This window comes from Anolis sagrei, chromosome 4 (genome assembly GCF_037176765.1).
Source record: "Anolis sagrei isolate rAnoSag1 chromosome 4, rAnoSag1.mat, whole genome shotgun sequence".
In the NCBI taxonomy this organism is placed as follows: Eukaryota; Metazoa; Chordata; class Lepidosauria; order Squamata; family Dactyloidae; genus Anolis; species Anolis sagrei.
In genome coordinates this window covers 184,718,962-184,840,857 of record NC_090024.1, presented here as the reverse complement: position 1 = coordinate 184,840,857, position 121,896 = coordinate 184,718,962, and the positions used below count along the sequence as shown (strand labels likewise).

Here is a 121,896-nt window from a genome sequence, read left to right as displayed (position 1 = left end):
TCTGCTTCCCTTCCCCCCCCTTTTCTTTCCCCTTCCTCTTTCTCCCCTTTCTTCCTTCTCTACCTATTCTTTTGGACTGCAATGCCCAGCAGTCCTCCTGATCAATCTACCTACCTACCTACCTATCTACCTATCTCTAACTAATCTATCTGTCTTATCTATCTGGAGGATTGCTGGGAGTTGCAGTGCAGGAACATGAAATTGGAAATATGCAGGGATTGGGATGCTCTCAAAGAAATCCAAGGAGAAGAAAGCTTGTAGCTTATAAGCAGTGCATTTGGATCATCCGCCTCTCCTAAAGGGCCTGGTCTAGGGGGACTCAAGGGCTGAACACCAGTGAGTTGCCGTCCCTTTTTCTGTTTACTTGATTTGTCTTTTGATTTTGTAGACCTCGTGGTCTGTTTGGAGGGCTTAGATTTCTTTTTTGGCGGCTCCGTGAGGGGAGAGAGTGTGAATATGCTATTGTATGTTTTGTTTGCCAGGGGGAGCCGTTTTTGCGCATGTGCTGTAGCGTCTAGCTTTTTTGGCTTTTTAAGTCCCTTCCGCTGTGTTTTTCAGTGGGTTTTTTTTTTGAGTGATGGTCACTTGTTAGCCTGATAGGTGTATTGTGTCCAAATTTCATGTCAATTTGTCCAGTGGTTTTTGAGTTATTTTAATCCCACAAACGAACATTACATTTTTATTTATATAGATATATATATATGAACTTTCTAAGTAACTACAAAAAGATTATCTTCATTGCGGTTTGAATGGAATAATATCCAAGGCCTCAAACATCTGGAAGAAAGGAGAGGGTTAATTCTTTACTGCATTCAGTATTTTACATACAAAGAATGAATGTAAGAAATAGGGTTAATTGCCATACACGAAAGCCATTATAGCAGGGAAGCAACTGAGTCCCTCTTGGTATGGCCCTATCCCTTTTATCAGCTGTTTATTTTGCCCAGTAACTGTTATACTAATAACAGTGAGCAATCCAGGATAAGAGATATCTCATCCATTAATATGATCATGCTGGATCAAACCAAAGCCCTAACTAACGTCTTCAACGTGCTGTCCCCACTATGGTCAATTCAATTTGGTTTGATGCTTAGGGAAAGACCATTAATAGGGATGAATGCAGTATCATCCTCTTGCTCATATTTTGCACCAAGAAATACAAAGAAGAAAATTAATTCAAAGACGTTAGGCAATATCCAGGTAGCGTGGCAGATGGCCCATGATGAATTTACAGTAGTGCTGCTGCAGTGGACTCTTAAGATTTGAGTTTCTCAGAAAAAAATACTTAACTGCTTCTGGTTTGTGAATCCTTCTTACAATTATTTTGCATTTTTTCTAATGCAATTCTTTCAGAAGCATTGGATATAAACACCTTATATAGAGAATCAACCAAAAAGCTTCATCTTTGAAAATTTCAGTTGCTTTCAGCACAATTTGCCAGCTGCAAAGAGAGCTCTCTAGTGGCCAAGAAACAGCTTGCTTTCCCAGAACTATAATAATATGGCTATTTGTGCAAAGATGTCAGCTTCATAACAAAATATTGGTTGGACAACAAGCTTCATTTCACAAATATTGCCTCTTATTCAGACTTACATACTCTTGAGTCAATCTGCCCAGCCAATAGTTTTGGGGGGGGGGGGGGGGGCTGGGATTCATGTCAGTGGCCTTGTTGTAAGTGAATTCATTGTAAATAACCAACCAATTTTTAAAAATTAATTTATATCTCAACCTTCCCCCAGTATGGTCTAATCTAGTTCATTTTCAGAGCAAATTAGATTACAATATGTATATATATTGCATATATTGTTTATATATAATGAGACAAACACATAGAATCATAGATATTACTCTGAATTCCTTGTGTGATGGAGCAATTGTGTCACAGTTCCTGCTCTTAATAATGGGAATGTGCTTTGTGGATTAAAGACACAAAACATTTTTGTTGGTTGCAGATCCTCTGCATGTTTCCTAATGTTTGGTTCTAGCTTTTAGTAACCCAACAAGCTTCGTCTTTTAAAGGAGAGCTATACATATATGTTGAAGAGAAGTGTAATACTTTCAGGAACTTGGAAAACATGTTTTGGACAACAGGTCCCAGAATCCCCAAGGCAGCGTGCTATTGGACATATTGGTTGATGCATTTTGGGAGCTATAGTCCAGGAAAGTTACTTTCTCAATCTCTGAATACTTGCTTTGAAAAAAGTGTATTATGTGTGCTTGATACATAGTAATAGAGACAAGTTGTCCATAATATCAATGTTTCTTTGGTTGTTTTTTAAAAGGGGGATAAGCTGTAATTCAAACCAGCAAAATTAAACTGGTTCCTTTTCAGTCATATGTTCCTGACTGTTTAGAGCAGAGGTCCTTAAACTTTTTAAACAGAAGGCCAGGTCACAGTCTCTCAAACTGTTGGAGGGCTGGATTATAATTTGAAAAAAAAATGAATGAATTCCTATGCACACTGCACATATCTTATTTGTCTGACTTGGCCACGGTAGTCCACGCTCTGGTTACATCCCATTTAGACTACTGCAACGCTCTCTACGTGGGGTTGCCTTTGAAGACAGCTCGAAAGCTCCAACTAGTCCAATGCTCGGCAGCCATGATTTTAACAGGAGCAGAGCGCAGGGAGCATACAACCCCCCTGTTGCGCCAACTCCACTGGCTACCGATCTGCTACCGGGCTCAATTCAAAGTGCTGACGTTGGCCTTTAAAGCCTTAAACGGTTCCAGCCCAAGCTACCTATCCGACCGCATCTCTGCCTATGAACCCACCAGGACTTTGAGATGTTCCGGGGAGGCCCTGCTCTCGATCCCGCCTGCATCTCAAGCACGGCTGGCGGAGACGAGAGATAGGGCCTTCTCGGTGGTGGCTCCTCGGCTGCGGAACGCCCTTCCTACAGACATTAGACTAGCACCATCTTTAATGGTATTCTGCAAAAAAGTGAAGACCTGGCTGTTTGAGCAGGCGTTCGACTAATTAGTGCAATGATTGGTTAATGAACACTGGAATGGAACAATGGATGATGAATCTGGAACATGTTTTTGATGGTGAGACGGCAGTGAATGGGTATTGTAGTAACTGTTTATTAATTGTGTAATGTGTTAGGTTGTTAACTGTTTTTATACTGTAGCACTGAATTTTTGCTGTTCGTATTTGTTGTGAACTGCTGTGAGTCGCCTTCGGGCTGAGAACAGCGGTATATAAGTAAGGTAAATAAATAAAATAAATAAATAAATAAATAAATTTGTGCATTAAAACAATGCAATAATTAAAATGAAGAACAATTTTAGCAAATATAAACTTATTAGTATTTCAATGGGAAGTGTGAACCTGCTTTTGGCTGATGAAGTAGGATTGTTGTTATTGTGAGCTTTCAAGTCATTTCAGACTTTGGTTGACCGTGAGTGAGGGCCGGGTAAATAACCTTGGAGGGCCATATCCGGCCCCCGGGCCTTAGTTTGAGAACCCCTGGTTTAGAGCCCTAGAGCTTCCTTTATATGAGGATGAAACAAATTAAAAATAACTGATCTATAATTATATTCTGAATAAATGGTACTTTTAAGGCATTTAAACATGATACTTTAATGCCTAACTTATATATCATGTAAAACAGGCCTGGGCAAACTTTGGTCCTCCAGGTGTTTTGGACTTCAACTTCCACAATTCCTAACAGCCGGTAGGTTTTTGTCGATATGATTATTTGACTTTTGTCAATATGATTATTTGCAGATTTAATTCAAATATTCTCTCTAGGAATCTCTAGGTATGATGAAGGAAAAATAAGAATAGGACCAAAGGAGAAGGATGTATAGCTACTCAGCACTAGTTACAGGCAAATCGCAAAATGGATGAAAAGGAATTGAGGGAAGTAGCTTTTGGGGCTGTTCATGTTGGCATCCAAAGGGCTAGAGTTAACACCAATATTATTCAGTGTCGATAGATCTGCATAGGTGCAAGACCCACTTGTGTGAGGCACATAAACTATGTAGAAGAAAAAACATACGTGCCAAAAACAAGAATACAGCATGGGGGGAATTTAGCAAGGAAGACTTGTTATGAAAATATACCCTGAAGACACAATTAGCAAGTACAAAGAGCCTTATTAAATGCTATTCCCAATGCACTGAGAGAAGCTGAAGTCATCTCAACAGTTAATCTTGAATATACAGTGCAGTATAAGGAAAATTGAAGATATGTTAGAACTGCCTACATTTATTTAGACACAGATGATAAAAGGAAGCTTTGAATTCAATCATGAGCAACACATAGCCCTCTATAAGTTGAATATAAAATTCCCATTACCTACCACAATCATCTTTCATGATAAAGACATATGAGATCTATAGTTCCACAATACTTGAGCGGGGCATATTCCCCACTCCTGTCTTAACTGACTGTAGGTAGCATTTTGCTATCTGGAAACTGTTTCATTTGATTTCCCCAATCAGCTTCAGGACACAGTTGTTAGACCAAGGCTAAGTTGGATTTGGATCATTCTCACTTCATTGCCAATCACCTTGACCAGTAACACAACAGGGAAATTTGCTTTATGGCTGTATATCAATCCACAAACGAATGCTTTTCCAGTGCACAAGAACCAGTGCTGTGGTCTGCTATATTTTCCTTATGCAAATATCACAAGCTCAACAAGTGAACACATGTGAAAAGGGCTTTCCAGTGGTGGGGTTGGACTAGACGGCTCATGCGGTCTCTTCCAAATCTATTATTCTAAAGGCAGAATATAAATGAATACGGACATATGGGACCTATAGTCCCACAACACTTGAGCGAGGCATATTCCCCACTCCTGTCTTACCTGACTGTACATGAATACTGCATGGATAGATTTCTGAATTTGTGGGAGAAACAGGAAACTGCAGATAATATTGAATCTAATTAAAATTACCTAGAAAATTCAGAAGACGGTATCCCATGTAGGAATCTGGTAGATCATCTAGGGATGTGTCTATGGTAATTTCTAGCAGAAGCATACCATAATCATCCAGAGGACCTAGAAAATTCTTAGAATTGACCTATTTCATGGTATGCAAACAGGTGAAACCTCAGTTATGTCCTGTGTATGGGGAAGTATATAAATATAGCAAATAAATAAATATCTTTAAAATGCATTTAACTCAAAGATGCATTATTGTTCTCAGACCCACAAGACAAACATATTTATGTTATATGGATGCTATCTTAGCCATTGTACCTTATCTAGCAAAGTGATGTGTGTTTTGCTTGTATATTGATGGGCCTTACCTCTATTCTTACTTTTGAGCAGGGTTTAATGTAAAGTAAAGTTGATGTCTACACTGCTTGTTTAAGTAATTGATATAAGGTAATTTCCCATCTGAATCAAAACAGTAAGAATAAAAAAGGATGCACCAAGAAAAACTCTAATTAATGTAACTTCAGTCTGAAATCTTCCTAGGGGAGGAAGATTTCAGACTGAAAATACATTATTGATAGAGCACTAGAGACACATTCAGAATCAAATGAATTAGAATGTGTTCTTATTCCATGGAAAATACCCAGAGATTCCCTAATTGCTGCCTTAATCTCCTCCTGGCTATTGCTTGCCATGATCTGAGAAATGGTTTCACTTAATAACAGCCTTTCCAAAATCTTATTTCTGAAACTGAAGTCTCTTGGATAATCTGAAATAGCATTAAATCACTCACATCTTCTCATGCTTAACATACTGAAGACAAGCTGGATTTTCTTTAAATACAAGATGTTTCATGTAACACTGACTGTGCATTCATTTAGCTGTGGAATTAATGTTGTCCCAACAAGTTTAAATATCCTTCTAGACTTGGGAGATGCAAGAATTGACATGGATTAGCGTTATAACTGGATAATATGAAACATGTAGAATATATTGTGAAGTTTTGAACAACTCTTTCTTGAATCTCTCTCATGAATTATTATTGCTTAAAATAACTAAGTAGAGTGCTTCTTTTCCTCTTTTGCCAGCCAAGAGGTGTTTTAAGTCCTTTTCATGAAACAATGGTAAAAAAAATCAACAACTGTAATGTAAAAGCAATTCCATGGGCTGTTCACAGAGGAAACAAGTTATAAAGAATGAAAAGAAAGGCTAAAGGTATATCAATCAACCCTGTAGCCTTTACTTTTGCTTTAAATATCCATTGGAGGCATATCTATCTATGCTAAAAACCCATCAAAGATGGTGGATATGCTGCTGTGAGAGCTGCAAGGTCCTGTCCACTTCTATGGAAGTTCCTTGTGTAACTGCTCCATGTTGCACAAACATTCTCTTGGTATCAGGCCCCATCCCAATAGAGCAGTGGTTCTCAACCTGTGGGTCCCCAGATGTTTTGGCCTTCAACTCCCAGAATTCCTAACAGCTGGTAAACTGGCTGGGATTTCTGGGAGCTGTAAGTCAAAACACCTGGGGACCTACAGGTTGAGAAGCACTGCAATAGAGGGTCGGCACCAGGATATCTCCAATTCACCTTGGAACAGCTCAAGAGCAGTGGTCTAAAAACAGAGAGTCGGGCTGTCTTGCCCATGGCATTGGATTCACAGGCTATTCCAGAGTGCACCAATAGCTGTACCTATTATGTCCAACCAGTGTGTTAAGCTGCAAGCCTCGAAAAAGTAGTTAAGTGATCTCGAATTGCATCTTGTTCTCATGTTTCTGCTCTGCAGACCATGAATAGGTTATCAAACATAACAGACAAATGTAGGCAATACAGAAGTTCATGAAAAGTCCATTTTTGTTTTTATTTCTAACCCAAATATTGCAAATATACAGAAAAATACCAGTACAAATTTATAATATAGCCAGGCTTATTTACAAACTCTATACATGGCTCCTTCCTTTTAATTCCGTACCTTGCCTCAGACTGTACATCTTAAGAAATTCTGTGCGGAGGGGTGTATTAGCTATGGCTTTTATTATGTAGTATTCTACAGCCATTACGCATATGGTATGGAGTCCTTAAAATCTAGTCCACCCTATGGACTAATTCGGGGAGACAATAATGGTTCAAAGCGCATGCAATGGCAACACCCCCATGGCTAAATTGTTGCTCGGGCAGCACTCTTACAATAAGGAGAAAAAACACACTGTTTACATACATTTTCAACACTATTGGAAAGAAGAGAACTCTTGCCCAGGGCAGCAAGTGTGTGGTAGTCTCCAGGCCCTAGTAAGTTAATTGAGGAAGTTTCAAGTTACTTGAAATATTCTCATATCCACCAACAAGCCCTAAGAGTAGCGCCAGCAGAAATGGAGCATGGCAGAAGGTCTGACAAGCCTGCTCCACAACAATAAAATTTCCTCCTTTGTTGCCTTTCAGAAACACTTCAATATATGTAATATGGGAACCTGGACATGTGACTGGGAGAGTGTATAGTTATATTGGAATTATACTGCAGGTTGTCTTATATTTCCGGGCTTATGCCTGGAGATTCAGTAAGCGCCTGCATTACAACAGTTTGAATTTTCTTCTGTACTAAACAAATTGGACATAGAAAAAATTAAATAAAGAACAACAGCTTTGGAGTGTTGGTGGCAGACATAGAATTATGTCGCTCCTTCAGTTTCAAGTCTGGTTAACATGAGTTTAGCAAACATTAATTCATTACAAGTAACACTTATTTGGATGTCAAATGTACTTTTGTAATGCCCAGTATATCATAAATAACTAGTGAAAGGGGAGCAAAAAGATCTATGCAGCCGTTTGCTTACAGCACTTGTCAGACTAAAATGCAGTTGAAATGTGTGAAAACACACACCACTTTCCTCAAATGCCTCTGCTCCTCTTATTGATCTCTGTGTGTTGAACATAAGGTCTGCATAGGGGTTTGTAAGAATGCTCATGGTTCCTTATAACAGGAAATCTGAAGTGCATTCAGACACACATTTACAATTCCTTGTACAGATCTTTCTGTTCAATGTGCAAAGATGTAAGGGATAGCTGGAGATGGTAAGAGATAAAGTATGAAGATGAATTCTGCAATTATTGGTGACAAACAGCTGCACAGACTTAGGTTTTCCAGGGATAAATATGCCTCCCCTCCACTTGACTTTGTATAGTCCCCATTGTTGCACGTATCTTTCATTAAGGGACTAAAAAAATACCATGTAAAGACAACCATGGTACCATGACAACCATGGAAAGACAACTGCACTCTGGGTCATCATCTAATCATTCGGTGGTACAAGGAATTTTTTTGTCAAAAAGCAAAATAAAGTCAATGCAACTAAAAGAAAAACAAAACTGGGACAAATACTTGGCTTTCAGATATTTTACTCTCTCAACACTTGTCTCTATGTTTCTTACTCTGCCAAAGAAAGAGTCAGAAATTCCTTTAGCAATATACCTTATCTATCTGGGAATATATTTCAGCCTCTGAATATCTAACAAAATCTTCCTTCATTTGATGCAAGTGATCAGTGACAGGGCAATCTTCTGCTTCAATCTGATTCAGCTCTCTCATTTAATACATCAACTGTATGAAACATAGGATAAATGGTAATGAGACATATGTTAACAATTTGCCAAACCAGGAACACCTAATCTAACTTTACAAGTAACACTCTTACTGAAATCTGTAATCATTTATGTCCCCGTTGTCATTCTTGCCTCTGTTACAAAGCAAGATGAATTTCCACCCCACATCACAGTCAGTTCAGACTACAATCCAAACCTTTTCATCTGCCCAATCATCAGTAATTCTGACACTGTAAGAGTAGCAGTCAAAGCACCTGAGAACCTGGGAAATATACATATGTTAATGCTTCTTGTGTTTGGGATGCTTACTATTAGTACTAAGTAGTGGAGGGAGTGTGAAGGTTCCCTATAGAAGCCTCTGGTGAAAACAGCCCACTACCGGGGGGGGGGGGGGGGGGAAGGAAACAGGAAGAGCACAGAAAGGATTTGAGGGGAGAAACTTGACCTTTCAAAAGCCTCCTGCAAGTCATTTTAGGATTTCTTCTGAAAATACACAAGTTTTCCATGCTACCTTTCAAAATAAGCAGAGCTCATTCACCAGTGCTGCTTATAAGAGAATTTCTCCAAAATTATAATTGGAACCACAGATTCTAGTGGATATAGTCCTCAATGGAATGAAAGAAAGATCTCCAAAAACTAATGGTAGATTTCCACAAAGCAGTTGTCAAGCTCATTGAAAGTCTTCCTCTGCGCAGGTAAGAGCATGTATAATTCTGTCTGAAATATAATGGGAATGAGACTCTTGTATTGGATCTGAACCAAATCCTCAGACATGTACCACCTTGGGTCTAAACTGATCCAGGAAATAACAGAGCTAGCAAAGACTTTCAGATCAGGGGTCTACAAACAAACCGACCCCTTACAGGCAGTGGAAAACAAACGCCAGCTATGACACCAGCTATTTCAATACATGTTTCCATTTATCAAGAAGCTTTTTGTCCCTTTTCCAATAGTTATACTTCAATTGCCAATTGGCATCTCTAAGCAAACCAACTTTTAGCTTAACAATTACAATATTTTTTAAGATTCAACTCACAAAACTCTGAACTAAACAGCACTTGGGGAAAAATACGAATCCATGTGGGCAATGTAGCACTTTAACTGTCAGACTCGAATTGTATGGGAAAATGGTACCAAAGTGGAGCTTAATTTACTACCATTATCTATTGCTTTCATTAGGACGGGTGCATAGTGAAAAACTGAACACCGAAAAACATCTCTGTACCTCCTATAATAAAACATTCCTTCAAGAACCTGACGTAGAGCACTTCATTTCTGTTACTTCATGAGATCATAACATTCTAGGTCTTGTTTTTAAAAGATCTGTACCGCTTAGTCCCACAAAATACAAGATAAACCCACATAAGAGGAGTCATTGTTTTCTTTTGTCTTCTTCTTTTGTCAAAGATTTATGGCAGCACATATGCTGGTTTCACAGTTTCGTTCCTTGGAATTGTAGAGCGCAGCCACAGAGTTTGTTTGAGCCTTGGAATATTCTCTGGCTTTGTACAGCACACAACTACCCAGTTGGTTATATTTTAGTTAAAACAGAAAGCAATTCCATTTTGGCACACAGCCCTTTGGGATGTTGTCAGCACCCTCAGTCCTTGCGCCCCAGCACTTCCTTGCTTTGTGTGCTGATGACATCACAGCAGTTTTAAAGCAGTTATCACCACAGTGTTGGAACCACGATCTGAGAATTTGGGCCCTTCTCTCAGCAGCATAACATACTGAACCTAGTAATGCTAATATTGAGTGAAATGTTGCATTCACATTCCTATTTAGTTCTTTTAAGAGCAGGAAAGAAATCTGATTAAAATAATGTTAACATTTTTTCTCCCCCCCCCCTTTTTTTTTTAAAAGAAATTTTCTTCCTCTTTACTCAGAGCTACAGACTTCTTCCCCACCCTAACCCCCAATGCAGGTCTTGCAGCTTTGTGGGTTTTGGATAGTTTGATGAAGCAATAGGAACACAGAATCCCTCAGACATGAGACAGGCATCGAGACTGGGAGTTAAATGGGCTGTCAGCATTCATACCCTTCTGTAGCAGCATCCAAACCCATATGTATCCAATTCTATAAAAGTATGTGCATCGCTATTCCAGGAGGTCCTAAGCAGAAAAAGAAGAGACAATTATTTTGTTAGCATTTCAAGATCAGGTTCTTCAAAATATTGCTACGGTGAGTGCTTGCCAAACATTCTCTTAAAGGTTTTTAGCCTTGTAATCTCACAAAAACATTCTGGTTACTGTATCTCCAAAAAGCACAAGCCAAAAATCAGATGCTGGAAATCACAACTGTCAGTATAAATTGACAAGTGCTGCTTAGAAAGGAGTACAGCGTGCTCCCCACACTTATTGGGCATAATCACCTACCTCATCCGAATCATCATGGTAACCAGTTTTGCTGGCATCTGGGGCATCAGGTCCATCAAAGCCATTAGCTTCTGCATGCTGCTGCAGGACAGAGTATCGATGAACTAGAAACCTGGGGGCATGACAAGCACAGGTGAAAAATCTTTATTTACAGCTATTCTGCAGAGCAGTAGTATTCACACTATTGTAAAGGCAAAATCTAGATTTTAGAAAGATTATTATTATGTTCATTGAAACCCTGCTTTTTCTCTCTACAAAGGAGACTCAAAGTGGCTTACTTTAAAAGCATTTCAATACAATTTAAAATCCAAAAATATATACATATTAAAATAGAATAAACATCAATTGTATTAAAAAAAACTTAAAATCCATAAAGCTGATGGTGCTACTGCTCATTTGCAATTTTCTTGGGATAAAACACAACTGGTTTATAACCACATTTGCATATCTTTGAGAAGTGCAATACTAGAATTCAATAATCACTGAATTTAGCATTAATGCAGTTTATTCCATTCTGACATATCAAATGAACTGCAACATGTTTCAGTGTCAAACTAGAAGTTGCAATGCATCAGAAACAATATCATGTTTGGAACAATTTAAGAGGTACAGAAGAGTGTCAGAGTAGAAAAGTAGCAAGTGGGAAGGATTGCAACACTTTTCCTCTCTTCCAAATAGAGGCCATCTTCCCCGAGGTTCATTTCAGGAGGAGAGAGAAGAAACATCGGAAAAGTTCAGTGCCTTACATACCTACGTTTTTACATCTATTGTTTGCAGTGGCAGTAGGGCAATCATAGTTGCATCTTATTTGCACCAGATGGAGAGAAGAAACACTCTAGTTTGGACCTGTATGACTCACAGGAACTCAGAGTTTTATTCCTTTTATTGTCTCTTTATTCAACCTGTATCCCTTTTCAAGTCTGAGCTTTCATATTACTAAACTTGCTTTAGAGGTCAATTCATACATTATCGCTGTGGCAGGTAACACAGTAATTGTTAAGGCTTTAAAAGAGGAAGCACAAGGATAGAGCAAAATATGCAATTGTTTCCGAAGAAGGATGGATGCAGAACAGGAAAGAACCACATCATTTGCCCAATCCTTCCAATTCCTTTTCAAATGGTGGTGGTGTAATATATTACCAGACATCATGGGTATCCCTGACTCAACAGTAACAACTGAAGGAAACCTTAGCCTGTTCTGCATGTACATTTATGAAACAGTATAATCTCTCAAGGTAAAACAATTGGAATGTGACTATCACTGAGGCATTCTACCCTTTTCAACACCTAAACTTCTTTCCAGGTGTGTCAGTACACAGGCTTCTTGAGTGACTCACTATATTCCACCTACAAAGTGATGTGTAGCACAGCACAGGGCAGACACATCCAAGCTCTCAGAATTAAGTATCCTTGTTTTGCTAGGAAGAATAAAATGTTATTGCTTTGCTTTGGCCAAATGGAGGTGTGGCCTCTCCCTGCATTAACCTCCTTTCCAAAATCATCTTAAAATACCTTAACATCTCAGATACAACTCTGTGATACTCCATAGTTAGATATTTTTTTAAAAAAAAAATCTGTGCCCAATAAAGAACCCTGTGAGTCTGATGAGCTTGAATAATGTATTTTGTGTCATTTGGTTGGCCTTACTTATGTATTCACTTTATTTACTTTTTTTATACCCCGCCCTTCTCACTTTGAAGGGAACTCAGAGTGGCTTACAAACTATGGCAAAAATTCAATGCCGCATCACACACATAGCAATAAAGGAAGATCATATAAAAAGGACCTGACTGAGTTGAATAAGATACAAAAGCTAAACCGACAAGTTCTCTGTTATTGTCAAAGCTCTATCAAATCGTCATCATGTTTGTCCAAAGTATGCTCATTCACCTAAAAAAGAAATATTAATAAACGAAGATTCTCTTCCCTGAAAAGAATAAAAACTTGGGCCTAAATGCAACTGCTAGTCCCAACTGGACAATAGTTATGGGATAAATTTGTACATAATTTTCAGCAACTAATTTATTGAGTCTACTCTAGTTTAGGCTCTGAAAATAAATAGTTGTCTACTTTACATGTTGTTACATTTAGCTGTTTGACCAAAATGGATACACTTTGATATCTCTCTCTCAAGGAAGCAATTACTGTATGCTGTCCTAAATATTTTACCAGCAGAAATTGTTATGGATTGTGTGAGCTCTAATTATGCCATCTCCATATGTTCATTTCGATTATGCTTCTACAATGGCAAAAGAATAATGCCCTTGTCAGATTCCGTCCCCTTTGTTTCTTCCTACTTAGCCTCCCAGAAAAAGATACACACTTTGGCTGATGTATAGGTTATGTTGTCTTTAATCTAGTGATTATGGCAAGCTGTCTAGACTTCCAGCAACAGTAAGTAACAAATATTTTTTACAATAGGGATGGAGAAAGTATTTCCAACAGGTTGCACAAAAACTACGTTTTGAAGCCTGAAAGCCTCCGCAGTTCCCCAAAGTCATGTGAATGATCTCCTAAAATCACATTTGTTGCGGGAGTGATTCTTCATTCTAAAATGGTTCCAAATGACAAAAAAGAACCAAATGGGCTTTACTTTCTCCACTTCCTCTGATTCCCACCCCAAGTATATGGCAAAATAGGTCACTCTAGTGATCCCAGATGCACCAGAGCAGTCTACCAGACAGGAGGTTCTGGGGCCAAAATTGGCCTCTGTAATTTTGCTCTATAATCGCTTGGTGAGTTTTACATTCCTTCCAGAAAAGCCACCTTTGTAGGTCTACAGGTCCTTTCTATGCTACTTCTAGATGTTCAGGGAATGTGACAGGGATCCAAATATCCCAGCCCTGCTCACACAAAGTACTGGAAGAGCTCTCATAACAAATGAAAAAGAAAAAAAAGGAGAGAGCTATCTGCCATCCCAGTAATAAAGATCTTCAAAGAACAAATTATTTTTCTCTTTTCTAATCATTTTGGTTTATATAAATGACTGACTCCCATGTGTGGACATCACTGACCCATTTCCTTCCCATCCTTTGTGCAAAGTCCAGATATAACCAACCCATGCTTCTTCCTTTCTCCCCAGCATTGCCCTAGATCAGGAGAGAGAATTATGTAGGACCTCCAACTATTGGACTGGAAGCCAATGGAATGCTGGAGGATGCATGGCAACAATAGCTGGAGAGTGATATGTTATCCTAGGTCAGAGTTTCTCAAATTGTGCTTCTCCAGATGTTTTAGACTTCAACTTCCACAATTCCTAACAGCTGGTAAGCTGGCTGGGACTTCTGAGAGTTGAAATCCAAAACACCTGGAGGAAAACAGTTTAAGAAACGTTGCGTAATATATATATGGCAGAAAAACAGATATCATGTCCATTAATGACCAAACAGAATGTAGAGTAAGTGAAAAGGTACTAATCTACTGGAAACGAATTCAAAATAAATTAAACTTAACACATAAGGCCAAAACATGTATATTTATAAGATCAAGTGACTGACTATTAAAAAGCTGTATGTGCCATCAAGTTGATTGTCTACTTATGATGATCCCAAAAATTTCTTAGTGTTCTTAGGTAAAGAATACTCAGAGGGGTTTTTGCCCATTTCTTCCTCTGAACTATAGCCTGCAACACCCTTATAGGACAAAAAGATTGCAGCAGGCCTACCACTTTGTTTTTTTCTCCTTGAAAAGAAAATAATCCTTCTACTCAAATTAGCTACTTTAGCATCTGTGCGGATGCAAAGTAAGCAGATTTTCTATTTCTGCACTCTTTATAGCAACCTCGTCATCCACCTGCACCCAAGCCTTACCTTCCCCCACAAACATATTTCTTAATGACGATGACTCCAGCTACAGCAGTAGTAAGCATCAAACCTATTACAGCCAGGATGACTGGAGTGGAGTTGGAAGATGTAGACTGCAGGAGAGAAAAGGAATAGAGATTAGTTAAATTTATAGCACATGACCACTGCAATCATTAAGCCTTTTTCTACAATACCTCAAGTATGGAATACAGAAAAGATGTGAAAATTTGGAATGAAAAAATGGAAATGGGTGAAAAAGCCCATCATTTCTCCATCTGGGGATTTGGCTATGGGAGGCGGGAATGAGGGCATTTTCCCCATAGGAATTCTGTTCACAAATGTAATTCTCCTTCAGTTTCCAATTTCTAGCATTGCAGTCAATTAAAACTTGTTGAGCTTTTGGAAATCCAGTTTAAGAATCCAAAGAAAAAGGACAGGCAAAGTTTCTAAGTGAATACAAACAGAACAACTAGAAGAGTGAATGTGAATGATTTTCAACATCTCACTTGATAATGCTATACATTTGGTAACTGAAATACAATCCCATATTTTATTCACTCTATAGCTACATTTCTGACTTCAGTAGCTGATATGAAAAGTTCATTTTTTAACTGCCAGCACAGATACAAGGTAAATTTTCAGAAAAAAGTATTACAAATATTAACTACCAGCAGTCAGTTTTCACAAAACTTTTACAGTGGTTAAAATATATTGTCTGCTTTTGTTCCCTACAGTTCTTTCAGCAACATTTCTTTTTTAACCTACCAACTGGCTTGAGTTCAAGTAGTTGCTTGTACATTTTTTTTTCAAATCAGTCTCTTCACGGGTGGGATTTTCCCCACCAACACATTTGTCTCCTGGAATCTTACGATATCTGGAATTCAGAAAAAATTCAATACGGTATTCAGGAAAGGCTACTTCAAAAATAACAAGATCTCAGGAAAGCAAAAAATTGCTGATCTTCTCATACCACATCATCAACAAGGAAATGTTTCATCATTGACACATTGGCTAACAACAATAACCTTTATCTATATTCCACCCTATCTCCCCAAGGAGACTCAGGGCAGATTCCAATCAAATAAAAATACAAACTTTCAATGCCTTGGTACAGTGCCAGATAAAATATAATAACCCAAACTAAGTCTTGGCAAGCTCCAGGTTTTCAAATACTCCCAGAGAAATCTTGATTCTTCAAGACTGGCCAATTAAAAGGATTATCTTTTTCAGTCGTATAGCACTAAGCTCAAGAATGCATAAACTATAAACTATTAATGTTCATTGTTTGGTCTTCATTCCTCCACATATTTCAGTAGTGCTTCTTGGGTCCAGAGACTTCAGAAACCAAGCTGATTCTACCCTGAGAAAGTACCATCTTCTTGTCAGTCATACACTATTAAATGAATAGTCTTAAATGAATTATAGACCTCCCCATTTCCCCTGGGGTACACTCATACTGTCACAACAAGTGACATTCCAAGAGGAGAGAGAAAAGAGATTATTCTACATAATACAGTGGCATATTTGAAGATACAAATGTTTTCCCTTAAGGTTTACAGATATTTATTTCAGAAAAACAAATACATATTGCACTAACTCTTCCATCAAGATTCCCTTGTAGTGAACGAGGGATATATATGACATACTGTTGCTAATAGACTACAGTCTTACCCCTTGGTCTTTAATCTTTCTTTCTTTCCATATAGACAAAACTCCAGGTCATGACCCTTCAGTTCTGGTTGCTCTGCACATTCAGACTGGTTTTCTGGGCGGAAGTAGCCAAAATCACTGCAGAGCAACAAAATACAAAAAAATAAAATAAATATTAGGAGCTGTTCAACAGCGGAACTCTCTGCATCTGAGTGTGGTGGAAGCTCCTTCTCTGAGACTAAAAACATGGAGAGGAAAAATGGGATGAGGTTCCCAAACATACCAAAGGAAATCATCTAATGTGCAAGTGCAGACAGACGGCTGCTTGGTCACTTTGTAGTCTCGGCCATTCTGACAGACAGAGAACTTGCGAAGCCGTAAATATTCCTCCTTATAACCCAGGATGCACCCATCTGCAGGGTTACTGGGATCACTGGAGTGAGCCAGCCACTTTGTATAATCCTTCTCCTCACCTAAGGAGAGAAGAATGGACAGATTTGTGAGACAGACAAAAGCTACAATTTGGAAACAAACAAATGACTTCTATTGGGTTTTTCCTGCAGAACCTGGTGGTAGAATAACCCATACATTTATGGGTGAATCTGACTCAAATGCAAGGCCTCAACTGCAGCCACGATGGTCCCATTAGCCCTACAACTACCCACCAAACACTGTTTTGGGTGGTACTGATTTACATTGGCTCTGTTCCACCCTGGAGGATTATATCCAGAAGATGGTGCTGGGATCTCGTTCAACCTTGCAGCCTACGGGGTCCCCCATGCTGTTTAAAACCATCAGAAGAGATCATTCAGAATTTTGGTATCCAGTGCCATCAGTGTCTGGGCAACACAAGTTCTATTAGGCCTTCTAATGCCCATCAAACTATTGATGCTATCAGTAAACTAGTGCCTATGCTATCAGTAATGGCCCGAGGTTGAATAAATTAAAACTGAATCCAGAGAATTCAAAAGTGCTCCAGATCAATCAAAACACAGGTTACAAAATAAGGATTTAGCATATGTTGGATGAAGTTACACTTCCCCTAAAGACACAGATTTGCAGTCTCAGTGTACTCTTGGATGCAACCCTGAGTTAAGGAGCTCTGGTCTCTACAGAGTCTAGGAGAGCTTGTACAGAAGCTGTGTTCATTGCCAGATGTTGGGACACAGGGACAATGCCTTAGTTACATCCTATTTGGATTACTGCATTGACTCTATGTGAGGCTTCTTCTGAATGTTTGGAAAGCTCGATATATTTGTTTATTCACTTTATTTCATCATCATCATCACTTTATTTCTTAATTAGTCGCTCTCCACCAAAGTGCTCTGAGCGACTTACAATTTAAAATAGCTTATACACAAAATAAAACATTCAATATAAAAACATTCAACATAAAAACATTCAGCAGTGACTATGGCCAAATTTGATCCGATTACTTAAATGCACAAGCAAACAGCCAAGTCTTGAACGCCTTTACAAAAGGTCGCAACTCCGACATTGCTCTAATATATGGAGGCAATGAGTTCCACAGAATTGGAGCATATATAGAAAAAGCTCTATGCCTTGTAGCTTCCAAATGTGCCTCCCTAGGACCCGGTATGTATAGGAGATTTTCCTGGGTGGATCGAGGTGACCACTGATGGGGAAAAGGAATGAGGCGGCCCCTAAGATATAAAGGTCCTTTATTTATACTCCGCCTTTCTCCCTGTGGGGACTCAAGGTGGTTAACACCCACATAATCTAATCACAGTTTAAAACAAACCAAATACAAAATTTAAAACAAAATTACATAGTACTGTGTGGATATAAAGTTAAAATACAATTAAGATTTAATATATACAATTAAAATTACCTTTAAAATTCACTAACCCGCAAAATCCCACCCACAACCTCCCCAGCAGCATGCCCCTCATTCTCTCCCAAATGTCTGATTGCAAAGAAATGTCTCAACCCAATTACAAAAGGCAAGCAGGGTTGGGGCCATCCTAGTCTCTCTTGGGAGGGAGTTCCAAAGTCTAGGAGCAGCCATCTAAAAGGCCCTTGTTTCCACCAAACACATTTTAGCAGGTGGTAAAACAGAAAGAAGGCCCTCCCCAGAAGATCACAGATATCTGACAGATTCATAGATATACGGTCATTAAAATGGTTCAGTTGTGCAGCCAGATTATTACCTGGGGATGGTAATAGAGAAGAATTCTTACATATGTAGAGATGTATCTCAAGAACTCTACATTCTTCAATAGCAACTACATCTGATGCTCCAGTTGTAAAACTATGTACTAATTTGCAAAAACAGACAATGCAAACCATCTGCTAATATTTTATTAAGAAAAGAAATATTACTCACAGTCTCTGCTGAGCAGATCATTAAAATCAATAGTATAGGAGATCCACTGGCGGGACAGGAAGCTCTCTTGAAATCCCCAGATACTAACATTCATTGATTTTGCTCCCGGTTCTGATGCCAATCCAGTAAATGTTATTGGATCATTACAGAAAACATAGTTGTGCCAGCACTGCCCTTCATCTGTTGAGAACCTAAAACAGAAAATGATTAAAAATAAATGTGGTTCATTTAAGAGCATCAGAAAATCTCATAAAAACATTGACAGGTATCCCAAAATATTGAAGAAGCAACAATGGGTCAAAGGTATGCTAAGTCAAACTACACACTCACTGGTCAAAGTATACAGGAACCTGATTGCATGGCAGTTGTCAGAAGATTTGCAGAAAAAGCAGGGCAAGGTTATTTAAATCCTTTTTAGCTTTCTGATTTTTCCTTACTCACGAGTTCCATGTATTTACCACAGGGCGACTTGGAAGGCGCTGAACAGACTGCGCTCTGGCACCACGAGATGCAGAGCCAATCTTAAGAAATGGGGCTACAAAGTGGAATCCACGACATGCGAGTGTGGAGAAGAGCAAACCACTTACCATCTGCTGCAATTCAACCTGAGCCCTGCTACATGCACAATGGAGGACCTCCTTGCAGCAACACCAGATACTGGTCAAAGGACATTTAATCAACTACGAAGCTTGCAAACTTTGTGTTTTGTCTGTTTGTTTGTTTTGTTAAAAATATAATACAAATGTCTGGTTGCTCCTGACACGATAAATAAATAAAACCACAGACTAAGCCCTTCCTGCTCTGAACTAGAGCTCCTTTTTCAAAATTATACACAGAGAGAAATTTGATCTCTTCTGAAATGAACTGTCCAATGCAAATGATTCATTCTAAGGCTGGTTCTGCTAATCTACACCAAGGTAGACTTCCACCTGTGCTTCGAGATTTCTGTTCTTCCTTAATGAATGTTTCTTTTGTGAAAAGGGTAAGTAATAATGGGAAAGTACAGAGGGTTACAAATGGAACATGATGGCATCAATAAGTGTTTTGGGCAAGACAGTTCCAGGGTGAAAGCCTGTTCTTCTAATTTAAACTAAAGGTGGAATGTTCTACCCATTCTAAACAAAAACCAGTACAGTCTTGCTTCATACTACTTTACAGAGACAGCTCCTAAAACAGCTACAGCTAGTGATATGGTTGTCAGGATTAACAAAAGTGAGTTCTTACATACTGAATCATTTTGATAGGATGATGTGTATGCTCAACAGCCACGATAATGCCCCCAGAATCCAAGATGGCATAATGGTGGGGTCCTTTCAGCATCTGTGCCCAGGTGTAGCCACCATCATCCGAAATGTAAACATCTGGGTTTGTTATTGAAATGGCATCTCCAACACTTCCTGTAACATAATGACCAATATCACTGATCTGAATCATTACAGTTTTCTCATGACAGTCCACAATATTTGTTGCTCCCAAATTTCATCTAGCCTTGCCAAGCAAGTAGAAAGAAAAGCTCAGCACATAGCTCAGACCTGTGAAATGCACAAGTCGAGGGAAGATCAAAAATAATTCCTCAACAGTTGCCCATTATTTCACTTTGTATTAAATGCACATCATATTAATTAATTACCATGAGCAATGATGATGCCAACAGCATTAGGTTCCGACAGAGGTGGCATTGGTACGTTCAGCTTCTGTGAGATGCTGTAAGATGCATGGATGTGAAGGCTGCACTGTAAATATAAGATGTACCAATGTTTATATAGTGAGATACAATGCAGGAGTACAACAAACCTGGCCTCATTAAAAGCAGATGTACTGTAGAAAATGTAGCTTAAGTCTCAGCAAATATGTTGAATGGTACAAACTCAAGGCAGACTGAATATAAGCTCAAAGACACACTGACTCAGAAAATGTATTTGCAAGAGAATACTTCTATGGCCCAAAGCAGATTTCTTCACACATAATCATCCACTCTATTTGCAATATTAAAAATAAGTTACATTTTAAACTGTCTTCACCATTTGCTTAGATTAAGTCCAATTTACAGTCTAAAAAATTACTATGATAAAAGAGAAGTTTCTAGACTATTTTAGAAAAGATTGGGAACCTTATAAATGTAATGCTTACAACTGCCGACAATAAACGTGAACAAATAAACATCAAACTGAATTGGATAGCCCCGGCCTCTAAAGAAGAAGAGCGATACAGAAAAAAATAGCAAAAATGTCATCATCCAGCCTGAACAAACAAACTTCAACTTGGCTCCTTCTTTGGAAGCTTTTAAACAGAGACTGGATGACCATCTGTCAGGGGTGCTTTGAATGCGATTTTCCTGCTTCTTGACATGGTTGGATGGCCCAAGAAGTCTCTTATAACTCTATGATTCTATGAAAAAGGCTGACTTGGTCAAGGAAGAGGAAGAGATGAAAGATGAAAAAAGGAAGCTAGTTAAGCCCGGTAAAAAGAAAACGGTTGGACGAAGAGGAAAAAAAGAGAATTAAGAAGATACATGTACAGAATGGACCCCGAGTTGTGAGCCAGAAACAAGTAACGTGGTCAAACAACAAGGATATCAAATGTTGGGAGTGAATGCAAAACTGGCAGGGAACCCAAAGATGTTATTAAACAATCTTCAATACGAATTGGCAAAAACAGAACCTTTTAAAAGCAGATGCAAAAGAAGAGAGAATTCCAAATGGAATTAACAATTCCAGAATTAATTGGAAGGGAAAAATAGGGTGGGGGTAATAATCTATTTGGCAATTTAATAAAAAAATAATAAGAATGTTAAAAGTTTTAAAGAAGAACACAATATTAAACTTGATAATCAAAAATTTGAAAACAGGTATATGTATGTAAGATTCAGAATGTTATCTTAAACCTGACAATCAAATCCCTTGTTGAAAAAAAATTAGATAGAAGGATAAAGATATATAGTAGATATAATAGATTCTTGTTTATGGAAAATAGTATTTCTATTACAATAGAGTCTCACTTATCCAACATAAAGGGGCCAGCAGAATGTTGGATAAGCGAAAATGTTGGATAATAAGGCGGGATTAAGGAAAGGCCTATGAAACATCGAATTACGTTATGATTACATTATGATTTTACAAATTAAGCACCAAAACATCATGTTTACAACAAATCAACAGAAAAGGCAGCTCGATACACAGTAACGTTATGTAGTAATTGCTATATTTACAAATTTAGCACCAAAACAGACAAAGGTTCTTTCTTTCTCCCACCCTGGACTGCATTAGATAATACAGAACATTGGATGAGTGGAGGTTGGATAAGCAGGACTGGAATACTGGAACATGATGTTGTACCTCGCCTCAAGCCGCAGGGAGAGGAAGGTAATTATTATTACTATTATTATTATTATTATTATTAGTAGTAGTAGTAGTAGTAGTAATAGCAGTAGTAGTAAGTAAGTAAAATGTAAAGCAGGTAGCCAAAACTGTAGCCTTGGCCTAACAATTCTGTTAGCAATTCATTTCTGCCAAAGGATTGAAAGACAAACCTTCTCCTTATTTTTGGCTGTTGAATCACACTTTGCATTTTCAGGTTTTTTTAAGTGAACCCACTCTCCTCCTTCATCAAAGGTAATCACCGACTGAATGGAATTATCTGGTTTAGGAGAGGAAAAAGCATATGTATGTTTTTGTGCAATATACTCCATGTAACACACTTCCTATTTTATTTCATATCCAGGACATATAGCTTATGCTATTTCCAGCATTCAAGAAAAAAAGGCTTCTAGAAGGAGAGATCTGAACTATTACAAAACTTAGGAACATTTTAACAACATAGTAGCAGTTTTATCATTTTCCTGAACTAATAATAGAGAAGTGTTTCTGTGTTTCTCAGACCAGTGATCAATGTAGAAATAACAGCCTATTGAGCAACTTAAAGTGAAAAGGGGGGTGCAGGATACTAGTATGGTATTAGATACCGAGGGCCCTTCCACGGAGCCCTATATCCCAGAATATCAAGGCAGAAAATCCCACAATATTTGCTTTGAACTGGGTTATCTGAGTCCACACACCGATAATGTGGGATTTTCTGCCTTGTTATTCTGGGATATAGGGCTGTGTGGAAGGGTCCTGAGAAAAACACTTTAATAAAATTAAAATATAAAATATCATCTGCATTTTTGCTGGAAAATTTAGATAAACAATGACACAGTTCTTCTAAAGTCAGTAATGTTATTTTCTTTGTTTTTTAATAAGAAGGCCACAATTTCCATCATTAGATATAATCAAATTGTCAGCCTTGACGCACAGCTCCATGACCTTCTTACTTAAACAATCTAAAGACATTTAAGCTCAGGGTAAAACTAAATACTACAGGATCAGACATGAACAAATAACTGTAATTGCATGAACAGATACTATTAATCATTCCCCAACTTCAATGTAAACAGAATGGGGATCAGAAAGTAAGACAAGCAAACAATCTCAAGCTAAAGGTGGAAAAAGTGCAGTGCCCTGACTATGTTTTTTAAGGGGGGGGTTGGGGGGGGGCTTTAAAGCACGCACCAGATTTGCACAACCTGCTTAACTCCATTCCCTTTGGAAAAGAAAAAAGGGATGATTTTTATCTATACATCACATAAGAAGTCCTCCAAAAATGTGTAAACAATCACAAAACACCCCATGCACACTCTGATACACTATATTCCAAATACTTCTGTTACTTCTGATTGCTATTTTGACTGAACAAGAAAAGCAGGCTTATTTTGGCATGTGGGGAGGGGTGTGGCACACAAGCAGCAGACAAGTTTTTGTGCCCCTGCCCCAGTTGACTATCCTGTTTGCTAGATACAGTTAAAATTATGTTACCAGTTCTGTTGGTTTAAATATTTAAGAGAGAACTGAAGTCAAAATAATCTACCATATTTTATTGAAAAATAGTTGCCATCGCATATTAGTTGTACCCCCTTTTTTGGGTCCCAGTTTCAGTATTTTATGATTCCTCACATAAGTGTTGCCCTCTTGATTTAGGCAGCCTTCCCATTGTAAACTGCCTAGCATTCCCTTCTACTAACTCACCCACCCATCAGCCTACTCACCCACCACTTCACTCTTATTTGCCCACCCATCTTACCTTCTGAAAGCACACTTGTAATGTAGATGCCTCGCAAGGAGGTCACATTGGTGAAATCGGTCTCTCCTCCAGTGGTGGTGTAAAGGTGTCGTTCTAGGGATTTGGAATAAATGATGCCTTGATCATCAGAGGTGTAGATTGTTCCATGTCCGGTATCTGCGAGAAAACACAGCAGATTGCAAGGGTCAAAGGATCAGAGTTACATGCAGCAAGACTGTCGACTCAGTTCTATAAATATCCACTCTCCAGTTCAAGGTTATCATGCCTAGAAAGCTATCTGTAGGTGATCTCTTTCCATTTCACAGCAATGCAGAAGTAGAAACTATTACAAGAAACTGGATTAGAAACTAAATGAATGAAGACTATTTTAATGTGAAAATTGGCCAAAATTCATAACACTACTAAGTCTGGCAATATCAAAGGCTTGCAAGAGTAGTAACTTGAGAGTTTTCTGGCACTCAGTTTATTGGCAAGTAATACATATTCTGTACCACTTTGGCTCAAATTGACTTATTTAAAAAGCTTGTTCTTTTTTGAACACCACTTTTACAATCCAAATTGAACTTCCTGCAATGTAGATGTATTTAAGATTGAGCATTACTTATCCAAAAAGCTTGGAATCAGAAGTGTTTTGGATTTCAGATTTCTTTGCATTTTGGAATACCTGTATTCACATAAATGCATAATGAGGTAACTTGGAGAGACCCATGCCTAACCACATATGTTTCATATACATTATATACACATAGCCTGAAAGCATTTCATATAACACTTTTAATACGTTTGTACATGAAACAAAGTTTGTGCATACTTAATGATCAGAAAGAAAATCTGTCACTATCTCAGCCGACAGCATGGACGATTTTGGAGTATTTTGAATTTCATAATTCCTGATAAGTGATGTCAACCTATATACATAATTCATCCTGCTTTCTCTCTCTCACCTCCAGGTTCATCAACATGCATAAACACCATGTCATCATTAGCTGCCAAGATTGAGTAAAACTGCTCTTGTCCCACTGAAGGAAGCTGGGCCATGTTCCAGGTTTCACCTTGATCCAGTGATACGTGGATTCGCCTTGTATTACCCTAGGGAACATAAGAATATCATTTATTTTCTAGTATCACCACACTAATGCCTGGGCAGATACCTAATATTTATACAGGCAGCTAATCTTAATAAAACAAACAAAAAAGAAATATCTCCCAAAAGTTAATATATAATATTATATAGAACAAAAATCTCCCCTAATCATAGGCCTAACATGTACTGGGGTGAGATCTCTAAAGTACCTTTCTCCTCATATGTTGAAAACCTACTCTAAAAAAATAAACACAAAAAATCTGCTGCAGCAAAAATAGGGTTGTTTTTTTCAAGTTACTTCTTCTATTTTATTTGGTAGAGAAAAGTTAATCCTTGAAGATCTGCTCTATCACTTCAGTGTCTATAAAGATAATAGAATCATATAGTTTAAAGCAGTGGTTCCCAACCTTTTTTTTGAGCAGGGACCACTTGACCAGGGACCACTTTGACCTAAGACCACTCTCCAACATTAGTACTAAAAGGGTTATGAATCAGTTTTTGGTCAATTTTAGATTCAGCTTGGTTATTTGGGGTGCTGATTCAGAAAATTGCATTGGATATACCACATCAGCTCTAGTTTCTGATACAGAACATAAGCCAGCTAATAGGCGCCATCTGCTTGCCCACAGAAAACCATATTTAATAATCTAGAGCTGATGTGGTAGTAGTAATCTTTCATGGGTACAGCCTCTCCCCTCTCAACATACCCGTTCCCTCAGCACTATAAGAGGGTTTCGCAAGACCCATCACTCTCGTTGCCACGTGGTTTTAAGGCAACGATTTAGTAATGGTGAGGGTGCGGACCATATTTTCATTCTTGCAGGCCACTTGTCATCCATGAACCACAGGTTGGGAACCACTGATTAAAAGAGACTACAAGGGCCAGCCAGTCCAACTCCTACTATGCAAGATGTCTGTTAACATATCAACAATTTAATTTTAAAATCTTTGAATGTTTATAATTGCTTTAACTGTTGTGTAATTATTATTGTTTAATTTGATGTTTGGCATCTAATGGTTGCCTATTGTAAAGCCACCCTGAGCCCCCACTCAGGGGTGAGAAAGACAGGGTACAAATGCTTGAAATAAAATAAATAAAACATTTCTTAACAAAAAAACTTCATTTACTTTTTGGATTTATAGTACACTTTTCCTCAGCAAATTTGACTAAAGCCAGCTAACAAGGAAACTGAACAAACAAAATAAAAACATAAAACAAACTGCAAAATGTAATTCAAAACAAATCAGCAAAAGAAATAAAACATTGTTCATTTTCACGATGATCTTTTAAAAATGCTGTCTGAGTAGCTTTATCGAAAGCGGGGTGCATTTTTGCAGCATTAATGTTATGAACTAGAGCTTCACTCAGATCTGTCTACGTGCAGGCTGAAGTTTAAAAATTAACAAAACACAGAACATCATGATCCAAACAATACACTCTCTTTGCTACACATCCATTTTAAGTACTTAAATTTAAGCTTAACTTATATGGTTCACCTCCTACCTTTTCTGTCATGACAGATGCAAAGAGGAAGCGTCCACCCAGGCCAAAGGAATAAATTTTGTTTCCTATTGTCTTGAATGTCTTCCCAAAATCTTTGGTTCTCTTCAACTCCAGTAACCCAAGGTCAGCTTCTTGAGCAGAGGAAGTACACAAATTAATACTGTTTTGACTTAAACAGGCAGGTAAGTCCTATGTTATACAATATTCAGAGAAAGACAGCTTCATACATCGGAGGGGCTATGATCCCACACTAATGGCCTGGTCTCCATAGCCATGCACTCCTTCTGCCCCACTTCCTAACGTCCATGCACAAAAGGTGAGTCTCTGTAAAGGAGACGTTGGGGGCAGGAAGCTATTCAGCTGCAGGTATGGAGCCTCACAGCTACTTCAATCCACAAAGCCCTAACTGTACAGATACAACATGAAGGAAACAATAAGATAAACCAAAAGAGCAGCTGAAAAGAGTAGGTCTATGACTAGGATTATAGAGTGAAAAGTGGAGATGGCTCATGTACTCTTAATGATTGTGTAGAAGAAGAAATTTCAGTTGATGTAACTTGGCTGCAACATCAAAATCTGGTAAATCTACAGTCACACTCTCTTTATTTAACAACTTTGTATACTTAAACTAGCTGCAGGGTTAACTTGTAACAATAAAATAATTACTCTCAAAAATAAAATAAAATTCAGATTATCTGAACAGAAGTAAGACAACCAAAAGAGCAAAACATTGAAAGGTAATATGTAACAGTAACAACAAAAAATGAGAAAGAAAGTGTGATTGTGGGCAAATGCAAAGGTCTTTACCTAGCCCTAGAAACTACAACTTTAATGCCTGTTGAGCCTATAAAGAAACGACATTCTCTGTATCTCTCTCTCACACACATTATATCTGCAAAATATTGTTGGTATAAAATGTACCACATGCATAAAAACTTTCTTTACTGAATTGATTTACCAAATATAATTATTTATAAAACAACCACATTAATAAGTCATGGGCAGGTTTGGGGGGCAACATTTATGGATTTTGATGTAATTTGTGAGTACATCAAGGACCATCTTGCATAGAATCATAGAATCATAGAATCAAAGAGTTGGAAGAGACCTCATGGGCCATCCAGTCCAACCCCCTGCCAAGAAGCAGGAATATTGCATTCAAATCACCCCTGACAAATGGCCATCCAGCCTCTGCTTAAAAGCTTCCAAAGAAGGAGCCTCCACCACACTCCGGGGCAGAGAGTTCCACTGCTGAACGGCTCTCACAGTCAGGAAGTTCTTCCTAATGTTCAGATGGAATCTCCTCTCTTGTAGTTTGAAGCCATTGTTCCGCGTCCAAGTCTCCAAGGAAGCAGAAAACAAGCTTGCTCCCTCCTCCCTGTGGCTTCCTCTCACATATTTATACATGGCTATCATATCTCCTCTCAGCCTTCTCTTCTTCAGGCTAAACATGCCCAGTTCCCTAAGCCGCTCCTCATAGGGCTTGTTCTCCAGACCCTTGATCATTTTAGTCGCCCTCCTCTGGACACATTCCAGCTTGTCAATATCTCTCTTGAATTGTGGTGCCCAGAATTGGACACAGTATTCCAGATGTAAGAGAGAAGCAAAGTGTCAGTGCCTCTTCAGGGCCACCCCCATTTTCCCAACCAGGCACTCAAAAAAGCCAGAAGCAGCAACATGGAAGGGAAAGTAGAGGAGATTGATGATTCTTCTTTGGGATTATACTAAAACAGCTGAAACCCACCTTTCACTGCTCCACTCAAGAGAAGGGGGTGGCTACTTTTTTGAGTTAAGATGGAGTACTTATATTAAGCAGTGGATAAGTCAACTCAGGTTCTTTGAAGTGATGCTTTTACTGATTTTTTTAGGCTCATACCCAATATTTATTGGGTTGAGAAGCTATTAAAATCTCTATAAGTATGCTATGGATTCGAAAGAAAGGCCTATCAGTCAGGGGTGACTGGTGGCTTTGTTTTAGGTTTTAGTCTGCATTTTACTGGACCTATTCAACTATTCTCCATAAAACATGTTCACAACCTTGGACAGTTCCAGTCTCAACACAGATTCTCCATGCCACTCACATGGAAGCTGCCAGTCATCACTGCTATCAAACTCATTGTTTCATTAAGACCTGCACAAAAGGCTCTAAAAGCCTGCCTTGTTGTATATTGAAACTGGAAACACTTACTACAAGAGCCATTCAAGTATGTGGTAAAGAAGATGGTTATGCCTGGGCCCCTAGAAATAAACAAGGGAAAATAGAAATATTACTTATAGCGTGGATAAAAGCTAATAAAAACCCAGCATTTTGCCTCAGTAAACAGGATATTAATTGAATAGTTATGATATGCTACACAATATTGAACTAACTTTCATTGTTATTAAAGATGGAAAGTGTGTCTCACATAGAACCCAGAAAAGTCTATCATCCCAAAATACTGCATGTTCCATGCTTCAGAAGTTAATAAGCAAAACTCTTTTCAGAAAACAGCCCAAGGCTTTTGAGGTACAGCTCCCACATCCTGGGACAGAGTACCTGTCTGTCAGGGCAGTTATATTTTTACTGTTGTTAATTTGTCATCAGATGAACTTCAACTTGCAATGCACCCATGAATAAGAAACCTAAATGAGTCCTGGTCACTAACAACCTTGCTGAGGTCTTGCATACACAGGGCCCAATGTGTTCTAGCTAACAGATAACTGTATGGCTTTCTTCATAGGAAAGAGGTTTAGAAATCTCCATAAGAAATTCAGAAAAGTCAGTTTCTAAAACTTACACACTTTTAAAAAATCCATACAGCATGATTTTCATCTTCCCTGTAAAGGTCATGAAAATGTTTCTTAGTCAATAATAGATAGAGCTATTTCCTGAAATAATATGTTTTCCATATTCCCAGGGATTGCATTTCTCCTTCACTGCAATGTTATTGTTCACTGTTAATTGCAAATACTTATGGCTATATTATTTCAAGGAACTGTCACATATGGATCACAGTGTAGTGCCATCTATGTAGACATCCTTTTCAGCCTTTCTGAAAAGTGATAGTCATGAAATATCAAGGATTTTATTTAAACTGGAAAAATGTGCCCTGTTGCTAAACAATTCTATTATTCTCCAAAGTGCCCCCAAGGTGAAAATTATTGTTAATTGCAACATTTAACATGTAGCTACAAAACTAGATCTTTGTATAGGGTTCAAATATATAGCAAGAGCACTATGTATTCTTTATACTGGTATTGTGCATACAAAGTGTTTAAAGAGTAAAACTGACAGTATACACAAAAATGTTATAGAGATGCTTCTGAAAAAGCAAATTACTACAAACATGACCACAGCTTTCAAATTACTTGTCTGGACTATGGAAAAAGCATTATAACAATTTATCACAAGGATATTCATCCTTCAGTTTTTGTGAACAGACATTTCTGATGTAAGAAAAAAAAATATTGAACTAGTAACTCTCCCTGGATAGTATGTTTGCTTTTCAGCTGCTCACCATTTGGCCAGGCAAACATCTTTGTGGATTTCTTTCCATATTTCACCAAAATTCTTGGATATCCACAGGCTGCCCTGAAACATTTAGAAAATATTGCTTATAATTTAAGGCACCACTTTCAAGATCCAAACTCTAACTTTTACTAATATTTAGCCCACCTTTTCATTAAAAAGTGTGCAATCATTTCAATTGCCTTCAATTTAATCTAATTGTTAAAATGTATTTGAACATAGGACAATATGGTAATGAGAACAATAAAAGAGGAGGAGCATAAAGAACAATAAAAGAGGAGGAGTATAAAGTAATGCATCAGAAAATTAAAGTTTGCATCTAAACAAGCCAAATGCTTGCTGCAAAAAAAATGCCTTTGCACAGCAGTGGAGGAGGTGACAGAAAGTTTCAAAGGATAGATTTCGGTCAGAAAAAGCCCTGTCTTGCATCACAACCAAACACAATGCAGGTGCTGGTAGGATAAGGAGAAAAACCTTCACTGGGTATTTTGACGAGCAACAGACTCCTATAGAAGAAAATGGACATTCAAAGTGTTCTGGCTCCAAATTGTTGAAAGCCTTAAATCTCAGAAACATCCCTTTAGAACAAACTCAGAGAGAGACCCAAATGTTATCCTCCAAATAACCACCTAGCAACAACAACAACAACAACGAGATTCAAGGTTAATGGCAAGAGCAGAGGTTCCCATATTCCAACTCGTCCAGGGACTTACATTTCCTTAAAGAAGCTTGTTTTGGCTGTAATGTATGCCTCAAAAAGAATTATTCCAGAAAAGAACTATACATTGCCAGTGCAAAAAGATTTGATAAAGGCAATTATATTTCCCAAGTTCAGTGTAAAGTTGATGCCTGGAATAACTCACCTCATAGTACTATAAAGCTGTTATTTTTATAAAACATAAAAATATCCCTGTTCAAGCCTTCACATGAAATTTTGAAGAGCCAAAAAGATGGTGAATCACTTACTCCAATATAGGCCCCACTCTCCAAACATCCTTACATACCCAACAACATTTAAGACCACTGTATATTGAACATAATGGTCTGAAAAGGGTATTTTAATCACGCTTGGCAGAACATAAATACAGAGATCTTGAAGAATCTTCATAAGGCAAGGTCTCTTATGTTAGAAAGAGCCTCTGATATTGCATCAACAACCTGTATATCTGCCCACATCTCCACTGCAAATTTAGGCCTTCACATATGCAGACAAACACCTGAAGAGAACCTATGCTATTTGCAATCACATCAGAATGGATTAATCAGGAGTATGTCCTCACACATACACACATACTGATTTCTTGGAGCCCAGAATCAAGGCTAAGGATATCACATTAGTGAAGAAATGAATAAACAGACTATTCAGATTAGTCTAACACATCGCTACCATACTTACCTCAGTACTGAGGGCTAACAACAAATCAGAATTCTCAGGGTGATACATTATTTGTGTCAAAGGATGAAAAGGGAGATCTGTCAGTACAAAGTTTTTTGCAAAATCAGATGATCTGAAGATTCGGCCTGTATGTTCTGATCCAGATCTGTCCCCTGTCAATATAACCTGGACAGAAATATACAGAGAAGGGTCATCTCTCCAGTTCTAACACGTGGCATGGACTCACATTACCAGTTTGACATCAAAACAGACATTAGCAGAAGCTCTGGGTGCATGTTTAAAAAAGTGCAATGTTGAAGTACACAAATCTATATCCCACAAGAAGCTTTAGTCAATCATTCTCTCAATGTCCCAATGTCATTTTAAAAAGTTCCAATAAAAAGCATACAGCAAAACTAAACATTCAATTGCATAGGATGATAAAATGCTAAGTTACTTTCAGATATTATCTTTTATGCTTTTGTCCCTTGTGGAATTCTGTACTACAAAGAAACTGTTGCACTATGCTATTACTGTATAGCTCCACCCCAATTAAAAACATTAGAGTGATTTTAAAAAGATTTAATCACCCAACTCATACCCCTTTACAGGTAAAATGGGAAGAAAATTCTATCCATAAAGCCCAAGATCAGTCTTGATTACCTACAATGAAGCCCGTGCTGTATGGGTATAAACATTTCTTTTGTTTTGGCAGCAAATTATTGCAGGAGAAGATCTACCTAAGCACCAGCACTCCTTTGAGTAACAGACACTCCCTACGCAACCAAACTTAGTAACACATTTCATACAATGCACTACAGAAAGGGACAGGAAAGAAAAGATTATATTTAAAAGGAACATGTTCTGCTAGGGATAAAGACCTGCTCAAGCAAGCAACTCTGGGAAATTCACCGAAACAATGCCCGGAACATTGGGTTACTGTGTAGGCATTATAATGATTGATCTAATCTAAAACCTGGTAATACTGTCCAAGTAAGTAATTTACAAGTGGAGACAAAGGAATATAAAACAGGATGGTATTTCAGAGTATTATATAGTGTGAGTGGAAAAGATGTAAAACACATACAGCGAATCTTCACTGACAAATTAATGTAGTTTGGCCTCACTTTAATTGTCATGGTTCAATGCTATGGAATCTTGGGAGCTGTAGTTGGGTGACTCTACAGAACTCTTTGGCAGAAAAGGCTAAAGGCCCTGCAAATCCCAGGATTCCAAGGCAGTGAAAGTGGTATCAAACAACATTAATTCTGAAGTGTAAACACACCTCATAGTCAGTGGTTAGGATTAACAGGAGTTGTAGCCTGACAACATTGGGAGTTCCATATGTACTCCAGCCCAATGTAAAGGATAGGACTACATTTAGTTTCCAAAATAACAGTGGGCTCTTCCTACCTTTCCTGAATTCTCAGGTCCAATAGCCATTCCAAACTCTGTTCTGATGAAAGTGTTGTTAATAAGATCCGTGATGTCCATGAAAGTTTTCCCATAGTCTTCACTAAGATTTCAAAGAAACATATGATAATTTTTAAAACTGAATATAAAGTTATTGCTGAAGTCCCTATTTGCATTTGGAAGCCTCTTAAAACATCTAAGCACAAAATAAATTACAGGAAGGACTGGAACATAGAGATTACTTAACTCTTACATGTTGTAGTTTAATCATGAGGAGAGCAATGTGTATACAGTACCCCATCATGAGCTTGAGAACTTTTAACATAAACACAAAATCTCCACAAAAATTTATAATGGAGTAAATCATCCTTCAAATACCAATGTTGCACATGAGGATAATGTTGTTCAAGGATTTCTCTTTCACTCTTCATGTGCTTGCCATGATGGATAATGAAGCCACAGATTTAAAAATCAATCAAAATTTATGCAAAAGCATTTGATCTAAAAAGAGGGACTGGTGAGCACAAAAGGCACTGTGTGCCATTAAATACCTACAGGTATCTAACCATGTGGGGACATGAGAGAAAGCCTCCCACGAGGATGGTAAAACATCAAAACATCCAGGCGTCCCCAGGGCAACCTCCTTGCAGACGGCCAATTCTCTCACACCAGAAGCAACTTGCAGTTTCTCAAGTCACTCCTGACACGACAAAAAAAAAATACCACAGGGGCAGAACGGACTTTGCCTCACATTTGAAAGACAATAAATACACCACCACATGAAAAAGGGAGCGGCATACAGTTCAGCACTCCTATATTTAAAGAGCCTCTACACAGCAACTGTATTAATGCAAACCACACCTAGAAACCGATGCAAAACATATCATAAGAAGGCTTTTCTTTAGTTTTGCTTTGTTTTTACTTCCATCTGACAACCAACTGCAGGTAATATAAACATTTTGACTTTAGTTGGGGCTAGTCCATGGACAAAGCATGAGGAATGGCAAGAGGGTGGTGAACACATCCAAAATGTGTCCTGGCTCTAAGTAATGAGTCCACACAGGGCTCATAAGTGACTTTTTAAAGAAGAAGGTAATACAAAAGTCCACCCTCACCTTGCCTTCTGCTGTATGCAGGCAATCTGAGGATGCTTCAAAATATTTATATTTAGGATCTGGCAGTGAATCCAATAAAGCAAATATTTATGGATTCAAGAAAGGAGGACCACAGTGTGTGCACAGTTGTAATATTCATACCTTCGATAGAGTTTAGACTGTCCAACAGTAACAATTAGCAGTGGTACCTGGAATGTGGTCAACACAAGAATAACCTGGAGGGAAGGAGAACAGCCTGTTAGTTTTGATAGACTTAAGAGAACAGCTGGCACTTGCACAGTCTCAAGACCGGAAAACTCCTATCCCAATAAGGATAGAATTTCACTTGTCCTACTCCTAGGATCTCCTTTTACTTCCTGAGACAACTCTGTTGGACAAAATTATATCTACCTGATATTCCACCCTCTAACATCAATCACCCATTCCATTTGTCTTTCTATGTAGTGTAGAGAAAGGCGCTTGGTGGTTGCACTTTTGCTGTGGTCTTTCCTGGCAGGAAAAGTTGACAACTGCATGAAGCAACCTCAAAAGTATTTCTTGAGAACTGTTTCTCCAACCCACAACTGAATATTGAGATGGCTTCACTTCCCACTGTCCTTTCTCAGCTCAAGTACTTAATTCTCAGAGTTGCAAATGAATCCAGAGATGGACCTATGTGAGAGGACAGGATGGCTAGAAGAACTGGCCTGACAGATGGAATTTAGCCTATAGGCTGGAGTTTACCCCTCTCTAAATTTAAAATGATGAAAAAGGAGCAGTTTTAAGTTTAAAAGCAGACCAAAATATGTTCAATCTTTACCCCTAATTATACTGCAAATATTTGTTTGATGAGAAAGCCAGTGGAACTTTGACAATAGATCTGGTACACTTCTGTTGGCTAATAAACATATTGCTTTTTTGTGATTTTTGTATTTTGTTGTATATACATTCTGAAGCAACTTTAATTGTTTTGTGGTCTTTGCCATCAGGAAGTAGATGTTTGTACTATGATACTGATATTTTGTCCTAAGCTGGAATTGGAAGAGCAACACTCCAATCCTGGTGTTTCCTCAAGAAAGGAAATATCCCTTCTATCTATTGTCGAAGGCTTTCATGGCTGGAATCACTGGGTTGTTCTATGTTTTCCGGGCTGCATGGCCATGTTTCAGAAACATTATCTCCTGACATTTAGCCCGCATTATGGCAGGCATCCTCAGAGATTGTGAGATCACAACCTCTGAGGAAACTTGCCATAGATACAGGTGAAACGTCAGGAGAGAAGGCTTCTGGAACATGGCCATACAGCCCAGAAAACACACAACAGTCCCTTCTATGACTTTCTAGCAGCTCTTTGCTGTTCAGAAACACTTGATTACAACTTAAAACATTTTGAGACTTATGCTTGTGAGAAGCAGGCAGCATCTATGTATGATGCAAAGAAAGGGGTGGTGAATATTTCCTCCTCTTTGACATGATATCAACTCTGAGGCAATTCTTACTTCAAATCTGGATGAACAATTGGATGCTTCTTACCAAACTCAATGAGTTGCACAATTATCACAACACCTACACAGCTTCACATCATTGTCTCTGGGCATGGGGTGGATGATAATAAGTGAGAGAAGAACATGAATTACTTGTAATAGTTATATCTGGAGAGAGTCACTCTTCGTGATCCATAAAGCATGAATGGATCGTGAAGAGTGGAAAGATAAACACTGAAATCTTCGATACTTTATTACTTACCCCAGTGCTGTCTCCAATCCAAGAGAGGGATACTGAGCCACTGAGGTCATTAAAGATGCGCTGTAAAGAAAATTAATTATAATTCAGATCTCTGCTATTGAAACCTATGCAAGAAAGCAAATAACCCTTTACCTTTGCTTTTAGAGTGAAAGCATTTGTAAACAAATTGAATATAAAAAGTACAATTCATAAAATAAAGGTGTGAATGAAGTTTTTCTAGATCCAGGAATGTGCGCTATATTATATATATATATATATATATATATATATATATATATATGGTGTTATTAACAAATAGTTGTGTATTTCCAAATGCAAGGAATAATTTGAGATAGTATATATATATAGCAATATATATGCATTCAATCTCTCTACTGCTGGGTTTTGTTGGCTATGGAAGCTTGGGACGTTTTCTTGTAGGATCTCTTTCCACTACTTTGTAACCAGCCAAAAGACATGTGAGTGGAGTGTCAATTCTGTGTCTCTATCACAAACACACACAGGAAACTGCATGGGCTACAGGCAAGTTGTAATTACCATTGACTGGCCTCATTATTTTGCATATACCATCTCAAATTATTCCTTGCATTTGGAAATACCCAACTATTTGTTAATAACAGCAGTTTTAACTCATCACTGTCCTTGCTTTCCAGCTGTAATAGCTTATATTTCCCATAAGCAAATCTAACTACAAACATGCAATGGAGCATCACTAGGGTAAGGTTAATGGGGATGAATTAACGCCCAGTGCATTAATTCATCCCCATGAACCTCCTCCCATTTCAGACCATACAACATCCATAGCCATTTCTTTTGTTCTAATGTTGCTCATAAATTGTAATTACTATACTTCACTGAATGTAATGACAAAATCAGTGACTATAAAAAATCAGCAGCAATGAAAATAACAATGTGTATTTGTAGCACATGCAGATGAAACCACATGATTCAAACCTTCATTGCAAATGGCAATAAAGACAGATATGGATTGGAGTAGATGTGTATTAGAAGGTTCAACAAGGAAATTAGCACAGTCTTGGGCTTGTGGGCACATTAATACAGCACATTTAAGTTGGCAGAACTGTGTTTGTTGTAATTAACTGCAGGAAAATTCTTTCTAAAAACTAAAAGAAAATGCTGAAACACTGTATACATATTTTATAGACAGTTGTTTTGATGTTGCTCAGTATGGTTCACCTGTTACTTGCAACATGTTACAAGATGATAACATTTTTCTCAATGCTATCATCCCAAAGGAATATCTGTTACTAAGGGTGGAATGTATAATGTACTAGTGTACTAATCTGTCTCTATAGCATCTATGTTGCTGCTAAACCAGAAGTCTAAATTAAAACAATTACACCAAGGTAAGTCACTTAAGTGCCAAGCCATGGAGAAAATATAGGTATAAATAACAAAAACAATAACTATTATTACCATCACCAGTTCTTTAAAATTTGAGGAATTGTGACAACAAACCGCATTTTGTACCCTTGAAGTGATACTAATTAGCAATATATACCAAATAATATTGGTGGCTAGGGATTTCTATAGATACCAATCTGCTGATGAAAAGACATTTGAACAAATATACCAAAGAAAGAGAAACTACTAATAGATGTACACAGATTTACTGAACACTGATAAAACGAAATATACCTCTAAAACAACATTATGAAAGATCACATTGAAGCTTTGCAAAACAAGCAATTGGACGGTCAGCATATTATGCAAATAGAAAGACTAGCTGAAACATGGAACATCTGAAAATTATTACAGAATAGTAAAAAAAAAAAACAAAGACATATATCTATAGCTCAAGAACAGGCACTTCTGTTAAACAGCATTCCAGGAAATATTTTAAAAATAACTAAGGATAGGAAATATAATCTATGTGATGAACAGTATGAAACGCTTGATCACATTAGTTCCTTCAGTAATTTTGCACAGACTGAACCTAAGAAATGCCATGATAAAAGTGGTTGCAACTGTATATTGGATATTTACAAAAAGTATACTCATCTGCAGGAAACTGGCAAGGACATAAGTCTTAAAAATGACCGACAATGGCGAATTAAAAACCCTCAATTAGAACTTAATGTGTACATTATAATGTGGGTTGAAAAAATGTTTAGATTATAGATGAGGCACTCTCTGGGGATAACAGAATTGAAAATAGAGAAAAGATTATGAAACATCCAGATTTAGAAATGGAGAATGAGAGCCTCTGAAAGAAAAAGAAAACAATGGTTTCAGTATGAACAATAGGTGCTTTGGTAGCAATTTTAAACAATGTGGCAAACTATTTGAATGAAATCATTATGAACAAGATCAGACCACCACAAGTGCAAAAAGTGATATTGTTAGGAATATGCTATGTTATCCAGTAATACCTCTCTGATATCTGAGAATCCAAACAAATGGTAGAATATAAAACCAAGAACAATAACAAGGTGTTTGTGGATCTGTATACACTTTAAAAGGGGTGGGCATACTTACACCTATGTACTCAAAAAGCAGATATGGTGTATGCTACTGATGGGCCTCTGGGAAATCAGGTCCTAAGGGGACCTCTGTATGCTACCAATGCCAGAGAGACACTGACAATACATGTCCCTCAACTATCAGAAAAATGTGGCTGTGTAAGCTTAGTTAAAGGCAGTCAATCAACAACCCTCACAAAATGGGGGGAGGGGCTTAACTTGCTTGAGAAGGAAGCCAAAATGAATGAAGGAAGAAACATTGCCCCAAAAGAGAAGAGATGAGCCCTTAGAAGGATTGCTGAACTACTGCTGCTTTTTCTGAAATGAATGAGAGGAAGAGTAGTGCAACACCCCTGAAAGAATCGCTCCTGCAATGAATATGGTGAACATCCCAGTCAATGGCACCAGCTGCAGCTCCCTTGCAGCCTCTTTGTGCCAAGTTGCTGCCATCACTGCCACTGCCACTCACTCCACTGTCTTCTTCCTGGTTCTGCTTTAATGCTCTGGAAATTACTGGTGAGTGTCCCAGAGAAAAGGCCTATATGTGCCCCACACCCAACTAACACCCTTATCCAGGTCACTCCAATTAGGGCCTGCCAACCAAAGAAAAGTGAGGTTCAAATTCACTATCTGTTGGTTCCCGCCTTTCCCCAAGTCCACACCATGCCATGCCAAGTCATGCAGGCTCCTGGGGAAAAGGAGTTAGTCCAATGCCATGGGTGGGTGGGTGGATGGGTGGGTGGAAAGCTGCACTATGCTCCTGAGCAAAGAAACAAATTCCCTACATGGTGAGACACACATTGCTTTTATTTATTTTAAAGCCAAAGAAGCTTGTGAATTTGAGAAAACAGATGTGCTAAGAGAGTGTGTAACTTTTCTGTTCTTACATATTTTTTTTATCATCAAATCAGTTCCTTCAATGTTCTTTTATCCAAAGCAGAGAAAGAAAAGATGTTCCCATTGATTTCCCATTCTGCTCACCATGGGTGGAAAAGCAGCTCAACGAGGGCAATTTTAAGCTCAAAACTAATTAAGTCTTTCCTCTTCAAGTTAAATCTGCAGCCTAGGATTACAAATGATAATAGAATACATATACAGATAAAGGAACCATTAAAATGCAAATTGCATGTTCCATGAATCCACGTTCCCTGCAAGTTTTTACTCCTTGACATCTGTGCAATGGGAAGTAGAAGCTGTTCCTTATAATATATGCTTCCTACTTAAAGAGATGTGTCATTGTTACCAAAGCAAGGATAACAATTACAAATGCAAAACAAAGACAGGTCCTACCTGCACCTCAGAAAGGTCACCAAATATTATGTTTCAACCTGCTCATGGTGCTTTGCTTATATCTTAGCTTTGGCAAACACCTGGGCTCTGATCACCACAGCTGTCATAAACTAGAAAATATTGTCAACCAGGTCTTGCCTCTCCCAGACAGGAAATGCTGGTTTGAGAACAGTTATTGGTTATGTAGCAGCGATAAGCTTTAAAGTCCCCCAGGATTTGTACAGAAATAGGAAAGCAATCAAAGCACGCAACAGAAAGGGGAATTAAAAAGCTGTATTTGCAGCATTTAAAAGGTGAAGGGTTTTAGTCTTAATAATCCAGCTGTAACTGCTGATTCTAAGGAGAAAGGATGGTATTAATTATTACACACCACCATCTATTTTCAAAAACATTTTTCCTAGAGTCACCAGTTCAAGTTTTATACATATAATTTGGAATACGATTATAGCTTGTTTTGCAACCTGTTCAGTACTTTATTGGGATGGCTGAAAGATAATGCATTTTAGGAACACCATTAGTAAGTTTAGAGATCACAGAAACAAAACCCCAACTAGGTTCGATGACATTCTAAGAGAATAATATCTGGCTCAAACAAGCCCCAGACTTCTCTGTGAGTTAGTGACATTATTTTAATCACAGGGGGCAAGGGAGTGTTACCAAAAACTACATTCTGTAAAATGTTTGATTTGAAATGTGATTTAAGGAGTTAAAATAGAGAAACAGTATCAGCTATGAAAGTAGAACTGAGAAACTGATCAGTAAATGCTGTGAGGTTAAATTACCCTTCTTGGCTATGGAAACATGGCCTTAATTAGTAAGTAGCCTGCAGAAGGGAGAGGTTGCTAAGAACTATTTGTGTACAGACCACTCCTTGCTTGGCATGAAAGGGTCATGCTGAACTGTTTGAAACTGTATCTCCTTCAAAGATATGTTTAGCTTTACTAAGAAAAGTTAAACTACTGACAGAGTTAATGTTAAGAAACAGAGACAGAGATAACTTAGGGGGAAATATACAGTGAGAAAACTGGAGCATAACAGACCAAAGAACAAAGTATGGGTATTAATAATGATATGAATCAGACGACTTTATTAAGACATGTTACTCTAGTACATCACTTCCCTGACATCAAAGGCATATCCATATTATTCTATAATACTTGAACACTCTGCACCCATCACCGTAACATCCAAAAGAATCTGAAATGTCTTCCTTTGCTGCAATATCAATTAACACCTATACAAAGCTGTTGGTCACTTCATTAACTTCTGGAAACAAAGAATAACATGTCTATTGAAACATTCAAGTTAAATATCTCAAACTGCTACTAATGCCCCTCAATATCTCAACACTTTTTAACACCACCAGCCACAATATCCTGCAGGACTGGTTTTACAGACTGGGACCATGAGACACTGTATTGTAGTGGCTTCATTCCTACCTGTGGGGCTTTTTTCCAAGAGATGAACTGGGGAACTGTCTTTTGGTCTTTTAGGATTTAGACAATGAGATATGGCAGCCAATAATTTTTCACTCAGTACTATTTTATTTCTATGAAAAATTGTAGGAGAGTCAATGGGATATATGAGCTAGGTGTCATCTACAAACGTGAAGACCTGGAAAAATACTTGAAAGGATTCAGAAAAAAAAAAGGTTTTCCTTCATTTCTTCTGAATTGTATTAGTTCCATTGCATTAGTAATGACAAGTAAAATATAAGATATTTTAAGTAGATAAAATTAACACCCATTTAGCAAAGTTGTTTCTCACAAAAGAACATTAAAAAAAACTAGCTAATCCAAGAAACACTGTCCTTCAGTTCAAAATGTACACAATAGCTTGCAGGAACTAATAAACTGAAGTGCTGCAAGATTAATGTAGTTCCTTATTATGTCCTCTTGCGTAGGTTTGATTCTCTTGTTTATTTGATATAGATACTGCAAACTTTCAGCAACTGCACTCTATCTTGTGAGAACACAAGCAAAAATAAAAGATCTTATGGAAGGGCAGTATCCAGGCCAAAAAGTACCACATATAAGATCAATTGACATACTCTCTGAATTTGAGATCTCTGTTTTCCTGTACTAGACAATTTGCAACATATTTCGAAACAATTGCGTACAGCCAATTACAGATAGAAAAAAGGAATGACGCAATGGAAGTCTTGAGAAAGAAGACTCACATGAAAGGCATTGTCTTGAGAAATCTCCTCTACCTGTGCAAAAGATCTGGGGTAGATAAAACTAAACAGACTTCAAATGCAGGGTTCTTGAAAATGTTTTCTGTGATGATGGGTAAACTGCCTCAATCCAAATGATAAAGGTCACTGAAAAAATGTTCACAGTAAAAAAGCAACATAATACAGCTGACACCACATGCTCTTCTCTCAACAAGTAGTTTTGCAAGTTTATTCGATGCTTAGACCATAGGTCTTTCACATACAAGTCAAGGCAAATAAATAAATACATGAACATCAGATTATCAAATACAATATAAAATACACAATAAAATCCTATAAATCATTAAAATGCTACACATATCGATGGCAAGATGCACCTTTAAAATACTACATAATGCTCTTCTCTCAAGAAGGTTCTTGTTTGCTAGAGTTTCATCTGAATCAGTAATCAATTAAGAGGCCAGGGTTGCAGAAATTGGAGTGGGTATTTGCCAGTAGGGTGTTACGTCCAAGGAATGAAAGACTGTATAGTCACTGATAATACAGTTCAGAAACCCATGTGCACAATATATCAAAAACATATGTTGGTGTATTGGATTTGTGAAGTCCAATCAGGATTTTAAAACAGATAACCTATTACCTATACTGCACAATGATGGCATTCCACCACTAATCTGGATAAACATGTTCCTGCCAGACCTAATTATAGAAGGGTAGTAGTAGATCAAACACATCTTGCAGCACTTGGTACAGGGTGAGGCAGCATAACTTCCTTTTTTAAAATGTGAGCCATTCAGTCAGTTGAAGACGTAGCGGAGCGCTAGTGGTCTCGAGGCAGGAGTATAACGTTTTGTCCTGACACAGTTCAGTCGCCATCATGCATTGGAACAGTGAGGAGTGTCCTTTTGCCGTTGTTGCCTACTTTTCGAGTGAATTTGGAGTGGCCGGCCTGCTCTCCAGATTTGGCCCCTTGTGATTTTTTTCTATGGGGTTTTTTGAAATCCTGTGTTTATGTGAACCGTCCAAGGACCCTACAAGATTTGAAGACAAACATCCAGGAAGAAATTGCCAACATAATGCTTGCTATGCTGGTAAGAGTCATGACAAACGCCAGAAATCGATTTACTCAGTGTATAGAGAATGGGGGACGTCACCTACCTAATTTGATCTTCAAAACTAGGTAAAACAAAACTATAGGTATGCGCCTACATTATAGATAAAAAAATTCTGATTCATACAATGGGTTTTATTAAGTTTTGAAAAAAAAGGAAGTTATGCTGCCTCACCCTGTATTATCTCATTTTTCATGTAAGTTACCAGATGACAGTGGCGATACGTACAATTCTAACAGTGAAAGATTATCCAATCAACTTTGAGTAGCAATCAAAAGCTCCTGAGAAAGCTTCTTGCCTTCGTGTGGCAGGCAAACATTGGCTGATTGATAGTAAAAATATGTGATGTTTTTAAAATTATTTTTCACATTTCTGACAGTTCCACCATTGTCTACATAAAAGATGTGGCAGAAGAGATGCACTGTGGCACAAATGTTGTTCAAAAGAATTTGCAAGCTAATATTTCCAAAATCAGACACTTAAATGATCTAGGACTTGGTCATAAGAACGTCTTTCTCTGTGACCACAATGGCTCATGAAGTGAAGGTCCCAAAACCAAAAGCACAGGTGGGAAAGGATGTTCCGTAGATAACATGAAACTCCTAAACTTCCTTTTTTGTGACATCTGGTGCCTCCAAGCCCCCATATCACTTCAGAACATTTTTGGAACCCAAAAACCACACAAAAGAACACAAAACCACTGCTTACATTTTCATCCCTGCCCTCTTTCCAATGGCTGAGAAATGCCAGAAAATAAAACATCTATTATGTGTTACAGGTTGAGCTTGCCAAAATTCAAATTATTGACATTTAATGTGTTGCAGTGTCTGAACTGTGACACAGAAAGTCTACCTATAGCTGCCAGTTAAAATAAACAGTGAATTATCACAAGGATATCTGTTAGTATCAACACTTCATCCCTATAAATGGCTGTTTATATCATCATTCTGGGATCACATCACTCTGTCATTTCTTTTTCTGGTATAGCCTCGCAAGATTATTTCACAGTAAATTACTCTTCTGCAACAGCCATCTCTTCAGGATCTTTTTGCCAAAACAAGGCTGCAGAATATTGGGATTTACACTGATAAATCTAATCAGAGGTTCTTGGCTTTTTTCTGAGGTGAGAAAGCCACATTTTCAGTGGTCTTCTGAATGAAGATATGCTTTCAAGAATCTTGTCAGTAATAAGAATGAATCAGAAGAAATACAGTCAAAGAAACATGACATTTGAATGTCATGAATCAAGTTCAGATAATTCTTCACTCTAAAACAATCTGCCACTCCCAATGAACATCTACCAAAACAATAATGTATCAATGTATATTCAATTTAGCCTTACCCAACAATGGAACATTACACTAATTGCAGAGAAGCAAGGCAGCTTCAACAATTTCATTCACCATGCTAATTATGGCAAGCGTGATGTCACCTATGATGATTGGTCAGCCTTCCTCCCAACTTTGAAGTAGCAGAGGTAGGTGGAGCTCATCTTCTCATAATGATCCCTGTCACCTTCCCAGCTTTAATTTTGGGAGGAGAGCTGCAATCAGAATTGCCTTGGTCATATAGGACTATATAAATGGCAAGTAAAAGAAGCTAACTCAATTTTCCTCTGATGCAAAAGAGGTGGTGGTGAGGAAGATGGTGACAAATTGACTCTTGTTGTTGAAAAATGCCTCAAACGTTTTCTCTTAGTATCACTGAATACAGCACACTCTTCATCAGCACTTCTTTCAGTAGTGTCATACCAACTCCTCTCCCCCATCTGGGGTGAGGAAGGAATTGAAACTACAATTTTGTCATGGTCAAGATATTATTATATCTTCACCACTGAGAATCGCAGTATGCTGCCATTCATTCATTATATAAACAACTTATAATCTGTTGTAAACAATGTATGATTTGATTTGTTACATCTTGCTGGCATTGATTGTTTGCCATTTTTTCTGTTGTACACCGCCCTGAGTCCCCGCGGGGAGATAGGGCAAAATAAAAATAATGTATGGTGGTGGTGGTGGTGGTGATGATGATAGTGTTCTAAATAGTGATTCTTAGCCTGTAGCCTACAGACATGTAGGATAGACATAATTTGTATAATTTCGTTATAGTATCTCAAGTCATTTGAAAGTTATGAAAATAATTGATAGTCAAAAAGGTGCTTTTGCTACTTCTGCATGCAATAAGAAAACAAGTGAATGAAGCTAAAAGAAAGCATGTGACATTCTTGCTAATGCATGTGCAGCCAGAAGTCATTCTAATCTTGTCCATTTTGTGACACCACATTTTCAGACTAGGTGTATCCTGAATTTTCTTAAAGAAACTCATATATAAAAGAAAGACTGTGTTCGCGAGAAGAGAGAATCAGAATCAGTCAGTATGAGTAAATGTTTGGATAGACGTAGAATTATAACAGTGGATTGTTGAAATAATCATGTTTCTTCTTCAGATTCTATGAATAAAAGCATTTGGTTATGGTTGGGTAAAATGGCTTTTCAATGCTATCATGGTGAATTTCACACATTTTGGCTGAGCCTCAAGATGCATCACTGGATGCATTCGAAACATAGAAGTACTGATGATGTTGGTGAGGGTGCATCTGTGCAAAGCGACATTGAAATTTGAAACAAAACAATGAAAATGCAGTGAGGACCTCCTTTGAAGTCTCTCAATTAATAGCGAAAATCAGAAAACTGCATATCATAGCTGAAGAACTCAATTAAGAAGCAAATCAATGGTTTGTCAGTCAGTATCAAGGAACAGTTATTAAAAAGACTGTGTGTGTCCCCTTATTTTGCTTTGCAACTGGATTTTTTTTTCATGTCAGGAGTGACTTGAGAAATTGCAAGTTGCTTCTGTGTGAGAGAATTGGCCATCTGCAAGGACATTGTCCAGGGGACGCCTGGGTGTTCTGATGTTTTACCATCCTTGTGGGAGGCTTATCTCATTTCCCCACATGGAGAGCTGGAGCTGACAGAGGGAGCTCTTCCACACTCTCCCCAGATTCAAACCTGAGACCTGACGGTCTTCAGTCCTGCCAACACAAGGATTTAACCCACTACGCCACTGGGGGCTCCTTGCAACTGAATGAAAGTACAAACATAACAGACAAAGCAAGCTATGTTAGTCTGTTTTGTTTCTTTGGAAACAACAATTTCTTTCCTCTGTCTTCCCTTGCTCTATCTTTGGTAATATGAATTATTTCTACAAATATTTACAGTGTAATAATTTTGCCTTTAAGCTCTGCTTATGTAGATGAGATAATTATTCTATCTATCTATAACACCCATACCCCATTCACACAAAAGACTATTAAAAGTCTTCTGTTCACACAGAAGACTATTAAAAAGCTGTCCAAAATTCTAGTATGCCCATGTCACTCCATGTAGTTGCATATTTGCAGGATGTGTGATCAAAGATGCAAGCAGCTGTTTCAGCAACATCTTGGCAAGGCACAGTTGATTTATGGGATTCATATATTCTGAGAATTAAATTGTATTTTAATCACATCACCCATCAGGCTGCTAGCTGCAAGAACAGATAGTCTACTCAGCAGCCAAGTGATAGCAATAATCCTACCTTATTCTAAAATGACAAGAACTTCATTTCCTTGCAGTTAAGACTAATACTCCATTTCTTCACTTCTGTATAAAGACTAAGGATTAATCAAAGAATAACTCTCTAACAAGAATAATGGAACCAATATCTAATTACAACTGAAGTGCTGCAATATTAAAGAGATCAGTGCTAACTACAATGAGATACTGGCACCAAACTCTGTAATATAGATGTTGAATTACGTAAACATGGCAACCACAGTAGTTCTATTAAGAATTATCTTTGCAGAAGAAGCTTGCAAGCCTAAAAATACCAGTAATGGCATGTCAAAAGAATAGCTGGAGAGTATAGGTCTATGCTAAAGCAGACATTTAAAGACCAATGTTGTTTATTCAAAGATTCTTCTTTACATAGATTTCTGATAACCATTTAGCATTCAGTGAAAGTATGAGAAAACACAGTTTAGCACTTTATTTTGCAAGCAACCATAAAGTTTATAAAACAGAATCATTAGCAGCTTACCTTCCTAACTTATCATGGTAACTAGAGCAAACAACAAAATCAGTCTTTCCAGACCATGAGTTACCTCTGAATCATACAGAGAGCCCTGCCCATAAAAGCATTTGTCGTGTGGCTCACATTATGTTGTTGATCAGTAACTCCTAGAATTCCTTACCAAAGTGACAGTCATGGGAAAAGGCCGTCTAGGAAAGGTCTGATACCAAGGCTCATCTAAAGAAGAGATCTGCACTGTTAATTCTTCAAGACTAGAAACAATCAACTGCTAGCTGCTGAAGACATCAGTCACAACAGAGGCAGCACAGAAATCTTGCAAAGTTGCATAAACAGTGGAGCTCTGGTTATGCGAACCGAAGTGCCTGTCGCAGGAGAGCTAGCTTTCACAGCACAACCCTAAAGTGTCAAATGTCAAGCCATTTCCTTCCAAGTAGAGTGGATAGTATAACCAAATGTCCTTCTTCAAAGCCAGGATAGCAGCTATCATGGCCAATGGACACAAATCACTGTCACAAATAGACCACATGTAAGTACTAGGTCATGTGACCAGTCAATATGATGTAAACACCAGCATTATAAAGAGTTACCAAAAAAAAAAGTCAAAGTAGACTATGGTAAATAAAAATGCTGGGGTAACAGAAAAACTTGAAGAGAATGAAAGTCTAGCTTTTTCTTCCGCTGAAAAAAAAGTCACAAAGGAAAAAAGCAAATGCTATACCTCCTTAAATCCACAAGAAACCCAGGAGTGCACACACCCTTGAATATGAACCCAGAGGCTGAGCCTCAGACCAAACATCCTTAATGTCTTCCTCTATAATGTTCTGTTCTTGGCTGTGTGCTAGCAAACAACACAAATGTAACTGCAGAGACCTTTAGAGAAAAACCTTTTCCTCTCCAGCTGCATAGTTGGTACTCTGAATGCCACTGCACTGAAAAAAATGATGTAGCGATACTAATTAATAAATAACTGCAGGATTGCAAGAAAGACTTGCCAAGAAAATTACATACTGGCTACACATATATAAAGAGCCCTAAACAATCCTCCGGTGGTAGGGCTAACAGATGTATCCAAGATCATTATTCTTTCATTTTGCAAGAAAAAAATGGGATGATAGCAAGAGTAAGGGGGGAAAAACATAGCAATTCCCTGCCTTTCAAGAATAATAATAATAAATAAATAAAAATAATAAAAATAATAAAAAATGCATTTTATATTATATTACAAAACAAACTCTCCAACCTTTTTGAAATTTATGTAATGCTTCTATATTTTATATACAAAAAATCCAAATTTAATGTGAGTATGGCCAATAAACATCTCATCAGCAGAACAAAACTGAATTTCTATAAGCAAAACAGGTGAATCTTTTGATTAATTCAGCTATACGCATAACCACACAATCAGAGGCAATCATGGAACTCCCAATCTTGAATCTGACTTCCAAGGGTCAGAAAGAGGTGCTTAATCTCTATCTTCCTCCCCACCCCATCCCCAAGTTCCTCTTTACTTTTGACCTGTAAGTCAGCAGAAATTAAACTTGGCTTTGGATGCAGGGTCACAGAAGTATAAAAGGATGAACCTTTCTTTTACCACCATAAGCCCCTCCAAATTAAACTTGGCTTTGGATGCAGGGTCACAGAAGTATAAAAGGATGAACCTTTCTTTTACCACCATAAGCCCCTCCTATTAGTACTAACCAGAAAACGGTTGTTGGAGAAAGATATATTTGCTGAAGTAAAAAATAATAATTCTGCCACAGCAAAGTAGGTAAATGGGTGTCCACTCATTCAAATGCTTATTAAGTGACAAGGAAGTTTTAGTGTTCCAGGAAGCCTGCTTAGATTCAGAAAAACCTGCCTGACAAGTTTATTGAGCCAGGTTTTGTGGGCACTGACCACCTCATGAAAAGTCAAGCCATCAAACTGGGGACTATTTAACTAATTAAGTAATTAACAATTAACACATTAGCACCCCTTCTCCAAGAAGCTCGGGGTAGAATAGATGGAGTTTAAGTTATCTTAAAAGACACCACTGTGCCAACATGTAACTCCCTAATCAACTTAACACCTGTGTATGCTGTTAAATGATGATGTATGTATGATATTTAAAAACAGGAGGGATGTGGTAATGCAGTGCTGCTCAAAGTAGCGGTCTCTGGTTTGATTTTCAAGCCACTGCATGCCAGGCCCTGCCAAGTTTTCAAGAAAGAAAGAAACAATTCTACAGGTGGGAAACAATATAATACTGATCCCTGGCATATTTGGAAAAAAAATAGTTTGTGGTATATTGCTGTAATACATGCACATACTACAGATTTTCAGCACTCCACAATGTGCATGGCTATGTTCAAAGCAGGAAGAAAGAATGGAAAGTTCCTTTTCCTTGGGTGGAAAATCATTCATTTTTCCTAATTTACAGACAGTGTTGTACTTATACATTAGAATTCCTTTTCCATGAGTATTAACAAAAATGATAAATCACTTGATAGTAAAGATGTTGCATTAGCTTATGGGATCACCATGATGAATCTTAACCCAGCTTAAATTTGGAGTAGAACCAATGTTAAAATTGCCTAGGGAAACTCACAGAAGGTTTTTTGGGAGCAATATATTGTGTGGATGTGATGCAATGCATCTATCTTCGAATGGGTAAAATAATTTTTATCAGTTTCAGTTACTGTTTCATATCTTGGACAAGCTGCCTTGGAATACTTGCCAAATCTGAAAAATTGCCTTGAAATAAATAAATACACACACACACACACACACACACATGTATATACGTGCATCTGACAAGTCTAATCTAGTCAACATTTCAAGGCAAGTATCAGAAATATTCATGTTCATGTACACACCAAAATAAGTATTATGAATCCTTCCACAACTAGATGTATTTGCTGCAAAAAAAAAAAATACCAGTGTAACACTGATATTCTTTGAAATAACCATAACATGTTCCTGAACAGTTTTCATACCACTGTGAGTAAACAAGGCAATTATTTAAAAGTTAGGCATCTTTAGCATTGGAAGGCATTTCTAATATATAACCATGGCCAAGTGTGGATTCTAACCATGGTCTTCAGACTCATAGTCCAACACTCAAAACGACTATGCCACACTGGTTCTCACTGGCATGCCTTCCCAAAAATGAAAGATTGAATGCTAGGTACTTATTTTAACTCCCTAATCAACTTATCTATGGCACCCTATAGAACCATTCACCTCTTTTTGACTGTCCCATGTTTCACTTTTTTACAACTTGGAATTGAAATGACTTTAATTGGCATTATTACCTATTTACGTACATAGCACAATACGATAAAGTGCTAAATATCTGCATTGTGGCGCAAGCATAGACAACTTATTTAATCCCTAAATTGCATCCTGAGCCAGATACATGGTTGTGCTGCTGCCAGGCTCAAAGTGCTTGACTTTAATTATATAGCAAGTATTGCCAACTGTGTCTGTGAAAAGCCATCTGCCACTGGTGAGTCAAAAGGACACCAGTACAGGTCTATCCAATTCCCCAAAATATTTTTTCTTTTTTGTAAGTAATATGGTATGGAGACATTATCCTGCTCCACAAAACCACAAGCATTGAAGAGCTTGGGTTTCTTCAATCATGCTAAAGAAAGAACTATTCTGCCCACGCTAACATGATCCCAATCAATAATAAAGGTGTTAGCTAGGGTGCCATACTCCAAACAAGACAACCAAAACTGTTATCTGAACATTGATAGAGCTATGAGGACCTTCGTCACAGTTCAAATGGTATTTTAAAGAGATTGCCTTCCCTTTATAAGTCAACTACATTGTTGGTCTCTTCTTTAGAAGTATACTTCTTATCTATACAATTATGGACTCTCAATGGTCAAAATGATGCTCTACCCTTCTTGCACAGACTACATATGCCTTTTTTCTGTTCCACACCACTGTCACAGATATTCATCCGACATTATCATCCCACCTCTGTGTTTTTCCTCTTCTCCACTTAAGAACAGTTGCACAACACTCACCATAAAAGATCCATTCAGTAAGACCCAATTGCCAAACAAAATGTTACACTGAAGCATGTAGAAAACAAGCTGACTACTTATGCCCATCACCTTCTTTCCAAAACACATTTTACAGCATAATGAAAGAGAAGAGAGGGGGGAACTGATTGATCAATTGGCTAAAAAGTAGCGAATACGGATTCGTTCCGACCATCCTACATATTTATTTTACTACAATATGTGCTTGCAACACTGCAACTAAAGCTATACATACATATATTTTGGTAGAATCTATATTCTAGGATATTCCAATGTCTGCTGTGAAATAGCCTTCCTACATTATAGAATTCTATTTTCCATGACCTAAGAAAATACTGAGAATTAGCTCAATGAGATTTTAAGTTCACTCCAACATCAATATATAAAAAATGCTCTGTGCATAATGAGTACCTTAAAAACAAAAGAACCAATGAACGAAATCACACCAAATTTGGCAACAAAACGTCTCACAACACAAGGAGTGACCATCACTCAAAACATTATGATTTTGTCATTTGGGAGTTGTAATTGCTGGGATTTATAGTTCACCTACAATCAAAGAGCATTCTGAACTCCACCGATGATGGAATTGAACCAAACTTGCCACACGGGATTCCCACGACCAACAGAAAACATTAGAAGGGTTTGGTGGGTATTGACCTTGAGTTTGGGAGTTGTAGTTCACCTACATCCAGAGAGCACTGTGGGCTCAAACAATGATGGATTTGAACCAAACTTGGCACAAGCACTCAATACGCCCAAGTATGAACACAGATGGAGTTTGGGGGAAGTAGACCTTGACATTTGGGAGTTGTAGTCACTGGGATTCACAGTTCACCTACAATTAAAGAGCATTCTGAACCCCATGAACGACAGAATCAGGGCAAACTTCTCATACAGAACCCCCTTGAGAAAATACTTAAGGCCATCCAATCCAACTCCCTTCATCAGGGAAAGAACACATAATCAAAGCCCTCCTGACAAAGAGCCATCCAGCCATAGATGATAGATAGATAGATAGATAGATAGATAGATAGAGATGATTCACACACAGAGAGATATAGTATCATAGATTTGAAAGGGACCCTTAAAGAAGGACAATGATATGTTGCATGTTCCAGGGCGGGCAAACCAGACACTCTCCACATCAACACTGATAAAGAAACAGCAATAAATACTGTTTACCCACAAGCATCAAGACATTACATATGTCAACACTTTCTCGTTACTTTATTTTCCAGATCAACAGACTTGGCCACAGCAATGCGTGGCAGGGGACAGCTAGTTTAGTATAATTAGCAAAAGGTAAAACAATATTATGGCACTGGGATGAACAATTTTATTATGGCATACGCTTTTGTGGAACAGTTGTATCTGATTAATTGGGCTTAGCTCAAAATAACTTTGTTAGTGTTTCAAGTACTCTAGGACTAATGTTTTGGAGACACGTTAATCTCTCAGAAAATGCAATGGTCGGATATTCCCTAGAAGATCTTTTTCTACCTCACCTTTTAACAAAGACAGAAAATACTAAACGGATTCATTTCAATTTTGTCAAACCGGCATGAAGACTAAGGCTACTTTAGCATGTTTTTTCAGGATATGCCACCCAGTTCCAGTACAGATCTCTACCATTTCACAGAAGAAAAACGAAGCCTGTTTTTTTTTTCTCCGACACCGTTGAAATAAAGCAAGTGATCTGCTGATAAAGGAACTAAATTCCCACTGCAGACCTTTGTCAAGTTTTCAGTCTGCTTTTGTATGTTCCCGCACAGCACTCACATAATGCCAGCAGAATTTTGGCACATAAGCAAGCTTCAAATACAGAACCCACAACCAAGAAATACTATTTGGAATAAGAACTTGTGGCAAGATTTCAACAAGCATGGCATACTGAAAAATAAAATAAGTTCTTTTGAAGTGAGGAGTGGACAAATGACAAATATGGCAAAATCTCTCTGTTGAGAATCAGATTATACCACTGAAAGCTCTGTTAAAGCTACTGTGGTAAACATGTGTCATTATCATATGGCATTCTACAAATGTGATAAACAGTTTTTCTGATATTCTCTTCAAGAAAGCATGTACAGAATACCAAAGAACAAAACAAGGCCTGGTTTTAAAGACTAGCAATTCTCTTCAGTAAATATTCTCCCAATCATATGCATCAGTTTAAGTCCTTTTGGTGAGAATCTCCCTTAAGATATGTATAGGCCGTGTAACATTGTTTTTGTCTATTTGTTTTGGTTATGTGGCATTAAACATTAAAACTAGATCCTGATTGTTTTATGAACTCAGCAAAAAAATCATTATTCCGTATCCATTACAAGAACATACTGACATCTCTCCCTCACTCAGATATACCTAGATGTTGTTCAGCCGGGAAAAACCAGCCTCGTACATCTGCAGGAGGGAATGTTCTCTGAGACAAGAAGACAACATTACTTGATTAACTGAATATGCAGTCAAAGGGCTGCCCAAACTGCAGTAATTTTGAATTTTATTCCATGTTAAACGTGCAAAAGCCCAGTCACAGCTAATGCTGGCTTTCTGATCTCCAACAGACACCATCTATTCTTTCACAGACAGACATCACAGCAAAACAATTGCACACTCTTCTTGCTGAGATGCCAAGCTCTTATGAAATGTGTTTATTTTAAAACTGCACTAAAAAAATGGGGAATGCCTTGTGAGCTGGGCGCAAGAGACTGTTAAACAAGGCATTCTGGCATTTTCTATGACTGATGGATTTCATCAATCAGCAAAGCCTTAGTAAAGATTCTTTTAAAATATGGTATTTAATTAGAAATGTGTAGCAATTTAAGTTTGGTCATTTTTGGCATATTAGCTAACAAAGCAACAACACTGAGTTAGTATGGCATAAGTAAGTTGACTCTAGACTTCTTGAGTAAAAGGACTCCTTGAAAGTTACAATTTTACTCAAAAATGAGTGCGCTTAAGGCCAGGAAGCTTTGAGGTTTACTCCAAATTCCTGCACCTGGAATGCACCAGTGGAGGTCCATGATATACACACTTGCATTTCTGGTCTTTCCAGTGTTGCACTATTAAGGCCCTCATGCAGAGGGGCTCTTGCTATCTGCTAGGATTTGGAATTAACCACCAGCTTGAAAATATGCCTTTCAAAAAAGATAATCCAAAAACAAATCTTAATTTTATCATTTTATGTAAGGAACACTCCTTTTTATTATACCACTGCGTATAATAGGACTTGAGTGCCCATGGATTTTACTATTTGGGGGGGGGGGGGTTGCCCCTTATATAAAATGGCAAGCTCAAGTTTGTTTTTTCAAGCTGTGGATGATGAGATAGAAAATCGATATTTACAGGCACAACTATATTTTGGTTTCGAGATGCCATTCAAATCTTGGAGTCTGTTTGTTTCAAAGAACATATTCTGAACATGTTCCTGGAATACTCCACACTATTCCAACTAAACTAAATAGCAGAGACCAATTAGTGTTGAGCACTTACAAAGGATCACAACTTCCCCATGCACAAAATGATGAAATATTCCTAGTTGCATAAGGAGCAAGCCATTAAGCTCTGGAGGTTTAAGCATTTCATATAGGAAATCATCATAACAGATTTCATGTTTAAGTTTAGCTAAATCCAGCAGCATCTTCTTAATCTTTCGTTTCATTATAGCAATACAATAAACATTTTCTCTCTGATGTACCAGTAGCTATTGCTATCACAGCTTCTTTTCATTACTGTAATATTATATAGAACTGTTTAAACCAATACACAGCAGCTACTATCTACAAAAAAAAGATTTCTGTCCCAAGTAAAAGAAATGTGGCCTTTATAATCTTTCTTACAGAAGATTACAACAACATAAAATCATCTTGCTGATGTGATTATCAAACTCTCCCTATTTTCAGTTACTGCTATATAGAAATGTAATATTGATGGAATTATGGTTTAACACAAACATTTCAGAGCAGAATACGTTTAAAGGATAAGGGGGAAAAAGATGAACAGTTGAGTATATAAAAATATTAAACCTCATGTAAAAATGCTGAATCTTGAGCTATGGAAAGAGGGAGAAACTTAAGCACCTTGCATCCAAGGCCAACTGATATATAAATAATAATTCTACTTTGTTTTGTACTAATCAGTCCACACCTGGAATACTGTGTCTTGCTCCAGGCAATGTACATTAAGAAGACTAAAGACAAACTGCAATAATTTTAGAAAACAGCAATGAAGATTGTCAGCAATATAAAAACAATACAAGGAAGGGTTGAAGGAACTAGGTATGTTTACCTTGGGGAAGAGAAGACAAGAGGAAACTGGCTGTTGCATGGAAAAGGATAGTAACTTATTCTCTGCTGACCTAAAGGATAGCACTATGGATTTTATGTTATAGGAATGCAGATTAAATTAAACATTATAAAAGACTTCTTAATCGCAACAGCAGCTCTATAATGGGACCAATGAAGGAAAGGAGGTTTCCTTCATGGTGGCAGAGACTGAATTGCCATTTGCTGGAAATGCTCTAGGCTCTTTGCATCATGAAAGGAATAATATTAATAACAACATAATGCAGCTAAAATGACCTGTAAATCTCCCTTTGTGTCTCTTGATAACACTGAAAGACTACAAGATTACACCAATAATAATCTGGTCCTTCCTGAAAATATGGTTAAAGGACATTTAAAAGCCTTTGACTCAGTCAAGACAGTCTATTTATTAGTCCTAGAATACATACAAAAAGGGGAAGTTCCGGCAAGACATCCACTACCTTAGTACAAAATATAACATAAATGGGGGTAGCAATTTGTCCAAAATGTTTATGAATATGTTTACATGTGCAAAAGGAAACTAATTTTTGGAGGTAGAAAGACAACTAGCAGTGAAGTGAAGCTTTTCGAAAACAGAGTAAGCAAGTGAAGCAAAAATAAAGTAGAGTGTTTCTCTTATCCAAAAAAAACCCCACTTTTTTCTTTGGGAAAAATGTTTTAAAAACCCCATACCTGAAGGTAACATATGATAACTATTATTTCAGTTACAAAGGCATTCTGCATTTTTAAAAAAAGGCCTGAACACCCCACTTTTATCAGCTTAAGATAAAACAGACATCGAAGGAGGAAAGAGTGTAAGCTCATGTTACACAGGTTCAGAAGAAGCTAAACAGACATTAGATCGAATAGAGAAGTTCAATATTAAGGACAGCAAGGAAGAATAGGTAGAATAAGAAAACACAGCTTGTGGTTACCTATGGGTAAGAGCACTAGAAAAGTGGAGAGATTACGAGGCATCATGAAGGGGCACATCAATGCAGAAGAACAAAACAACAAAAGCATTAAAGGACGCCTATAATGAATGTGAAATTCAGTGTCAGTAAGATGGGTAATGAGATCATAATCACTGGCAGAGTGGTAAGTTTTGAAGTTATGTGGAAGGGCCTCCGGTTTAATTAATAGCCTCAGTGCTTCATTTCCATTAACATGTGTATTCACTATACCACTCAGGGCCCTTCCACATAGCCCTCTATCACAGAATATCAAGGCAGAAAATCCCACATTATCTACTTTGAACTAGGTTATCTGAGTCCACACTCAGATAATATGGGATGTTCTCCCTTGATATCCTGGGATATAGGGCTGTGAGGAAGGGCTCTGAGTCCACACTCAAATAATGTGGGATTTTCTGCCTTGATATTCTGGGATATAGAGATTTGTGGAAGGGCCCTCATTGTTAACAGTAAACAGAACAGAACATGTGAACCAGAAGAATTCAAGAGCAGGCCACCCCAAAGTATTTGGTTCTACATCTGGGAGAACTACCAACAATTTTTTTCACTGGGAGCATCTATTCATCCATTCATTACAGTAAAGACTGCACAAAAAATCAAAGCAACAGTAGTCTAAGAATTTCTGTGAATACTTTGAAGGAAATAAACAAAAAAAGTTGAAAAAGTTTGGTCTGATTTCTTTCCCCAGAAAAATGGCAGGAAGCTTTTATTTCATTGTTTTTCCCTAGCCCTTCAGTCGAGACAGACAATGGGAGGCTGTAGCAAGATAGAGGAAAGTGGTTTGAGACAAGACATAAGAAGCCAAAAGCAGAAGGATATTGAAATGGTCAAAGTAAGAGCTACTGGGAATGTGAACAAGAATGTTGATTGAATGCAAGGTGTGTGTGTGGGGGGGGGGGGGGGGGGCTATATCAGTATCAAAGATTTAATCAAAAGATAATAGACTAATCCTAACATAAGATAAATTGAAAAGTAAAAATGGGAGTCAGGTGTTCAACTTAATCCGAATTAAATTTTAAGAAAAGAGAGGTTAACAATAATTCTTCAAAAACAGGAAGCCGAGTTAATTAAGTAGCAAGATTAGATTTAAACACCTTCTATAACTAAAGGACTCAAGTTTTTCTTTCAAGATTCCAAAGATTTTCGCAGCAGGCGATGATAGCTAAGAAGAATGAGGAAATGCATTTGACTCAACAATAACTGAAGCCATCTAGCCAAGGGTTGGTTTCCACCTGACAAGGCTGGTTGGCAAGTCATAGTGTTAGTAGGGGCAATGCTCTCCACATGAAGGATTGATAGTAAAAGGGCATGTTTTACTATCAATTTCAGGCAATTTCTGACAATAGCAGTTTGATATGTAAGTAGGAGATTAACAGTCTCTGTGGTTCTGCTCCTTGTTAATTAGGAGAACAGTGAAATCTATTTATGACACCAACATTCTGCTTAGAGCAGTGGTTCACAAACTTTGGTTGTCCAGATGTTCTCGACTTCAACTCCCAGATATCCCAGTGAGCTTGGGCCAACAGTTGGGAGTTCTGGGAGATGAAGTTTGGACAGCCAAAGGGTGGGAACTATTGACTTAATCTGCCACAGCTAATTACTATTAATTGTATTAATTGAATTTATGTGTGGTGTAGTGGTTTGGCCATTGGACAGAAGATGTATCTACACTGCAGCATTGATGCAGTTTAGACATCACTTTAACTGCCAGGGCTCAATGTTATGGCATCATGGGACTTGTAGTTTTACAAGATCTTTAGCCTTCTCTCTCCTAGAACACATCAAACTCAGGGTCCTACAGCATTGAGCCATGGCAATTAAACAGTGTGTCAAACTACATTAATTCTACAGGGTAAATGCACTTTAAGACACTGGGGACCAGGGTTTCAATCCCCACTCAGCCATGGGAACCCACTGGCTGACCCTGAGCATGTCACACACTCTCAGCCTCAAGGTCGCCAAATAACCTGGAAGCACACAACAAGAACAGCAACATTCAGGAAGCAACATTATGAACACCACTTGCAATTCAAAAGTGTTTATTATGCCATCCCTAAATCAATTTTCAGCAGCTCTATAGAAATATAGCACTCTAAAATTGTAGATCACTTGCATGCTGGGTGGATTCAGGTGAACTCCCCTGCCTTGTCACTAAATGCTGACAATCAAGCGAAACTAGTCTGAAGGTATTTCCTATAGAATGGCCTTCACAATCCATGCTCACTGGACAAGACATGTTTTGCCAACATGTCCAACAAACACTGGCTGTAAAACACAATGGGAGTTGAACACTCAGAAAAGCTAGGTAACCTGAGCAACCAAAATTTAGATTTGTGCACACCTATCCTGTAGCAGCTGGCTTCCTCACTTGCCAGTCACATCCAACGAATTCCAGAGTCTCGCTACTTTAGGATAAGCCATTCACATGAAAGCCAATAGTGCCCATCGGCTTTTAACACAAAACACAGGCTAATGAAGACAGTGGTAAGCTCAAAACCAGTTCATATCCCTCTAAGTGCCAGTAATCCTCAGAATGGATAAAGAAAATCTTTTCAGGGTGAACTAGATGTCACACACTGAGATCTTTTGCATTTTTAAATGCTTCTAACCAGCTCTGAGGGTGCATATACACTGCAGAAGCAATACAATTTCACATCACTTTAACTGCCTTGGTTCAATGTTATGGAATCCTGGGAGTTGTTAGGTGAGTTTCTTTGGCAGACAAAGACGAAGACATTGTAAAACTAGAGCTCCTAGGATTCCATAATACTGAGTCATGGCAGTTAAGGTGTTTTTGTTTGTTTGTTTGTTTGTATTTTGTCGTGTCAGGAGCAAGTCGCTTCTGATGTGAGAGAATTGGCCGTCTGCAAGGACGTTGCCCAGGGGACACCTGGATGATTTGATGTCTTTATCATCCTTGTGGGAGGCTTCTCTCATGTCCCCGCATGAGGAGCTGGAGCTGATAGAGGGAGCTCATCCGCCTCTCCCCGGATTCAAACCTGCGACCTGTCGGTCTTCAGTCCTGCCGGCACAGGGGTTTAACCCACTGCGCCACCGGGGGCTCCTCAGTTAAGGTGGTGTCAATCTGCATTACTTGTACAGTGTTGGTGCACCCTATGGCTGAAAAGCTAACTAGGTTGGAGAACTCTGCCATTCCCTCAATTTAAATGCACATTCCTGTTGGCTTCCTAGGAAGAATAGCACTCAAGTGCCAAAGAGTGTCAGTCTGTCTTGACTTAGCTCCAAAGTCATTATATTCCCTGGCTCTGAAGGTGTGGCTCTTCCCCATTCTTTCCTCACAAGTACGTCAGGCTGTCCACTCAAAAGCGTACATGCTTATTTGTGTCGCATATTACCAATGTTTAATTCTTGCAGTGAGCGCCACTTGGGTTCAAACCTTATCTGAGCAATGCAAGTCACCTGGCCTAGGAAACCTGTCAGCTGATTCAAGAGGAATAGGCACTGAATATCTTCTTTTTTTGTGCCAGGAGCAACTTGAGAAACTGCAAGTTTCTTATGGCATGAGAGAATTGGCCACCTGCAAGGACATTGCCCAGGGGATGCTCGGATGTTTTACCATCCTGTGGGAGGCTTCTCTCATGTCCCCACATGAGAAGCAGGAGCTGACAGACGGTAGCTCACCCTGCTCCCCGGATTCGAACTGCAGACCTTTCGGTCAGCAGTCCTGCCGGCACAAGGGTTTAACCCATTGTGCCTGGATGTTCTACCATCCTGTGGGAGCCTTCTCTCATGTCCCCCATGAGAAGCTGGAGCTGACAAATGGGAGCTCACCTCGCTCCTTGGATTCGAACCGCAGACCTGTCAATCAGCAGTTCTGCCAGCACAAGGGTTTAACCCATTGCACCACAGGGAGCTCCTACCGAATGTCTAATGTGTATCTTTTGTTGTATTTTGTGTTCCTTAAGGAAGCTTCTGGGACTGAGAGTGGATGATTTACCCAGAATCACCCCAGAAGATTTCCATGAACAAGTGGGGATTCTAATCCAGATCTCTAGAATTGTAGGGTGTATCCACACTGTCTAATTAATGCGGTTTAACACTACTAAAAACCGATTTTAATGCCATGGCTCAATACAGCTTGAAGCCACTTAAACTGCCGTGGAATTGTGGGAGTTTGTACTTTGGTGAGACATCAACCCTCTTTGCCAGTGAAGACTCAAGCTGTCGTAAAACTACAACTCCCATCATTTGATAGCACTGAGCCATGTCAGTTGAAATGGTTTCAGATTGTATCCATTCAACACTGCAGGTGCACCCATAGACGATTGCTGAAACTCCTATGCCATACTTGAAGTGACAGAGAGATTATTAAGAGGCATTCTGCACATGCTCAGAGACAGCATCTTCCTTGTCACTCTCAAGCTGAATTGAATGTGCATCTATATCAGTTATGGGCAAACTTGGGCCTTCTGGGTGTTTTGGACTTCAACTCCCATCATTCCTAATAACCTCAGGCCTGTTCCTTTTCCCCCTCAGCCGCTTAAGGAAGGGACCTGAGGTTGTTAGGAATGATGGGAGTTGAAGTCCAAAACACCCAGAGGGCCCAAGTTTGCCTATAACTGATCTACACTGTTGAATTAATGCAGTTTGTCACCACATTGAACTGATACAACTCAATCCTAGGATGTATAGTTCATATATATTTATATACAATAATATTATAATGTAGTACAATAATATAATAATCTATATATAAAAAATGCTCTGTGCATAATGAGTTCCTTAAAAACAAAAGAACCAATGGACGAAATCACACCAAATTTGGCAACAAAACATCTCACAACACAAGAAATGGCCATCACTCAAAAAGTATGAATTTGTCATTTGGGAGTTGTAGTTGCTGGGATTTATAGTTCACCTACAATCAAAGAGCATTCTGAACTCCATCAACGAGGGAATTGAACCAAACTTGGCACCAGAACTCCCATGACCAACAGACAACACTAGAAGGGTTTGGTGGGCATTGACCTTGAGTTTGGGAGTTGTTGTTCACCTACATCCAGAGAGCACTGTGAACTCAAACAATGATCGATCTGGACCAAACTTGGCATGAGCACTCAATACGCCCAAATATGAACACAGGTGGAGTTTGGGGGAAGTAGACCTTGACATTTGGGAGTTGTAGTCACTGGGATTCACAGTTCACCTACAATCAGAGCATTCTGAACCCCACGAACGACAGAATCGGGGCAAACTTCCCACACAGAACCCCATGACCAACAGAAAATACTTAAGGCCATCCAATCCAACTCCCTTCATGAGGGCAAGAAAATATAATCAAAGTCGTCCTGACAAAGAGCCATCCAGACATAGATATAGATAGATTGATATGATTCACACACAGAGCGAGATATAGTGTTATAGATTTGAAAGGGACCCCTAAAGAAGGACAATTCTATGTCGCATGTTCCAGAGTAGGCAAACCAGACACTCTCCACATCAACACCGACATAGAAACAACAAGGAATACTGTTTACCCTCAAGCATAAAGGAATTACATATATTAGAAACCATTACTTTATTTTCCAGATCACCAGACTGGGCCACAGCAACGCGTGGCAGGGGACGGCTAGCATATTATAATATAGTTGATAATATTATAATGTAATACAATATAATACTAATAATAATACAATATAATAATTATATATTTCATATTACATGTCATATTACTAATAATATTACAGTATACTGGTATAGTACAATATGGGAATGCATGTTACTAATATGGTGCTATGTAAATAATATAATATATTGTATTTACATATAACTTGTAAGCCGCTCTGAGTCCCCTTTGGGGTGAGGTGGACGGCATATAAATGTCGTAAATAAATAAATAAATATAGAGACCGCGAAGGAAGCTCAAGACCTTGTGAAACTACAATTCCCAGGCTGCCATAACTTTGAGCCATGGCATTTAAAGCGGTATCAAAGCAAACCCTGGGATTTGTGGTTTGTGGCCTCTCTGGCAGAGAAGACCCAAGACCCTGTGAATAGTAATTCCTTAGATTTCATAGCCTTGAGGCAGGGCAGCTGCAGCGGTGTCGAACCGCGTTAATTCTTAAGTGTAGACGCCCCTTTGAAGGACACCACAGAACGGAAGGCACCGAAGTCTCATGCTCTTCAGGCCCGTCTCCCCCACCCTTGCCTCCCGCTCACCTTGTGGGTGTTGTTGCTCAGCGCCTCCAAGGAGAAGCCTCCGTCCCGCGGGCCGCATTCCGCCTCAGGCCGGCCCTCCTGGGCCCCCCGCCGGGCCCGCAGCCTCCCCTCCCCGAACCGGAGCTCCCGTCCGCCAAGCAGCGCCGGCGCCCCCGCCAAGAGCAGCAGCAAGACCCCGACCCGCGCCAAACTCGCCCGCTCCATCTCCGCCGCCGCCGCTCACAACAACAATCGCTAGGAAACTCTCTCCTCAAGCTTCAGGGGCGGGCCCGTCCCGCCCACCCGCGCCCTCATTGGCCCAAGCCGACCAGGTATGTCAACGTCACTGGCTGCCGGAAACGCCAATCTCACCCACCTTCGATCAACAACCTGCCTCTCTTGGTAGCTTCTCCCCCATTCGTCCAACGCTCCCGGCTTCTTTTTTCTCATTGGGTTAACGCCTTGTCCGTTTCCGCACTGCAGTCGTTGATTGGCTCCCCGCGGCAAGAGCCTCCCCCCGTCAGATTCTCTAGCTGGGCAGCATCACCCCACTTTGAAGAGCACCTTGCCCATTGGCTAATTGCCTACCAGCGTTGTCCCTTTGCTGATCCTCGGAGTAATCCTAAAACATCCTCGAGGCCGTGCCCTGATTGGCTGCAGTGCAAGGACACGAAGTCCACGAGAGGCTAGAGGAGAACCTACACCGTACATCTAATGCAGTTTGACATCACCTTAACTGCCATGGCTCAATGAGATGGACTCTTAGGGGTTATACTTTTACAAGATCTTGAACCATGTCTGCCATAGCATTAAGCCATAGCAGTTGAAGTGGTGTCAAACTGCATTAATTCTACAGTGTAGATGCACCTCTGAAGATGGATTGAAGTCTAGACACACAATTCATGTGTTTGACATACACATAGCCAGATGATTGTATTATTTGTGTGCTTCATATACACATACGGAGCCCCCAGTGGCACAATGGGTTAAACCCATGTGTAGGCAGTATTGCTGACCGAAAGATCGGCGGTTTGAATCCAGGGAAGAGGGTGAGCTCCAGTCTGTCAGCTCCTGCTTCTCATGCAGGGACATGAGAGAAGCCTCCCATAGGATGGTATAAACATTTGGGTGTCACCTGGGCAGCGTCCTTGCTGACAGCCAATTCTCACACACCAGAAGCAACTTGCAGGTTCTCAAGTCGCTCCTGACACAAAAGAAAAATGTACACATAGCCTGATGATTGTTTTATACAGTATTATTTTGTGCATGGACATTTTTTTGTGTATATTGAACCATCACTATCTCAGCCATCCTTGTAGACCATTTTAGGTTTGGGAGCTATTTGCAGTTTCAGACAAGGAATACTCAGGTTGTATTCTGAATGTTAGACTTGTCAATATACACTGGCAAAGGAAAAATGATTTTGAGAAGAAATTGATACACAGCAAAGCTATCAGTCAAATCTCTGAACCTTTCTCTTCAGTTGAATCAGCTTGCTGTAGGGACACCCTAAGGGTTTCACAAGGTTAACAATTGTTCCCTTTATATCAACTGCACAACTGATTATATTAAACAGGGTCTCAGCACAATTGTGATAAATCAAATGATCATTTTCTGCCACATTTCCTACAAAATTGTGAAAATTCTTGGCTCACTTCCCACTTCACCATCCCAATCTGCAAAGTAAGTTGGAATGTATGTGCGCCTGGGGTTAATGCAGTTTAACCCCACATTTAACTTCCATGGCTGCTCTGAGTCTCCTATAAGACAGCAAAGATGGATAATTTTATTGAATCATCAGGAGCTGCAACTTACAAGGTCTTTAACCTACTCTATCCAAGAGTGTTAATGCCTCACCAAACAACAAATCCCAGGATTCCATAGTATTGTGCCACAACAGTCAAAATAATGTCAAATTGCATTAATTGTTTAATAAGATGCACCCTCAGGAAATTTCATGGTTGTGAAAGGATCTCAGCCTGTATCAGTCCAAATTCCAGTGTGTATAACACAGTCTCTCTGATATAGTTACTTAGGTAACTTATCTTTATTCAGGATTGTAGGAAATATTTTTCTTGAGCCAACCACTAGTTCAGCCCTGCACCTTAATTTTTACAAATAAAATAGCAGACAGTCAATAATCAATCCTATTGAAGAACATGTCCAGTTTGATCCTCATCTATTCCATGAATAGTAAAAAGGGGTTTTGTTTTACAAATAAGGGCATGCTGCCATGTTGGAATATTGCCATCTGTCAGAAAGAGGAAAGGAAGCCCCTATATACACATACATACATACATACATACATACATATTTATGCCATTGTGGAAGGGTTTTTGGCTTGGATGGTGGAAAATTAAAAAGGCCAAGAACTGAGCAATTTGAACTGGCCATTTAAAAATAATAATAAAGAATGCACACAAATGGAAATCTACAGGCAATGCAACCAGTTGAGTAAACTGGCAGTGGTTTTATGGGTGTCTCAATGTTAGGTGCAACACTAATGGAAGCACTGAAGTTCAAACAGGAAACTGAACCAAAAGGTTGCAACATGAAACTGTTGGGGATGGGGAAAAGGAAACATAATGGCATGCAACACAAATTAGATGTTGAAATAATGTATATACACTGCAGTGACATTGACAAAAATTATCTACTGAAGATAGATCATTATTAGAAAATAGCCCAAGAAACTGCTGAAAGCTTCCTCAACCTGGGACCCTCCTATTTTGTTGAATGTTTTTTTCCCGTGTCAGGAGCGACTTGAGAAACTGCAAGTCGCTTCTGGTGTGAGAATTGGCCGCCTGCAAGGACGCTGCCCAGGTAACGCTTGGATATTTTGATGTTTTACTATCCTTGTAGGAGGCTTCTCTCATGTCCCCACATGGAGAGCTGGAGCCGACAGAGGGAGCTCATCCGTGCTGTCCCCAGATTCGAACCTCCGACCTGTCAGTTTTCAGTCCTGCTGGCACAAGGGTTTAACCCATTGTGCCACCGGAAGCTTCTTTTTGTTGAATTAGACTTCTATTACCAAATTAATATAATCCCAAACCAAAGTCCTGTTCAAGAGACAGAAGTAGCCCCACTATTATAGTACTATATTCCTCGATGTATTTTAACCATATTAGATAATCTTCTAGCTTGACAAAGTAGGATATAGATAAAATATTTTTAATAGAAGAAAGGTTTGTTGTTTTTGAAAAAAGAATTCTAAATTGTTCCTGAAAACAGTATTACCAGAATAAACTGAAACAAGCTTCCCAAAAGAAAGAAAACAACTTGCCATAATCTCTGGCAATCTTTGCAAACATTCTAGAAGGGACAACACGGCTCCTTCCGAAATTAGCTGAGGAACAGCTTGATCTCTGGGAAACTGCCCCATAAGCAATAAAAATCCTGTGGGCCACTGAGTGTAATCTTTATCAGGACCAAGTGTTTAAGTTGGCTGGGGAAACCAACAGGCAACTAAGCAAGATCACCACTTTGATTACCAGTTTCTTAGCTTTTATATTTATAAAGTCTATAATTATGTGATTAAAACAAAAAGGCTGGCTAAGATTACTCTGGAATAATAACATCCTTCCAAAGAGCCAGCTTTTAGGAAGCTGCTATTTTTCAAAATACCACCATTTTGAAACTTTGTGGGTTATTCAGGATATTCAAGAAATTTGCTGGTTTCTAGCTGCAGCTAATGCAAAATCCAGACATTAATCTTAAAACATAATTTGAACTTGTAATTATTTTGTGCAGGTTATCCACATAACAATTATCAACAGACCAACTGTATTTAAATCTCCATTAGGAAACAGCAGCTGGCAAGTTTGAAATGATAACCACCATTCCCTAGTGATTATTGCCAATAAATACAGGGTGGGACAGCTCTTACTAGAACAAATAAGAAAATAAAACATTAATACATATCCGATTTGGTATACATTTTTCCCCTGAGATGTTTACATAACATCAGCTATGACCACTATATATATACAGGGTGTTCCAGAAATGTATACACCCTTTATCAACTAATTGTAGCAATTATTTGAAGGCTAAGTAAATACACTTATATTGAAGAATAAATGTTATAAAGATTTAACCAGGATTACATAACCCATCTTAAATTATTATTTTATGTAGAGTTCATATTGTCTCTGCTTGCATTGTTGAAGCATGGAGTTGCAAACTTCATTTAAAAGTTTAACTTTGTGATTTCACAATAATTTTCTAGGGTAGGGAGAAACCAAAAACAATCCTTGAATTATAAATTGTTTTGGCTTTGCACATTTTTGGGATTAGATACAGAAAACCCTCAAGGAAGTTTGTGGCCTGTTTGTATTACAACACATACTAAGAGCCAGAGTGGTATCGTTGACTGAGTATTGGATTAGGACAATGGGAAACAGGGTTCAAATATTTGATCTGCCATAGAAATTCACTGGGTGATGTTGACAGGTCATACTCCCCAGCCTCAAAAGGCAAGGGAAAAGCTCTGAATATTTTCAGCCACAAAACCCCTGTGATAGGTTAGCCTTAGGGTCACCATGACTCAGAAATGACTTGAAGGCAAACAATAGCATGCTGATGCAGAACCTGTACAAACAAAGGCAGCATACCAGTTCATGTCTAATTCAGTAACAGGAATATGTACCCTATAACTCAGTGGTTCTTAAGGTGTGGGCGGCAGACCACCAATGGGCCACGAGGACAAAAACCTGATCCGTGAGCCTCCTTCCTCATTATTTATTTTTCTCCCACTCTTCTTGCTCCGCCTGCTACTCCTTCCCTGTCGCTGACCATGGAAACTGGAGCTGATGTGGTTTATCCAAAGCAATTTTCTGAATCAGCCCCCCAAACGAAATCTAAAGTTGACCAAAACCTGTTTCATAACCCTTTTGGCACTAATGCTGGAGTGTGGTCCCTGGTCAAAAAAAGGTTGGGAACCACTGCTATAACTGATTCAGAAAAATCAGTACCAAAGAAAAATATGTACTATCTTATGGAGGATGGGCATCATACAACACTCCAGAGGTTGTTAGGACTGCAATTTCTGTCATTCCAGCCATCACAGCCAATTGCGTGGAATGAGTTACAGTACACTATGTGGAAGACCTCATGATGTCTTGTTGCAGACATATGTCATTTCCTCAAAATAAAAGATGCACAATATAATGTATTTGTGAGTTTTGAAAACAAGCAGGAACCCATCAGAGATCTTCCCTACAGTTATTTTTTAGCTATTTAAAGTGTTTGGATTTGAACAGTGGGATACACAGATATACTTTTTCTGATGCTATGACAGATATGATAAGATTTGTATAATTTTCTAATAACTCAAAGACCAACATGAATACATACAGCTTTTAACATTTGGAATTGGCTGGTTTGTAGCAATCAAGAAGGACTTGCTTTTACTGCTCAAATAAGAATGGAACAAAGTCTTGTTTTTTTAGTTTGCTCACATGGTAGCTGGTACTACCAACTGTATTTAAAAGAGAACATAAAAAGCCTTTGTCTTACATGTTAGAGATCCTTTTTTTGTACAAACTAAACAAAGTCTAGATGAAATAAAAACCATTCTATGCTTTCAAAGAACTCTTCATATCATTTCCTATAAATTTAAAACACCTCTATTCTCACTGAAGAATGCATTACACCAGCTTAATCTAGGATCACATTTGCTTTACAATTTACTTCCCCTGAGCTTTTGTTTCAAAGGAACACTATACATTTAATGCAAACTTAAATCGCAGTGGATCCATTCTTACAGGTAATAGAAGGCACTAATGGATAAGCTCATTGCTATATGTTAGGTGGTACCTAGCCCAACATGGGACGTTTTTCTGCTTATTGCTCATTACACCCAATAACATTTGCTTAGTGAAAACACAGCCAATGGACATACACCCCTTATTTCTGTGTTAACCTTTACAATACCCCCATATATGTCTTTTCTAGCTGATAACAAAACATTATTGAGAACATTTTTGTAGCATTAAAGATGTCTGCCTACCGTTCGGATGAGGCAAACAATTCATTACTTTCTTCAACAAGTACATTCTATATGATTTCCCATCACCAATTTTTCAACAAAAGGAAGAATCCTGCATTTGTCTGGGTTCATTCACCGATTGTTTCGGAATAAATGAAATCGTTTACTTACATGTTTGAGAAACTGCTATAGACTTTTATCCCTTTTATTACAAACATCTGACCTCAAGCTATATCGTTAAAGGTTATTGATATGAATGAAACGGGATATGACACAAGATCATTGGCTTGCCTTGTGTGCCAAAATGAAAGTAAAGCTAATAAAAACTGTAATGTGATGTTTGGCCATAATATCAAATAAGGGAAATACAGAGCAGATGACTGGCAAACTTTAAACTTTAAGGAGGCGCATGAAATCAGCTGGATGATTTGAGTAGGACCTCAGTTTCTATGTATTACAAAGGCATATACCTTGCCACAGGAATATACAAGTGAAAATATGTAATGAGTTTGAAATGCACAATATTTTTCTACCTATAAAAGTATGGTTCTTTTTTTATATGTTAGCAAGTTGCATATTTAAAGCAATTCTCTAGTTGCAATGTCTTGCCTTGTTGAGATTCTGTGTTCCACATGAGGGAGCTGTATCACTAGAAGGCTAGAAACAGGAGCTCCAGAAGTAGCTTTCAAGGCCACAACATAGCTGGGAGTTCAATTACTAACTATGTTGGCCAGAAAAGGAAGAAAGTGCAGCACAGTAGTAATGTAAGATGAGAAAGATATTAGACACCAGCAATTAAGTTACTTAAGGGAAGAAACAATACAGTAATTTTAACTGTGGTCTTTGAACACTGGTCGTTTCAAAGGTTTAACTGTGCTGCAACTGATTTTTTGTGCAAACTTTCAGTGTGAAAAGGTGGGCCAGGGATACTAAACTGTTTCTCAAAAGTCACTTTGATACACTGGTGTAGTGTATAATCAATTCAGTGCTTTAAAGATCTCAGATTTTATATCATCCTTCCCAGCAACAGTGAACACTACTTTTGGGGGGGGGGGGGGGACTACCTCGTTTTTAAAAACCAAATGAAGGAATAGCTAATTGGAGCCACTAGCAAGATCACTTCGAAGCGGTACTGTGCATCAGGTACTAAGGTGGGGAAAGGGGGAAATAGTGGTGAATGGGGAGTGACTGCACAGCAGTCTTCTTATTATTTTTATTTTTTTGGTCTCTTGAAAACAGTTTTTAAAAAGAGGACAATTTCTACTGTGGGTGCTCAGCACAAATTTTAACAATTTCCCCCACCCCAGACCTTTATTGTAAAAGTAATAACATAAGAGTAACAAAATGATTTATTCTAGCTTCATCTTATTGAAGATCTTTTTATGTACAGAAACTGTAAAAAAAATCTTTGAGCCTTTGTTTAAGAGCAGGCATACGTGCTGCTGAAATAAAGTTACGGGCACTGGAAAGAAACTGAAAATTCAGTTTGCTGTGATCAGGGAATGAGGCAGTCGGAGAGGTTATCTCCCTCATCAAATATCTTTGATGACATCTTCAAGTTCCTCTTTCGTGTACATGTGGAACTTCATTCCAGGCTGCACTGTTGCAAGCTGTGAGAACAAAGAAAAAATAATTGCAAATGTTTTTAGAAGTAATGAGTGCTTGCATTAAACATGGAGCATAAAGATAGTTGCACATGGAATAGATGTTATTATTGCTGTCTGGATAGTTCTGCCTTGCGACTTCTTCCAGCCAGACACATACTAGTTGTCTGAAATAACTACTGAGACCAAAATTGCTTCCAATATGCTCGTATTTGCACAGCAAAAGCAAAACTAAGATCCTTTTATGAAGTATGCTTGATTCCATTTACAGTATTCATATAATAACTTTTGATTCTGTAGTACATTCCTTTAAGCATACTGAACCAAATGCATGCCATTTCTTCAGCCTTTATCCCATCTTCCCACATAAAAGAATAAGAGAAGATTGTGAAGCACCTAGTAGTTCTCCCATTCGTGGAAGATAGAGAAGTGTCGCTCCAGCAAACATCAGTCATGAATATATGGGAACAGGTGCCAGTGTCCTAAGCTGTTTGAGGCTCTAAATATAATCACCAGGACTCTGAATTCAGACAAGAAGTCTGTTGTGATTCCTCAAAACCAGTGTCATATGGTTTCTATAAGATATTCCCATCGACAAACCAGCTGCTGTGGAATGTACATATTAGCAATTGCTTCTAAATCAACTTCAGGGGCAGCTCCACGTGGAGTGCTTTGCACTCATCTAACTAGAAAGTTAGTGCATGAGCTTCTGTTTACAGCTTAACTCTCTCCAGGAGAAGCCATAGCTGGTAAACCACTCAAAGAAGTGGATCTTGGACTACTCTGACTCTACACATATATTCCTTTATAACAGTAATTCTCAACCTGTGGGTCCCCAGATGTTTTGGCCTTCAACTCCCAGAAATCCTAAGAGCTGGTAAACTGGCTGGAATTTCTGGGAGTTTTAGGCCAAAACACCTGGGGACCCATAGGTTGAGAACCAATGCTTTATAAGGAGAGCAACTCCGTTAAGGCAGGCAGTTTTCTCAATTGCTAGAATCGGAAATTACCAATCCAAATCTTAATGGGAAAGTTTATTGGGCCTCCCCCAACTCATGACAGCATCCAGGCATTGATCCAGAACTCTAGATCAATGGATGTAGCAGAGCTGAATGTCATCATAAGATCAATGGCATGCAATGCAAAATCTCTTAATGGCTTCATTCAACAACTCCATACAAATATTAGACAGCAAGGAATGGAACCCAGTGGCATTGCACAGTTTAATAGAAATGGAGCTGAAAAGGAGCCCCCAAATGCCACTTTTTCAAATTGGTCCCAAAGATAGAACGGAATCCACAATAAAACAGAATGTTCTACTGCTGTCCTGGAGAACTGGTCCAGTAAGTTACCATATTCAATGGTACCAAAGAAAACACTGCAGTAGCAGGAAGAGCAACAGAGTAACACTGCTGTCTTTCATCCAGAATCATTCCAACCAACAATGTTTAATATTATACACAAGCCTGAAGCCAGATTGGGATGGGTCCAATGGTTTGTTTCCTCCAAGTGGTTTCTAACTTTAAATATGTTTTAAATAGATTTTAATTGTTAATTTTTAGTGCTGTTTGTGTTTAATTCTATTTTAGTGTTTGTATATTTTAAATTATATACTAATGTTTTTATGCCCAACGGCCTTGAATCCCATTGGAGAAGATAAAGGGGTGTATAAGTGAATATAACAACAACAGCAGCAGCAGCATCTGAAATCGCCTAGTCACCACAAACTCAAGCACATTACCCAAAAGGGAACACTAGTGATCCTTCTCATATACATCTGGTTCCAAAAAGGTCCTTTATAGAAGAAGGCATGCTATAGCCTCCTTCGAGGCAGCTTCCACATTCTTCTGACACAGTGAGATAGTTGGTACACCCTAGTCATAGTCAATCCATCCATGTCTACCTTAGATCTTATCATCCAATATTGAGATGGGTCAAACTTACATATTATGGGATAAACTCATCATATGAACAAATGCAAAGTAAGATTTGCTAACTAGTCTTGCTGCTGCGTAATATTCACAACAAGAACTCAACACTATGGTAACTTTAACTATAGTCTATGATGTCATGTTTTCCACCCAACTATCAAGAAATCTGACTTGGCCACGGTGGTCCACGCTTTGGTTACATCCCGTTTAGATTACTGCAACGCTCTCTACGTGGGGTTGCCTATGAAGACTGCCCGGAAGCTCCAACTAGTCCAACGTGCGGCAGCCAGAATGCTAACACGACCAGGGTACAGGGAGCATACTACTCCTCTGTTGCTTCAGCTCCACTGGCTGCCAATTAGCTTCCGAGCACAATTCAAAGTGCTGGTGTTAACCTATAAAGCCCTAAACGACTCCGGCCCAGTTTACCTGTCCGAACGTATTCTCCCCTATGAACCTTCTAGGTTGTTAAGATCGTCTGGAGGGGCCCTGCTCTCGGTCCCACCAGCCTCTCAGACACGTCTGGTGGGGACAAGGGACAGGGCCTTCTCGGTGGTGGCCCCTCGACTCTGGAACTCTCTCCCACTGGAGATCAGAACTGCCCCCTCCATTCTGTCGTTCAGAAAACGGGTGAAAACCTGGCTATGGGGTTTGGCTTTCGACGGGTGAATCAATATTTCTGTGATCGGATAGATGACGATGAATGATGGGAAACGAATTCACTATGACGACTGACCATTGTTATTATGTGATTGCATTTTGCTGTTATAACGTTTTAATTGAATATGTTATATGGTGTTTTTAATTATTGTTTTGTGATTTTATTGTTGGAAACCGGCCCAAGTGCCCCGATAGAGGGGAGAAGACCAGTATACAAAATTGCTAAATAAATAAATAATAAATAAATGCATTTCCATACTGTAATTTAAATAGCAACAAAAAAAAGTTTTTCACTGTTTGCATATACCAGGGGACTAGAGAACCTTTCTTTACTTTTAACAAGTATGTGACTGAAATTGAGGCTGTTGCCATCTGTGTGACATGACAGAACTTTTATTGCAAAGCTGCGGAACAACAGAGGCAGCAATAGTAAGTATGAAATCTTCAGATATGCCAGCTGCACACAAAGATGTAAGAATCATAATGACAAATATAAGCCACTCTGACAAATGATGCCAACATTTATTTACTCAGGATATTGATGGAAAACACTTCCCTTTACCAGGAGGGTAAGATACATACCTCAATGTTAGTTGCATTCAGTTTTTCTTCCATAACTTGTTTCAGAATGACAAGGGATGACTTGATTGCTTCTTTCAGTGTCATTGACTGTTTAAAGAAATTGCAGAAGTTAAGGGTGGTGTACATGAGACAACTGCCATATAAAAGCTGTTTGTGTTCTATATGCGAAGGACTTATTTTGGATTAAACAATTTCCTCTAGTACTATAAATTCTAAAAAGGATACAAGGAATTGCTGGTTTTATATGGTGAACTACCATAGAAAAAATAAATTCATAGATTGTTTGCCATGGTGGCTTGGAAATATATGAAATTATAAATCCTTTGCTTGAGGAATATTTTTAGAAATCTTACTGCATATTAGGAAACAACTGCAATGAAAATAACAACAGTGAAAGATTTATATCTGAGTTTCAGAACAAATTTTAACTGAAAACTGATAATGCTGGTTCTGTTGTGTGTCTCTGCCATTAACTACTGTGATTTTAGGGGAGGGACCTATGTAAAGAGGTTGGCATTGCAGTCATGAAGTCTGCTACTACTGTATGTTATTGAAGTGTTATGAAAACCCTATGACAAATTTATTTATATGTACTTATTTACTTCATTTCTACCCTGCCTTTCTCGAACCTGAAGGGGACTCAAGGGGGCTTACAAATCCAGCAAAAATCCAATGTTGCATAGGTAAACAATAAAACACAACTCATTAAAATATAAAACAATCTAAACACATAGCAATTAAAAATACATATCAATCAATCACAGATTAAAATAATATAAAATGATGGGTTATTAAATATTTATAAAACTGCGTTTGGTGAAATGTTCAAGATCTAATTTAAATAAATCATACAACTGTGAAAGAATGCAAAGTGTCGACAATGGGCAAGTTATTTCGCAAGCAGTTTGCTAGTCTAATCTATTAATCAATAAAGAATCCTTCTCAGCATCCTAGAGATAATTTACACCAGGATTGTGGTGCAGCTGGCTGAATGTAAGCTGCATTAAGATCACTCTGACCAAAAGGTCATGAGTTCGAAGCCAGCCCGGGTCGGAGTGAGTGTCCGACCAATTGTGTAGTTTGTTGTCGACCTTTGCAACCCGAAAGACAGTTGTACCTGTCAAGTAGGAAAATTAGGTACCACCTAAGTGTGGGGAGGCCAATTTAACTAATTTATGAGTCCATAAAAAAGACTCCAGAAAAAAGCACTCCAGCAAAGCATGCGGGGAATGCGCAAGTACTTCATCAGTGTCGCAGATGGACGATGAAAGCAACAGCTCCTCTGGTGGCCAGAAAAAGTTAAATAGCCTCTGTGTATGTCTATATACGTTGTATGTCTAATTGGCATTGAATGTTTGCCATATATGTGTACATTGTAATCTGCCCTGAGTCCCCTGCAGGGTGAGAAGGGTGGAATATAAATTCTGTAAATAAAATAAATAAATAAATATTTTCTGGCATGTGTTCTCTAACCAGGTGACATGGTTGTTCTTATGAAGTTTTTAATTAGGATTTTTTTTAACGCCATGTCACAGAACTGTTCATATTGTGAACAATACCAGAATAAATGCCACAATGTTTCCTTTTACCTCCGGGTCTCTTAACCAAATATCTGCAGTAAACAGTATTTTATGAGGTTAACAAGCCAGCCAAGATATGTTTTTAAGACCTCAATTTGTTACCTTGTGATAAACTTCTTGCAGGGAGCTTTGTGCACCTTCTGATGCTGATCCAATTGCTCTCGCGTCACACTGTACAAATGTTCCAGAAGGGTCCATGTGAAACCTACAAAAGAAAAGATGACAATGAAATGAACAGGACAATCAACAAAGTATTCAAATTGTGAGGAAATTCCCTAGGAAATATTCTGTACTGTGTTGACATTATTCCCTAGAACACTGCCTTCATATAACTGCCTCAGCATCAAGAAACACTCCAGAAATGTGTATCAATCACAACCAGGTAAATGAAATGCCTTCTTTTTTCATAGGAGGTACTTTGAATCCAAAGTAGTATCTTTGAGGAAAATGATAAGCAATCCACATTGACTACATAAAGCCAGGTGGGTAAAATGTAGACCACATACAGCCTGGGACCCCCTTTAGTAGCCACAAGGTCATCTAAGGCCTCTTCCAGACAGGCTCTATATCTTAGGAACTGATCCCAGTTTTTCTGCTTTAAACTGAATTATATGAGTTCGCACTGCCAGTTAATCTGAGATAAACAGAAAACCTGGGATCACAGCCTGGGATATAGTGCCTGTCTGGAAGAACCCTAAGTTGACTGACATTTGAAATTGAGAAATAATCACAATAAAATACACCAGTTCCCCAGATTTTATAAATGTAAATGTCACTTTTAATTCTTAAGAAAAAATGCATCAAGCTTTTCTGATGAACATTGGGGGAGGGGGGGGTTACGTCACTCTAAAACCTTCCTTATGCCATTTTAAATGATCTGCTCTCCTATGAAACTCAGGAAGGCCTGTTTCTTTAAAGAGTGCTTGGAACTTTGAAGCGTACAGGGCATTTGGTTACCGCTGCTCTCCTAACCCACCGAAGGAATGCCATAGCAGACGACAGATATTATATTACCAGTGCCTCTGCTGCTCTTTTCAAAAAGACCAAAGAATATTTGTACCATCTTTAGTCCTTCTTTATAGCCACTCTAAAATTGTGCTTGTTCAAACATTCAAAGTTATGTCAATGCAACTGTGCTGTGTAGCCCTGTGTTATCTGAAGCAGCTCTTTTGTATTTATCTATGAAAAGAACTGTGTTCCCCAAATTATAACAATTTGAACAGTATAAATCCAAAATACTAAGCAGCTCACACTAGCCCACTAAAGAGGTATCTTTTATTCAAATCCATTACGCTGTAATGCTTATCACTTGTAATTTCCTCTTAGATTATTGCCTGAATCAAGAGCATTAGGCTGTACTATAGCTTGGGCCCCTTCTACACTGCCCTATAATTCAAATTATCAAAACAGATAATCCACATTATCTGCTTTGATCTGGATTATATGAGTCTACACTGTCATACAATCCAGTTCAAAGCAGACCATCTGGATTTTATATGGCAGTTTAGAAGGGGCATTACCCTGAAACATTCTGGCCTTATAGATGTTTTTGGACAACTCTTTACCATTTTGCCCTCAAAACATTCGAAGGGCCATAGGTTTTCCATTCTACTTTATAAAAATTTGTAGGTAAGTAGTTTAAACCACTGAGTCTAGTGTACTGTCTCTAACAATTTCTATGTGGGACATAAGCTTTAATATTTCAGTTTTAGTGATAGCGAGATCTTATCTCAGCCTGAGGTTGAGGGTGGCAATGGCTCCCACAGGATCCTTGAAGGTTACACACATAATCACCTTGCCCTGAATCTCCAACAAACATTCAATATCTTTGCTCTCAAATGGTCAATAGCATTTGCCTGAGCCTCATGTGAATCGGGTGCTACTCTTCATTTTCAGCCACCTCCCACTTCAGGGCTACGCAGGCTTTTTTTTTCTTCAAAAAACTTCATTTTTTGACAGTCATGTCCTACTTCTAAGCAGTCCTGCAGAGGCCAAGACACTGTGGAGTCACAATTTGCCATTTAGAGGCAAAAATATGTTGCCATCCACCCAATGTTTTAGGTGGAGGAATGCTTGCCGTTAACTTCTTAAAGTTTGGCTTGTAGTTAACTTTTTTAAAAAATCTAGGGAGTTCCACTTCTTTAACAAGCAACAGCACATTAGTCAAATACTCTGCACTTGAAAATACACCGAACAGAGTGAAGAAGCTAAGACCAAACTTACAACTGAGGTCCTTTTTCATCGACTCCTCCAAAGAGCAGTGCCACACCAAACGGCCTTGACTGGAACAAACAGGCAAAATGAACAGCAATTTAATAACTGAATAACTGGATACTGCCAAAAATTCAAAATAAAATGGGCAAAAAAATTCTACTAACCATTGCACCCGGATCAGCATCTTCTTCTCCAAACTGTAATGCTAAGTTGGACACTGCCTGTGTCACACTCTCTACAGTCATGATTTCATTGTACGTAAACCAGTGATTCTAAGAAGAAAAAAATCCTAATCCATATAGGCATTTTCATACAATGGCTTTTGATTTTTGCATATGCAGACACGTGTCTAAACAGAACACATAAAACAAAACTATCACAAAACAAATAAAGAAACTTATCTTATTCTTAGGAAAAAACAATTTCTGGTTTCTTCAGTTCGGATGCCTAGATTTTCATTAGCTGTGACATTATTGCCCATATCATTGAAGTGCTTCACAACAGAAAAACTTGAGAGCGGTCTCTGCACACTGTTTTCTTACTATGCTCTACCATGCTCTTGCATAGCACTTCACAAAATAGTTTCTGGCCTAGGTAGCAATTTGCTTCAAACAACATTTGGCAAGTCAAATATATGCCTTCTTTCACTGTTCATAAGTACCTACAAAAAGCAAAATGATACTATCTCTATAGTGACAATGCAGTTGCTAGGTAAGAAGAACCATAGGAGATCTACATACCAATTGCAATACTGTGCCAAAATGGAATGCAGAAGAAACAGGGGCAGGTGCTTTAATATCACCCATGGCCCATCCATTACAGGTCTTCCTCTTACAATAACCACATATCATAACGAAACAAGACTACAGTAGCCTTTGCCAACTGCAACATACTTCTCTTGAGCATTTTAAATACAAACTCAATTAGGGTCATTTTACATATCTCTAACCATACAAGAGCCACATTTTCTGGAGGAAATTCCTACTCAGACACTGGACACCAGAACCTAAATGCAGAAATCAACATTCTGTAATGAGATCATTAAATGTCATCCTAGCTGTAAAGAAACAACTTACAGAGAAGTGGCTCATGTGTAGTAAGGTGGACTTTAAATGTCTTTTCAGTCTGACCTGAAAATTCCTAAGGAAGGCACATATATAGCCAAAGTAGAAACATTGTTGGGGCAGACTATTCCATCAAAAACTGAGATCTCAATGTTATGATGGTTATTGCAAGCAAGGACTATGCATGCATTGAAAGACTTATGTTTATTTTTTGTTAAATTGAAGTGTCATAAGTAGAGTATTTGGCAGCCTTAGAAAACAACTGTTTTCTACACACCTGACATGGTTTCTCTTCTCCCAAAAGAGTCCTTTAAAACGCTTTCACATGTATAGTTAGAGTGGTAGAAAAAGTTACCTGAGTCTCAACTCTTGCTTTGTCAATTAATGTCTTTGCATCAGCTATTAAACCACTCATTGCACAGCCTGGAGGGAGATGAAAATAAGTAAAACTTAGACAACCATAAACTTTCAGTGATGAAATTTCCCATTAGGCATACAGCTTCTATGTCACCCACATTATGTATCAACAGTTGTAAGACAAAAGAAAACAGAGTACAGGGCATAAATGTTATCACTGTTCCATCTTCAGTCAAGAAACCCCAACTAATTTCATTTCTCAGACTTCTGAAATCTGTATATGGGGTTATAGCCTCTAGGGCCCTTTCTACACTGTCATACAAACCAGATTATCAATGCAGATAATCTACATTATCTGCTTTGAACTGGGTTATATGAGTCTACACTGCCATATAATCCAATCTGGATTTTATATGGCAGTGTAGAAGTGGCCTAGATCTGCTGAGTAAAACATGCATGGAAATTACCTAGATTTGCTGGAAAAATACAGTGAAACTAACATGGCATAGGAAGATCTTTCAACTTTCCAAAAAAAAAAAAAACACCAGTTATGAAAACTCACTAGCATTTCAGGAGCATGAAAAACCCCTAACCTGCTACATTATACCATAATAAAATCATGTTAGAAGTCCCATGGGCACAACTACAGATTCCATACAAGAAAATTGGTTCCGCAGTCATCTTTATGTACTAAGGATTATTAAAATATCAGTAATACACACTTAGATCTTTATTTTATTTATTTTTTTTAAAATGTAGATAGCCTCACAAATGTCTTCAGTCTAAGTCCTATGAAAGGTTAATGTTGTCCTTGAGTACTAACAAGATCAGAATAATACTCAGTACAGAGAAAGGAAGATGACCAGAAAATAAATTCCTAAGGAGCAGGTTCCAGGTTTCAAGGAGGGTGTGTGCGTGCCCTGTGCAAGAAAGTGTCTTGAGCACAGAGGACAGGCTAACATTAGTGGTCCAATCAGTGAGCTTCCAGCACAGACGTTGGCCAAGGATCAAGCGTTTACATTGCAATTCCCTGCCCTCCAAGTTCTAAATTTGGGGACAAGCTTTCATTAGCGAGGTCACACAGAACTGAGTTACAGCTGCTGCTTCCTACTCCTGCAACTATGTCCTGCTGGCCCAGAGCCTGGAAAACCAGTGACCAGCACCATTAAATATTAATTCCCTACCAAATAAAGTCTGCACACAGCTCTGTGGGTTGTACTACGGGAGATATGATGAGGAAAGTTTTATTCATGCACGTGCTGCCATTAACATTGAAAAGCGTATTTTACAGATTCTAAGATGCACTTTTTACTCAAAACTAAGACTCAAAAAAGGTATGTCTTAGAATTCATGGCATCCTAGACTTTTTATAATAAAAAAAAAAAGATCAGAAGTTATGGCAGCTGAGAGAGCAGGAGGGGAGCCAGTGGGGAGCAAGAAGCAGCCATCAAGAGTGGAAAAGACAGCAGCGAAGAATTGAGGAGACGAGAAGCAGCTGTGTGGGCAGTCTTTTTGCAACTGCCACAAAGAAGTAAAGTTGGGGTGAGGACAGGAGTGCAGAGGGGAGCCAGAACAACAACCAGTTCCTAGGTCTTCCTGATCCTCCTCTTACCCAGCAGAATATCTTCGAAAAAGAATCACCACAAATTGAGGCTCAAACTAGGGAGGGGGGGGGGGGGGGCATCTTAGAATTGATGGTGTCTTAAAATCAATGAATTATGGTAAATAAATAATGCTTTTTTTACTCTTACCTATGTGAGAATCTATTTCGACAATTTTCTCAATGCTGCTGGGTTCCATAAGCGGGGATGTGATCCTCTTCTCCACAGCCAGGCAAACCCCTTCTGATGTCTGAATTCCAATTGCTGTCGAACCAAGCTTTTTTTTATATATAAAAAAGAAAAGATCACTACCAAACAACTTCTGATATTTCACAGCTTACATCCTAACCTGGATTTCTTATTAGTAGATCCAAAATGCAGGCATGCTTTAATCTGATGAAGAATCTCCTTTTTAGAAAAACCAGATCAGCTCCGGGATGGATCAGACAGGCACTCCCCCAGCCGTTGTGGAGTCAGCCAAACTGTTCAGACAGAGGGTTGTTGTAAGTTTTTCGGGCTGTATGGCTGTGTTCCAGAAGCATTCTCTCCTGATATTTCATCTGCACCTATGGCGGGCACCCTCAGAGGTTGTGACATCTCAGAGGTTGTGAGGTCTAACAACTACCATTTCAAGCTACACAGAGAAGCCATTGAAATCCACAAGCATGTGGACAATTTCAAAAGAAAGAAAGAAATCATGAAAATGAACAAAATCTGACTGCTAGTATAAAAAAACACTCTAAAATCATAACAGTAAATAAAGAACAACACTCAAAAACAGGGGGCTCCAGACAAACAATCAGGGACAGCTAATCACCTCCCAACAAAGGATTCCCCCAGGCAGTAAAAAGCCACCCCTAAAAAATGCTAGGCCATTAAATGTTAGTCAAGGTAGACAATTGAAACATTCACACCTACCTCCAACTGACAATAATTCTTTCTCCTACCTGGACATTCCATAGATATATTAACCCCATTTTCCTATTTTCCAACAGACCTCACAACCTCTGAGGAGGCCTGCCATAGATGATGGCGAAACATCAGGAGAGAATGCTTCTGGAACATGGCCATACAGCCCGAAAAACTTACAACAACCCAGTGATTCTGGCCATGAAAGACCCAAATTCAGGGGATAATGTGATTTCTGGCGCAGAATTCAGATTATCCCTGATTAACATGGGACAAGGTTGCATTAAAGTGGCCTTACTTCATGTTACCCTGGATCAGCTCTATGTGGCACTTGGCCACCATGTAGTTGATCTGGACCTTAATTGACTAAATGGTCAGTGCAGATATGCTCTTGTGCCTTTTTAACGTGCGGGGGGGGGGGGGGGGGGGACCTGGAGATGATTATTTTGTCTCTCATTTTCTCCCTGTTTTGCTATTAACACCTGCTCAATAAGGCAGCTTTTGTTTACCCAAGCTTGTTGTAAATAGACACATAGCTATAGCTGCATCAGAGCAGAATCCTGCTGTTTCACTGTTCAAGCTTTATTACACTGGGTTACTGTGAGTTTTTCAGGCTGTATAATCATGTTCCAGTAGTACTTTATTACACTGTTCACTGCAATATGGAAAGTTTCTCAGAACTTTCTTCACCATTCCTCAATGCTGCTGCTAAAAAAACTTTAGATATAAAAGATAAGGAAGAAAGGGGGACTGGGCGAGCATAAAAATACTTTGTAAAAAAGAAGCCTCTTTCTTGGAGACTTTGTTAACTGAGATATGTCTCTATTTGCAGCTCAAGTTGAACTCAGTGGGTATCAGTTCAAGTCTAGTCATGTCTGACTGGGGGGTGGTGCTCATCTCCATTTCTAAGCCAAAGAGCCAGTATTGTCAGTAGACGCGTCCAAGGTCATGTGACTGGTATGACTGCATGGCATGCCGTTACCTTCCCACCAAGGCGGTACCTATTGATCTACTCACACTACAGGGCTGCACTGTGTCAGTCAAACAGCTAGATTGGCAAAAGCTGGGCCTAACAGTGGGAGCTCACCCCGTTCCCCATATTCAAACTGCCAAGCTTTCGGCTAGCAAGTTCAGCAGCTCAACGGCTTAACTCCTGCGCAACCAGGGGCTCGCAACATACTATATTGGTCACTAATTGGGAGGAACACACTGAATATGTCTATAAATTATGCTTTCTTAGGCACCTGGAAACAGGTGTATCTCTTAGATAGACTGGTGAGGAGCTCTTAAGTGTTGGTCACTCAGAGGTTAGCTAGGAACAGTCAACAACTACTTCAGAAATGTCAGATGATCACAGTCCACCTCTAGAACTTCACAGCTATAAGAGAAGATGGATATCTGTCACATTTGCCTTACAGTGGTAGCATGATCACCACAGTAAACATGGTGACTGAAAATATTAAAACCTACACATTAGTTATCTACTCATACAACCAGCACAACAGGTGAGTCAGGATTTCAATGACACTAGCTGTTCCTATGTACCAATTTCCAGTTCCTACAGTTTCATTTAGCTATTTTCTCATCTTACAAAAAGGAAAATGTGACCTGCATTTTAAGCTATGGCAAAATGAAGAAGTAGTTCTGAAGAATGCCAATCTTGTGCAATTCCACTATGAATAATTACATGAAAAATGGAAATATTCGATTCTGTCATTTTTATTTAGATAAGCTGTCCATTGATGTAACAAGGTGCTGTTTTTTCACCTGTCCCAAATATACATCAGTATACTAAGAAACATCACAAAATACTGCAGCACAGTACACAGAGATGACCAGGGAATGGTGCTTGTAGGGAAGCCAAATGTACAAAGGTTTGACTACAGAAAGCCTCTGTCGAAGCCTTAAAGCAGGAGTGTGCAAAATTCAGCCCTCCACATATTAATGGGTTGTCAGTAGCGGTAGTTGAGGCTTATGGGCATTCCAGTCCAACAAAATCTGGAGGGCTGAACACTACAGGGCTATACTGTGTCACTCCCTGGTTTAAACATTCAAAATCATTACTTTTTAAATCCTTTCTTTTTGATCACATGGGTGTTATGACTAAGATAAAAAGTGTATGACATAACTAAACATACACAAAACTATGGTAATAATAATCATAATAATTAAAAAACTTTATTTATACCCGCCAAGAAGGACTTGAGGTGGCTTACAGAAGCACATACAAGTGCCATAACCACATGAAATACAGGTAAAATCACATCAATATATCAGACGAGACAGTAGTACACAATATGTATTGGCTCCACAATCTAAGCACAAATTCATAATGAAGATGACTAGTTGCTCTCTTCTATGAAGTTTCTATGCCAAATTCATTAAAATGAATTCTAATGCAGTCTGGACGAAAGTGCTACAAACCAATTTAAAACAGCTATATTGTAAAGCAGAAACATTAAAGCCTAGTGTGAGCTAAGTGTGTAATTCTGGTAAGAGAAGGAGAGAAAGACAGAGAGAGAAGTTTCATGCCTTTTACAGTATGCAAAAAGGTATATTGGAATGACTTTAGAATTTTTTTTGGAAGTAATATATGAGAAGATATTATCTGACTTTCATGGTCAGTCCTAGGCCTCCTGTGAGCAATCTTCTTTCCCTCCCCTACCTACAGTAACTCTCAAGGAATTACTCAAATTAATATTCCAGAAGTATGCAACTGTATATAGCAAAAGATCACATGAAAAAAAAAATATTTCTGAATTCAAAAATACATATTTGGGAGCACATTGCTGAAATTCTGCAGTTTAATCTTTGAGATTTCCCATTCCAATCCATCCATCCTTGTAGAATGGATGTGGAAATATTTAAGACAATCGTTTCAAATGTTTATTGTACCTTGATAGCTTCAATGGCATATTCCACCTGGAATAATCTTCCCTCTGGAGAAAAAGTGTTCACACCCCTATAATTGGAAGACAAAAGTCAAATGTATAACCTAATACTATGCATGTTTACTCAGAATTTAATGTTCCTAGGACCAAAATCTTCAACAATGCTAAAGACATGTGCCAGCAGATCACATATTCAATTGAAATAATGGTACTGACTGCATTAAAGCAAGGGCATTTATTTATTCATTTCATTTCTAATCAACAGAACAACCTGTTGAAAACCTAAGATACAAAACATCAACAAAACATGAAAATTGTTCAGGGTAAGGCCAAAGCAAAAGAGATCAAAGTGTGATCACATTAGCCTTACTCCAAGTTTCCAGTGTACTTGGTAATGTCTCTTTATTAAATTAATATGAAATATTTCCGCAAAAATGTGTAGCTTTAAATAATTTTAAAATTAACTTATATTAATTTTTTTAATGAAACTATAAAACAAATTAAAAATTGCAAGAATTAAAGAAGTAACATTTAGATTCCCTAAAGAATGAGACAACTTCAACATATAAAAAGGTGCATTTCTCTTAGCAGGATAACACGCTAAGGCCCATTGTACACTGCCATATAAAATCCAGATTATCTGCTTTGAACCAAATTATATGGCAGAGTAGATTCATATAATTCAGATAAAAGCACATAATGTGCATTATCTGCTTTGATAATCTGGATTTTAAGGCAGGGTAAGAGGGGCCTGAAGACACTTGAGCAGTGAGAAGGCCCTTCATTTAGTATTTGTTTATAAAATTAATATTAGCAGGACTCTATAAATTTATTTGATATTCTCTATATAACTAATTTAAATTTTCTAGTTTTCTTTTTCTTTCTTTACAATACATTTCCAAGTTATTTTCTTATGTAACATTTAGCTTCATCTCATGTAGAAGGATGAATGATTAATAAGTTCAGCCCAGCTCAGTGTAACTGAAAGCAAAAGCTTCTCACTATGACTAAGGAAACTGGTTGAGGCCTTTCCTACTCAGCAACTGAGACAGTACTTTATTGTTGCACAATGCAGTTAGCTCTGTTTGCCCTGAACAGGAATATGTTAACTTACTACTACCTTGAGATCTATGATAAATACAGGGGACCTTTATATATACATTTCTAATTAGCATACAATTTGAAAAAAGGGACATAAACCTCTCCAGCAACAAATCACTTGTTCCTTTGCCTATTGGTGAGCATATTGGAAACACAAATAAAAAAGAGATAGGTTACTGTGAGTAATCTATATAATGACTAGAAGACCTCAATGGTCTCATCCAATTCTTTGTTTCTATGATTCTGCAGTGAGATAGCTTGGAGATGGAACCTGAGTTAAACATGAAATTAATTTCTGGTTCATATTCACCTAGCCGGAAGGTAATTTTACAAACAATATTTTAAAAAATGTATGTGCATGAAGCAAAGTTAGTGTATGCTGAACCATCAGAAAGCAAAGGTGTCACTATTACAGTCACCCACGTGGACAAGTTTGGAACATTTCAGGTTTCTGGATAAAGGATACTCAAGCTGTATAATGACAGATGTCTTTGTAATAAATATTAGCTATTGATGCCTCTACCCTCCAGGTGTTTTGGACTCCAATTCCCACAATTCCTAACAGCCGGTAGGGACAAAGTTTGCCCATGCCTGCTCTACACTGTAGAATTGATGCAGTTTGATACTTTAACATCTGTGGCTCTATATTATTGTTGTTTTTATTTTTGGTAGGGGGTGAGGGGGTTATATTAAACCACAGAAGTGAAAGTGTTGTCAAACTGCATTAACAGTACAAATCGGGCCTACACAATCTCTGGCCTTCCTGGTATTTAAGATTTCAACCCCCAGAAGTCTTAGCCAGCTTTTCCAATGGTCATGAATTTAGAGAGCTGAAGTTCAAAACACCTGGAGGACCATGAGTTCTGCAGGCCTGATATAGATGGTGCCTATGTATCTAGTGTGCATGCTGAACAAGATGCCTTAGGTCCATGGTTCTCAACCTGTGGGTCCCCAGGTGCATTGGGCTACAACTCCCAGAAAGCCCAGCCAGTTTACCAGCTGTTAGGATTTCTGAGAGTTGAAGGCCAAAAACATCTGGGGACCCCAGGTTGAAAACCACTGACTTAGGACCATGGTTCTCAACCTGTGGGTCCCCAGGTGTATTGGCCTACAACTCCCAGAAAGCCCAGCCAATTTACCAGTTGTTAGGATTTCTGAGAGTTGAAGGCCAAAACATCTGGGGACCCACAGGTTGAGAACCACTGCCTTAGGAGAATGAATGCAGTTTGGCACCATTTTAACTGTCATGGCTCAATGCTATGGGGAAAATGGGAATTGTAGTTTGTGGAGCCACCAACACTCTTTGGCACTGAAGGCTAAAAACCTTTTAAAACTACAACTCCCGGGAGAAGTGGTGTCAAACTGCATTCATTCTACAGTGTAGAAGAACCTTGACTGTGCAAAAAGGAAGCTCAGAGGGGTGACTAAGCGCATCCCAAAGGCCCCTCGTCCCACTGAAGGAACCAAGTGGTGGGCTCCAGAAAATGGGGAAGGGGAGGAAGAAGCGGAAGCAGCTCTCCCCCACTTCCGTTGGCATGTAAACGCCGAGCGAGCGAGGGAGCGCGCCGGGCCTCCCAGAGTGACTCAGCCCCGGCAGGACCAGGCCGCGCCTCCTTCTCCTCCTGGCCCAACTCACCTGTCGTACTCGGAGCGAGTGAGGAACATGTTGCTGTTAGCGACAGTGGCAGGAGCAGCAGAGGAAAAGGATGGGACGGAAGGGCGCCCGAGGGGAGGCCGCAAACCTGACTGGAAGCCGCTACTTTAGGTCGAGGATGGCTGCGGCCCTGTCAGCGTAGCACCCGGTTTCACTAGCCACTGCGTCCCGCGCATGCGTGGTCCTGCGCGCCGTACGTCTCGCACGCTCCGCCGACCAATCGGATGCCGAAGCGGGATCTTACAAAGCTATCTTCTCATTGGCCCTTACGGGGAAGCTCGATGCAAGCGCTGATTGGCTGTCGGATGCCAGTCTTTTTGGACTTCAACTCCCACAATTCCTAACAGTCGGGAGGCTGTTAGGAATTGTGGGAGTTGAAGTCCAAAACACCAGGAGGGCCCAAGCTTGCCCATGCCTGATCTACACCGTAAAATGAATGCAGTTTGACCCCTTTTCAGCTGCCATGACTGAATGCTATGGACTCATAGGAGCTGTAGTAAATCAAAACAGTAAATAAAGAACAGCACTCAAAAACGGGGGAGTTCCAGACAAGAAACAATCAGGGCCAGCTAACCACCTCCCAACAAAGAGTTCCCCCGGGCAATAAGCAGCCAAGCCTTGAAGCTGCAAGGCCATTCAATGCTAATCAAGGCGGTCAATTGCAACATCCACACTTGCTTCAAACAGACAAGAGTTCTTTCTCCCACCCTGGACATTCCACAATGTGAAATATGGATTACGCATAGCAGAGTGTAAATTTAGGATAATCATGATTCTAAATTTATGTGATCTCAGAAGGCATCAGTTATGGGATGCTGGAGTGCACTATTAGTTTGATTTTCCAGTACTTTTCCATAGTTCCTAAGATATAGGTCCAACTCCATTAGAACCTACTCCTGGATACCTCACAGACCTCACAACAGACTTCACAACCTCTGAGGATGCTTGCCATAAATGCAGGCGAAAGGTCAGGAGAGAATGCCTCTAGAATATGGCCACATAGCCCGAAAAAACCTACAACAACCCAATTTTGAAAAGAACTCCTCATCGGTATTGTAACAAAGTGCTTTCAAGTAAATAATAAAGAGGAACGTAACTAATCAATCCTAAATGCAGGTACACATGCAAAGAGAGAACAGACTACAAATCCCAGCATTCCATCGCATTGAACCAGGAGAGTTGAGGCGGTAGCAAACTGCATTGATTCAACATTGTGGAGTCAATCCAACCATATTATCCAATCCCCGCGCCCTCTTCCTGAATCAGCCGCTTTCTTATTGAGCTGTGCTCCTTCCTCGTCCACACGCACCCTCGCATACTCACGCGTACCCATCCCGCTTCAAGGCTCCTGGTGAAAGGATACACGCGGCTCTATGGATAAAGGTAAACAGTCCAAACAGTCACGGGAAGGGACGAAGGCTTTCTATCAAACACACAACCTGTTGTCGAAGGCTTTCATGGCTGGAATCACTGGGTTGTTGTAGGTTTTTCGGGCTATATGGCCATGTTCTAGAAGCATTCTCTCCTGACGTTTCGCCTGCATCTATGGCAAGCATCCTCAGAGGTTGTGAAGTCTGTTGTGAGACCTCACAACCTCTGAGGATGCTTGCCATAGATGCAGGCGAAACGTCAGGAGAGAATGCTTCTAGAACATGGCCATATAGCCCAGAAAACCTACAACAACCCAGACAACCTGTTGCTGGTGGTCCGTTCTGCAGCGTAGATGACGAGAGGGAGGAAGGAGGCGAAGGACACAAGGCAGCCGGCCAGAAAAGATGCTGGGAGGGCAGTGCCAAAGGCAGGCTCATCCTCACTCCTTGGAAGTCAGATGGGAGACGCTCCCTTCACCGGAACCCAGGAGGATTATTGCTGCGTTCAGCAAAGGACAAAAGGGATCCTCTCGCCTCTGCAGGAGTCTACTGTATACCATGCAGCTGTGGACAAGTCTACATAGGGGCCACCAAACGCAGCGCCCAGACACGCATCAAGGAACATGAAAGGCACTGCAGACTACTTCAACCAGAGAAGTCAGCCATAGCAGAGCACCTGATGAACCAGCCTGGACACAGCATATTATTTGAGAACACAGAAATGCTGGACCACACCAACAACCACCATGTCAGACTACACAGAGAAGCCATTGAAATCCACAAGCATGTGGACAATTTCAACAGAAAGGAAGAGACCATGAAAATGAACAAAATCTGGCTAACAGTATTTTAAAAAAACTCTAAAATTATAACAGTAAATAAAGAACAAATCTCAAACACTGGGGAACTCCAGACAAGAAACAATCAGGAACATCTAATCACCTCTCAACAGGAAGTGATAAGCCACACCTAAAAATGTCACAGAATTAAATGCTAATCAAGGTGGCCAATTGAAACATTCACACCTAACTCCAACAGACAAGAGTTCAATGTATTGTCGAAGGCTTTCATGGCTGGAATCACTGGGCTGTTGTAGGTTTTTTGGGCTGTATGGCCATGTTCTAGAGGCATTCTCTCCTGATGTTTCACCTGCATCTATGGCAAGCATCCTCAGAGGTTGTGAGGTCTCATAACCTCTGAGGATGCTTGCCATAGATGCAGGTGAAACGTCAGGAGAGAATTCCCCTAGATTCTAGAACATGGCCATACAGCCCGAAAAAACCTAAAACAACCCAGACAAGAGTTTTTTCTCCCACCCTGGACCTTCCACAGATATATAAACCCAATTTTCCTAGTTTCCAACAACCTCTGAGGATGCCTGCCACAGATGCAGGTGAAAGGTCAGCCTGAAAAACCTACAACAACCCAGTGATTCTAGCCATGAAAGCCTTCAAAAATACATTATTGCAAGTGCTTGATAAATTGAATTTCTAGTTGCTTAAGAGTTACTATTTAAAATAAGCCTAACTACGGTCATACTCTACTATACCATAAACTCTGTATTGACTTCATATTTATATTGAAATACAATAATTAAAAGCAAATTAAAACAAACTAAACTTGATCATAAAAACAGCATTGTGGGTGTAGTATTATTTGCTGCCTCAAGGCATAAGGAGGCGTGGGTAAAAAATAAGTTATTATTAATAATAATTCTTGATTATTTTTATTTGCTTTGCTGCAGAATAAATTCCTTTTCACACCATTTTGACTGTCATGGCTCAATGCTGTGGAATCGTGGGTGTTGTGGTTATAGAAGGTCTTGTATGGCTCATGAAACTACAGCTCCAAAAAACCCCACATCTTTGAACCTGGCGGATAAAGTTCTGTCAAGCTGTATTAATTCTACAGTGTAGATGCAGCCTTTACCTTCTGGCACCAGCAAAATGCAAATTCACATACCTTGGCATCTGTATTGTATGTTAAAATGGGAAAGAGGGAAACAGTAATGAGATATAGAGCAGATGCATACTCTGCTTACCTGTCCGAACAGATCTCTTCCTATGAACCAGCTAGGACGTTAAGATCATCTGGGGAGGCCCTGCTCTCGGTCCCACCTGCATCACAAGTATGGTTGGCGGGGACGAGAGACAGGGGCTTCTCAGTGGTGGCCCCTCGGTTGTGGAATGCCCTTCCTACAGAAATTAGATCGGCCCCCTCCCTGTTAACATTTCGGAGGAAATTGAAGACCTGGTTATTCAAGCAGGCATTTGAATAGGCAGTGTAACTAATACAGAAATATGGAACAATTGGATGATGAGACTGGATCTTGATTTTAACTATGAGATGATATGAGATGTTTGATGCTTATTGATTGTTATAATGTTATTCTTTTAAATTGTTCTCACCTGTTTTTATCATGTTTTAAGTATTGTATTTGCTGTTGTGAACCGCTCTGAGTCACCCTGAGGGCTGAGAAGAGCGGTATACAAATATAGTAAATAAATAAATGTATGGACAGGAGGAGGGTGGGGTGGGCTCTGCCAAAACCTTGGCTGCATCTTCACCATAGAAATATGCATTTTGACACCACTTTAATTACTATGAATTTTTTCGTGTCAGGAGTGACTTGAGAAACTGCAATTTGCTTCTGGTGTGAGAGAATTGGCTGTCTGCAAGGATGTTGCCCAGGGGATGCCTGGATGTTTTATCATCCTTGTGGGAGGCTTCTCTCATGCCCCCGCATGGGGAGCTGGAGCTGACAGAGGGGGTTCATCCATGCTCTCCCTAAATTCAGACCTGTGACCTGTTGATCTTTAGTCCTGCCGGCACAGGAGTTTAACCCCCTGTGCCACCGGGGGCTCCATAGCCATGACTCAATACTATGGAATACTGGAAGTTGTAGTTTGGTTAGGCACCACCACTTATTAGCAGAGAAGGCTAAAAAATATATAAAACTACAATTTCCATGAAGTAGTAAAAGTAAAGGTTTCCCCTTGACATTAAGTCTAATCGTGTCTGACTCTGGGAGGTGGTGCTCATCTCCATTTCTAAGCCATAAGACCTGGCATTGTCCATAGATGCACCATTACCTTCCTGCCCGAGCAGTATCTATTGAACTACTCACATTTGCATATTTTTTGTAATACTGGGTTGGCAGAAGTTAGGGCTAACAGTGGGAGCTCACCCCACTTCCCAGATTCCCTTTCAATCAGCAAGTTCAGTAGCTCAGTGGTTTAATCCGCTGCACCACTGAGGGCTCCATCACAATTTCTGTAATTCCATAGCAATTAACTGTATTAATTCTACAGTGTAGATGCATCCCTTATGCACCTGAAATGTCTCAGCAGCATGTGCCAAGGTGTTCTTGAGCAGTTGATCTTACTACCAATCTATAGGCACTTGGCGGCTATTCAATTTCTCCCTTTTTAATGGAGTTTGTGGTTTGCAAATAGATGGAGAAATCAGTGAGACCTGAATACTGCCTCTCCACCTGTGGAGAAGACATTGCACAATGAAAGCATCCTCTGGAAGCATCTTATGGCTCAGCAGAGTGACACTAAAATATTCACTGCCTCTTGATCAAAATGGAGAGGTCCAGAGACTTGTATATGAAGGAGAACCCCGTGAGTGATCTGACTCAGCAAATCCACTTCTCAGTCTCTAGATACAGCCTCTTGTGAAAGTAAACTACTTGCATTTCCCTTCAGTTGCCATGGTGGCACAGCAATGAGGGAATTGATGCCCGTAGTCCCCATTTCAAAATGTATTGTGCCTGCACATTAGTAGTAAATTGCCATGCCGTATTGGTACTTTACTTCATAGACTACTCCCTTTCTCTTATACAACTTCTTCTCATATCTGAATAATAAATACATCAACTGAAGTGGTGAGTTTTTAATTTATGAATTGTTATTAAAATATTTTGATCCTGACCTTTTAACGTGAAACCTCAGAATGGCAAACAAATCAAACAATATGATAGATAGATAGATACGTTTTATTGATTGGCCTATTGGCCGTATCAAAACATTTAACACAAACAATATGAACAATTGGGTTGCTGGGAGTTTTCTGGACTGTATGGCCATGATCCAGAAGCATTCTCTCCTGACATTTCACCCACATCTATGGCAGGCATCTTCAGAGGTTGTGAGACCTGTTGGAAACTAGGCAACTGAGGTTTATATATCTGTGGAATGTCTGGGGTGGGAGAAAGAACTCTTGTCTGTTTGAAGCAGGTGTGTATGTTGCAATTGGCCACCTTGATTAGCATTGAACGGCCTTGCAGTGTCAAAGCCTGGCTGCTTCCTGCTTGGGGGAATCCTTTGTTGGGAAGTGTGGTGGTTTAGGTGGTTCAGTTCATCTCGGAGGAGGTGGGATTTGCAGATTCTTTTTGCACGGTCTGCCAAGGCTTTAATGGTATTTCTTTTTTGACTTGTGTGATGGTTGGAGTTTTTATGTAGGTATCTATCTATCTCTGTGTGCGGGTTTTCTGTAAACAGTGTAACCCTATTGTTGATTGGATTTGAAACTTATCCAGGAGTAGGTTCTAATGGAGTTGGACCTATATCTTAGGAATTATGGAAAAGTACTGGAAAATCAAACTAATAGTCAGTCCACTCCAACATCCCATAACTGATGCCTTCTGAGATCACATAAATTTTGAATCATGATGATCCTAAATTTACACTCTGCTATGTGTAATCCATATTGCACATTGTTCTACTGGTGATAACTCACAAATTGCTCTTCTTTGGTATCCACCTATTCAGTCTCATTATAATGTGAATTGCAGGTCCTCCATTCTCTTGCATTACATTGTTATAACGCTTACTCCAGACAACTTCAGTAGTGAATGATAAGCCATCAACCCATTACAAGGATCCCAAGATCCCATTTAGAAATGACTGTTTGGTAGCCTGAAATCAGAGCTTCAATGCATCAACAACTGGTAGTGCAAACATATCAAAATATTTAGTTTATATTAGCCATTGAGATTAATTTGAGTTAATTCATACAATAGATTTCTGGCATGATTTAGAATGGCAAAAAATATACAGACTGTCCCCTGAGTATTTCCCCAAAATAGCAAATTAAGATAACATTAATTGTAAGTCATTACTCTCAAAATTAACAGCTATGATAAGAGGGAGAAATCATGTGAACCTTGCAATGCTATTCATCTGCAATTCCCAACACTTCTCATCATTGGGAACATTGGCTAGGTCTGCTGATGGGTATGATCCAACAGCATCTGGAGGGCTACACACTTCCTATCCTTGTAATATGAAACCCCTGGAAAGCTAAACATGTGTCCCAGAACAAGGCACATGGCACCATTTTACATCAGTAAAGTGGGTCAGTTTTTCTTTGTCTTTTTTCCCATTGCCATCTTTCTAAAAGGACTGCATTGCAACAAGCCTACATCATTTCTAAAAAGTTTAAATGGACTATTTTTATGCCAAGCATTCATTTCATGGCCCAGGTTCCCTAAATATAGGAGGAATGCTGAGCTAGCCATAAGAGGAGCAGGGAAGGAGTAGTCTCTTCTATCACATAAGGAAATATGCTGGAGGTGTAAAGTCCAAGGCTTAAATAGCGATTCAAGAGAAGGAGGCACACATGTGGGTTTCGGGTTGCATTACAGACAAGACTATAATAAAACCCTATGCCATGCATTTGATCTACCACACACTGAATTGATAGTATATAGCAGATACCAAAAACGGTTGCTGTTTCCTACAGAAAGGGGTGTAGCCTTGGGAAAGGTATGGGAACAATTAATATATGTAAATGATTATTGGTGTCCTATTGTAATTTTCCTTAGGTTTTTTTTTTTATGTCAGGAGCAATTTGAGATACTGAAAGTCACTTCTGGTGTGAGAGAATTGGCTGTCTGCAAGGACGTTGCCTGAAGATGCCTGGATGTTTGATTTTTTACCATCCTGTGGTAGGCTTCTCTCATGTCCCCGCATGGGAAACTAAAGCTGACGGACAGAAGCTCACCCAGCTCCCCAACTTTGAACCACCAACCTTTCAGTCAGCAGTTCAGCCAGCACAAGGGTTTAACCCATTGCACCACCGGGGACTCCATTTTGCTTATATCAGTGGTTCTCAACTTTCCTACTGCTGCGACCTCTTAATACAGTTCCTCAAGTTGTGGTGATCCCCAACCATACAATTATTTTTGTTGCTACTTTATAACTGTAATTTTGCTGCTGTTATGAATTGGCATGTAAACATCTGATCTGCAGAATGTATTTTCATTCACTGGACCAAATTGGCACAAATATCCAATATTCCCAAATTTGAATACTGGTGATGTTGGGGGGATTCATTTTGTCATTTAGGAGTTGTAGTTGCTGGGATTTATAGTTCACCTACAATCAAAGAGCATTCTGAACTCCGCCAACAATGGAATTGAACTAAACTTAGCACACAGAACTCCCATGATCAACAGAAAACACTGGAAGGGTTTGGTGGTCATTGACCTTGAGTTGTAGTTCACCTTCATCCAGAGAGCACTGTGCATCCAAACAATGATGCGGACCAAACTTGGCACGGATACTCAATATGTGAACACTGGTGGAGTTTGAGGAAAATAGACCTTGACATTTGGGAGTTGTAGTTGCTGGGATTTATAGTTCCCCTACAATCAAAGAGCATTCTGAACCCCACCAATGATAGAATTGGGCCAAACTTCCCACACAGAAACTCCATGGCCAACAGAAAATACTGTGTTTTCCGATGGTCTTTGGTGACCCCTCTGACATCCCTCGCAACCTTCCTAGGGGTCCTGACCCCCAGGTTGAGAAACACTGTCTTAGATGAAGTCACATTAGGGCTAACAGATGTCATGGAAATTAACAGAAATGCAAGCATACTATCCAGTTTTGAATCAATACAACTGTTGGCTTATTCCTTTATCCAGAATATTTGAGAACATCAGAGTGTAATTTTGAAACACACATCTTCATTGTTATTCATTAAAAAAAAATAGTCAGGCAAACTCCCCAATGGAGAGCACGATAGCCATTTCCTAGAAAGCACCTGCTTAAATTGTTCAATAATAACGACAAGCACAATATCATTCACTTTCTCCTTGAGTTCTTCTTGGCAAGCGGTTGTCTTTAGTGTCCCAGAATCTTCAAGGCGGTGGAAATGTTCAGGTCTAGGCACTGAGCAACTTGAAGGATTTAAAATGGTGTGGTTTTGATAGTTATTATTTCTCTCTTACTTTTTTTTAAAAAAAAATACAGCCAAACTACACCTTCTCCTATTATAAATTAGTTGGCTGCTTGAAAGGTAACATAGGACATTGATTTTCTGCTGCAACAAATCTAACATAGCTCCTCTTCTGCCAAGCTTCCTCCATTCTCGGTGTACTTTTAAAATTAAATTATATATATGTTGCACTGCCAAGCCTGGAACATTTATTTTTCATGAGTATTACTTAACACACTGTACTCTAGGATATTTATTCAAGTAAAAAAAACTCTAGCTGACATCTGCAGGTTCACTCTTTCTGACCTTTTGCTATGCATTAAATTGCATTTGAGAATTTACACCCAGAGCACAAAATTACAGTTTGCTTTGTGCCTTTGCTCTGACTATCTGGATCGTTTGATCCTTAGCATATCATTTAGAAGACAGATTCAAGTTATTCGGCTTAAGGGCTCAGGGTTCACAGACATGCTAAGAAAATGCTTCAATTGTGTATTTGCTGGTTTTGTAAGGGGCAAAAACTATAAGAAACAGGCCATCTAGTATATTTAGTCCAGTCTAAACTCAATTTTGTCTTAGAAAATTTTTCAGAGACATTTCTTTGCCAGTTAGTTATCTTTTGGAAAAGTGATCAACACTACAGTTTTGTAACATCCTGCCAGAGCTGGTGTCAGAGGTCAGCATCATCAGGCAAGGCTCAAACCCTAGCTGGAAGCTCACTGGCCCAGTTTCTTGACATCTTTGCCTGTTCACCTGTCCTTCATGAACAATGAGAACAAGAAAAGGTTGGCTCATTCTTGTACATATCCACTGTAGAACTGATGCAGTTTGATACCACTTTAATTGCCATAGCACAATACTATGCAATCCTGAGAGTTGTAGTTTTTCAAGGTCTTTGGCCTTCTCTGCCAAGGAGTGCTGGTGCCTCACCAAACTACAAACCCCATGATTCCACAGCATTTAAAGTGCGGTCCAACTTCATTAATTTGTGGTTAATGGGAGAATCTCATAGAAAACAGAATAGTATTTCTTTCTTCTAGAAAGACAAGAATCAAAACAAAAACCTAGAATAATAATCTCTTCTATGTATTTATGTTCTTATTTATTTGTTTTATATCCCACCCCTCAGGTCATTCTACTAGACCATTCTAAGCCAGACTACATAAAATACTGCAATTGGTAGAAATCTGAAAATGAGTTGTTGTCTTGCTATAGTTTCATCTTAGCTGGAGATGGAAATAAGAGGAAAGGATCGAGTCTTCTGGCTCTAATGTCATAAAGTGATGAACCTTCTCCAGTTTTGAATCTGAGCTTTGAAGGAGCTTTCCAAGGTCCTGATCCTATTTGAAGAGTGGGGTTTGGCCCCATTTAAAGTTCCTTTGATGTTCCCAGGGAAGGTTCTCCACTCTGATGACACTGAATGCTCCAGCCTTGACTGAGAGGATACAAATACATTTTGGACTGCTCTTCCATTTCAGCAAGGTTTAACTCTAGTTAAGTTAGCTCTCTCTGCTGCTGCTCAGTCAGGCAAGCAGCAATGAATACATAGAGAGCGTAACATATTATATGCAGAGTGTAAGAACAGTAATCAGGATGTGTTGTGCTTTATTTTAGCATTTATTAATATGTTTTAAATGTGAGATTTAATAGAATTGCTTTTTGTTTGTTTACTTTTGAATAAGATTTCAGCTGCCCTTACTTTGAATTTGTAAGCCACCAAGAGAAAGGTGGGATATAAAACAAACAAATAAGAACATAAATACATAGAAGAGATTATTGTTCTAGGTTTTTGTTTTGATTCTTGTCTTTCTAGAGGAAAGAAATACTTTTCTGTTTTTTATAAGATTCTCCTATGGATTCTGGCAAGACTTAACACAAAATTGTTATGTGTAACACATACACACACACACCTTGGTGTGGGGGCACTCTGTGCCAGTGGCATTTAAAAAGGCACTGAAGCAGACTGTAATTGTATATCAGTACATCATCGTACATCAATAACTGGAAGGTAGAACCTGTTGGTTTCTGCACATAATGCCACTGTTAAAGGCACAGTGCCTCTCTCCAGGAACAAAGTAACAAATCATTATTTTTACATTTCATAAGTAACCTTGGGAAGTGCACAGCCAGCTGTCATTTTGATGTAGCGAGAGATGCATCTCTGAATGCAATTGGACTGTAGTGAAAAAGCTTTTGCTTCTTAGTAATACTGTCAGACCTCTGAATGTATGGATTCTGTATCCATGGCTTGGATTTTAAAAAAAATCTAAAAAGCAAAACTTGCCATTGATATAAAGGTCATCAATTTACTATGTGATTCTATGAATTTGGACTTGAGCATCCACATATTTTGGTATCCAAGGGGAGTTCTGGAACTAAGCTCCAGTGGATACCAAACATCCATTGCAAACTGGGTTGCTGAGAGTTTTCCAGGCTGTATGGCTATGTTCCAGAAACATTCTCTCCTGAGGTTTCACCCGTTGTTCTTGTTTCGAAAACATTGTGACAACACTTACTTTAGACCGCAAGCTAATATGAGGCTCAGTTCTTCATGTTACTCTGCATCTGTGTGATGTAGGAAGGGCGAGTCTTTTTGCTCAGAGGTAAGGTAGGTATGTAACTAACGTGGGGTATACGCGACATTCTTTGGTTTCATTGCATGGCATCTTTACAGCAGTGTTGCCACTATTAAAGTTCCAACCCCCATATAATTCCCATTATCCCATAGTACAGAGCCATAGCAGTTGAAGCGGTGTACATAAACCTGCATTACTTCTGCAGTGTAAATGCAGCCTTAACATTTTGTCATGGGGATAGCTCTTTCTCTTCATCAGTTAGCAGGAGCCCTGGTGGTGCAATGGGTTAAATCATTGTGCCAGGAGGACTGAAGACTGACAGGTCGCAAGTTCGAATCTGGGGAGAGCATGGATGAGCTTCTTCTGTCAGCTCCAGCTCGCTATGTGGGGACATGAGAAGCCTTCCACAAGGATGGTAAAACATCAAAACATCTGGGTGTATCCTGGGCAACATCCTTGCAGACGGACAATTCTCTCACAGCAGAAGCAACTTGCAGTTTCTCAAGTCGCTTCTGACATGAAAAAAAGCTAGCATTTTGCTTGCATAAGTAAATTGTGATATAATCATTAGTCTGATAATATCATTACTCTGAAACATAGCAGTAGATAGTGATGATGATAATGATAATTGTCCTGTGGATAGGGAAATATGTAGCACTCCAGATATGATTGGACTACAGTCCCATCATCCCATCCTATTGGTTGGTACTGATCGTGGTAAGTCTGTGAAATATTTGCAGGACCATAGTTTCCCTCCAGACTCTGTTCTATCTGATAAAGCTCACTAATGAACAACACTCTGTTTCTATGATTAGTACTTTCAGTTCATAAGAAGCAATTATGCTAAAAATCTACAGACTGGTATTTCAAACTTCTCTAAAGTTTGGAAAAAAAAAGGTTGAGTGATTCTGATGTGGGAGGAAAAATAGAAGATAAAGATTTTCTTAAAACTGGACCAAATGTCCTAGAAAAGAATGCTGTTAGATTGATGGCGCAGTGAGGGGACATGGAGAAGCCGGGTAAAAGAAGGACACTAGAGTTCTGGGTTTGAAAAATGTTTTCAGCATTTTGCCTTAGCCACTTTTTCATTTTTCTATTCTTTTGTGTTGGTGCTAGCATTTTACATGACTGACTGCACTTCCATAGTAGAATTTGTACTATGCTTTTTGTGCAAAATAACAATAGCTTTCCTCTTTTACAGAAACTGTAAGGAGATGTGTCTTCCTTCTTTCTTTGTATTGCAATTATATTTTGTCCTTCCTCTTCCTTCTTTCTTTGTATTGCAATTATATTTTGTCCTTCCTCCAAGTGTCACAAAGTATACAGGTTTTGTTCCATTTCATTCCACCAAGAACCACGTGAAATGTGAGATGGTGTCCATCCATAGGTCACATACTGAATTTCATGGATGAGTAGAAACCTAAAGGTTGCAGCCTCTTATATGCTGTACTGCATTGCCTCTTGGAATGTTCTTGCAAGAAAGTTTAGCATATGTGCAGTTCCCCAATTGTGACATGCTAATGGTAGGAAAAAGTAAAAGAATAAAAAGAACTAATAAAATAAGTATGTAAAAACCATATAGTGTAATACCGTTAGAAAAAAGAACAGAATGAATGCTGGAGCATTTGAAGCTCAGCAAAGGAAGACCATTTTATGGTAGATCTTTTATCAGAGATGATGCCTATGCTAATGCCTGTGCTCTTAACAAAATGCCTCAAGTTTGCAGCTGCGGGGCTTTCACTCATTATAATAATAAACACATATCTTGCAAAGTTCTTGGGGGTATGGGGATACCAAGCTCTGTTTCACCATTCCTCACCACCAGCTACTTTCAGTGGGACAATGAATTCTATGAACAGAAAGATGGAGTAGCTACGGAGAGTCCTCTCAGCCCAGTCATAGCAAATTTCTACATTGAACACTTTGAAAAACAAGCAACAAAAAGCCCAGTATATGGTTCAGATATGTGGATGGCACTTTCACCATTTGGATCCACGGAGAAGAAGAACTAGACAGGTTCCTGGACCATCTTAATAGCAGCCACCCAAACATCCAATTCATCATGGAAAAAGAAAATGAAGGAAAACTGCCTTTTCTAGATGTCCTAGTCATCCGCAAACCAGATCAACAATTGGGTCACACAATCTACAGAAAACCTATACACACAGATAGATACCTACATAAAAACTCCAACCATCATCCAAGTAAAAAAAGAAGCACCATTAAAGCCTTGGCAGACCGTGCAAAAAGAATCTGAGAACCCCACCTACTCCAAGATGAAATGAACCACCTAAACTGGGCTTTACAGGCCAATGGATACTCAACCACAGACATCAGAAGAGCTGTAAGACCGAGAACAAACCACAAGAGTAAAGACCCATATATCCAGAGAACCACTGACTGCATAGGGGAGCTGGTGAGGAAACACAACATACAGATAAAATTGGGCGGATTCGGTCGGATTTCGACGCCACTTTACCTGCAGTCTCTGAGGATATAACGAGAGCATCTGCTTGTCAGGTTTTATTGGATTCTTTTCAATTGGTTCAGCTTGAGGATGTGGACAGGATCCTTGGAGAGGTGCGACCCACCACATGCATCCTAGACCCCTGTCCATCCTGGCTGATAAAAGAAGCCAGAGGGGGTTTGGCAGAGTGGGTGAAGGTGGTGGTTAATGCCTCCTTGCAGGAGGGCAAGATTCCAGCGAGCTTAAAACAAGCTATTATCAAACCGCTGTTGAAGAAACCATCACTGGACCCCACTCAATTAGACAACTATCGGCCAGTTTCCAATCTCCCCTATTTGGGCAAAGTCATGGAACGTGTGGTGGCAGCACAACTCCAGGGGTTTCTGGTAGACACTGATTATCTTGATCCGGCACAGTCTGGCTTTAGGCCGGGACATGGAATGGAAACAGCCTTGGTCGCCTTGGTAGATGATCTTCGCAGGGAGCTAGACAGGGGGAGTGTGTCCCTGTTAGTTCTGCTGGACCTCTCAGCGGCCTTCGATACCGTCGATCACGGTATCCTTCTGGGACGCCTCACAGAGATGGGACTTGGGGGTACTGCTTTGCAGTGGCTCCAGTCCTTTCTGGAGGGACGGTCCCAGAAGGTGTTACTGGGTGACACCTGTTCGGCTCCACAGCCATTGTCATGTGGAGTCCCTCAGGGATCAATTCTGTCCCCAATGTTGTTTAACATCTACATGAAGCCGTTGGGGGAGATCATTCGGAATTTCGGACTGCGATGTTATCTCTATGCAGATGATGTCCAGATCTGTCACTCCTTCACACCTGTCACCAAGGAGGCTGTCCAGACCTTGAACCGGTGTCTAGCTGCTGTGTCGGACTGGATGAGAGCTAACAAATTGAAATTAAATCCAGACAAGACAGAGGTCCTACTGGTTAGTCGTAAGGCCGAACAGGGTATAGGGTTACAGCCTGTACTGGATGGGGTTACACTCCCCCTGAAGTCGCAGGTTCGCAGCTTGGGAGTGATCCTGGATTCACCGCTGAGCCTGGAACCCCAGGTCTCGGCGGTGGCCGGGAGAGCTTTTGCGCAATTAAAACTTGTGCACCAGTTGCGCCCGTACCTCGGGAAGTCTGATCTGGCCACGGTGGTCCACGCTCTTGTTACATCCCGAATAGACTACTGCAACGCTCTCTACGTGGGGTTGCCCTTGAAGACTGTTCGGAAACTTCAACTAGTCCAGCGAGCGGCAGCCAGATTGCTCACCGGGGCGACATACAGGGAGCATACCACCCCCCAGCTATGCCAGCTCCACTGGCTGCCGGTTCAGTTCCGAGCACAATTCAAGGTGCTGGTCTTGACCTATAAAACCCTGTACGGTTCCGGTCCAGTGTATCTGTCCGAACGTATCTCCCGCTACGTCCCACCTCGGAGCTTGAGATCATCTGGGGAGGTCCTGCTCTCGACCCCACCACTCTCACAAGTGAGGCTGGTGGGGACGAGGAGCAGGGCCTTCTCAGTGGTGGCCCCTCACCTGTGGAACTCACTCCCCGGGGAAATCAGAGCATCACCATCCCTCCTCTCCTTCAGGAGGAGGGTGAAAACTTGGTTGTGGGACCAGGCCTTTGGGCAACCAGGCAATTAAAGACCAGCAGGATGGACAAAATGGTATTAAATGCGGAACTATGAGACAGCAAACACTGACAATGTAAGGGAGGAATTTAGGTTTGTATTGTTTTTATTGATTTTATTAATTTTTACTGGAATAATGCATGAAGCTGTTAGTAACTGTGAAATTTTATTGTAAGTTGTGATGATTGTTGTGATGTTGGCATCTAATTGTTGCCTTACTGTGTAAGCCGCCCTGGGTCCCCTTCGGGGTGAGAAGGGCGGGGTAAAAGAACCCCAAATAAATAAATAAATAAATAAATAAATCTACATACCCACTAAGAAAATCCAACAAATGCTACGCTCAGCAAAGGACAAGGGGGATCCTCTCACCTCTGCGGGAGTCTACCATATATCCTGCAGCTGTGGACAAGTCTACATAGGGACCACCAAATGCAGCATTGTCCAAACAGGAATCAAGGAACATGAAAGGCACTGCAGACTAATTCAACCAGAGAAGTCAGCCAAAGCAGAGCACCTGATGAACCAACCTGGACACAGCATATTATTTGAGAACACAGAAATGCTGGACCACACCAACAACCACCACGTCAGACTACACAGAGAAGCCACTGAAATCCATAAGCATGTGGACAATTTCAACAGAAAGGAGGAAATTATGAAAATGAAAAAAATCTGGCTACCAGTACTAAAAGAAACTCTAAAATTATAACAGCAATACAACACTCAAACACAGGGAATCTCCAGAGAGGAAGCAATCAGGGACAGCTAATCAGCTCTCAACAAAAGATTCCTCCAGGCACCAAAAAACTGCCAGGCCATCAAATGCTAATCAAGGTGGTCAGTTGAAACATTCACACCTAGCTCCAACAGACCAGAGTTTTTTGTCCCATCCTGGACCTTCCACAGATATATAAACCCATTTTTTCTAGCTTCAACAGACCTCACAACCTCTGAGGATGCTTGTCAAAGATGCAGGCAAAACGTCAAAAGAAAATGCTTCTAGAACATGGCCATATAGCCCGAAAAAACATCCCAGTGATTCCAGCCATGAAAGCCTTCAACAATAAATAAATAGTGTCAAGAAGATATAGCAAAGAATTGTGCTGAAAACCCTACCCTGTTCATTAGCAACTAGTATCCTCTGTCTTCACACAGCTACTGGAAAATCGAAAAGCAATTTGCTGCTTTGTGACTTTTCTCCAGATACCTACATTTTCTGTGCCTGTTTTACCTGTTTTACCTTTTCCATGGCTGAACATGCTGCTGGGGGTGATGGAAGTTGTAGTCCAATGTATCTGCAGTGCAATGAGACTCAGGAAGTCTGCCCTAATTATAGTTACTTTAACAAAATGAGATTACAGTTTTCTAAATATGGCAAATATCAGTCAATGAATCTTGGGTCCTTCATTTAGTGGGTCCTACACTAAAAACTTTAGATTGGGAGAACACAATTATATGTGTAAAAGATGACAAGAGAGAATTCCCTTTATAAGAGGGCAGAGAGCATTGTTAAAACTAGCATCAACTTGGTCCCTTTGAGAAAAGACTCTAGAGTAACAGACCAATCAAAATCCTGGCTCTAAGTTCCTATTTTATTAATAGAATGACATGAGCTGGTACCGGGGAGAAAATAATTAACTCTACTTGGAGACAGACCAGATTGGCAGCCTGGCTGGCTCCTGTTAAATGACAAGACGGGTCTGGTAGCTTCATTCTTCTGGATTATAGATTGAACATGCTGTCGTACTGTACAGTTTGGCAAAATCTAGCATGTTCTGTAAGCATGAGGAATATTGCTCTATATCTGAGTTTTGAATTTGGATATAATTTCTGTTTAATGTATTTTAGGATCTCCTAGAAAAGAAGGGAGAATGGGTTTGTTCAGTTTTTAAATGAACAGGGATTTGTGACCCTGTTCGTTTTAAAAAATATTATAGGAGCTTTATCCTAATACGGTTGAAAGTCTTCCTTTCATGTTTAGGTGCCACAAAATATGCATTTTAATGGTTATGGAACATCTTACTCTCCACCTATTTTCGGAATTTCATTTAGCAAAATAGTAACTGGCAGTTCTAATGCAAAATAGATACAATAGAGTGTTCATGTACACAATACTTGCCATTAAAGAGGTGGCAATAGACTGATGATACCATGTCATCAAAATGGCAATGGAAACAGGCTTACTCCACATCAGGAATCTGTACGTGTAAAAAAATCTGCTTTTATTTCAATTGTTATCTCTGTGCACTATACTACCGTCGTATTTTCATTCTGTCACTGTGATAGCGGACAGTATCAGTGTGTCATAGCTCCTTATTCAGTGATGAGAGATTGCTAGTTAAAAGGAAAGGAACTACAGTTGTGGAATCTTTATGAAGCAAAGGAGATTTATGCATGGAAGTTACATTTCCATACAGTGATTCTGTTCCTGGCTTAGAATCTATATAAGGAACAGGGTGTGATACCTTTGCATTGTCTAGCTCAGTGGTTCTCAACCTGTGAGTCCCCAGATGTTTTGGCCTTCAACTCCCAGAAATCATAATAGCTGGTAAACTGGCTGGGATTTCTGGGAGTTGTAGGACAAAACACCTGGGGACCCACAGGACTAGAACCACTGGTGAATGCCCAGACCTAACCAACTGGAGACATGTTTGTGGTTCTTGATGCTGGGTCAGAAGCCAGATGTGCTGTGTAAAACACATAGATGGTGCAGATGTGTATCCAGATGTGCATTCAATATACAAGATCTTCACCAATATGGTGTGGGTGGAACATCCCCCCCCCCCACCCTCGCTATCATAACATATTTTAAATTCATACTGCTCATGGCTTAATCAGAGTGATAAATATGTGTTAGCTTCCCATCTGTTGTGTAAAGCCGTTGGGTCTGTCTTCCAAGTTGTTTTGTTTATTTTATTTATTTAGACTGCTCCAACCTCACTCTACATAGGAAAAGCTATACAGAACAGTTAGCAGTAACTTTAAAACCACAGAAATAATAAATGCAATGAAGCATTTCCAACCATAAAATGTAGAAAAAGCTGAACAAATAAAATAATTTAAACATGATTGAACTCAAGATATAGGGGGGGGGGGGTTTGTGTTAGGAGTGACTTGAGAAACTGTAGTCACTTCTGGTGTGAGAATTGGTTGTTTGCAAGGAAACTACCTGAAGATTTCTTCCAAAGGACATAAAAAGTTGATATAGTATTTTTCCCATTTTTGTTAGTAATTTCCATTTTGGTTGCCGAATATATTGGAGTAACTGGTGAGGCAGGTCTTCTTTCACTTCCTCTCTGATTTGCTGTTCATGCATGCTCAGTAAGGAATTCTGTAAGCAAGCTTCCTTTTACCTTGCAGGCACGCGCAGTGTGATCAGCTAGAGAAAAATCCCATTATTTCCCAGCTCAAAGTTTGTTTTCATTCATTGCAGACACTGCTGCAGTGCAACACGGAAAGTGTCTGCTTCTCCAACTCTTCTCCATGATTCTCACAATGCTTAAAAAACCTTCCAGATAAGTAGAGGATGAGGAAGAAAATGAGAACTGGGCAAGCCTAAAAATACTTTGTCAAAGATTTACCCCACATCAATTGATAGTCATATGGCAATCACATTGTTTAAGCAAATGGAAACATGCCGTTATTGGAACGATCACTTTCCAACTTTACTGCAATTGTGCTATGCCAGGCATCCTCAAACTGTGGCCCTCCAGCCGTTTGGGCCTCCAACTCCCAGAAGCCCTAATGAAATTGTTCAGTTGTCAGGAATTCTGGGAGTTGAAGGCCCAAACAGCTGGAGAGCCGCAGTTTGAGGATGCCTGTGCTATGCTGTTGCTTTGGTGATGGAAATACCCATGATTAGTCTTTTGCACACCCTCACTTCCTATCCGTGTTCTCCCTACCCAGCACATGGGCACTGTGGTTTTTTCTCTATTTTACTGCAAATCTAGACATGCAGTTTCAGTGTTCTTGCGAGACCTTCTTTCCTCTGCAATATTGAGATGACAATGAAAGAAATAGTGGTGGAACGACAGCAATACTGGACTGAAGATTTTTTTTTTCCTGTCAATGAAAAGAGATGATCCAATCATGAGTCAATTGCTCTGCAAGTATGGGGTTGACACAGCATCATACAATAAGCCCCTAGAAGTCAAGATGACTAAATTTTCTGATCGTATCATGGGAAGAAATGATTGACTAGAAAAGATGATAATGCTTAGTAAAGTGGAGAGCAGGAAGAAAAGATGAAGACAACATTCCTGATGGATAGACTCAACCAGGGAAGCCAAAGCCTGGAGTCTACAAGACCTGAGAAGGGCTGTTGATGACAGGGTGACTTGGAGGTCTCTCGTTCATAGAGTCACAATAGTTTGAAGCCAACACGAATGTAGTTAATGATATTAAAAAACAGTTGGAAGGGAAAATGTTGGTTTGTAAACTTCTTTAGCAGGAGTTGTTTGTTCATTTTGTATTGTAATGTTGCAATGTATCATGCGTACATAAAAAATATTGAGGGTGCGGAATCAGCTGGAAACTGAGAAAAATAATAGTGTGGGTCAATTCTGGTAAAGAAGAAGGTCATAATGTGAAATATGCAAAATTCTTTCCATTGGATCATATTGGTTCTGGAAGTCATACGGCTATATTACAATGGGGCTACATTCCTGTATCATGGCTCGGGTCCTTTATACTTAAGGGAGGACATTTCCTTATATGTGCTTGCTCGAAGATTGTGGTCTGCTGGAGTCTTCTTTTGTGTCCCAATACTTACTTACTTACTTATTTACTTAGGCGATCCCTTGTAGTTCAAGGATTATGGTTCTCCAAATTCGGTCTTCTGGCGGTGGGTCCGTAGGTGACTGTGGAGCCCTATTCTTGATCTGCATCTTCTCCCACAGTGAGGGCATTGGTTTCCAGGTGGAAGGCGGTCCCGGTCGGGATTGTCTTGACACGCCTTCCTCTTGGCACATTTCTCTCTTTTGCCCTCCATTCGTGCCTCTTCAAATTCTGCAGCACTGCTGGTCACAGCTGACCTCCAACTGGAGCGCTCAAGGGCCAGGGCTTCCCAGTTCTCAGTGTCTATACCAGAGTTTTTAAGGTTGGCTTTGAGCCCATCTTCAAATCTGTTTTCCTATCCTCCAACATTTCATTTTCCATTTTTGAGTTTGGAATAGAGCAACTGCTTTGGGAGACGGTGGTCGGGCATCCGGACAACATGGCCAGTCCAGCGGAGTTGATGGCAGAGGACCATCACTTCAGTGCTTCTTCCAGCACGCTGACATTTGTCCACTTGTCTTCCCAAGAGATTTGCAGGATTTTTTGGAGGCAGCACTGATGGAATCATTCCAGGAGTCGCATGTGACATCTGTAGACTGTCCACGTCTCGCAGGCATATAGCAGGGTTGGGAGGACAATAGCTTTATAAACAAGCACCTTAGTATCCCTACGGATGTCCTGGTCCTCAAACACTCTCTGCTTCATTTGGAAAAATGCTGCACTCGCAGAGCTCAGGCTGTGTTTTGTTGCTGCCACAAACTATGTTGAATTGATTGAGACTGAATGAAATATTCATTGAAAAAATATAATAAAAATGTGTTGTAGGATGTCCCGCAAAAAAAAAAAGTTTTTGAAGTTTAGGAAACTTTCCCCATGTTTTATGATAGAACCAATTAGGAAATGGCATTTATATGCCAGGTTACAAAGTGCTGCCTGCAGGCATGGGCAAGCTTGGGCCCTCCGGGTGTTTTGGACTTCAACTCCTACCATTCCTAACAGCCTCAGGCCCTTTCCTTTCCCCCCTCAGCCGCTTAAGCGGCTGAGGGGGAAAAGGAAGGGGCCTGAGGATGTTAGGAATGGTGGGAGTTGGTCCAAAACACCTGGACAGCTCAAGTTTGCCCATGCCTGGCTTCTAGACATGTGTGCCTGCTGGTCCGCCCCTTCGAACCGTGGGCGTGGCCACATCCCGTAGGCCCCGCCCCCTCCTCAGCTCTGGGCCCCCATGTGCTCCGTCCACCACGTGACCCGCCCGCGCTCTCCCTGCCGAGTTTGACAGGAGGTCCGACGGGGCTTTTTTCCGCGCCGCTCCGCCGAGCAAGGAGCCTTCTCTCCCTCTTCCTCCTCCGCTGCTCTCGAAGCCCAGAAGCCCCCCTGCGGACATGTCGGAGCCCAGCTCCCGAGGAGGCGGAGGAGGAGGGGACAAGGACCCCCGGGCCGCCGTGGTAGGTCCCTTCCCTTGTTCCCCTTGTTCTCCCCTCTCTGCTTTGGGTCTGAGTTGACCCCCGCCCTTGTCTCTCTCTTTTTTTCTCTCTCTCTCTCTCCTGGGTCAGGCTGAGCTGCTTTCGGGGCTGCGCTGGGGCCGCCTGGAGGAGCCCCTGGGCTTCATTAAGGTGCTGGAGTGGGTAAGTTGGAAGCCTTTTCGGGCTCTTTTGGGGGAAAGAAGGGCGATGGATGGGGGGGGGGGGGGTGATGACGTTTGGGGCCAGCAATGCCCCAAGGAGGAGGAGGGGGGAGGAGGAGGGAGGGAGGAGGTCCGGCATGCTTGGCCCTGGAGGGAGGAGGAGGAGGAGGAGTGCCCTCTAAGGCAGCCCTTCTATGTGCAAGGAGCCCGGAGTGCTGGGCGGCGGGCATGTGCGTTTCACGTTTCACTCGGACGGGTTTAACCTTTCGGAGCTCTGATCCGGCACATACCGCGCCTGGACGGGTCCCTCGGCTCTTCCCAAGGCGGGTCAGAAACCCGGGGCTGAAGGAGCGCGGCTTTGGCAGAGGGATCCAGCTCTCTTCTCCCAAGGAAGAGTCGCCCAGATTTCTGCCTGTCGTCTTGGGGAAAAGTTCCTCTCCCTCCCTGCCCCCCCTCCCCAAATGACCGGAGGCTCTTTCCCACAGCTGTATATATGGCAGTGTGGACTCAGATAACCCAGTTCAAAGCAGATATTCTGGGATTTTCTGCCTTGATATTCTGGATTATATGTCTGTGTGGAAGGACCCAAAGGCTGGGTCTACACTGCCCTCTATCCCAGGATCTGATCCCAGATTATCTGGCAGCGTAGACTCATGTAGCTCCAGCCTCTAGGACAGTGGTTCTCAGCCAGTGGGTCCCCAGGTATTTTGGCCTACAACTCCCAGAAATCCCAGCCAGTTTACCAGCTGTTAGAGTTTCTGGGAGTTGAAGGCCAAAACATCTGGGGACACAAAGGTTGAGAACCACTGCTCTAGGAGCTATAAGGGGCATCTATGGGCCCTTACACACAGCCACAACCTTTACTTTGAACTCGGTTCAGGTAACCCTGTTCAAAGCAGATATTTTGGAACTTTCTGCCTTGATATTCCGGGTTATACAGCTGTGTGGAAGGGCCCTGAGCTACACTATATAGGCAGTCCCCAAGTTATAAACATTCGACTTACAAATGACTCATAGTTAAGGACAGGGCTGAGACAACAGGAAGTTAGTGAAATCTACCCCAGGGAAGGGAAATCCACTCCTGGAAAAGTTATCCTGGGAAAAAGGTGTCGGTTAAAGTTCCATTAATTCACTTTCTCAGCTAGGTGTAATGCATCTATGCTATGGTTCAGTGCTGTGGAATCCTAGGAGTTGTAGTTTTGTAGTCTTTTAACCTTTCTTGCCTAAGAGTGCTGGTATTTCACTAAGGCCCCTTCTACACAGCTATGTAAAGTCCAGACTGCCTGCTTTTAACTGGATTATATGGCAGTGTAGACTAATATAATCTAGTTTAAATTAGATAATGTGGATTATCTGATTTGATAATCTGGAATACATGGCAGTGTAGAAGGGGTCTAAATTACAATTCCCAGGATTCTACGGCATTGAATTGTGGCACTTAGAATGATGTCAAACTGCATTTATTCTACAGGGTACATACACCACTGGTATCTTAAGAAGGGGACATGAATTAGTTTTATTGGGGCCAGGGTGCATCTACACTGTAGAATGAATACAGTTTGACACCACTTTAACTGCCATGGTTGTGGAATCTGAAATTTGCAGTTTGCTGAGATGCCAGCACTCTTTGGCAGAGAAGGTGAGGGACCTTGTAAAAGTGAAACTCCCAAAATTCATGAGCTATGGCAGTCAAAGTGGTATCAAACTGCATCAATTCCACAGTGTAGATGCCCTCCTGGATGTTCCTGAAGATTCTTAGAAGGCAGCAAACCACTGTCCACTCAGCACACTAGGATCTATTTTAAAGATATTAATCATACAGTATTCTGGTGACACATTGTACAGCAATCATTTATTTTGTCTCTAGCTGATGTTGGCACAAAGTGACACCTCTTTAGTGAGGAAGATGTTTTGCCAAAATCAGAGGGCATCCCTCAAGGTGCATGCAGCTGGTGACTTGGGTTGTGCAGCTTGTGCAAAGTAGTCACAGTACTTCCTAAAACTTTGAAAGGAGTCCGGATGTGATTGAAGACAAACAGGAGAACAGGGCAGAGCTGACTTCCACTTCTTGTAACTGTTCAGCAGTCATTGCTGGCTTCCGTATGAGAAGCCACAAACACTCCACAGCAGAAGATAATAATGCAAGGGGAACCCTAGAGCACTGTTAGGGATATATTTCTGCATGTTTCATCACTTTAAGGCAGTGCTCTGTATAGATGCATGAAAACCCAGTTAGGTCATTGGGGCTTTGTAACTGGATATGGAAACCTGCAACATCAAAGACTCACGACAGTTTAATACAGTTAGCGTAAATGCATCATTGAAGTATGTTTGATTTTTTTGGAGTGTAATGTTATTCTCTACATAGCAATTTATTTTACTTGCCTCAAATGTTATGCATTTGCTTCTTTCCCTACCTATAAATAACACGACTATGTTATGTTCCATTATCTTGCTTTCTCCAGGCTTTTTTAAAATACTTTTGTTGTTGTTGTTGTTGTTGTTGTTTATCTTCAGGCTGACCTTTACTTACACTGACCCTCTAAATAAATCTTGCCCTTTCTTGGAAGTGTGCCATTATCTTTCTTTAAGTCTGAGAGAGTGTAACTTGTCCAAGGTCACCCAGTAGTCTCAGTAATATTGAATCACAGGAGTTGTAGTTTTCTAAGGTCTTCATCCTTCTCTGCCAAATAACGTTGCATCTTCCCCTAAGTAAAAATCCCAGGATTTCATAGCACTGGGCCATGGCAACTAAAGTAGTGTGAAACTACATTCATTCTACCATGTAGATGCAGCCTTAGTACAAATGATACACGAAGGGACATATATTTGCCAGCTCTGTCCTGTGCCATGTTAGGTTTTCCTGTTTGAATGTTTCCTTTTTGTGAGTTTGAGGAAATGGTTTTCATTGTGCATGGCATGTCCAAGCTATCTGTAATAGTGATGATGCTATGCTGGTGGTATGTTGCTCTAACACATATTTTTTTCCTTGCTACATAAAAGATTTTCTCTCCTAGAATCATAGAATTGTAGAGTTGGAAGAGACCTCTTGGGCCATCCAGTCCATCCCCTGCCAAGAAGGAGGAAAATTGCATTGAAAGGACCCCCGACTGATGGCCATCCAGTCTCTGTTTAAAAGCTTCCAAAGAAGGAGCCTCCACCACACTCCAGGGCAGAGAGTTCCACTGCTGAACAGCTCTCACAGTCAGGAAGTTCTTCCTAATGTTCAGATGGAATCTCCTTTCTTGTAGTTTGAAGCCATTGTTCCGGGTCTTAGTCTCCAGGGCAGCAGAAAACAAGCTTGCTCCCTCCTCCCTATGATTTCCTCTCACATACTTATACATGGCTATCATCTCTTCTCTCAGCCTTCTCTTCTTCAGGCTAAACATGCCCAGCTCTTTAAGCCGCTCCTCATAGGGCTTGTTCTCCAGACCCTTGATCATTTTAGTCACCCTCCTCTGAACACATTCCAGATAGTCAGCATCTCCCTTCAGTTGTGGTGCTCAGAATTGAAGGGAGATGTTGACAAGCTGGAATGTGTCCAGAGGAGGGCGACTAAAATGATTTGGGACATTATACACTTAGATCAAGAGTTGGAATCTCTGTGTTCTGGCCTTTCTTTCAGATTCCTCTTTACTTTCACTTTTCTTCTACAGGCATAGCCCTAAACATACATTGTTCCGTTGCATATCCTCACTTTTTGGAAGCTGTTAGTAATACCGTACTTTCAGTTAAATCCTGTAACCTCCCCTTCTTCTCAGAAACTGAATATTTTGAGAGCAATGGTGGTATCATTGACTACTAAATGAACACAGCTAGCGTGAAATGTTGGCAGGATAATATGTTCCATGTGGGAGAATCGAGGTGCAATGACTGGAAACATTTTAGGAAGAAGCTAGTGACTTGTTTCTGTTTCTTATGGAAATGTACACGGCAAGTTGAAAGGTTAGTTACTTGTCAACATCTCTGGTCATGCATCATTAAATCGTGGCTTTTGCCTTCTCTATGATTCCTAAAAGCCAAGTTATGATCCTGAAAAAAAAACCCTTTCTTTTGTGAACTATTTGCATTTATTAGAACCTTGTCTGGACTTCCATTTTCATTTATTTTTAATCCTAACTGAGCTCCCACTGTTAGCCCCAGCTTCTCCAATCTAGCAGTTAAAAAACATGCAAATGTGAGTAGATCAATAGATACTGTTTCTGCAAGAAGGTAACAGTGCTTCATTCAGTCATGCCGGCCACATGGCCTTGGAGGTGTCTATGGACAACACCAGTCTTTGGCTTAGAAATTGAGATGAGCACCATCCCCCAGGGTCAGACACAACTAGACTTAATGTCAAGGGAAACCTTTACCTTTTTACCTGTTATGATCTGCAGAAGCCATGGCTTTTAGCTCATTTGTAGACAATATATAAATATACCATATATACTCTATATACTCATGTATAAGTCTTGTTGTCCACTGTTGCCACATAAGTATTGCAATACAAAATGCTTGGTTTGGGGCCGGCTCCTCCTACTTTTGCTTTGTTGTATATACTGTAATAGTGAATCAGTTTAGGACACCTGTTTTTCATCCTTCTGGTACCTGTGTTGGTATATGTACAAATCTGAGTTGGGCCAAATGGGGATACTGATCTCTTTTTGTCTGGGATACCCCAATTCCCTCTCTTGTTTGTTGTTGTTTTTAAAAAGATATCTGTTGATCCCATCATGGTGCCAAGGATAATTGTCTTGGTAAAGCTTGTAGGAAACTTGTGGTGTTTGATGCCTGTTTTGATATATATTATTTGAAGTGGAACATTTTCATGGCAAAACATTTTCTGTTCTTCCATTTTTCATCAACTGTTTGATTCATGAACACATTCCTGTGTTTTGACTCAGATAACCCAAGCAATGTTTATAGAGCAGCAATGAAACATATTATTTGATTCATTGTGGGTTTTGTTGGGTCTTTCTGGTTATGAGCGCATTCACAGTAGTTGGCTGGAATGGTGTTCTAAAGCTGATTGACCCTAAGTTAGGGAACTGACTGAGTTTCAGGTGTTTGTGATATGGTGGCTTTTACCATTTGATTGGCTCTATTTACTTTTGAGGGGATTGGATCCAAGATCCCTTTTTGTACTGTCTCCTCCTTCAGTTTTCTGAATCAAAGTACTTAATAAACTCCTGACAAGCATGTACTTTCACCTAGGAATCAATATTTAAGGGTCTTGACAGTGCCTGGTTTTCTCTAGTTTGTTTCCTTTGGTTGATGTGTTTTCTCACATAACAGCGGAAATGTTGTCTGGAGCCCCCTCTGAAAATGTTGTCTTGGCCATCTAGGTGTTTCCTGATAGCTAGATCTTGTTCTTTTTTATTATTTGGAAAGTAGAAGAATTCTAATATTTGGGAAGTAGTTTATTATTTGGGAAGTAGTCTAATATTTGGGAATCTAATATTTTGGAAGGAGCCCCCGGTAGCACAGTGGGTTAAACTGCTGAGCTGCTGAACTTGCTGACCAAAAGGCAATGGTTTGAATCTGGGGAGCAGGGTGAGCTCCTGCTGTTAGCCCCAGCTTCTGCCAGCCTAGCAGTTCGAAAACATGCAAATGTGAGTAGATCAATAGATACTGCTCTAGCAGGAAGGTAACGGTGCTCCATGCATTCATGCTGGCCACATGACCTTGGAGGTCTTCTATGGACAAATCCAGCTCTTTGACTTAGAAATGGAGATGAGCACCACCCCGCAGAGTCAGACATGACTACACTTAATGTCAAAGGGAAACATTTACTTTTACCTTTATAGTTTAATAAAATAGAGAGTTCAAGCAGACTGTTCCTTATTCTTTTTTATTGAATTGATCTGCTAGATCTTTATGTCAATTGACATGAATGTGCATTGTGATACTGGTATCATGGCTGCATGTGAGCTGATTTTTAAAGGCCATTATGAGTTCCAAGATGAGCCTATATGTGTCATTTCTGAGGCCTTTAGACCATAGTGATTGGTGAAGTTAGCTTTGCTGTCTTGCATGGAGTGTCTGTGCCATTGCTTGCTATCCCCTGGGACACATTGGGTTCTAAACTCCTTTGTTTTTTCTCCAGCTCTTTGCCATTTTTGCCTTTGGAGCCTGTGGTTCCTTCAGTGCAGAAACAGGGGCTACTGTGAAATGCACTGAGGACCCTAAAGAGACGACCGCTATTACTGTGCAGTTTGGATATCCCTTCAGGTAAAGGGGAATCATGCTGAGAGCTAATTTAGGAGAAACTATGAGAAACTTGGAGTTATCACTAATAAGTCTTTATTTGTGTGTGTGTGTGGGGGGGGGGGGGTATAATTTTATTTCTAGCTATGTAATGTACTTTTCTTGAGAAAGTTTCCTTAACATGTCTTCAGGTGAAAATATTTCAACCTCTGTGCTACTTTACTTTTGGGTGCTCATTACTCTAGGCTATTTTGGGGGCTTTTTTATAGGAACTCCAGGTGCTCCTGAAGCAGCTTCCCCTATTGCTTTGGCTCAGCACTAAGATTACCATTTTATGCAAATCTAATGCACACCCTAATTTTGGCAAGGTGATTTAGCCAAACAGGTGAGCATTAGATTTGAGTACATACAGTATATCTGAGCCTGAAAGAAATTGACAACACAAGCTTTCACAGTCTAATACTGCATCTACACTGTAGAATTGACACCCCTTAACTGTTATGTCTCAAAGCTATGGAATCATGGAAGTTGTAGTTTTGCGAGGTCTTTAGCCTTCTCTGTCAAAGAGTGCTGGCTCCTCAAAAACTACAACTCCCATGTTTCCATAGCATTGAACAGTTAAAGAATGGCAGTTAAAGTGGTGTTCAACTATATTAATTCTATGGTGTAGATGCACCCTTAGTCTACAAAAGCTTATGCTACCAACTTATTTCCCCATTTGGTCTGTAAGGTGCTACAAGATCCCTTTGGGTACTGATATTCCTGATTAACACAGTGATGTCTTTAAATTCTGTATTTAGTGCTTCACCACTGCTGGTAGATATAGGAGTGACCTGTGGTTCCCTGATAGGTAGAAAAGCAATTTTTAACAAATATATCCAGAATGCATGCAGTTGTGGCACACATTGGATCATTTCCTGTAAGTTTAAAAGTTTTAAAAATAGGTCATTATGCTGGGAAGATGTTTGCTAGTCTGTCATGATGTTGGTGTAAGGCTGTGCCAGCATCATAGACCAAATAGTCTGCCGTTGAGATAGTGAGAATTGACATACTAGTTACAATAATATATTGAGGAAAATTCATTCTTATAGACATATAGGACTCAGTTGCTATCTGCATTTTACATTTTAGTTAGTACTACACATATGCTTGTGTGGTTGACATTATTTTTTTTCTGAATACAGTCAACCCTTCATGTTCCCCGAGGTTAAGAGCTAGAAACCACCACGAAATTGAAAAATGCAAATAGAGAAATTGCTATATTTTTACCCGAGAGAACACCTCTCTAGGAATATCTAAGTACAAGTTAATCATAGAGTTACATTGAAGGACCAAGAGATTCTTAGAGAGAACATTTTAAAATCAAATCTATAAATAATCAAATCTCCAAAAGCCAGTACTGCAGATGTGGATGGACTATAAATTCCTTTTTAAAAAATCTGTTCTCAACTGTGTTAATGAAGATAAATGCTTTAAAGATTTAGAAAATATGAGAGAATGCTTGTAACACTGTGTCATGGGTTGGTATACCAGTCTGCAGTTTTTTGAAATCTAAAGAATGCTAACGAAGCTATCTTCTGAATGATGCAGTTGTAGAAAGTAACATCTGTTCAAGCTTCTTCTGATTTCCTGTTGGGCATATTTTTTTCTGTTTCACTTGGGCACTTGGCAGCCATTCTTCCCAGGCCCTTGGACACCAGAATCTCCATCTGCCCAGATATTTTCTTTATCATCCAGGAGCCTTTCAAGGGAAGCATCTCTCTTTCCAGCTGGCCCAAGGATGCCTATTTAAAATGGATAAGAGCCTGGAACTTCATGGTTGTAGGCACCATCATCTCCAGAGCAATCTGACGAACCTACCCTTCTCAATGCCACTGCATCCTTTAAGGGTTTTCATATGCTTTTGAATTCTGTTTTGCCAGCATACTTTTTGTGGATTTTTGAACTGAGTTAAATTTCCCTCCTACTACTTTAAAAAAAATTTAAATGCATTATATTGAGATTCAAATAATGGCCAAGATCTTGCATTAGGAGACATATAGAATCATAGAGTTAGAAAAGACCTCGTAGCTATCCAGTCCACCCCCCCCCCCCCCGCCAAGAAGCAGGGGATTGGACTGTGTGTATCATGTTGTGTATGTGTATCATGTTCTTACATTTTCATAGTTACGTCCACTTATGCTACCCACCTTGCAAGCAGTGCTGTTTCTTCATTGTTGAAAAGTGGGGGGGTCTCCAGGGATGCATCCAGCTACATTCCTGTAGTGGCTTTCTGCGAGACCACAGAAGTTCCCTTTGAATGCATGTCATTGGGGATTCAGCTGCAGGAAAGTAGCTGAATGCATCCCTGCTGACACTTCTTTTCTCTCATAACACAGATATGGTCACATTGGTGATTGCACTTTTTGGAAGGATTCTTGTTGTTGCATGGACAAAATATTATCCGGTGCTCCACAGTGACCAACAAAAGTGGATCGGAAAGGCATAAGTCTGACATATGCAACTGGAATTCAAAAACAAGATGCAGGGTCATATTTGGGGTTCTTGGTGTATGCCTTCAAGTTGTTTCTGACTTTTAACAACTAAACCAATCATAGGATTTTCTTCACAAAATTTGTCTGAGTGGCACCTTTGCTTTCCTTTGAAGCTGGTAGACTGAGGAATACCCAAGGTCATGCACTGGGATTCTTCATTTGAGCAGCGATTTGAATGGTTGTACCAAGGATCAAAGCTCAATGCTCAAACTACTACACTACACCAACTCTCTTATCTGGGGTTGAGCTGTTCATTTAGAGCTGAAAGGCAAGATACAATTGATATAATTGTGGTGTTGTAAAAACTAACAACAGAACTTTCTAATGACAGTTCCAATAGATCTTGTAGTAGATGTCAGCTGGACTGATGTATCCAACAGACAGGGTAATTCCAGTACAAGTCACTGTCATACAAAATAATAGACTACAGGCTTACAGGAAGGTGCCATCAAAACTGATTCAAAGCAGTGATTAGAGCACAAAACTCATGCATTCGTTGTCACCTCCAATCCCCTCCTTACCCACTTCCAAAGGGGAAATGTAGTGCCTGGGCAGTAGTGCACCTGCTACTTCTGATTGCTGTCAGACTTGCAGGAATGTCCTTCTCTGCAAACTTAAAAGTAGCAGCTGACGTGACACATCTGTCATCTGTTGAGAGGCATTAAAACAGGTATAAACTGTTAAAAGTTCCTTTTCTTTGTGTGCTCTCTGTCTCTCTTTAAGCATTAGTGATCTGATTATGGTGGGGCTTACTGATCAATGAGTTACAGACAAATGTTTGTGGTTTGCAGCACTTACCATTGCCAAAAATGAGAGAGTAGATTAGATTGAGAGTGGTATTCCCAAACCCTTTAAAGGGTGCCAGATTAGGAAATTACCTTTACTGTGATCAAGAAACACAACAGCGAAGGCTTTCATGTTAGAGATTCACCACAAGGCTTTCTGGATGAGTAGAAGCAAGACCAAAGTTAGAATGAAATCAATCCTATGCTCAGTGTGTGAAAGATGTGCATGCAGTTATATCTCCATGCATCTTTGCCTTCCTGCCAACATCTGATAGCTATAAATAGAGGCATGTCTGTGAAGTCTATTGAAATGCCTTTGACAAGAAGGAGAACAAATTGGAATCAGTGGTTATGGTTCTGGCAATGGCAGCACAGAACAAAATATCTGGTTAATTTTCATTTGAAATAATGAATTGCTTATTGATTGAGAAGTACCTGAGATGGTTGAGGTCTTTGCTTCCATCCTTTGAGCCCCTCTTGCTGCTTGGCTTCTAGATTAGGTAACAACAGGGACAGATAATGCTTGTTTCTGATTGCAGGGGAGGTAGAACTGTTCCTTCCTGGTCATGCCTTTGCTGTAGGGGCCCTTATTTCATGTGATGGTTGAATTCATCTTTGATCAAGTCCTTAGATTTCTGTGTTTCTTACACCGTTACCAAAATTTTAGTTCTGAATAGAGATTATATTAAGATAACATGGAAACAGAAAAAAATAAACTTTATAAAAGATCTCACTGAATTCTTAGGTGACTTCTGTGGAGCCAGTTTTAAGACAATTGGTGCAATAGTTTCGCATAATAAGGATTTGATGTGGCACATCTATGGAGGTTTGCTTTGTAGTTCTTGGAGAAAAAATAGATGGAAATTATTTGTTTTAATGACAGTAAAGGCTTAGTTTGGCATTAGAAGTCTTTCCAGGGGGCTCACACTACAGAATATCTGTCTGCAATGACAGGCCTGGTTCAAATGGCATTGGTGGGAAGAGGTTGGAGGCTATTTATATGTTGAGTACCACTGACATTATACAACCTGGTAACAGCTGAGTGGAGAGCTATGATACCTCTTCTTAGTGACATAAACTATATCCATACAGCTAGCATTTCTCCAGTTTCTATAATCTACTTGATATCTGTGGTGTGTTTGCATATATAGAGATGGTACACTTGTATTTTGTCCAAATCCAACCAAGCCATTTCCCCTCCAATATAAAAGCTACACTTCTCTTCAAGAACATAGTATTTATCTGAGGAGGTGGTGGTATAGGATGCAAATACCCGATCCTACAGCCATATTGGATTTAACCAAAGGTGTATCCAATTCAGCATTTTACAAATACAGTGGCCAATGAGATGTCTGTGGGAAGCTCACCAGTGAGATATGAATATGCCCTTCAAATTTCATCCACCATAACTGATACACAGAGGTTTCCTGCATCTGATATTGGAGATAATATGTAGTCACCCTTCTCCGAATAAAGGATTACATGCTGAGTGACTGGTGTCAGTGGTTACCAAGTAGCCCTCTATTCAGCCCAACTGCTACTGTCCTTGCCACAAAGGGAGAGAAGAAACTGGTGGGATCTGCTATGCTCAGAAGCAAATGAAAGGCCTTTCTTTCTTTCTTTCTTTCTTTATTTATTTCATATACTTGTACCCCACCCTTCTCATCCCTCAAACTGCCTTCCCTCTGTCCCAATTGTGGATGGCCTGGCTTTAGTGGAAGATAAGAAGGCCCCATCTATGTTGCCCTATAATGCAGCTCCAAACTGCTTTCTATCATCAGTGTCGACTCATAATGCAGATTGAACTGAATTATATGAATCTACACTGCCATATAATCCAGTTTTATGCAGTTAATCCACATTCTGAAATGGCATTATATGGTAGTGTAGATGGGGCCAAAGTTCCATCATGCCTAGGCCCAGAATCAGATGAAAGGCCAGAGGTTTTCTGCATCTGCTACTGGAAGTGATATATAGCCATCCTCCTCTGGACAAAGAATGTTTATGCTGAGTGGCAGTAGTTACCATGTAGGCATCCATCCATCTATCCCAATTGTCACTTCCACAGCCTCAGAGGGAGAGAGAAAAGAGAGGCAGAAACAGCTCTATCATCCAGAAGTAAATGAAAGCACCTTCCTCCATCCCAACTGTTACTTCTGTGGCCTCCACTGAACTTAACCCCCTCCTACACTGCCATTGCTTCTTCCTTTTGTGTCATGTCTTAATTAGATTGCAAGCCTGGGGGCAGGGAACTATTTTGTTATTCTTTTACTTTTAAAGCAAGTACAGTGATGGTGCTGTATAGATGATGGTGGTGATAATGTAGCATAGGGTATGATTAAGGAACAACACCTTTCCATGCAGTTTTTATGTGTAGTTATTTTCTGCATATTGCCGATGACTATAACAGAAATGTTACATGTCTTTCCTCCCTCATTAATTTGAGAGCACTTTCTCTGACTCCTTTAGTAATTAACATTGTTCGGATTGGTTATTTCCTCTTCCATTACCCCTCTTCCTGGTGAAAAAGGCCTATATATTACATGTGTGCATATACATATGTATGCTACAATATGAAATGGAGATTGGAAATCTCATGAGCTGGCGCCGAGTGTCCTAACAGAATAATAGAATCATAGAGTTGGAAGAGACCTTGTGGGCCATCCAGCCCAACCCCCTGCCAAGAAGCAGGAAAATCACATTTAAAGATAATCCTAAGTACAATGAAAGGAAATCATAAAATCAAGAATTAGATGTATAGCTGTACATTTGGCTATTTTACATACACCCGTGAAATACACGTGCTAAGGTATAGGTGGTAACTTACTTACTTACTTAGGTGATCCCTCGTTGTCTGAGTAAAATTGTCCCCCAAGTGCGGTGTCCTGAGGGTGGGTATGTAGGTGACTGTGGGGCCGTTGTTGTCTTGACCCGCATATTCTCCCGCAGTGAGGGCATCGGTTTCCAGGTGGAAGGTGGTCCCAGTCGGGGTTGGCTTGATGCGCCTTCTTCTTGGCACATTTCTCCCTTTCACCCTCCAAATTCTATAGCACTGCTGGTCACAGCTGACCTCCAGTTAGAGGGCTTCCTAGTTCTCAGTGTCTATGCCACAGTTTTTAAGGTTGGCTTTGAGCCCATCTTTAAATCTGTTTTCCTGTCCTCCAAAAATTCTGTTTTCCATTCTTGAGTTCAGAGTAGAGCAACTGCTTTGGGAGATGGTGATCGAGCATTCGGACAACGTGGCCGGTTCAGTGGAGTTGATAGCGGAGGACCATCACTTCAATGCTGGTGGTCTTTGCTTCTTCCAGCACGCTGACATTTGTCCGCCTGTCTTCCCAAGAGATTTGCAGGATTTTTTGGAGGCAACGCTGATGGAATTGTTCCAGGAGTTGCAGGTGCCACATGTAGATAGTCCACGTTTTGCAGGCATATAGCAAGATTTGGAGGACAATAGCTTTATAAACAAGCACCTATGGATATCCAGGTCCTCAAACACTCTGTGCTTCATTTGAAAAAAGGCTGCACTTGCAGAGCTCAGGCGGTGTTGCATTTCAGTGGCAATGTTGACTTTTGTGGAGAGGTGGCTGCCAAGGTAGCGGAAATGGTCAATATTTTCTATTGTTACACCGGTAGCCATTTGGTCTAATGCTCTTCTTAATCACTATCTAGACAGAGACCTGTGCATTAGCAACAAAGTCTATGTTACCACTAGCAATTGTGGTAAAAAGCTAATCAAATACTGGGTCAATATGTTTGTTTGTTTTTTAAACTCAGTTATCTGTATTGTAAAGCTGGTGAATCTCCCAGAAGAACAGAAAAGAAAAGAGACATCTCAATCTCGTAAAGATGCAAACCAACACATAAAAGCATTTGTCCCAAATATGCAGCTGTTGAAAGCAGTATCAGTGCCAAAGAGGGTGGTTCCTTCATAAGGAGCCACTGTATACTTATCATAGTAGCTGAATAGGGAACGCTCAGCCTGTCACCATAGTTAGAAGTGGATATTGCTGAGGATAAGCAGAGTTCCACATAGGCTCTTCTTAGGTGGGAAGAATGACATCAGTACATTTAATAAAAGGGCCAAAAACTTACTGTTATTGTTCAGAATTCCTCCTTCCCTAGAGAATTAGACAGTTTGAAAGAGGGAAGCAATGCACTGCTCATATATACACACACTTTACTATCTGATAAACAGGTTTAAAGCCTGCAAAAATCTGTTTAACCAGATGCTAGAAGGGCACAAAAGGGGCCTCTGTGCCTCCTTATTTAAACTATACGATTGTCTCTTTTCTTCTTGCTTTCATTTTGTCCAGGTTGTACAAAGTTCCATTTGAGATGCCGGACTGTCTTCATGGATCTACTGCTAAACGGACACTTCATCTCATGGGAGACTTTTCAGCCCCTGCAGAGTTCTTTGTGACCTTAGGTGTTTTTGCCTTCCTGTACACCATGGCAGCTCTTGCCGTCTATCTAC

The 121,896-nt window shown here is 39.7% G+C and overlaps 3 protein-coding genes across 4 annotated transcripts in view; 1 reads left to right on the top strand and 2 right to left on the bottom strand.

Moving 5' to 3' along the window:
- Nucleotides 1–6,729: 6,729 nt before the first annotated feature.
- On the bottom strand, nucleotides 6,730–62,406 carry SORT1 (sortilin 1). 2 transcript variants are annotated; one of them, XM_060773231.2, is made up of 20 exons: nucleotides 62,132–62,406; nucleotides 35,505–35,564; nucleotides 33,921–33,994; nucleotides 32,665–32,767; nucleotides 31,273–31,437; nucleotides 29,866–29,939; nucleotides 28,557–28,606; nucleotides 26,369–26,499; nucleotides 24,725–24,869; nucleotides 23,781–23,936; nucleotides 22,195–22,301; nucleotides 20,296–20,398; nucleotides 19,894–20,062; nucleotides 18,666–18,856; nucleotides 16,602–16,791; nucleotides 16,340–16,456; nucleotides 15,434–15,542; nucleotides 14,675–14,781; nucleotides 10,866–10,977; nucleotides 6,730–10,601 (listed from the first exon to the last, which is right to left on the bottom strand). In XM_060773231.2, the coding sequence occupies exons 1-20, from the start codon at nucleotides 62,333–62,335 to the stop codon at nucleotides 10,587–10,589; spliced, it is 2,382 nt and encodes a 793-aa protein (XP_060629214.2). In that variant the 5' UTR covers nucleotides 62,336–62,406; the 3' UTR covers nucleotides 6,730–10,586. The 2 variants fall into 2 exon arrangements, with proteins under 2 accessions (XP_060629214.2, XP_060629215.2); XM_060773232.2 differs by having other exon boundaries at nucleotides 26,369–26,496.
- A 7,021-nt stretch (nucleotides 62,407–69,427) lies between these two features.
- On the bottom strand, nucleotides 69,428–86,444 carry PSMA5 (proteasome 20S subunit alpha 5). Its single transcript, XM_060773234.2, has 9 exons — nucleotides 86,227–86,444; nucleotides 83,494–83,560; nucleotides 79,840–79,966; nucleotides 78,087–78,154; nucleotides 76,832–76,939; nucleotides 76,677–76,735; nucleotides 74,556–74,658; nucleotides 72,874–72,960; nucleotides 69,428–69,706 (listed from the first exon to the last, which is right to left on the bottom strand). Exons 1-9 carry the CDS (start codon nucleotides 86,253–86,255, stop codon nucleotides 69,629–69,631), a joined length of 726 nt encoding a protein of 241 aa, XP_060629217.1. The 5' UTR covers nucleotides 86,256–86,444; the 3' UTR covers nucleotides 69,428–69,628.
- Nucleotides 86,445–107,502: 21,058 nt separating this feature from the next.
- The window catches only part of SYPL2 (synaptophysin like 2), a 24,538-nt gene continuing 10,144 nt past the window's right edge, over nucleotides 107,503–121,896 (top strand). The window contains exons 1-4 of the mRNA XM_060773235.2: nucleotides 107,503–107,735; nucleotides 107,844–107,915; nucleotides 114,003–114,127; nucleotides 121,736–121,896. The exon at nucleotides 121,736–121,896 is cut by the window's right edge and continues 44 nt beyond it. Of these exons, the coding sequence (XP_060629218.1) occupies nucleotides 107,673–107,735; nucleotides 107,844–107,915; nucleotides 114,003–114,127; nucleotides 121,736–121,896 (421 nt within the window). The 5' untranslated portion in view covers nucleotides 107,503–107,672. The remainder of the gene's footprint in view (nucleotides 107,736–107,843; nucleotides 107,916–114,002; nucleotides 114,128–121,735) is intronic.

Bases quoted from the DNA above. Each gene is read 5' to 3' on its own strand.
- SORT1 (XM_060773231.2), bottom strand. From the start codon at position 62,335: ATGGAGCGGGCGAGTTTGGCGCGGGTCGGGGTCTTGCTGCTGCTCTTG. The intron at 32,768-33,920 runs GTATGAATATTA...TTGAAATCTTAG, and splicing joins CAGTCTAAACTCTATCGAAG to TGAAGACTATGGGAAAACTT. The intron at 16,792-18,665 runs GTGAGTAATATT...TTCTCTCCTTAG, and splicing joins TGATCTGCTCAGCAGAGACT to GTGAGGAGAAGGATTATACA.
- PSMA5 (XM_060773234.2), bottom strand. From the start codon at position 86,255: ATGTTCCTCACTCGCTCCGAGTACGACAG. The intron at 83,561-86,226 runs GTGAGTTGGGCC...TTCCAATTATAG, and splicing joins ACTCGCTCCGAGTACGACAG to GGGTGTGAACACTTTTTCTC. The intron at 76,940-78,086 runs GTAACTTTTTCT...TTTTCTTCTTAG, and splicing joins AAGCAAGAGTTGAGACTCAG to AATCACTGGTTTACGTACAA.